Below are 144179 nucleotides of genomic sequence, written 5' to 3'. Positions count from 1 at the left end.
ACTTGATTCCACATTCCTTATGCTGTAGTGGACACAAATTGGCTGCCACTCACCAGCAAGTGAATTTGAGTGGTGTAAGTAGTTTTATGCAGCAGGGATGTGCAGAGCTTGACTCCAAGCTCATGTGCACATAATGCCTGAGGTAGCATGAGTGATGCTGGCAGTGCTCTGAGACAGCATGAAGCCTTGAGGGAACCCGTTCCAGCCTACACATCTTCCTGAGCAGATTTTCACATCCTCTGTGAGACACAGGTTATCTAAATACACTGTTTCTTATTAACATGGCTAGCCAGAGATGTAATGCACCCCCCACCATCCCTGTCCTGAGAGCACCCTCAGGGGCAGAACTGACACTGTGACTTGACTTGAAGTGCAAGGCTATATACACTGCAGGAAAAGGCAGGTCCCATGCATCCTCCTTCTTTTCCATGTGCCTTTCTTTTTTTTCCAGCAGCTAGAGAGAGTCAAATATCCAAGCAGCAGACAAAGTGTTGGCCTGGCACAGCACCATGTGCTGTTCATGGACCCTTTTTCCATCTTCCTCAAGGACAAGGCCTGCAGACCTGAAGAACAGAGACAACATGAGAGGAGCCACTGAGTCCAGTAGTGATGGCGGGTTTGCAGTATGACTTTGTAACTAGCTGCTAGGAAGGAAGCTGGTCCCACTAGAGGGCTTGACTCTTCTCTTCCGAGAAATACCCCACAGGGCCATGCCCTGGCTGCTGGCAGTGAAGCTGACTGTGTGCACAGGGTCACTCTTGCCACAGAAGTGATCTGTGCCCCATTGCACAGCATTCTTGGCCTGTCCTTTGGCCAGCCCAGCTGCACACTCACACTCTGGCCCTAGCCATTTGTCTGCCTCTTCGGCGGAGAGCTGGAGGGACCTGCCTAGCCTTTGCACAGAGCTGAAGTAGGAGATGTGCTCTTGTGTGATCTCTGGCTGGGCAGTGGGGAGAAGGCCACAGGGAAGCGCATGTGGGTGGGATGCAAAGTGTGCCCATGTGGCAAGCAGCCCCTCTGGGAGGGGGAGATGTGCACTAGCAGCAGTGGTCCTGTGGAGAAAGAGAACACTATCCCCACAGAAGATGCAGGGACCAGCTGGGAATTCCTGAGAAGCAAATAGAGTGTGACACCACCAACTGCAGTTGTGCACTATCTTTCAGAGTAGTGGTTTATTTGAAACCTGTTTCCAACTGACCTAACAAATTCATTTCCAAGGCAACAACAGATTGCAGCAGACAGATGGCTCAGTAATTTCAAAGCCTCTCCACAGAAAGGAAGTGTCACTATAGGCCTGCACTATCTTTGCATTAGGAAAGAATGGAATCTTAACATCTGCATTAGCTGAAAAAAGTGTTAGGAAGGCATGTTGTAGGCTAGAGTTTTGTAGTTATTCTCATGGTCTCCACTGGCCTAGTTCCATGATTCTCAAACTTTCTTATCTCAAAATTATATTTTGAGCCAACATTTAAAAGATCTATTTCATGACTGTTGTTGTTTCCTCTGCTTCATCTTGGTGAAAACACATTGCTGCGTGATGGTTGTTTCTCATCTGCAAATCATAAACAAAAATTATTCACTGGTCTCATGCTTTTAGAAGGCAGACTCCCTGACAAAATTTTTCTATATTTTCCTTTTTTTTGTTTTTTTTTTTTGGTTTTTTTTCCTTTTTTTTTTTGCCTTCCAAACCTAGAAGGACAGGAACTGAAAAGCACTGTTTGTGCTGGAGAGACTCCTGGGAGAAGGGCAGGAGGAAAAGCAGCAGCCTGAACTTCTGGGAAACCAGCACTGAATAAATGGCAGTCTCAGCTCTAGCAAACATTCAGCTACCTCCACATAAGCTGTGAAATTAAAGAATTAACTCCTGGATCCATCAGAGAGATTCAGAGTAAAACAGAAACATCCTGCAAATAGTCAATAAAACCAAAGACAGGCTGTTGGTGCAAATATGGCTTCTATCACCAGAAACGAAGCAGGGGATCCCAGTAACTGCTCAAAAGATGTTGTCAAAAAATGATGAAGCTGAAGCTAGGTTATCTTTCTAAAGTATGTTATTGACTTGTTGCCCCCTGGAAATGAGATTTTCTGCCAGAAGCCTACCTCCAGCCAGGGGCCTTCCCTCAGCACACAGAAAGCAGGCACTGGTCTCAGCAGGCACCTGGCTGTGAGAAAATTGAACAGTGCAGCAGAGCAGGTTTGGGACCAGCACTTAAGGGCTTTAAAATGAGATTAGAGAGTTCTCTAAAAAAAAAAAATAAAAAAAATCAGCTGTAAGGCAAATGCTGTGGCTGGATGAATTGTTTCAGGGTGTTTAACAGGCAAGGAGGTAGAGCAAACACATTGTCTCTGCTGCCCAGTGTGGTATTGGCAAGTCTTGACTATGTGCTTGGAGGCCTAGTGATCTTCACAGGTAGGAAAGAGAATAAATTAATGCCACATACCACTTACATTTTCCTATAAAAACTTCCTTACAGAAGGCTTTAAAATTTACCCTCAGTAAGTTTGCAGATGACACCAAGTTGGGTGGCGGTGTTGATCTGCCTGAGGGTAGGGAGGCCCTTCAGAGGGATCTGGATAGGCTGGATCACTGGGCTGAGCTGAATGGCATGAGGTTCAACAAGGCCAAGTGTCGGGTCCTGCATTTTGGCCACAATAACCCCATGCAGCGCTATAGGCTCGGAGCTGAGTGGCTGGAGGACTGTGAAGAGGAAAGGGACCTGGGGGTGTTGGTTGATGCTCAGCTGAACATGAGCCGACAGTGTGCCCAGGTGGCCAAGAGGGCCAACGGCATCCTGGCCTGCATTAGAAATAGTGTGGCCAGCAGGAGCAGGGAGGTAATCATCCCCCTGTATTTGGCACTGGTGAGGCCGCACCTTGAGTATTGTGTTCAGTTTTGGGCCCCTCACTACAAGAAAGACATTGAAGCCCTGGAACGTGTCCAGAGAAGGGCAACAAAGCTGGTGAGGGGTCTGGAGCACAAGTCTTATGAGGAGCGGCTGAGAGAGTTGGGATTGTTTAGTCTGAAGAAGAGGAGGCTCAGGGGAGACCTCATTGCACTCTATAGCTTCCTGAAGGCAGGTTGTGATGAACAGGGGTTTGGCCTCTTCTCCCAGGCAACAAGCAGGACCCGAGGAAATGGCCACAAGTTGTACCAGAGGAGGTTTAGATTGGACTTGAGGAAAAACTTTTTCTCTCAAAGAGTGGTAAGGCACTGGAACGGCCTGCCCAGGGAGGTGGTGGAGTCTCCGTCCCTGGCAGTGTTCAAGAGGCGGCTTGATGAGAAGCTACAGGATATGGTTTAGTAGCTGTGGCAGCAATGGTAGTGGGAAGACGGTTGGACTAGATGATCTTATAGGTCCCATCCAACCATGTGATTCTATGATTCTATGATTCAGGTGGGAGAGAGAAGAGCCGGACTTGATGAGAAACTCCTCTGTACTTACAGAGGTTATCAATAGTCCTGCACACCATCATGAGACATGAGCTCTTTCCACTTGGGAAAGGGCAAGTAACTCCCTTCCTTCCCAATCAGTGAAGGTGACCTGTTAGTAGATTGTTTTGTCACATGACAGAACTTGTCACCAGACTCCTGAGATTGCCTTTTGTTTCTGATAAGCCAGGATCAGATGACTCATTGGAAGAAGAATTATCGTGGTACATGTTGGGGAATTTTTATGGTACCCCTCGAGGCAAATTAGGTACACATTTGTGCTTAAATATAAAAGAAAAATTTAATGATCAATGCACTGGGCAGAGTCCTACAGCAACGAGTGGTTCTACACCGAGTCTGCAAAGATGCATCACAAGCAAATTCTTTATATACACTTGCACCAGCATCAATCCCGAGAGCAGCTGCATGGCATACCTCAGTCCAGCTGCCCAAAGGTAGCCCCTGAGGCTGGGCCTCTGACTGCTCCCATTTCAGGATGGCTACAGGACAACACTGAGGCTGGTTCTTATCACCAAGGGAAACTTCACTCCCTTGCAAGGACTCCTTCTGTCTCTGGCATTCCTGCTTCCAGCCAGTTAACTCCTTCTTGTGGTTGGGCCTTCTTGCCTTCTATGCCACATCACGCTTCAGTCACAAATTACCACTACTGAGCAGCTACAGTTAGATTTTTCCCTTCAAAGATCAAACTGGCTGATGAAGGGGGCTAAAAAAAAATATTTCAGAGAGGAATTTTAAACAGGGGGACAGAGACTCTGAGCCAGACTTTGTGTCAAGAGAAGAGCCAATGTATGCTTGTTTTGACCAGTACTTTTAAGGAAATGGGTTGCAGCTATTCACAATTTCAGGCCTGCTTTCAAAAAGGGGAGCTGAGGCCAGACTGTTGTAATCACCTGTGAGACATTAGGACACCGCAAGTGCAAATCAGCACATGCACAGACTGGCTGTGACATGTCATGTACCCCATCTCTGACCCCTGTGGTGTAAAATTGCACTGACATATGCCTCAGAGAGCCTGTGTGCGTTGCCCAAGGTCACACAAGACATGTGTCTGATCTGGAAATGGTGCCCTAGTCGCCTGGGACACCACATCTCAACAATACCAGTCTTCCCACTACCCTTAGTTTGGCTTTTCTCTGCTGAAACACTACTGCATATTCCCATTTCCCCTGTAATTAATTAGCAAGAAATAATTTATTCTCTGAGAGAAAAAAAACCATATACCTCAGACTGCTGTGTGTATAGACAACTGTCAGCCTCCTGAACAAGTTGATACAGTGACTATGCTCAATTTTTAAACCTCATGGAAAAATAAAAATTACAGTTATTATGTGAGTGTGTGCACGCACACCTATTAACTCAACACCTCCCTGAGGGAGATGGGAGCTGTTATCACTGAATAGGGATCAAACTGCCAGGCGGTGAGAGACAGGGGTGCTGGTGTCTTGCTGACATCATGCATTTCTCTATCACCTTGCAAGTGAGGAAGTTCTGCTATGGAGGATGCTGTCTTGCGGTGCACAGGGCTGTGATCTCGTCCTCCCATGGGCAGGGGCAATGCAGCCCATGGCGCCTGCCGGCATGGAACTAATCAGCAAGGAGCAGATCTGAAGAGGACAGAACAGAACGCTGCCCATGCAGCCACCCCTGTGGTACGCAGAGGACAGCTGCCCTTACACACTGTTACCTTCCTTATGGCTACACTGTTTCAAATTCTGGTACACCTTCATTCTGTGGAAGGTGTGGTTTCCCTGTGCTGATCCTGGTTTGCTGTGCTATCACACCAGTCTCCAGCAAAGGCCAGAGCTGATGGCTTCTAGGATCACTAAGCGCCTTGTCTGCAGCCTCTGTTTCCTATGAGTTGCTGTTGCACTAACCATAGAAAATTCAGTGAAACAGGTGGTGCCATCTACTGGGAATCGAGATTTTTACTTCTGTTTGATTCACAGAGAAGGTTATGGAATACAATCTAATGCCATTAGTCAGACTCCCTCCTGGCTTTATCTGGGATCTTTGCAGGAACATGTTCATGGGCAGGAGGCAAAAACCATTCCCACTGGCACCATTACAAGTCAGGATCTGAATTCAGTCTGTCTGCACAGAAGTTTCTGTAGAGGTCTAGTGTGGTGTATCCCCACCACAAATTACTGATGCAACAGCACATGAAACGGCCAGGAAGAACTACTTTTGGGTTTTTGATTTGAAGGGAGAGCAGGGAACTGCTGTGACAGAGTGGAGATTAAACGCCCTGCAACTGTGACAGAGGGATGCAGGGTATCATGGATGGCAGTTAGCCGGGGAAAGCATTTTGCTTGCAAAACAACTTTTGGAGAGATTCTGTGTTGTGCTTTTACCCAAGGTGTTTTCCAATTACATTGGATGTGGCCATAGTTTTGGATATGAAACAGATTGGTTAAGACAGCTCAGCAGCCCCTGTGTCCTTCTGAGCAACAATTTCTCTTTGCTGTTCAACAAGATACGTGTTTTCAGGTCCATAATACACATAGCCAAACACAGAGTCAGGCTTTCCTGCAGTACACTGACATTTTGTCAGATCCCTAGGTAGACAGAAACCTTAACAAACTATTTGCTGCTGGCCTAAGTCTGTCTCCATTTAATTCAGTGGGAGTCTCACCTCTGATTTATGTAGGACAACTATGATAAATGCCTCGGAAAAACCCCTTCTGAACAGTAACAGTCTTTGCAATATTTGGAGCCTCCCTCCCTGCCTCTATGCACTGCTAACAGCTTTTATCTAACAAGCAATAAAGCAATTAGTTCCTAATATTTTTAATGCTATCTCCAGAAGTTGTTTTAGATGAGCTATTTGCTATATCAATGCTGCAGCCCTCCATTTTGCACTCTATAAAAAGTTGCAAATTAATCAGGTTGACCTCAACAAAGGAGCTCATCACAGCTATATAAATGCTTAAATGCCCTGACAAATAGACCTGAGACATTTTTAGAACAATAGATTAGTATATGGCTTGGGTCCTGACTGGATCTGCAAGGTAGATACAGCATGGAGGTATGATGTTTCACTCCAAACCCTGGTCTAGCAAACTTCCATTCAAATGAAATGTAGTTCCGTTAACGGAGGGACTTGAGAGCAACCCTTTCCCAGGTGCTCTGCTATGAGCTGGGATAGGTGGGATTCTTGCCATGTTCAGTGTCCCTTCGCCAGACTGGAACCTTGAAGCTGGATTTCCTCATCGACGGGCTCTTGTTTAAAGATGAATCATTCATCCTTCTGCTCTCTGTTTTGTGGGATTTATTAGGTGTGGGTTTTTTTTTTAAATCTAGCTGTCTGCCCTTGCTACTCTTACATGTTTCTGAAGTAAGTCTCTGATGTCAAAGAAGCTGTTTATTCTTTAGGTAGGAAAAAGGAAAAGAAAATTCACATTAAATTTCTTTGACTCCAAGAGATTTTTTTATTGTTTCTGAGACAAGAGCCACACATTCAACAGCCCAGATAAAAACTGAGCAGCCTCCTGGTCTGTAAATCTTTCAGTGTTGTACGTTTTTTTTCTTTACAGTTTCTTACCTCAAAATTCCAGCCTGAAATACTACTGTTTCTGGAAGAAGTCAAAAGCACCTTTAAGAAAATTGCCTTTGCACCTCTTTTGCAACTGTTTGATGTGAATGGTTGCATAATGGGAGGAAGGCAATATAGCCCACATCTTAGGAACACCCAAACACATATTCTCATGTGCAATAAACCTCCTTAATGTACTTCCTGTTCTTAATCCTCAACTTTGATAGGGCTTAAGTGCCCTCTTAAAAAGAAGAGCTGGGAAAAGTTATTGATTTGGAGAAGAAATGTAATGCTCCTAGCCTTAGGAAGCAGAAACGTACTGCTTTTCTGAAAATCATGCGTAAGGGGCAGAGGAAACAGGGGTGAGAGGAAGTCAAGGAGGTAAGAAGGCTGGGGAGGGCAAGTAGGGACATGACACAAAATTTTTTCCTGCTTAGCCATGATGTGATGTCTCTTTAATTAAAATTTTATGTGAAAATATGTCTGAATAATTTGTGTGCTTTCTTTCACGAGGATAAGTAGTCTTTAAAAACCTGGTTTCTTTATCCTGAAGTGGTTTACTTTCCAACTGTGAGGCCTGATGCGATTCTCGTTTACATAGCTTTCACATTCATGAAAATAGTTTCACTTACTCTGAGAAAGTTGCTCCTGATTTGCATCAGTGTCCAGCATCCTACCCAAAGGAGAGTTAGAAGACTTAGAGGAGAGGAGCAGGAGGGATCCCAACACCAAACAAGAATGTCCCTGCAGGCTTCAGAACTGGAGTTTAAAGCAATGTAAAGCATGTGTCATATTCCCTACTCTGAGAGTCAGTGACCTCAGAAACTCTGGTTTATGCACCTTCATCCTCAGTCTGCTGAAAGGAAAGGGAAAAGATTGTCATGGTACATTAACATGAAGGCTGTCTGTGCAAGTGGCTCCAGGGAGATTTATTTTCTTTACAAATAGCCCCTGAAATAGTGCTTTGTGAGGAGAGAAAAACTCCCCTATAGTACCAGATGGAATAAGCAACTGAGATTTTCTTTTCTCCTGTTTTTGTGATTCAAGGAAAGTAGAGCTGGACTTACGTGAGTTGCCTCACAGGGACAGTAGTAATACTTACCTGCTGACATACTTATCTACATAGTCTGTTCCTATGTATCCCTGGAGGACTTGCGGGGGGCAGAGGGGGATATTGCCTCCTTCCTTCCCTCTGTGAGAAACAACTTTTACTAAATGTTGCTAGAGGGATGTGGATCAGCTCTGAAAAACATGGTTTATGATATCAGGAACAGTGGAGAGATTTGTACTGGCTTCAAATGTTTCTGGGCCAAAGACCTAATTCAGCCCAGTACAGGCTGAATTTTACATGTGTGCTGAAGCCTGACAGAGTGGCAGGCAACAGCACCTTCCAGGAGCAGCCTGGTAATAAGCATGTGCTAACAAAGCCCTTATGCCCTAACTCAAATTAATGATTAGAATAATAGAATTATAGAATGGTTAGGGTTGGAAGGGACCTTCAAAGGTCATCTAGTCCAACCCCCCTGCAAGGATCAGGGACATCCCCAACTAGATCAGGTTGCTCAGAGCCTCATCCAGCCTGGCCTTGAATGTTTCCAGGGATGGGGCTTCCACCACCTTTCTGGGCAACCTGTTCCAGTGTTCTATAACTTGCATCGTAAAAATTTTTTTCCTAATATCCAATCTAAATCTAACCCCCTCTATTTTAAAACCATGACTCCTTGTCCTATCGCAACAGGCCCTACTGAACAGCCTTTCCCCATCTTTCTTGTAGGCCCCCTTGAGGTATTGGAAAACGGCTATCAGGTCTCCCCGGAGCCTCCTCTTCTCTAGGCTGAACAGCCCCAACTCTCTCAGCCTGTCCTCATAGGAGAGGTGCTCCAGCCCTCTGATCATCTTTGTGGCCCTCCTCTGGACCTTCTCCAGCTGGTCCATGTCCTTCTTGTGTTGGGGGCTCCAGCACTGGACGCAGTACTTCAGGTAGGATCTCACCAGGGCAGAGTAGAGGGCGAGAATCACCTCCCTCAACCTGCTGGCCACGCTCCTCTTGATGCAGCCCAGGATGCGGTTGGCCTTCTGGGCCGCAAGGGCGCATTGCCCACTCATGTTGAACCTCTCGTCTACCAACACTCCCAGGTCTTTCTCCTCAGGGCTGCATCTCATCAGGTCCCATGGACTTGTGCACTTTTAGGTTCCTCAGATGATCCCGAACCTGCTCTTCAAATACAATGGGCAGTTCTTCATCCTCGCAGTCCCTGCTTGCACCTTCTACAGCTTGGGTGCTGGGACAAGAACTCTTGTCGGTGAAGACTGAGGCAAAAAACGTCATTGAGAACCTCAGCCTTCTCCATGTCCTGGGTAACCAGGACACCAGTTCCCTTCCGGAGGGGGCCTACATTTTCCCTGGACTTTCTTTTGTCCCCTACGTACCTATAAAAGCTCTTCTTGTTGCATTTTATATCCCTGGCCAGATTCAGTTCTGTCAGGGCTTTGGCCTTCCTTACCTTATCCCTGGCCACTCGCGCAGCCTCTTTGTAGACCTCCCAGGCTACCTGTCTCCATTTCCACCCTCTATAGGCCTCCTTTTTTACTTTCAGTTGGTCCAGGAGCTCCTTGCTCATCCACGCGGGCCTCCTGGCCTTTTTGCCCGACTTGTTTTTCATTGGGATGCACCTCTGCTGAGCTTGGAGGAGGTGCTCCTTGAATATGGACCAACTTTCCTGGGCCCCTCCTCCCTCCAGGGCCGCCTCCCATGGCACTTGGCCCACCAGGTCCCTGAAGAGGCCGAAGTCCGCCTTCCTGAAGTCTAGGGCAGAGAGCTTGCCATGTAGTTTCCTTGCCGCCCCGTGGATCTTAAACTCCACCATGTCATGGTCGCTGCAGCCAAGGCTGTCCTTTAGTTTCACATCCCCTACCAGTCCCTCCCTGTTGGTGAGCACAGGGTCAAGCATGGCACCCCTCCTTGTCGGCTCCACTATCGCCTGCAGGAGGAAGTTGTCATCCATGCATTCCAGGAACCTCCTGGACTGCCTGTGCCCTGCCGTGTTGTCTCTCCAACAGATGTCAGGGTGGTTGAAGTTCCCCATGAGGACCAGGGCCTGTGACTGTGAGGCTGCTCCTATCTGCCTATAGAGCACGTCATCTGCTCTGTCCTCCTGGCCATGCGGCCTGTAACAGACCCCCACCGTAACGTCCCCTGTCCGTCCCCATCCTCTAATCTTGACCCATAAGCTCTCTCTGTCAGCTCCTCCTCCATCCCCAAGCGGAGCTCCACACACTCCAGCCGGTTGCTGACGTAGAGAGCAACACCCCCTCCTCGTCTCCCCTTCCTGTCCTTTCTAAAAAGCCTATACCCTTCCATGTTGATGCTCCAATTGTATGTGTCATCCCACGACGACTCCATGATGCCAACGAGGTCGTAGCCCTGCTCGTGTGCACGCATCTCCAGCTCTTCCTGTTTATTCCCCATGCTGCGTGCATTGGTATAGAGACACTTCAGCTGGGCCCCAACAAAGCCGACTTGCTGGCTGGAGCTACAGGGGTGCTATTGGATCACAGTTTAGGTTCATTTGCACTTACCTGCAATCCTTCCTCAGCTTCTGGACCCTCGGTGCTGGCACTGGCACCATGCTGACAGCAGTGGGCTGAACTGTGCTCCCCCTCCCCCAGCAACACTAGTTTAAAGCCCTCCGGACGAGCCTGGCAAGTCTTTGTCCAAGCACACTCTTCCCCCTCTTGGTTATGTGCACGCCATCCGCCCCTAGCAGCCCGGGCTTCTCAAAGCACGCCCCATGATCTAGATACCCAAAGCCCTGGCTGTAGCACCACTCCCTGAGCCACGAGTTAACCAGCCAGATACGTCTGGCCCTTTCAGGTCCCTGCCCTTCGACCGGGAGGATTGACGAGAAGACCACCTGCGCCCCAGAGCCTTTGACTGTTGAACCCAGAGCCCTGAAATCCCTTTTGATGTTTTTCAGACTGCTGCCAGCTGTGTCGCTGGCCCCAACATGAAACACCAGCAGTGGATAATAGTCTGTGGGCTGTATGAGGCTAGGTAGTCTCTCGGTGACATCCCTGATACGAGCCCCCGGAGGACAGCATACCTCCCGAGAGACCGCATCGGCGCGGCAGATGGGTGCCTCCGTACCTGTCAGGAGGGAGTCACCCACTACTACCACTCCTCTCTTTTTCGTGGTAGTGGTAGTTATTACGTGATCCGGGCGCGCTACCTCGCACGGCTCCCGTGCCTCCCCCGAGGTGCTGGGTCTCACTTCCTCAGTCTGCAGAGCAGCAAAGCGGTTCTGCCGGGGCACCTCGGGGTTCTGGGGAAGCTGCTTCTTCTTCCTCCTGCGCCTTGCCCTTGCAGATGTCAATTCAGTGGCATCTTCGGCCTGCTTGCTAATGTCGTGTGTCAGTGCGGGGGGGGGTTGATTGGTTCACTGGGTGCTGCGGTTCCGGTGCAGACTGTGCCTGGAACCAAGCATCCAGCTCCCTCTCCGCCTCCCTGATGTCCCGCAGCCTCCTGACCGCCTCCTGCAGCTCAGCCACCTGCCGCAGGAGCTGCTCCACCCGGGCACACCTTCTGCATCAGGGCTGCCGCCTGCCCCTGCCCCGGGAGTAGGGTCCAGGCACTGCCTGCAGCCGAGGTCTGCACCGCAGCCTCCCCCCTCGGCTGCCCCGTCTGCACGGAGGCATCGACCGCCGCAGGGGGTGCCGGTGCAGACCTCCCGGCCGGAGCTGCAGCCTTTGTTCTCAGGCGGGAGCTGGCCACGTCGCCCTGAGAGGCGTGAATCACCAACTGCCCCGGGGCAGCGCCCTTCCTGACGCGCCGCGCCACGCCACGCCACGCCACGCCACGCCACGCCACGCCACGCCACGCCCTTCCTGACGCGCCACGCCCTGTTTGCCCGTCCTGTTCGCCGCGCTCCGGGTCGCTGGCGCTCCGTAGGCCCTGCTTTATACGGGGAGCGGGGCCGGGCCGCCCGTGCCCCCCGGCTCCGCCCGCGTCTCGTCAGCAGCTCTCGCGCGAGCTGCGGGCTCCTGGCGCCTCGCTCCGCTCCCCCCTGAGCTTCCCTGGCTCGGGAATCGCCTGGCTGCGCTGCGCTGTGCCGCGCCGCTGCGAATCGTGCCGACTCCGAAGCTGTTGCCTCGGCGACTGAATTAACCCCAGGCCATGCGGACCATATGCCTTTGCTGGCTAGAGCTGTCTGCTCTGTGAGCATTGTATTCATCTCCCTTACCTCTCCTGACTCTGACTGAGACGTGACTTTGATGCTGCTTGCATCAAGGTTTTTGCTGAAAGTGGCTTCTTTGGAGAGTGATCATCACTCTGCCAGGCATGGGAGTCACCAGGAGCTGCTCACACATGCACAGGCCACGCTTTTTGCCACAGGGCCCTCTTCCTCTGGTGACACAAGGGATATCAAATGGAGGGCTGAGTGAGTGCATCCCCTATTTCAGCAACAGGCTTTGTCATGGCAAAGGACGGCGTAGGTTGCACGAACTCCTTCCTGCTGCTGATTTTGTGTGTCACCTGTGCCATCACTGTCAGACAAGGCTTCCCTGGAATCGGCTCACTGTTGGCACCACTTTGGGGAAAATGTGATTAAGAGAAAGTGCAACAACAAAATAAATGCTATATCTGAGTGGCATAGAAAAGGATATGCAGGACTTGCATGATGAAAGGAGCTGTAGGCTGATGGTAATACAATACACACCTGGAAAGTGTTCCTCTTTTGGCTGGTGAGTAACTCTGCATGTTGGACATGGTGCAGCACAGGGGAAGGGAGGCTGTCCCTTCCCCAAGTACACTTTCCTGGAACCAGAAACACCACGCAGCAAGCCTATGTGAAGCTGTGTCAGTACTAGCTGCATCTGTAAATTATGGTATGCCTCCTGCTACCTCTGCACAGTGAGTATTTTGCATAATTTAAAGAGAAGTGGGGAAATTCCAGCCTAAAGCCTTCATGGCTCCTTCTTCTCCACAAAACATCTTTTGATGGAGCCTCATGCAGTCCTGCCCATTACCCAGCTGTCCATGCTCAGAGCACCCTGGAGAACATGGCAGGACTGGGTGAGCTGAGTGCCCTGGAAATTGAAATTCAGGTTAGCAGCATTGTAAGTATTTGTAAGTATTAGCTTACATAGCAAATGCATCTTGCTTCAAATCCAGTGGCTTATGGACTCTTTTGGCTGTGAAGACGCCTGGCTATGAAACTTGACCTTCATGCGAAGCCTCTCTTCTTCCACTGAGAGCTTTGTCCTCTCTCCCCGTGTCTTTCCCCGTGCACTAATGTTTCTGCCACCTCCCAACTCTCCAGACCAGCTGGTTGCCCTTCATGCCCTCCAGTGTTGCTGGGGACAAGGAGGAACTACACACACCTGTAAAGATGCACCAACTCCCTCTTGTAATGGCAGAATGGCTTCAAGGATCTTTCCCATCCTTCATTAGTAGTGAGGGCAGCACTGTCACTGCACACCTAGCTGTTGCCAGTGTGCTGCTGGCACTGTGAAGGGCCCAGGCACCTAACATGTGCCACATGTGCCTCTCTGTCTTCTGGGAGAGTTTCCCTGTGCACAGTCTGTGTCCTAAACAGGGAAAAACAGTTGCTTGCCCTTGTTCCCTTGCCCTCCCCACATGGGGCTTAGCAACCTAGGTTGGCTGTAGGAGTCCTGAGGAACCGATCCTGGGGTCAGGCTCCCAACTCTGCCTCAGCAAAGCATTGGCACCCATGTCTAGCTTTTCAGCACATGAAAACCCTTGTTGGCTACTCTGCATACTTAAGGACTGCAGCAAACAGGGCCAAGGGGCTCTCTGTGCTCTTCAGATCTGACAGTTAAAGACTGCCCACTTCCCTTTCTGGGATGACAGCTCCAAGCTTGCAGACTGACTCATGCCATCAACCTGTCTGCTACTAGGTACAACTAGTTGGAAATTGATCAGTTATAACTGTTACTGTGGAGGTGACACTCCCTCAGACACTAAACCCTACTATGTGGCTTCTGTAAAGGTCTGCAGAAGTAGCATAGGCTGGAAGGACCTGTGGGGGACAATCCTGCAGGGATGCATTGACTTGAGATTTGTCAAGCTGAGCGCACCACACAGTATGCACACAGGTTTCATGTTTTCATCTCCTGCTCTGAGATCACAGGTATGTGTGGAAACCAGGGAGACTAAAAAATCCCCTCCTATTTCAGATCCCTTCCTATTTCACTCTGGTCCCAGCGGCCTTCACTCCCTCATGTACTTTTTGTGATCCTTGTCTCTGTGGGTACATTCTCACAGGCAAGACTTGAAAAGGGGCCTCTAAATGGAAATCACTAAGCAGGAAATGCATGTAGAGGACCAAGTGGCGTAAGCCTGCTTGCTCATCACCATGCATTGAATATGTCCCATAAGGAAGGAATTTGAGTGCTTTACCTTGTCCTCTGGGACATCTCTGTGTTGAAAAGGTGAAGTCTGATGCTTAACAAGTGTTCAAATGCTATTGAGAAATCCAGGAAAAAGAGATTAGATAACTTGGTCTTTACCAAAAGGAGATTATCCAACAGTTTTCTGGAACAGTTTAATTTCTACATGATAGCATGAATACAGGTTGTGCAGGGATGAAAATTAGCTTCAGTTCAGCTGATGGTGGCCTTTGGCTATGGCTGGTTGTGCCAGGAAAGGCAGGTTTGTCTTTCAGAGGTATGTGTCTGAAGTGGATGTACTGCATGTTTGAAGGAAAAAGGGCAAGATGGATCACTTCTCTGAATGACACTCTGGCTCTTCCGGTGAGGACCAATGCTGCCTGCTTTTGACTCTTGCAAGCCAGGAAGGGCAAAAGTTGAATTTAAATCTTTCTCTGACTGCCATGGGCATGAGGAAGGCCAGCAGCCTGCCACTCGGAGAGTGCGAATGGTGTAGGAGGCATGCTGTTTGAGGCTCCTGAGACAGTCACTATCTCTGCAGCTAGTATCACTGTTCCTTGTCACAGGCAAATAGTTTTGATGAGGTTTTACTGCCTTTAGAAGATTTTTAGTGGAGGATTTGATAGCTCCCATGGAGTTAAATAGGACTTTCCATACTTAGTCTACATATTTTCTTTCCAAACTCAGTCACATAGTCCTTGGTGACAACCACAGTTTTCATAAAGCCAGCACTGGTAACAGCTATGCTTACGAAAAACAATGTGAAAACTGAATTCAACAAGTACTCAAAAACATACAAAACAAATTCCATCTCTATTTATTTCTCTGTCTGATATTTTCAGGCCTGTCCCATGATTTTTCAGGAACCAGAACTGATGGTGGAGATACTGTCAATGTTAAGCTATAGAGTTTAGTGCTTTTAGCACTACTGCTAGGCTGATGATGTGTGTCACCCCAGCTGCAGCCCTGAGTGCAGCTGGCCCTTGACTACTCAGCCCCTTGGACATACCCTCCAATGGGTTGGCCGAATCTCCTCACTGAATGTTGAAGCCAGTTCAGCAGCTGTGACTTTGATTTCAAACACAGCCCTCAGTGCTGGCAATAGTCAAAGGCACCTTTTGAACCACTAAACCAAAGTTCTCCGTGCTTCAGAAATGGCTTCAGGGATATTCCTGCCAAAGAAGCAACACCTATAATGCAGTCAACTGCAAGACCTCACCATCCTAGCTGAGAGTCCCACTTAGCTTTCCACCAAGAGCATTTGCAGTGGATGGGGCAGTTTGCAACATCTGTGAATGATCAGCATCAGAATTCTGTCTGATTGTTGAATAGCTAGCAAATCCAAGTTGAAACATCTGTGCATCAGATATGCATTGCTGCTGATCCATCTGCAAAACACATCACATGTCTGTTAATTGACTTGCACTTGACTGGGTTGGGTAACCAACCAATATGAAAAGAGAAACAACAGCACAGTCAGAGTTATTCCCCCTCACCCCTCCTTCTTTTTAGCTCTACATTTTTGTTCCTCTGTTCACATTTTTGCAATTGTTTTTCTTACATGGCACAGTTTATGGTGCTGAATTTGGATAGGAGAGTGAAAGCCCACATTTTGAAAAGGTAGGAACACAGCTGTCCTTGGAAAAAATAACTGTATCTGTGATTACCATCATCAAAAGCATAAACAAAACATGTAATGAAATATTCCAGAAACTCTTTGGGATTTCAGCAGGAATACTGGGGAGGGTTTTCACTGTTTCTGTAACAGACTTTTGAACACTTTTGTGTGTCTTCTCATCTGGCTTTTAAATCATACTGAATCAAACACAGCTGTGATACTAGAATTTGTTGTTTAAAGTGGAAGTCATATTTTCTGTCTCACTAATCCCTGATTGCATTTATGCTGGTAACCCCTACTCCTCATTGCTTCTTACTGCCCACTTCCCCAGGTCACGTGCATGTGCAATTGTTGCAGTCCTTATTAGAAATATTCTCGCTCTTCTGGCTGCTTCAGTGACCCCTGGAAGTGCAGACATGCATGATGATTAAGATGACTCTCATTTTTAGTTTTTTAATGTAATGTGCAAGGCAATGTGGTCTGGCTTATGACTTTGTATACCTGTCATAGCAATCACTGTATCACTTAGTACTGCAAAGTCAGCCTGGACCTGAGGCTTATCTCTGCCCTTCCAGGAATTAGTGAAGTATTCAGCCATTCTTATTTCAGTAGCAGGTCTCATAACAGTGCCTAAGAGGATAAAATAAAAATCTATCACACTCCCTTACCTCTACATTGCTTCTGCATCACCATGGGAAGTGATAGAAGCATGTTGCTCTGAGGCCTTCAGACTGATGTGATCACCCAGATATTATATAGGCAGCAGGTAATAAGTTAGAAGGTGACAGCTTTATACAGACATCTTTGTCACTCTAACTGCTGTTGATGTGGCACATCTGGAAGGACAGCAACAAAACCCTGTGCTAAGTTCATGTAATGCTCTAGTTCCTTATGCTGCTCTGAGAGCAATGGGAATGGTGTTTTTCTGCACAGGCAGTAGTGGTAAAATCCCAAAATTTCTGAGACAGAGAGAGATGAAGGCTTCCTTTAACAGCCTTGTGGGATTCTGTGGCTATTATACCTGACAGAGGGGATCTGCCACACAGTTTAACACCAGAGCCATCACCCCTTTAAAGATCTTCCCTCTGCAACTCAAAGATAGCTTGTTAGCACAGTAGTTCAAAGTTCCCAGTAAGACTGTGATGTCTGTGTAACTGCTTTCCAGACTGTCTTTTAATCCTGGTAGAAGCAGAGCAGTCATTCAGCAGCTGGTTGGCCTAGCAGATGAATGCCCCCTTCTGTAGGCATCCCCTGCATGAGATCACAGATCACAGGAAAGAAATTCTTCTCAGCAAAGGCTGTGGCTCAGGTAAATGTGCATGAGCTGTTTTCTTTGTGTCACATCAGCTGGAGGAAGAAATCTCCCTTGGAGGAAATGTCTTTCTGCATTAAAAAAAAAAAAAAAAAAAGAAAACAAAACCCACACCAAAAGGCGAAAACAAAACAGAAAAACACAAATGTGGACAAAAGCGTGGATCACATCAATGTATATAAATACCTGAAAGAAGGGTGGAAATAAGTTGGAGCTAGTCTCTTTACCGGCACCCAGTGACAGGACCAGAGGCAGTGGGCACAAAATGAAACACAGGAAGATCCCTCTGAACATCAGGAAACCCTTCTTCACTGTGAGGGTGACCACACACTAGCACAGGTTGCCCACAGAGATGGTGGATCCTGCCTCCCTGGAGATATTCAAGAGCCCATGGTCCTGGGCAGCCATCTCTAAGTGGCTCTGCTGGGGGCAGGGGTTGGACCAGATGACCTCCAGAGGTCCTTTCGACCTCAGCCAGTCTGTGATTCCGTAACTGTGAGAGAATCTCTTCAGACCAGTCTGATGTGAGTATGCTCTCCACTCAGGTACTGGGAGCATAGTCCACCATCTCAGTGGGACGTGGCAGTGAAATGCCTTAGTCATGATATTGTGTTAGTAGTGGTGCTTACTCTTGTGCAGTTCCTCTCTGTTGGAGACATGGAAGCACATTAACAACTACCCACATTTAACAACCACAGAAAAATGAGGCACTGGAAAGTTGATATGGAGTCATCTAGATCTAAGACAATGTCACAGGCCAGTACACTAGGCAATACCACTTAGTGCATGAGGTGGTTTTTCCTTGGGAATAAAGAAGCAATGCATTCCAGCATTTTATCCTAGGAAAGCTCTGAGACATCTTCCTTTTGCTTCTGCACTTTATGCCTGGGAACAGTTTGGTTCCTGACAAAGGTGAGATTGCTGAAAGTGTGCCCAGCTCAGACCTAATACATCACACAAAAGTAGAACTGGAAACGTCACCCTATAGTCAGCCATAGTAACAACCTGTTACAATTTATTAAACTTGAAACACAACCAAAGATTTTGTCAGTTTTGTTTCAGAACTAAGTAATTCTGCTGTATAAACAAAATGAAAAGCCAGCAAAAATGTTTCTCTTCCACTGTGTGGGGGAAACGTACTCCAGATGCTTGGAGTCTGTTGGTAACAAACAGTAGTGTGATGGACCAAATGGATTTTGAAATTATGCCTCTAACTGATCTAAAGAATAAGTAATGGTAAAATGTCCAGCAACTGGCTAGGTGGAAATAACAAACGAAAGATTGTAATCCAGGCCTCAGAGATAGCTCTCACTGTGCTTTAGTTGTGGGGAGTTTTTGGAGGCCACACCCAAAACCAAGTCCTAATGCTGAATGATTCATTTTCGAGATGTACTGATAGATACAGAGGCAATTTCTCAGTGCCTGTCTGGTGTAAATCCTACTCGCTGTTTTGAGCATGCAGCACTGGAAATGAAGAAGAGCAACATTATTGCTGAGACAGTTTGCTGACTGTGGAACTCAACTTTGGCTCTGTGAGAGCTTTTGGGATCTTCTCTAGCAACAATAATCTACTCTTGAGGAAGAATACAGACAGTGAGTAGAGCAGCACAAAGCATCTAAAGATAGTATGTTTCTGAAGCTGATCTGAAAGTGAATTTGGTCTTGGTTACATGAGATACCAACGCCATTTTGGATGGGTCTTCTCCCTTCTCCTACCACAGCATAGCTAGTTTGGGATTCTCGTGCCAGAGTCTACCTAGTCTGTCCATAACCAGTTGCATAGCAAGGCCCTACCTGAGATCCTGTGTTCTCATTGTTGGTATTTAGACTACCTTTGAGATAACCATGCCTCAGAGTTAGCAGAGGCTTTATGGCTAGAGGACATGCAAATGTGCACATGGAGCAGTGTGCTGACTTTGGCAAAAGAAAAGTCCTCTTACTGCTGAGCTGACCACTGCAGCATGGATGTCGCATGTCTCCAGTGGCTTCTGTGGTGACTGACCTCTGCTGCTCTCACCTGTCTTTTTCACACTTGTGGAGGTGCAGCCATAGTTTTTAGCAAGGTGGGAAACTTTTTTGGAACTACAGTTATCACTTAGTAATTATGCTGTTAAAAAATGTCAATTCCCCTGGGGGAATGCTGGGAAGACACTGGAACACTTAGAGACATAAGGCAGTTTGTCTTGCCTAGCTGTTATCAACTAGAAGTCAATCTTTTCATGCAAGCTACTGTTAACCTCTGGGCTTCTTTGTACACAGTACAAACAGAGATAATGCCAGAAGATGATTCATCTCAGCCAAAGATTTATTCCTGAAACAGAGGAATTCATTCTTAGTCCTTGTCCTTGCTAAATGAAATGGGCATTACTAGCTCCAATGAAAAAACTATGTGAGCTCCAACAAGCCTGACACCTCTTCTTCCTAGCTAGGTTTTCTTGAAGAACTGTTTAGATTAGTGCAGAGAGTTTTCGCATGTAGGTGGGATGAAAGGTTCAGGATGTCTCTAAGGGGCAAAAAAATAATGGTCTAACTTTGTATGTTCTCTGAATTGGGACAAAAATTGGTAAAAAGCTATCTGCTCAGTAGTCAAATACAGCTTCAGAGAAAGTGAACATGCAAGCTGCAACCAGCTGTGCACAATGTCTCACCTGAATGAAAAAGCATCCAGAAATCCACAATTCTTGTTTTGAAGCAGTCATCACAGAAAGGGAGGTGGAAGGCAGAGAGGAGCAGCATTCTGTCCTCAAGGACTTTGAAAGCAGTGATTTTCTTCAGTTTCTTTGGGAAAAGACTCAGGAAAACTGGAGACATGCAGGGATTCACCTGCCTTCCACTACTTCAGTGCACAACGTGCCATGAACAGCTGAGAAAGTGCAATTGCCATTAGATTGCCAATAGCATTGGTCCATCTTCTTGCAGGGTGGAGAATTTATGTGCCTTTAGAGGCAGGAGCTAATAGGCACAACACAGCCAGAATACTGAATGTAGCAGTGGGAATTTCTATATGAAGGAATAGAAGGGTGTTCAAATCAAACTAAATGGATTTACTTTCCCGGATTTACCCGTTTTATTTAAGTCAAGCAAAACCAGCTTTCTAAGACTGAGCTGCCTTCATGTCTTTGTGTAATCAGTTTAAGAGGACATCTTAATGTAAGGTGAAGCTAGTCCATTTGTGAGAAATACCTCAAAATAGATTTGGATCAGGCATTAATTTAGCAATGTTGATTTCAAGTGCAATATTTGCAGGGAGATGTGATATCTTCTATCACATCTGGTGATGCAGCTAGGGTAAAAGGCAAATGTTTAGGTGCCTGGGCTTTTGAGCTACTTAGCTGAGTAGACACAGCTTGTTTACTGGAACATAAGAGGAAACCAGTACAGAGAGTTTCTGTGTATTTCTTACTATTAGCTGTAACTGGAACACTCGCTTTCTTTCTAATATTTTAGTGAGTTTACTACAGAAACAGGAAGTTGTCATATAAACAGAGACAGGTCTTGGATTCAATCCTAAAGCTCCAAGGAAACATTTCTGTCCTTTCTGTCAGGCTCCCCAGTTTTGAGGGCAACTTTCCATAAGAAAGTCTTAGTCCTAAACTGTTGGTTCTGCTTTCACCAACACTGATAAGAATATTTGTGACAGTTGTGGCTTGCTTGATTGCAATGTTGTACCTTGGGGGCCCTTTTTGTCCTCACTCACTCCATGACCCTGGCCACCACCAGCAGAGCACAGGTCACAGAGACAGGTCCAGAAGTAGCAGAGCTGCTTCAGCACAGTGCCACATGGACACCTACACAACCCAGCTCCTGTATATAGCTGCAGTATTGAGCTTTGCAGCCCTACCAGCCTTTGATCCAGCTTTGTTAGCACAACACTACTTGTAATAGTGTATTAATCTCACTGTGTATCAAGGACCCTAAATCCCTGTAGCTTTCAATAAATTTGAACACCACTGTGTCAAGCTGCATCCCGCAACTTTTCTGAAAACACAAACTGTAAAAATATGATCTGATTTCTTTCATGGTGTGTCCTCTGTTGGTTAGAGTGGGGTAGCCAGTCCCAAAAGCTGGTTAGACTGTTGTGACACACTAGGTAGTTTGCAGATAATCATTGCCTCAATTTTTCACTATCTGCAACAAGGCCTGCCTTCAGAAGCCAGAGCAGGTGTGTGAGGACAGGCAGGCAGGCTAAGTTATTGTGAAAATTGTTCTGGAGGCCAGACCCCACTCTGGGGTGTGCAAGCACTGTGTTATTATTAGTAGACAAGGGGCAAACCTACACCAAATTTCCATCCCTACATTACAGATTTTCTTGAAGGGGATCCGAGAGAGCCAGCCCATGGAAAAGTGCTGCAGAAACTGACCTCTGGGTAGGTGCTGGGGAGCAAGAAAGGTGCCCTAAAGCCAGGAGGACTCGACCACAGGGCAGGAAGTGACAAGATATAATTGTGTCCCCAGGAGCCCTGGGGAGAATCCCAGGAAGCAGGGTGTAAATTATCCCGTTTCCTCTGCTGGGGTTTGGCCAAGGATTAACACCTCTGTTTGCTTAGGAGAGGTCCTGTCATGCTTTTAATATCTTCAAGGGCCCACATGCTGCTGCTGTCTCACGTAAACGCACCAAAAGAGCACTTCTAAGCAAGTGTCATGAATCAACACCAGCCCAGGCTCCACAAGAAAAACAAATAGCCAGCCCTCCAGCCTTTACTGAGGATCTCTCTGTAATTTATGGGAGCTGAGGGGCACACTTCATTAGTAAGTGCCATGTCCTCCCTGTGTTTCGGGTTACAGCCAGCAGGCCATTTTTAGAACCAGCCAGGAGCTTGCCATTTGCCAGCACAGGAAGAACAGTCCTGGCAAAAATGAGCCTTGTTGTGGTCTCCACTACAGGCATATTATCTGCTCCTGATAAGCAAGTGGAGGGAGTTTCCTTGCAGGATGACTTTTAGCACAGCCCTGTAATTGTTGGCTCTGGGTTAGCCCTTGTGTTTCTAACATCACGACCTTGCCAATGTCTTAGTCATGGGGGATGCAAGGGGTTACAGTCAAATTTTGCTATTTTGACACACCTAGGATTCGTCATCAAATCCAGGCATCTTCCCTGCTCCCCTCCCAAGACAGTGGCCTTACCTTCCATGCCCTAGCTGTCATCCCCTATCAGAGGTCTATCCTTTAAGTGATGATGCTTTAGAAATGTTGACTTGATGTAAGCATATGGTAAGGAAAACCCCTTCCACACATAACTGATGCTCCAGTATCCACTGTGGTCTAGTCAGTCTGCAGCTAAACCCTAAAAGTGAGTAGTCACTTCAGGGTGTCTTCCATAGCTTGGAACTAGAAGTGGTTTTACTGTGTGTGCAAGGCACTGAGCTCAAATTCAGAAGATTGGCCAGACCCGAGTTGGCATTCTGGCATTGCTGCTAGGTAGCATGAAGGAGCAAGAGGCTGGGAGAAATAAGTTCTTATTAGCAGAATATCTTGCGGTTGTGCTAAGTATGAACAAGCAGAAAACTTCTCCTTTGTCAGCTAGATCCAGGAAAACAGTAATGTGGGTGATAAAATCGTAGAATCATAGAATGGTTAGGGTTGGAAGGGACCTACAAAGGTCATCTAGTCCAACAACCCTGCAAGGAGCAGGGACATCCCCAACTAGATCAGGCTGCTCAGAGTTTCATCCAACCTGGCCTTGAATGTTTCCAGGGATGGGGCACCTACCACCTCTCTGGGCAACGTGGTCCAGTGTTCTACAACCCCCATTGTCAATTTTTTTTCCTAATATCTGATCTAAATCTATCTCCCTCTATTTTGAAACCATTACCCCTAGTCCTGTCACAACAGGCCCTAATGAAGAGTCTTTCCTGTAGGCCCCCTTGAGGTACTGGAAGACTGCTACGAGGTCTCCCCGGGGTCTCCTCTTCTCCAGGCTGAACAGCCCCAACTCTCTCAGCCTATCCTCATAGGAGAGGTGCTCCAGACCTCTTATAATCTTTGTGGCCCTCCTCTGGACCCTCTTCAACAGGTCCACACCCTTCTTATGTTGGGGGCTCAAGAGCTGGACACAGTACTCCAGGTGGGGGTCTCACCAGGGCAGAGCAGAGGGGGAGAATCACCTCCCTCGACCTGCTGGCCATGCTTCTTTCGATGCAGCCCAGGATGTGGTTGGCCTTCTGGGCTGCAAGGGTGCATTGCCTACTCATGTTGAGCTTCTCATCCACCAGCACTCCCAAGTCCTTCCCCTCAGGGCTGCTCTTGATCCATTCTCCACCCAGCCTACATTTGTGCCTGGGATTGCCACGACCCACATGGAGGACCTTGCACTTGGCCTGGTTGAACTTCATGAGGTTTGCACTGGCCTACCTCTCCAGCCTGTCAAGGTCCCTCTGGATGGCATCCCACCCTTGCTGAGGGTGCACTTGACCCCACTGTCCATGTCACCTACAAAGATGTTGAACAGGGCTGGGCCCTACATGGACCCCTGAGGAATGCACACGGACACTGAGGAACGCAAAATAAGATGTGAAAAGATAACAAGGCAATGCAAAGAGTAGGGGAGCAGCAGATACAGTAAGGCTGCTGAACTGGTGTGCACAGCAGTCAGAGGACAAAAGAGGTGGTGAACACAGACATGTTCTGGTCCCACAGGTTTCGTGACATGCAATTACTCTTGTACCCTAGTTCCAAAATGCAGGATGGATATGTTGGGCTCTTTCCTCATCAGGAACTGAAATTCTGCTAGGATACATCTGCCTGGATTCTCATTCAGGCAAAAAGCTATATACAGGCTGGAGTAGTGAACCATCCAGGCTGGATCCCCCTACTCCAGCCCGTATACGGCTTTTAGAAGGCCAACTTTGCAGGACACATAATGAAAATGTTGTTCAGTTTTAATGAGTTATTCAGAGTCAGACATCTGGAGAAATGATGTAATCTCTTCCTGCCCTTACCTCCCCATCCATCTGATCTTCCGACTTGAGAATGTCCAGGATATAGTCTACAAGACTTGGTACTCAGATGAAAATATTTTATTAAGTTTTCAGACAGTTAGAAAATGCTATTATCTTTGACACCATTTCTCCCCAAATCTTGCTGTCTTTAGAACACAGTCTCTGTATTGTTGATATTAAAACATCTGTCCACTTCAGTTGCATGGATGTCACTCCATCTTGTTGCTGTACCTTTCCAGAGACAGCCTGACCCATCTAGGTACTGATTATTTTTGCTCTGTTATATTGCTTGACAATGGAAAGAGCTACAACCAAGAAGACAGCAGAGGAAAGAAACATTCTTTAACTGGATTTAAAATGCTGTCTAACTTTTCTTAATGCTCGCTACTGAACTGTCTGGCATTTATAAATCAGTCATATAGAACCAGGAAATCAGAGTCCAGAAAAACCTGGTACCTTCCTTATACTGGACCACCTAGAGAGGCCTGAAGCTGGCTAAAGTGGCTTGAATCTCAGGAAGGCAGATAAGGAGGAAGATATCAGCTTAGGGAAAGTACGATCCTGTCCTTTAGGATGCACCCACAGAAATCATGGTGCCATCTTCCGGTAAGACTGTCTTTATGGATCAGAGGAGGAGTAGGGGCAAAGAACAGTACATTTCAAATTCCTTTATCTGCAGACAAAGAAGACTGGAGTCAATATCAAGTGCTCTTTGAAATCCCCTTCTGTTTCTTGTGCAGATCTCTCCTGTGCACCTGTACCCAGTGTACTAAGGCTGCAATCCTGTGCAGTCTGAGTCAGGAACACAGCTATGACCCTTTGTGTGCAGTTTCAAGAAGGTAGATGAGATAAGCCTGTGGGTGGGTTTCTGTCACTGAGAGAAGACAACTCGGCAGCCTGGGGAAAATAAGGGAGTAGCAGCTCACTTGATTACTTCTCAGTTGCGGAGATAAGAGGCCTCAGAGATTCATGAAAGTCCTGCTTTGGATCTTCTTGCATTTTCCAGATATGGGATAAGTGTCCATGTCTGGTTGAAGGGAGGTTAGATGAGGTCCACAGGTCCTTCTGCTTCAACTTCATATGTTAGAACTATTTTCATCCAGAATCTCACCATGAAGTGTGAAAGCCCATGGCTGATCCTAGAAAATGCCTCTGAGGTTTAAAAAAATGAGGCTTTGGTTTAAAATAGTTGCAGATAGTCATGACAACTAGATAGGAGTCCTGTCCACCATTTTGAGGAGGGTGGAGTAACTTTAGTGCATGGGTCTGGGGTCCAGGGAAGAATGGGCCGGCTTGCTAATGGTTTGGTACCAGGTCCTGGCTTGTTAATAGCATGGCACAGAAGACTCAGTACCAGGTCACAGAATCACAGAATCACAGAATTATCAAGATTGGAAAAGACCTAAAAGATCATCCAGTCCAACCATCACCAATACTTCTCAGCTAAATCATATCCCTCAACACAACATCCAAACGTTTCTTGAACACCCCCATGGTCGGTGACTCCACCACCTCCCTGGGCAGTGCATTCCAGTGCCTGACTACCCTTTCCGAGAAGTAATATTTCCTAATGTCCAGCCTGAATCTCCCCTGGGGCAGCTTGAAACCATTGCCTCTAGTTCTATCACTGTCTACACGAGAGAAAAGGCCAACCCCTAGCTCACTACAACCTCCCTTCAGGAAGTTATAGAGAGCTATAAGGTCTCCCTGAGCCTCCTCTTCTCCAGACTGAACAATCCCAGCTCCCTCAGCCGCTCCTCATAAGGCCTGTGCTCCAGACCCTTCACCAGCTTCGTAGCCCTCCTCTGAACGCGTTCCAGGGCCTCAATGTCTTTCTTGCAGTGAGGGGCCCAAAACTGAACACAGTACTCGAGGTGCGGCCTCACCAGTGCCGAGTACAGGGGGACAATTACCTCCCTGTTCCTGCTAGCAACACTGTTTTTGATGCAAGCCAGGATGCCGTTGGCCTTCTTGGCCACCCAGGCACACTGTCGGCTCATGCTCAGCCGAGCATCAATCAGTACCCCCAGGTCCGTTTCCTCCACACAGTCCTCCAGCCACTCCGCCCCAAGCCTATAGCGCTGCCTGGGGTTGTTGTGGCCGAAGTGCAGGACTCGGCATTTGGTCTTGTTGAACCTCATCCCATTGGCTTCAGCCCAGCTCTCCAGCCTGTCCAGATCCCTCTGTAGGGCCTCGCTACCCCCAGGCAGATCCACACTCCCAGCCAATTTGGTGTCATCTGCGAACTTACCGAGGGTGCACTCAATGCCCTCATCCAGATCATCAATAAAGATATTGAAGAGGACAGGCCCCAGCACCGACCCCTGGGGAACACCACTTGTGACCGGTAGCCAGCTGGATTTAACTCCATTCACCACCACTCTCTGAGCCCGGCCCTCCAGCCAGCTCCTTACCCAGCCAAGAGTGTACCCATCCAAGCCATGGGCTGCCAGCTTCTGCAGGAGAATACCGTGGGAGACAGTGTCAAAGGCTTTGCTGAAGTCTAGGTAGACCACATCAACAGCCTTTCCCTCATCCAGCAGATGGGTCACTTGATCATAAAAGGAGATCAGGTTGGTCAAACAGGACCTGCCCTTCATGAACCCATGCTGGCTAGGCCTGATCCCCCGGCCATCCCGCACATGCCGCATGATCTCCCTCAAGACTATCTGTTCCATAACCTTCCCTGTAACCGAGGTCAGGCTAACAGGCCTGTAGTTCCCCGGATCCTCCTTACAACCTTTCTTGTAAATGGAAGTCACGTTGGCAATCCTCCAGTCTTCCGGGACCTCACCAGTCAACAAGGAGCGCTGATAGATGATGGAAAGCGGCTCCGCTATCACCTCCGCCAGTTCCCTCAGCACTCTTGGGTGGATCTCATCTGGCCCCATGGACTTGTGGCAGTCCAGCTGGAGTAGTAAGTCTCTGACTGTTTCTTCCAGAATCACAGGGGGGTTAGCGTGCTCCCCAGCCGAGACTACCAGGTCAGAGAGAGGAGTACCCTGAGGATAACTGGTCTGACCTTTAAAGACAGACGTAAAGAAGGCATTCAGAACCTCCGCCTTTTCCTTATCCTCAGTGGTCACATTCCCAGCCTCATCCAGCAAAGAGTGGATATTCTCCTTTGTCCTCCTCTTACTGTTAATGTATTTATAAAAGAGGTTCTTATTCCTTTTCACCCCAGTGGCCAGGTTAAATTCAAGCTGGGCTTTTGCCTTTCTGATTTCACCTCTACACATCCTAACGACTTCCTTGTATTCATTCTCAGTTGCCCGTCCCTCCTTCCACAGGCAGTAGATTCTCTTTTTCTCCCGGAGCCTCAAGAATAGCTCCCTATTCATCCACGCCGGTCTTCTTCCCCGCCAGCTCATTTTGCGGCTCAGGGGGACCGCCTGCTCCTGCGCCCTTAAGACTCCCTTCTTGAAGAGCAACCAGCTCTCTTGGACCCCTTTGTTCGCTAAGACTGAATGCCAGGGGACTCCCCCTACTAGTCTCTTGAACAATTCAAAGTCCGCCCTCCGGAAGTCCAAGGTAGCAGTTTTACTATTCCCCCTCCAAGCTCCACCATGAATTGAGAAATTTATCATTTCATGGTCACTCTGTCCAAGGCAGCCCCCAACCTCCACATCTCCCACCAGACCTTCCCTGTTTGCGATCAGCAGGTCTAGCGGGGCAGTTCCTCTCGTGGGCTCTCTGACCAACTGCATTAGGAAGGCATCCTCTATGCACTCCAAAAACCTCCTAGACTGCTTCTTCTGTGCTGTGCTGTACTCCCAGCATATGTCAGGGAAGTTGAAGTCCCCCATGAGGACAAGGGCTGACAACTGTGCAGCTCGTGCCAGCTGCTTGTAGAATACCTCATCTGTCTCTTCATCCTGGTTTGGCGGTCTATAACAGACGCCCACCAGGATGTCTGCCTTGTCAGCCCTTACCCATAGGGATTCAATGTTATCATCCCCAGTCACAATCTCAGTAGCAGAAAAGGATTCCCTAACGTAGAGAGCCACACCCCCACCCCTCCTTCCTTGCCTGCCCCTCCTGAAGAGTTTGTAGCCATCCATTGCAGCGCTCCAGTCATGGGAGCAATCCCACCACGTTTCTGTTATGGCAACTAGGTCATAGTTTGCCTGCCGCACTATGGCTTCCAACTCTTCTTGCTTGTTCCCCATGCTGCATGCATTAGTGTAGACGCACCTCAGCTGAGCCTCGCCTCTCTCCTAATCCCAATACCACTTCCCCAGGCCGATCTCTAGCAGGCCTGGCTTTATCCCCTTCCCCCATCCTATCTAGTTTAAAGCTCTCTCTATAAGTCCCGCCAGCTCCTGGGCAAGTATCCGTTTCCCTTTTGGAGACAGGCAATTCCCATCAGCCGACCTCAGGCCAGGTGCCGAGTAGACCGCCCCGTGATCAAAGAATCCAAAATTTTTGCGTTTGCACCAGCCTCTCAGCCATGCATTTATAAGATGGCTTTTTCTGCTTATCTCAGTGTTTGTCCCTGCCACCAAAGGAATACTGGCAAACACTACTTGTATGCCCGCTCCATCAACTAACTTCACCAGCCTCCTAAAATCATGTTTTATAATCCTCAGGCTTCTATCAGCAATCCCATCGCTGCCAGCCTGAACTATCAATAAAGGGTAATAATCAGAGGGACGGATAAGGCTGGGGAGTTTTCTAGAAATATCCCTGACCCGGGCCGCAGGAAGGCACCACCTCCCTATGGGTAGGGTCAGGCCGACATATTGGACCCTCTGTTCCTCTCAGAAGAGAGTCGCCCACAGCTATCACCCTCCTTTCTTTCTTGGAGGAGGCAGTCTTCAAACGTGGAGCCGTCCGCCTCACCTTGGGCAAGCTTGGCGGCAGCGCTCCCATGTCATCATCACTCACCTCTCCCTCTGGTTTCAGGGCTTCATACCTGTTACAGAGAGGGACCAGGGGAACCGAGGTAGGTCGGGATGGGGGTTGCCTGCGACGCCGGACTGAGACCTGCTGCCATTCCTCCTCTCCTCTCGAGCTGTCTCTCCCTGCTTGACTATGGTGAGAAAGAGGGGCCATTACTCCCAATACTCCCTCAGTCTGGGAAGGGCAATCTCTGCACCTTTCTCGCAGAGAGTCACTCCACCAGTCAATCTCCCGCTCGCATTCTCTGATGGTCCGCAGTCTATCTACCTCCTCCCTAAGCTCCACCACAAGGCTGAGCAGCTCGTCCAGCTGCTCACACCGCACGCAAGTCACATCCTTCCCATCCTCCCCTGGCAGCAGCAGTCTGAGGCACTCCCGGCAGCCAGAAACCTGAACTGCCACGTTATGGAGCAGACCCTCTGTCTGGGTTGCCACAGTCTTCGCGTGGGAAGCCCGTTTCCTGGTGAGGACCATGTTTGAAGTGTTGGTGTCGGGGCCTGTCAACCGGAGAGCAAGTTACCTGAGAAAAGACAAGAGCACGCACCTGTGCTGATACAAGACACAGCCTCCACTCCCACTGCCACCTAATTGAACGGGCAGGGCAGGCAGCCCTCAGATACTGACTACCTCCACCCTAGGTGCTCAGAAAGGCTTTCCACACCTTCTGTGTTGCGTTGTGTGGGCAGCGGGGTTCCCGCCCTCCCAGGTCTCTCTTTATCCACACAGCAAATGGGTCAAGGTCAATTACCAGAGATAAAGAGCAGGCAGTGCCAGCTCCGCCCCTGGTGAGTCAGGAGCCCTCCCACAAGCTGCCAGCTGCTAGCCCAGGCACAGCACTGCTGCTGGCTCAAAAAAAAACTCTAAAAAAAAGAGCTTTTCTGGTCACTTTTCTTCACTTCAGTTTCCTTCCTCAGTGCAGTTTTACCTGCTTGAAGCTGGTCTCTGAAGCAAAAAGCTGGTCTCTGAAAGTTCACATGATAGGGAGATATCCTTGGGGAAGAACTGCCCCTCTAGGAACTTCCTAAATAGTTTTACCTGTATTCATTATTAACCACATAGAACAACGGAGAGTTTGGCTTCCTTTGACTGTTCTTGTTTGGGTTTATTTTCTGAACCACAGGGTGTTTGACTAGATCTCAGCCTCAAAGAGGAGATCTGCTTCAGCTGTGGTACTGTCCATCTGCAGTTAAGGATGCATTCAAGAACCCTCCTGGTCTGGAACTTGAACATGCTCCTGCTGTTTTCATGTCCCTGGCAACTCATTTACTTGAAAGACATTACAATGATGAAATAATTTGATTTATGTCATCATAGTGGGCACAGAGGAGGTAACTGGGCCTCTGTCTGTAGCACATCTTTAACACAAGATTTAGGGAGTAACTATGTGGTCACTGAAGTCCTGGACAGAGCTCTTAGTGGAGACAGTGCAAATCAGATCCAGACTGGCTAAGAAAGTTACACAGCATCACCAGCACAAATGGTCACCCTACTCGATATGGGTTGGACATTCTTCCAGCTCCTCAAGACTACCTGTTCTACAAAGCTAGGTGCAACAGCCATGACTAAAGTGCAGCTATTAGCCCCTCTCCCCAGCTCAAAATGCTGTTTCAATAAATAAATTCAGTATTAAAAACTGCAAGCACTGTATGTCAAGCTAGAGTTGTGCCACTTCTTGGAACAAGTAGAAAGCACATTCACTGGCTTTTTAAAAAAAAAATTCTGAAGAGAAACTGAAATAATTTGCCTTAATATTTAGTGGGGAGAAAGAAAATTCCCAGTCGTCTGAAAGCAAAGCAAGTTCTGAGTAAAAGAAAATTACCAATGAAAAGAGAGCTAGAATAGAAACTTAATTTCAGCTCTGCTGCACTGATGGGCTGACAAGGAAGAAGAATCTCTACAGTCGAGTAAAGGATAATCACTGACAGGCTCATACTAAGATATATGGTGTCTTGAGAGAGCTCCAAGATAATCCAAAAATTTTCAGTATGCTGTTTCTTTAATTTTCCTGGGACATTTTACAGTGTGTGAAGCAAACTGTCTATGTAAATCTTTGCAGGATCTGAGCTTTAAACGCCCTGAGGCAGGGACAGCCATTTGCTATGCAGGTCTGTGTAGCAAACAACACAGCAGGATCACCAGCGGCTTACTGCCCTGCAAGGACACATTCAAGTGCTCCTCAGAAGTCAGGTCGGAATGGGTTGGCACAGGCAGAGCAATTCTGCGGTACCACAAATGCCTGATCAGAGCTCCACCACCCCAAAATAAAATCCCACCCTACTGAAGTCAATATGAAAACTATGTGGTTTTTCTTGTGCTGGGGCTTCACTTCTACGATGTGCTCGACAGGTCTGTTTCCGCCTTAGTAACTGCAGGGAGATCTTCATCACATATTTAACTGTTTATACAAAAACAGGCACCTTACACACTGCTAAGACAATATTTTGTAACAAGGCCGGGCCGGGCTTAGAATGCTGTTAGAATGCTGTCTACATGTGTCTTCAACTGTGACAGCTTTGCTAATATTTTTTTAGTATTTAGTATTCTTTTAATGTTTAGTATTATATTTTTAGTATTTAGCATTATTTAGTATGACACTAATATTTTAAAAATATTTTTTCTATTGAAAATCAGGACAAACTAAGTGTTTTCTCTTGGAAAATTCCTTCGCTCTTCCTTAATTACAGATGCTAAAAAAATCAGGATAGCTTTTCTCTCACAAAGATGTCTTAAAAAAAATCATGCTAATTTAATGGATAAGCTGAATTCAGTGCATTTCTACCCATTTTAGATTTTCTTCAATTGTTCCTCAGCAAAGTTGTCCTGATATTTCCTGGAAGACATTAGAAATCTACCTAACTAAACTGAAGGTTTTACACATTGTGGATCCCTCCTGCGAGACTCAGACTTTCCAGTTGCTTCCCAGATGGACGCCTATGTGCATAGGACTAGGATTCACCTGGACTTTCAGTACTCCTGCATCTTTCCTCTAACCCAGTGAAGGGCTTGAGAAGGAAGTGCAAAGAGAAGAAGGACTGTTGCACCCCTCCTTTCCAATGCCTAAGCATCTGTTTTTCATCCAGCAAGGCTAAGCGCCATATATAGGTTAGCATAGTTCCCACAGAGAGAGACAGGCTAGCCTTCAGAGACCTGAAGAACAAATTGGGCAAAAAGGCCAGGAGGCTGGCGTAGATGAGCAAGGAGCTCCTGGACCAACTGAAAGTAAAAAAGGAGGCCTATAGAGGGTGGAAACAGAGACAGGTAGCTTGAGACGTCTACAAAGAGGCTGCATGAGTGGCCAGAGATAAGGTAAGGAAGGCCAAAGCCCTGGCAGAACTGAATCTGGCCAGGGATATAAAATGCAACAAGAAGAGCTTTTATAGGTACGTAGGGGACAAAAGAAAGTCCAGGGAAAATGTAGGCCCCCTCCGGAAGGGAACTGGTGTCCTGGTTACCCAGGACATGGAGAAGGCTCAGGTACTCAATGACGTTTTTTGCCTCAGTCTTCACCGACAAGAGTTCTTGTCCCACCGCCCAAGCTGTAGAAGGTGCAAGCAGGGACTGCGAGGATGAAGAACCGCCCATTGTACTCGAAGAGCAGGTTCGGGATCATCTGAGGAACCTGAAGGTGCACAAGTCCATGGGACCTGATGAGATCCATCCGCGGGTGCTGAGGGAACTGGTGGATGAAGTTGCCAAGCCACTGGCTATCGTATTTGAGAAGTCGTGGCAGTCTGGTGAGGTCCCCAATGACTGGAAGAGAGGGAACATAACCCCAATTTTTAAAAAGGGGAATAAGGAAGACCCGGGTAACTACAGGCCGGTCAGCCTCACCTCTGTGCCTGGCAGGTCATGGAGCAGATTCTCCTGGAAACCATGCTAAGGCACGTGGAGAGCAAGGAGGTGGTTGGTGACAGCCAGCATGGCTTCACCAAGGGCAGATCGTGCCTGACCAATTTGGTGGCCTTCTATGACAGGGTGACGGCATCGGTGGACAAGGGACGAGCAACTGACATCATCTACCTGGACTTGTGCAAAGCTTTTGACACTGTCCCGCACAACATCCTTCTCTCTAAACTGGAGAGACATGGGTTTGATGGACGGACCACTCGGTGGATAAGGAGTTGGCTGGATGGCCGCACTCAGAGTGTGGTGGTCAATGGCTCAATGTCCATGTGGAGACCGGTCATGAGTGGCGTCCCTCAGGGGTCCGTGCTGGGCCTGGCCCTGTTCAACATCTTTGTCGGCGACATGGACAGTGGGATAGAGTGCACCCTCAGCAAGTTCGCCGATGACACCAAGTTGTGTGGTGTCGTCGACACGCTGGAAGGGAGGGATGCCATCCAGAGGGACCTTGACAGGCTGGAGAGGTGGGCCCGTGCCAACCTCGTGAAGTTCAACCAGGCCAAGTGCAAGGTCCTGCATCTGGGTCATGGCAATCCCAGGCACAAACAGAGGCTGGGCGGGGAATGGATTGAGAGCAGCCCTGAGGAGAAGGACTTGGGAGTGCTGGTGGATGAGAAGCTTAACATGAGCAGGCAATGCACCCTTGCAGCCCAGAAGGCCAACCGCATCCTGGGCTGCATCAAGAGAAGCGTGGCCAGCAGGTCGAGGGAGGTGATTCTCCCCCTCTACTCTGCCCTGGTGAGACCCCACCTGGAGTACTGCGTCCAGCTCTGGAGCCGCCAACACAAGAAGGACATGGACCAGTTGGAGAAGGTCCAGAGGAGGGCCACAAAGATGATAAAAGGGCTGGACCACCTCTCGTACGAGGACAGGCTGAGAGAGTTGGGGCTGTTCAGCCTGGAGAAGAGGAGGCTCGGAGGAGACCTGATAGCAGTCTTCCAGTACCTCAAGGGGGCCTACAAGAAAGATGGGGAAAGGCTGTTTAGTAGGGCCTGTTGCAATAGGACAAGGGGTAATGGTTTTAAAAAAAGGGGGGTAGATTTAGATTGGAAATTAGGAAAAAAAATTTTACGATGCCAGTTATTGAACACTGGAACAGGTTGCCCAGAGAGCTGGTGGAGGCCCCATCCCTGGAAACGTTCAAGGCCAGGCTGGATGAGGCTCTGAGCAACCTGATCTAGTTGGGGATGTCCCTGCTCCTTGCAGGGGGGTTGGACTAGATGACCTTTGAAGGTCCCTTCCAACCCTAACCATTCTATGATTCTATGTTTCCTCTCCAGCCCTGGAGAGGAAGTTTGGCCAACGTGCTTACTATCCAGTATATGATTTCATTACACAGCCATGCGCAACACAGAGGAGCACCAAAGAATCAGGTGAGAGGGTGAGCCATGGGCTAATCTGGATAGAACATCCCTTTGGGTGGAGAAAATTAGTTGATTTCACTCAGACTACTTGAGCTTCACCATAGAGCTGTGGTGAAGCTTTAGGACAATGACAATGCAACTCAGCCACTCCTTTTGAACACTTTAAATACTTTCTATCTGCATGAGATATGGGGTGCCTATTTACGGAATTTAATCAATTAAATACATTAATCGTATTTATTTTGAAAACCCTTTGCATTTTTTCCTCCTAACATTACGAATTAACAGCTGAATAGAATCATAGAATGGCTTAGGTTGGAAGGGACCTTTACAGGTCATGTAGTTCACACACCCCCCCAAACCCCCGCAAGAATCAGGCACAACTCCAACTAGATCAGGTTGTTCAGAGCTTTGTCCAACCTGGCCTTGAATATTTCCAGGGATGGGGCATCCACCACCTCTCTGGGCAATCTATTCCAGTGTTCCACCAGCCTCATTATAAAAAATTTCTTCCTTATATCTAGTCTAAATCTACCATTCTTTAGTTTAAAACCACTACCCCTTGTCCTATCACAACAGGCCCTGCTAAGAAATTTGTCCCCATCTTTCTTACAAGCCCCCTTTAAGTTCTGGAAGGCTGCTATAAGCTTTCCCCGGAGCCTTCTCTTCTCCAGGCTGAACAAGGTCGAATCTCTCAGACTTTCTTCATAGGAGAGGTGCTCCAGCCCTCTCATCATCTTTGTGGCCCTCCTATGGACTTCCTCCAACAGGTCCACGTCCTTCGTATGTTGAGGGCCCCAGAGCTGGATGCGGTACTCCAGGTGTGGTCTTACAAGAGCAGAGTAGAGAGACAGAATTACCTCCCTTGACCTGTGGGCCATGCTTCTTTTGATGCAGCCCAGGATGCAGTTGGCTTTCTGGGCTGCAAGCACACACTACTGGCTCATGCCCAGCTTTTCATAAAATCATAGAATCATAGAATAATTTGGGTTGGAAGGGACCATTAAAGGTCATCTAGTCCAACCCCCCTGCAAGGAGCAGGGACATCTCCAATTAGATCAGGTTGCTCAGAGCCTCATCCAACCTGACCTTGAGTGTTTCCAAGGATGGGGCATCTACCACCTCGCTGGGCAACTTGGTCCAGTGTTCTACAACCCTCATTGTCAATTTTTTTTTTCCTAATGTCTAATCTGAATCTACCTCCCTCTATTTCAAAACCATTACCCCTCGTTCTATTAAAACAGGCCCTGCTGAAGAGTTTCTCCCCATCTTTTCTTTAGGTCCCCTTTAGGTACTGGAGGGCTGCTATAAGGTCTCCTCCGAGCCTTCTCTTCTCCAGGCTGAACAGCCTCAACTCGTCAGCAGGGCTGTATTTGATCCCTTCATCTCCCAGTCTGCAGGACCTTGTACTTGGCCTTGTTGAATGTAATGAGGTTCACATGGGCCCACCTCTCCAGCCTGTCCAGGTCCTTCTGGATGGCATCCCATCCCTCCTGCACGTCCACCGCACCACACAGCTTGGTGTCGTTGGCAAACTTGCTGAAGGTGCACTCAATCCCACTGTCTATATCATTAATGAAGATATTAAACAGTACTGGTCCCAATACAGATCCCTGAGGGACATCATTTCTCACTGACCCCCATCTGGACATTGAGCCATTGACCACAACCCTCTGGATGCAACCATCTAAACAATTCCTCACCCACTGAGCAGTCCACTCATTGAATCCGTATCTCTCCAATTTAGAGAGAAGGATGTTGTGGAGGACCATGTCAAAGGCCTTACAGAAGTCCAGGTAGATGACATCGGTAGCATTCCTTGTCCACTGATGTAGTCACTCCGTTGTAGAAGGCCACTAGGTGGGTCAGGCAGGACTTACCCTTGATGAAGCCATGCTGGCTGTCTCGAAGCACTTCCTTGTCCTCCGTGCGCCTTAGCATAGCTTCTAAGAGGATCTGTTCCATGATCTTCCCAGGCATAGAGCTGCAGCTGAGGTCAGTAGGTCCTAGGGTTCTCCTTTTCTTTTTAAAAATGGGTGCAATGTTTTCCTTTTTCCAGCTACCAGGGGCTTCACCTGATTGTAATTCACTCTTTTTTTTTTACTATTTTTTAGCACTTTATTCTAACCTTTTAAACAGTTTGGGTTTTTATTGCATTCTTATAAATAATACTTTCAGATTGGGGAAAAGGGTTTGTAAGCTGTCCTTTAACTCTTTCTGAACTGCCTTCAAACGATCCTCTCCTTTAAATAAAGTGCTGGGGCCTAGCACAATTCAGAGCTCCCTGTTCTGGTCATGTACTTTCTCTTCACTTCCTTTCAATGCCTTAAGAGATTTATTTTTGTTTAGCTTTCTCTCTCCATTCAAATTGAGATTACTATTATTAAGATGTGTTTAGAGAACAGAATTCCACTCTTTACCCTTTATTTTTGGCTTCTGGCTGACTATTGCTTGATAATTGCATGTAACCACTTCACTTTGTAATATATTCCCCATATTTCCCTTCCAGCTGACCTAACACTTTCATACAGTAACATACTACAAAGTTCTCTAACCCTTTTTATCTGGAGGCATAATTGAGGCTTTGTGTTCCTGAACCTCTGAAGTCCACATCAATCCTTCTAAACAAACTTCCTTTCAAATGCAGATAGAGTACTTTTTCTCAACTTGATGAAGAAATCTCCTTTGCCTCCTTTACTATCTGCTTTTTGATATCTGTTTTGTAACGTTAAATGGTGAGAAATCCTCATGCTTGATTTTCATGGTGTTTAAAACCTATGATGAATTCAAAACCAGACGAATCATGTTTGATAGTGGGTGAATCACAGCTGACCTGCCTGTTAACAGAGTGTGAATATATTCTGTCACAAAGTCTGTACAAATCTTTTTTGTGGCAGCTTCTTCCACTTAAGGCTCGCTGTGTTTGGCTGTACGAGGTGCCTTGTTCTCCCATTGCGGGTTAATATTAGGTAGCTGAGCCACACGCACAATCTGGAGGTCTGTCAGGAGCATGCGCACTGTATGTGCGCTGTGCTGCATATGCACATGGACACATGCCATCTAAAGTAGCATGTGCAGGAGTTTTGGACTGTCATCCTCTGCAGATCTGTCAGCAGTAACACCCACTTGAGGAGACTTTTGCCTCTGACAGCCTCTCGGCCATTTCCATGTAACTGCTCCAATGGCCTGGGAAGCTGATTCAAGTTAAGCATCAGCTGAGAAGTCGGGGGTGGAAAAAAAAAAAAGGAGCTATTTTTTACACACAGCCCAGGTCACTACTTGACACAACCTGCAGGGACACCTAAAAGCATGGGATGTGTGTGAGCAACTGCCTGTGCCTGACAGCTGCTTATACTCTGCTGTCAGGAGCCTCCTCCTTCAGTTACCTTGAATCAACTACCAACCAGACAACTCAGGTCACAGACTCTCTGTGGTCTAAAGCCCTGAGTCAGAAAAGCATTTAAGTGTGTGATTCAGTTTACAGTTTCTGTGCAATGTACATAAGCCCATGCTTAGCCTTAAGCATATGCTGAATTCCTGCTGAAATAATTTTGCAAGGGACTGGAATAAAGAAATCCCAGCCACTCTACAGACAGAACTTTAATAAATAAAAATGTTTTGGGTTTATCTCTTAGGTTTCTGTTAATAGGTCTAGGATGTGGCTTTCTACCGAAATGTTGCAGTGAAATTACAAATTACTTCGAATGTCTCCATAAAATGTTCCCTCTGCCCTTCCTTATTCCCTATTTTCCATCAGCAATTCACCACAAAGAATGCATTTCCCACTAATTCAAAAATAAAGACAAGCAACATCTGAATCTGCATTGCCTGTATGCCTGTGAGATGTGTGTTTCAGGAATTATTGTTACCTATTTCTCTACTTTAGAATCAAAAGCAACTGAAAATGGTCACACAGAAGGTACTCAGTCAGTCTGGCAGCACATCTCTGTGCGACAAAAGATTTATTCTTACTCTCTATAGCTTGATCTAGATATTGTATGAATGCTGTCTGCATTTGTCATGCCCCAAAATACATACAACCAAGTGTGGCTTACTGCATTCCAGGGCAGAGAAATGTTGCTATGTTTTATACCTGGCTGCTAAGGGTGATGTTTGTTTTGAAAAGTTGTTTAACTGTCTCTGGTTGGTGGCCAAACTTGCTATTTGAACCCCCAGTGTTGAATCAGGGATCTTTTTTGAAAGAACGATGAAGAAAGATGTCCCATCCTCACTTTTTGCTCTGATAGGTATAGGAACATCTGGAGTGCTGGCAAATTGCAGGTAGTATTTTCCTCTGCTGTTAAAAAGGAATAACCACTAAAATAGTTAGGGATTATAACTACTATATATTGCATAAATGCCATATTCTTTCTCAGATAGTGCTTTTTCTTCTAAATGATTGGCATGAGCTAACAAAAAATATGCATTTCATACACTACCAGTATAATTTTCCATGTCAAAATCCACAGTATTCAGAAATATAGTAATGCACAGAACAGAAGGCAAGACAATGAAGGGTTTTGACTCTGATTACCTTCTTCTGGAGGCAGTTACTTTGCACCACAAAACTAGACTCTCCTAGCAAAAGCAAAGAATGGCACCTTCGCCTCCTTTGAGCTGGTGGGAAGTATGCCATTGACTCTGAACCGGAGTTTAACCTTAGGGACAGAGATTTCGATATCTTGAAATATATATATAAAAAGAGTAGTTTAAAAGTAAGAATAGCATAAAGTTAAAGCTAAGCTTGTGAAGAACCTGAAACAATTGGTCTGCAGCTTGCCTCGTTTTGTGTATTCGCACACACACAGCTTTAGAAGGAATGATTAACATTACAAAGAAATTATAGTAGTCTTTTAAGACAATCTTTGTGTATCCATTGTATCCAGCCCAGAGGTAGGTCAGGTCTGCTAGCTATTAAAAACTGAAAAGGCAGAAGCATCCCCGTTCATCCCCACAGGACAGTGAGCTAACAGTGACTGTTAAAGCAGAAATGCTCTTACTGAAGGCTGAGAAAAGACAGAGGAATGCATTGTGGAAAAAGGTCTGCATTACGAGCCACACCTTATTCTAATACTCAAACAAGCAGATGTCAGTTCACAGAGCGACATAACTTTTTCCCCTTCATTTGACCTCTGTTGTCTTTTTATTTACAGCTTCAACAGATTTTGGCTGCTTCTGCCTTTGGAAGTCCTTAATTAAATCAACTGGGGATGGTGCAGGAAGGGACGTACCATACAGTAGCACCATACACCATGGAGGGAAATGGAGAGTTAGTATTCTGACCTTAAAAGTTTTCTTACCCTAAAAGTTCTAACAGCTTTGCTGTATGTGAATTGAACATGCCATATTAAAATTATCAGGAAAATCCTATTATAAATATTTTGACAGCTATGAAAGTTTATTCTTTTAATTTGCCCTGGACTAAAAACTGGCCTATTTCTGGCTTTGCTTATATTTTTAAGACTGTGATTAATAGCAATGCGTGCTTTTGCAAGGTTTTAAATATGAGTCCACTCTGCAAATATGGCTGAATTTTAAAATTAAACATGGTGCTATGTTCTTCAGTGCATTTTTGATCTTGAGTAGATTACACACACTGCTTGTGCGAAGCACATTGGACCCACAACTTTGGCACAGGTGTCCTGAAACAAGAAAACAAGGAGTCGAAAGCGATAGTTCCTCAATCCACAGTTGACGGACCATAAACAGATTCGGGAAGAACCACAATACTCAATTTCTTACTCACTCCGGGGGAGCTGTAGGCTGGACAGGGGGCAAGCAGGAGCAGGGGAGCGGGGACGGGCAGGGCCGCTCCCTGCGGGCCCCGGCGGGGCTGCCGAGTCCGAGGGTGAGCAGCTGCCCCAGGCCCCCGGGCTGGGCCGGGGTCTCACTGATATGCGCATCGCTCACCGGCCCCGCGTCCGTCAACCTCAATGGTTGACGGCCCTCAGTGTGAGGACCGCCCCACCGCCCGCCCCCGCTGCGGCGGGCCCCGCGCCCTCCCCATTCCCCCTCGCTCGGCACGGAACCCTTTAAGAGGAGGGGGCAGCGGCAGGAGGGCTAGGCTAGGAGACGGGGCCGCCGTGGGAGAGTTCTAGGATTGGGTCAACTGGCCGGTTGGGGGATGGGGGTGGAGAGGGAAAAAAAAAAGGGGCAAAAGAGGGAGAACTAAAAAAAAAAAAAAAAAAAGGCGATGTGAAGGCAGAGGGGAGGGGGCAGGGAGAAGAAGGGGGGGGGTGCGAAGGAAAAAAAGTAAAGGGAGGCCATCCCAAAACTGTGCCAAGCCCCGGGGAAAGCAGGGATGGTGCACTCCGGCTGGCTGTACCTGCTGCAGGGCTCCCTCCTCCTGCTGGCCAGGGCGCGGCAGACCCGGGGCCCCGCCGCCTGCCCGGTCCGCCGAAAGGTAAGGACAGCGACGGGAAGGGCCGGGTGCGGGGGCGCGGCGGCCCCGTTCCCTTGTGGGGGCGGTGGCGAGAGGGTGGTGGGCGCGGGGCCGCCCTGGCCGCGGCTCAGCCCGGGGCGCGGGCCTGGCAGGAGGGGGGCGAGGGACGAGGCGCGGGGGGATTCTCGGGACTGTGCGCCAGGTGGGACGACCACTGTCTGGGGGCTGAAGGAGGAGGGAGAGGCCCGACGGCACCTTTCGGCTGCGCCGCTCGCTAGAGGACAGGCTGGACGGGAGCGACTGGCTGCCAGCATCCCTCCCCAGGGACAGCCTCTGCCTTCCCACTGAACGCTGAGCGCGGTGGAGCAGGGTCGGACCACCAAACGGCCATGTCCCTGAAGGGCAAACGCTGTTTCGGGATAGGGTTTGCTCGTCTTTTGCTGGCAGCGGCATGGGCTGCTCAGGATCCAGTTGGTGGTCAGCACAAGCTGAGGGTCCCTGCTGCAAGTTAAGGGTGGTTTTCTCGCCAGTGTGAAGCTTACCAGCACCGTGTCATTTCCATTAAAAGTCAGACACTGAGAAAAAGAAGTTCTTGCTGAAGTTTCTGAGATAAAAGTACCAAAAAATGGTGTAGGAAGAGTCTTCCTGAACTTACTTTGTGCGAATGCATCTGTTGGTGTTAACAGACCATTCATGCTGTCTGTTGGCATCTGCTTGGACCTGGAAGCAGCCTGACTGGAACTGAGAGACTCCTGGGACAAGGGTCTCTCCTTCTGTGTTCACGTCCTGCCCCAGGCAGGGTTACCTCCTCCAGCGCAGCTATTAAGGGAACTGGAAGCCCTTAGAAGTAAGTGCAGACCGGCTGCACTGGGGAGGTGCCAAAGCCACAGTGCAGGGTAGCTGTGAGAATGCTTTGCAACCACGAAGGTCTGCTCTGTCACCTTTCTCCTTCCTCTCACCTCCACATGCACCTACATGCAGCCCCTGGTCTAGGGGCTGTGCATCCTCCAGCTGGGTATGCAACCCCTCCTGCTGCCGCAGAGGCTGAGGTGTCTCCTTCTAGGATTTAGGGGACAGCTGATTCAACCATGTTGCCAAAGCTATAAAAGTGTCCCTCACTAGAGGTGTCTGCCTGAGCTTGGGTTAGACAGAGCTAACCCTGCCTTGGGGGAGGGTGCCTTACCTGTCTGGTTGTGCCTGGAACCAGTCTGTCAGCTGGATTTATAGGTGGCCAGCCATGACACTGCCATAAAGCCAGGTCAAGCCTCTAGAGTGGGTGCCCCCTTCCCCTTGAGGGCATGAAATGCAAAAAGCTGTGGGCTGGTGTGAATCTACTTGGAGAAGCAAGGAGGAAGGGGGCAGCCCCTGAAAGCCTGAGCAGCAGAAGTGGTACTTGCGGAAATGGATAATTCACTGATTTTGTGGAACACAGGAAGTTTTCCTCAGGAGCCATTGACTGGACTTCTGCCAGTTGCCAGCAAAACTGGAGGTGAAATGTCTTAATGGTATCTCATTATCTGCAGATTACTCTGTCATTAAAACGTGAGACCACCTGTAGTTCCGGTATTGGCAGGCTGTTTCCTAGGGCCATTGGAACAACAACCGTAACCACACTGTCTAGGGACGGTAGCATCTGCCTTATTTGCAAAGCTGTTGAGTGTATCCTCATGAATATTTACACCAACCCCTTGGGGAAAAAAAATTCCTTCTTGTCCTTGCGTCATCAGGAGAGGCTTTTAAAATTTGTTTTTAATTCTTTATGGGATGTCTTTTCTTACCTTTCTAGACTACAGGTATATCCTCCTTTTTGTCAGGTTGCCTAAAGCTTCTGTCGTGGAAGAAATATGTAAATTAGAGCCTGAAGGAGAGAAGCTGCTATTTTAAGGAAAGAACATAAAATACTTCAGAGGGCTTTCTCATTGTCACTCCAAATTATAGTTGAAGCTGCAAGCAATAATGTGCCTCATCATTCTTTTCTTTTTTTTTTTTTTTTTTTTTTTTTAATAGGAAAAAACGAAGGCTTTCAAAGCAATCTAATATGAAGTATGCTGGAATCCTTTGGTTACTAAGTAATGTGGTCTGGTGGTGCTTTCTTTTTGCTTAACATTGGAGTGTACTGGTAAATTTAAAGCCAGAATTGAGGGACTAACGGCAGAATGCTTGTGGTTGTAGCTGCTTAGTGTTTTATGATACACGGTTCCTGATAGGGGGCCAGTTAATTTAAATGGCTACATTTCCCTGTATATGCACATCAGCAGAGCACGTAATATGCTCTCAGCCCTTGCCTTTTTAGTAAGAAATGGATTTTTGTTTTTCTTTTCTGGCAAACGGTGACTGAATGTGTTCTTTTAATAGTTGTAGCCAGTGCAGTGTTTATTCCCAGGCGAGTTCTACTTACAGTCTTAAGCTGAGTTTAAGAGTGTCAGTAATGCAGGTGGGCAGAAGTTCAAGAGAATGATTATTAAAACTGTGCCTAGCATTTCTGTGTGCGTTACTATGGGGTACCATGCATTTACATATGTGGTGATACGTGGTGAGTAAAGGCACAATCTTTGCCTTAATTCGGTGTAAATGAATGTGACGAGATACGATACTAGAATAGATATAAGGGAGGGAGAAGCCATACAGGGAGGGCTATAGCGCTGCCTGCCTGGGTAAAGTATTACATGCCACACGTCTTCTGTAGCAAGCAAAAAAAAAAAATAAGATAATATTGTGGATTGAGAAACAGTGCAATCCTGGGCTATGGTGTGAAGGATATGTCTGTGAGGCCAGGTGGTGAGTATGAGGGTTAGGGGTCCTGAAAGACACAGAAGCCACTGAGGGCACCTCCCTGCCCTCCCAATTATACACTTTGTGCTGGAAGATATATGGTCTACATAGATGAGACAGACAGAAGATGGAAGGATGTAGAAGTGATGTTAGAAGGAAGTAGACCTGGCATAGGTTTTCCATGTCTGGAGTTTACATCCAGTTCCTCAGGCTTTGGACAGCAGTTTTCCTTCTCTGAGCCTCTGTTCCCCGTATCACCACCATCTTCGCTCTTGAATGTTTTGTTTTCCACAATCCCATGCTCTTCCTCTAGATATTCAGAGAGCTGCCACAAGATGCATTCCTTCTGATTTTTTGGCTACATTATTTTCTGGATGTTTACCATAATTTTACACTTGACAATCAGTACATCATTTGGCCCAATCTGAGCTAGTTTCTCGGAAGAAAGAGGACACTTTCTCTGATCCTCTTTGGCACCACTCTTCCAGCAGAATCATTGCTGCCTCACCTGAAGTGATGTGTGGTGTCTGATAAATGCAGTAGCATTTGTGTATATGAAGACTATGAGTTGCATCCTGTGGTGGACCTATAAATACTGCTGGAAAAGCAAGCTGTTGGGGTAGTTAAAATGAACAGAATCTGAGGCTTGAGTTTTTTGAAATCTTAAAAAAAAAAAAAAGAAACCTATTGGAAAGATAATGAAATCACCTCTCAGTCTGAGTCTCTGTTCTGCTGAAGCAGTTAGAAGGAAGGCAGGATGTCATGGGAGTGCCATCTGTGGACAACCAGCTATGTGATCAGAGGGCAGATGTTGGGATTGTGAGACTAGTGTGCTCTGGTTTCAGCTGCTGATCTGCAATATGTCACTTTACTCTCTCTTTCTTCAACGTGTTTTTTTTGTTCTTGCCTAGACTCTCTCTCAGCTCCTGAGGAAAAACCCTTTATGTGCACCATGCTTTTCCAGGATTTTTGTGATGCCTGACACTGTTGTACCCTCATTTTGGGGAAGCGTTGTCTGGCCTTACGTGCCCCCATCACATCACATGATGGACAATTGAGTTTCTCCCCTGTGTGGCCCTGGTTGGGAAGAGGGCCTTTCCTAGTTTCAAGGCAGGGAGTGGATCCCATAGGTCCCTGTGTGTTGTCTCTGTGATGGTGTCAGCTTGAGCAGCTCATTTTCCTCTCCCTCATTCGTCTGCTGGCTGGGGAATAGCCTTTCTATTTCTCCTTTTTTGTGCCAAGCAATTTTTTTGGCTCGTTGATACTCTGAATCAGTTCACAGATGATTGTTGTTCACCTGGGGAGGTGAGGTGGGGAGAAGGCACTGTGCCATAGTGCAGAACATACAGAAATACCTTGATCTGGGACTACGTAGTGGGAGGTTAAACTTGAGGCACAGAGGAAGTACGGTATGGTTAGTGTGATGTTGCCTTAGATCTTAGTGTGGCAGCTCTCTTCCTTAGGATGCCCCTCTATTATCTCCCCTTGCTCCTAGTTATTCCCGTCATGAGTAATGCATTGAGAACCACCAATAAACTGGAGAGTGGAGACAGAAATATGCATTTATGCATGAACCTGGATTTTTGTTGTTACGCTGCTGGAAGTTAAATTCCTGGAGCTATACAACCCAGCTTTTTTAAGATTCTAGGATACCTGGAACTGTAATTTATGCTGGTTTTCAAGCACCCCTTTCTGATGCGACAACTGTGTAGAAGGATCCTGCTGCAAAGGAAAATTTCGTTGTAGCACCTTTATCTGTGAGGTGAGAGAGGTGCTACCAGTGATGGCATATACTGCAATGCTGAACAAACCTTGGCACTGCTCCACTGCTATCTCACAGCCACCTAGAGCATTGTTTAATGGCTCCCTTTTTACGGTCTTGGAGAGAGATTATACCCTTGCTTTTCCTTCTCTGAAGCTGCAGCGAAACATGTGTGAGCTCCAGGAGGTGCACGGGGACATAAAAGTGCCAGCAGGTGCAGTAAGGGAAGCACAGACCTGCTCAGGCACATCGAGGACTTTGCCCCATCCTCTCTCAGGCGAAGCAGTACTGGGCTGTTTGCAGGGGTCTGGCATGGCAGTGCTGGGACTCTGATCTTCACTTTCTGAAGTAAAGGAGATGCCAAAGGAGTGTGAGGCACTAGCATGTTCCGCGCAGCTGTAGGGGATGTCCCTCACTTTTCAGGGAAAGTCAGCTTTGTGAGCTGCTGTCACAGCATCACCTGGTGATGATACCCAATGGCTGGGTGTCTGGAAACTGTCTCTGCAGGATCTGGGGAGGTTTCCCATCAATGGAATGATACCCAATGGCTGGGTGTCTGGAAACTGTCTCTGCAGGATCTGGGGAGGTTTCCCATCAATGGTGGGAAACTGATGCCTGTTCTCTGGCCCCTTGCACTGGCTCCAAGCAATTCTCAGAAGTGAGGTCTGAATGGCGCTTGGGGTGGGTTGCCAGGTTTGTGACTGTGCTCTGTTGATGTGGAAGTGCCAGCAAGCATGCCCAGCCGCTCCGCTTTGTAAGGTCTCAGTTTAGGGGACTGTGTGAGAAGTTTTGCTAGGTTTCAGCCTGCTTTCTGTGCTGCAGGATCTTTGAAGGAAGACTTTATTTACTCTGTGCCTGATGGCCTGTGTGATTTCCTCTGTGGTAACTGAGAAATAATAGCTGGCAGTATTACTCTGCTTTAGTATCTGATTGTGAAAGCTGGGAGGATTTCCAGACCAAAAAAAAGTGAGAGTGCAACGCCGAACACCTTTCTAGCTGGGCTGTGTGGACTAGTCTGTAGCTGTGCTGGTGGTACCTTAAAGCCTGGTACCATCCATCTAGGCTTCAGCTGTCTGGCTGGGTTTATTCAGGAGCTGAACTGAAGTTTTAAGCTGGCTGCTGACCACTTGTTCCATAGAATTCCTTGCAGTTGTGGCTCTTCTTGTGCACTGCCACGTACAAGATCAGACTTGTGTGAAGTAAAGGGGTGTTGACCTCCAGACCTCATGCCTATCCCAGGTGCCTCTTCTGTCTTTTTCACTTGCTTGTAAATAGAAAGCAGCACTTCTGGTCCTTCTTACTGGCTGATGACTACTTCTAGTTCATTTCTCACCACAGTGTTGTGTCCTTCCATTTTTCCCTCCTGACTAAGGTAGGAGGGAACTCTGTCTTGTTTTGCCTCATTTTGCTTTGTCTATTCATTTTCTTATGTTCTTCCTGAGTCTGTACTCAGACTTAGATTTGTACTTAGCTGTTGCCCTGTATCTTCTTTACCCCTCTGTGCTGCATCATGTTTGTTCTCCCTGTAATTACTTCCTGTAATTCAGGAGTGCATTCCAGGATTGTCCTATAGCATCCGGAGTTGTAGCCTGGTGTTACTGAGGTCTGAGGTATCCTTCAGGCTCTTGACATGCTGTAGAAGTGTCTGAAGAGCTCTTTAGTGTGTATTTGGTTTGTCAGTCCGTGCTGGTGGTAGCTATTTGCTGAAGTGCTGCCTGATCTATGGCCTGTGTTTGATAAGGAGAGCTGCTGGAGAAGGTTGCCTGGGATGAGTCATTGCAGAGCAGTATTTAACCTTTCTGACCCTGGGTCTTTCGTATCAGAAATTTATAGGCAATGTGCTTCCAGTAAATTCCTCCAAACAGCCTGTTCTGCGTTTGGCAGTCAGGCAGACTTCTTAGATCAGCACACATGTACACTTAGCCTCGGAACAGAGGCTAGAGTTCTCTGCTGTCTGAAGGTTGACCAGATGTTGAAATGCCTGTGCTTTTTCTTAGACATGCAAAAGCTACCTCTTCCTGTCTGCGCAGCGAGATAGAGAAGGTTTGTGTCCATATCTCCAGTAAGAACTGCTGCACCAGTGGGGTGCATGCTGTAGGTGATGGAAGTCAGGCCTGCTGCTGGTGTAAAGTGACTTGGCAAGATCCAAGCAGGATCCATTTTGCCCCATCTGCTCTCCTGTCCTGTAGGATTGCTTGGGGCTTGAGCATAGCCCTGCACTCTGGTATTCCTGGGGATGTCATGATGCACATTTTGCAGTGGAACAGACTTAAAGTCTGATTCTGACTTCCTGATGCCTGTGAGTTTTGAGAGATTTTTAAAAGATAATCTAAATAATAAAGCTTTTTCCTCCTCTGTGTGTAAAAGAATATGCCCTGGAACCAAAGGCCAAGTTTGGCCCGTAGAAATCCTTTCCTTATTTTCCAAGGTGTATTGTATGTGCTTCTCTCCTCTTTAAGAAAGAAGAGAACTGGGCTGTGAGGGGTCTTGACTGGGTGTCTGTCTGCCATGTGCTACATCCCTGTAAAACTGTATTTCTACTTGCCTGCCAGCTGTTTTTTGTGCTACTCGTTTGGTGTCTTGCTCAGAGCAGAAAGTTCTTCTGACACACTGCAGCACCCTCTAAGTGCCACAGCAGTTTCTGTGACAAAAGGTGCCTTGCTGTGCTGAAGTGAGAGGCATCAAGGTGAAGATGATTGAATCCCTGTTTCAGCAAAGTGCAAGCTTTAGACTTGATAAAAGATGGAAGCGTTTTGCCTAAGCATGGCCTGCTTGGGCTGTGCTCTGCTGCTGGTTTTGGCAGATACCTGCATGATGAGCTGAGGTGGTACTACTGTTGAGAAGATCCAGTGTTGCTCTTCAGGAGGAAGTCAGGGCCAATTTTCTTATGTTTTTAATTAATGAAAACTGAATTTTGGTCTCAAGACCTAAGAAAAGGGACGACTCTGTTTCTGTGAGCAAAGCTGCTTTAGGAAAAGTCCATGCTGGCAAGCTGCTGGGCCAGGTGACCTGCTGGCTTGGCACCATGTTTTCCATAAGCTCTGTACTGCAGTAGCCTGGCATGAATGTCTGTATTTACTCAGCTGTTTCTCCCTCTCCCCCAGCAAAGCGAGCTGAACTCCTTCCTGTGGACTATCAAGAGAGATCCCCCATCTTACTTTTTTGGCACCATCCATGTCCCATACACACGTATCTGGGACTTCATCCCAGAAAACTCCAAGAAGGCCTTCCAGCAGAGCCACATCGTGTACTTCGAGCTGGACCTCACCGACCCCTACACCATCTCGGCACTCACCAGCTGCCAGCTCCTACCGCAGGGGGAGAACCTCCAGGACGTGCTGCCCCGTGACATCTACCGCCGGCTCAAGCAGCACCTGGAGTACGTCAAGCTCATGATGCCGTCCTGGATGACCCCAGACCAGCGGGGCAAAGGGCTCTATGCAGACTACCTCTTCAATGCCATTGCTGGCAACTGGGAGCGGAAGAGGCCGGTGTGGGTGATGCTGATGGTGAACTCTCTGACAGAGGTAGACATCAAGTCACGAGGTGTGCCAGTCCTGGATCTGTACCTGGCCCAGGAAGCGGAGCGACTGAAGAAGCAAACGGGCGCTGTGGAGAAAGTGGAGGAGCAATGCCACCCACTCAATGGGCTGAACTTCTCCCAGGTGAGATGGAGTGGTGTGCAGGGTGCCAGGCTAGCTGCTTGGGTCGATATCCCAGCAGCAAGAGCACAGGCTGGAGCATGGGGTCAGTGCTCTCTACTCAGAGACTTGTATTTGCTCCCTGCAGCCCATGCCTCTGCCTGTACCTTCAGGAGAGTTTGCTAGCTGCGGGAATTCAGGCCATGTCCTAAATTTGTTTAGACCTGGCCTGAGGAGACTTTTTTCTCCTTCCCTGTGCAGCCTTGGGCAGGTTCCACACTAAGAGACATTGGACCTTTGGATGTCTGCTGTCTGACCCTGGCTGGACTGGCCTGCGGGAGCCCGGGGCAGGCTGGGGCGTGGTGTCTAAACTTGTTTCTGTAATTGCTAGTTAAGAAGAAAGGTGTGATCTTGGGGGAAAAAGGGGCACTGTGAATACAGCTGAGAAGTAACCGCTGGCTGGAGAAGTTAGTCCTCTCAGTGCCCTCAGAAATAGGGGCCCATTCTCCGCATTGAGAAAAGTGGGGTTTGGTTCTGCTTGTTCCCCCCCCCCGCTCCTCTTTCTTTGAGACCAGGTGAGAGTCAGTACAGCACAGCTTCCATAGACTAGTGCAGGCCCTTGTGCAAGTGCCTTTGTGTTTGCAAATCAGCTGGAGTTTAGTACTGTTGTTCATGCCGTGTCACACCAGGCAAGCAGAATGACTTCTGTGTTGCCTCTGTGTTGGATGGGGCAGTTGTGGGTTCTCCTCTCTGAACTAAGTACACTAGGGAGCTGCATCTGTTGTGGTCTCTGCCTGCCTGGTGGGATCACAAGCAGGCATAAGGTTACTCTCTGACCTGGGTTGCCTTTGCTGCAGGGAGGTGCCAGTTTGGGGAGAGGAAGTGGTGTTTGCTTAGGAATAGGTGAGACCTGCTGTTGCAGCATGCCTCGGTAGCCCAGGATGGGAGAACCTTTGGTCATGGGCCGGGGAGTTCTGATTGATGCCTGACCCTTTCCCCTGTATCCTGAAGCCTGTCCCATCACTGGTGCCAAGTTTCCTGTGCTGCAAGGGAAGGAGCAGAAGGGGAGATGCAGCCCAGCAAGGACAGGGACAGCAGCTTGGGGCAGATGTTAGAGGTGCTGCTACCCCAGCCAATCTTGGTGGGGGGCCACAGTGGAGGGAATAGCATGGCAGCCCAGGGTGCATCACTTTTACAGTCCTTGACTGCAGGCAGAGCATTTGCACTCTTCCCTTGTTTGGAGCTGGGCAGTCTAATTTGTATCTCCAATCTTTTGATTAACTGTGCTTTGAATCCATGTCCTTGTGTCCAGGTCACTGTTTGCTGGCAGCCACCCTAGGAATGCGTTGGGAAATCCCATTTCCTCCACCTCTTATCTGGTTGAGGCTTTATTAACGTTATCGACTTTGTTTTTCTTTTGCTGACACTGCCCCTCCGGTTTAGCATGACAGAACGGGGCTGGAAGGGAGGAATGTGTTTTCTCTGCTGTCTTATAAGAAAGTGGAGGCTGAAACATGTAGGTTGCAAATCATGTCCCCGTTAACCTCATGCAACTGTTGATGCTTACTTTAGGCCTTCACGCAGCTCTCTTCAAATGATGGCAGTTGCTGTGCTGTTTTGCAGGTGGAATAAATACTGCATGAGCCAGGAAGCTGCGTGTGGTGGGGACATAGAGCTGCAACATCCAGAGTTGCCCAGCTCTGTGACATTTCTTGTGAGAGCCCACCTAAGGGGGTCAGAGTAACCTGAACTGCAGAAGAAACTCATCTCTAGTCAGGAAAATCGTGGCCCGTGATTATGCCACAGTGAGTGGAGATGTGCATCATGTGAGCTGCTGTTCCTCCCACTCCTGCTCACTTCTGGAGGAAGAAGCACGCTGTCCTTGTGGGAGCAGGTCTGGAGTGGCTACTGCACCACAAATTCACATCTTCACTTCTGCCTGCTACTAGATTTCCAGTACAGGGAGCTCAAGGAAAAGGAGAACCAGAGGCAGATGGCTTTTATGTTTCTAAGCCAATTTCATGGTTATTTCAGAACCTGACTTGTGAACTCTCATGGTTGGCAGTTCGGTAAATCTCTTATTTCAGAGCTTTCTTCTCAGTTTGTTCAGGCAGTTGAGTTAATTATGGGTTTAGTATAAACCAAACAAAGACTTTGAAATAGGCTCTTTGAAAATTATTTCCTTTGGTATTGTGCTGGTGTCTGGGAACCCCCAGCATTAGATGACTTCTGTGTCTGCCTTTCAAGTGAACGAACACACCAGGATGACTTAACTTCTGCTGGGGAAAATGGGGATCTAAAACCATAATGAATGGTCTAATCCTGTACAAGAAATGCTCTTTTGTTGCAGCAGAGAGATTATTTACTTGGCAGAGAAGCAGTTCATATTTCTGCATGGGGTTTGCTCTGTCTTTGACTTATGACATGGTTATACTACCTGGTGAGGAGGACTCTCAGGCTACTTACAAGCAATATGTTTTTATTAGCTAGGTCCGTCTTTTGATCCATACTATTGGACAGGCCTGGTTGGTGTGGGTATGTTATTGCAGGTGAAGGTCTAGAACAGTTTATCATTTGTTGTCTCCATGGGGTTTACACAATGCTCAGTAACTGCAAAGTGCAGACAAACCCAAGGTAGAGACTTCCTTCTTCTCCTTGTGAGGAGAGAGAGGAAAGAAATAAAATTTAAAAACCCACGCATACAACAGCTAACACTGCCTGTCATGGGGCTCTTTTTCTTTGGCTGTTATTTGCTCCAGTTTCCTCTTTATTTTTTGTTTTATGACTCTTATTTTACCTGACAAATCTCTCTGTTCTTGCTCAACTGGGCTGGCTGCTCACATACCCAGGCCATAAAAGTATCACTTCTGTGTGGTACACAATGATGTGTACCAATCTGTACAATCTGTGAAATACTTTACTACCTCCTTAATCCCCCTCTCTTATTCCAAGATCTATGTAACTTTAGGGAGTATGGAAAGATTAGTGTTGTCTCCACGTTGGAATCATGGTGTTTATTTTCCTGTTTCATGTTGTTTCTGTCCTAGTTTGTCTTAAAGACTTTTTTCTTCCACCCCACCTTCTTTCATGTGTAGTGCCTCTCTTACTGCAATTCCCGTATGAGGATGCAGGTCTCATTCCTAGCAGCATCTGGGCTTCTAGAAGATAAAAGGCTTTGTAGCTATACACAGTCTGTCACTGCTAGCTTCCAGCACTGGAGTCAGTCCCTCAGACCTCCCAACTGTGCTTACATGTTTGCTGATTGGAGGCATTAGTTCTCCAGCCTGAAGGACATACATCTTTGCTGTTGGCTCCAGTTGTAGCGTCATGAACATAGTGACGCTCTGCCCTCTATGTAGAGGGTAGACATAAGTACCCTTGGTCCCTCTGGGACCAAGGCTTAAGCATGTAAACACTGTCTAGCCATCACTTCTTTGCCAAGGGCCAGTTTGGCTTTTGCAAACTTGGGACACTTGATGTAAGACCCTACCTGTTAGCTGTTCTTGATTTGAGATTTGTTTTCCCCACATGGCTTTCCTGTGTTCAGACCCTGCCACACCACTCTCTTCGTACCTGAGCATCTGAATACACGGCTATGTCTTCTAAGGTAGTCTTTAAAGCTGCTTGGATGGCAGCAGAAAGCAGGAAGCCTCTATAGACGGACTGCTGCAGAAATCCTGGCTCCAGCTCTGAGTCTGAGCACTTGAAATTCTTGTCTTTTGCATCGTTCAGCCGCTTTCTCATACAGTTAGTTGCAGATAGAAAATGAAAGAAAAGCTTCTAGGATTGATCATTTTGTGTTACTTAAGATATGAATTGTTCATGTTTCTACTCAAAGAGCAACCCCTGCAAGCAACAAAGCGCTGAGAGATGCCTGCTTTTCTCTAAAGTGTTCCGGACTTCCAAGTTTTGGACCACTAACCCGACTCTGAGAGCTGTAGACTCCTGCTTAGCAAATACAGCCCTCCTGAGGTAACAGCAACATCATTTTTCTTGCTTAACCTATGTACCTGCTTGAGTGAAAGGGCCACCCTTGATAGCCCCTGGCATAAAACTGTTACTTAGGAGCAGCCCACATCTGTGGGGAAACTAAGAAGACTAAGACACCACTGCCTTATTACATGTGAAGGGGGAAGTTGGTTGTTTTGATTTTTTTTCCCTGTCTAAGGAAGTTACAGAAACAGCAGTCGTGGCTTGAAATTAGGCCCAAAAGATACGATATGAAATTGGAGAGCATCGTGTTAGTATCCTCATTTCAAACAAAAGGCTTTTTTGCTATGTTAAGCTTATAAATTTTAATGTTTGTCTTTAATTTCTGGAGTGATGAGGTCAGATCTGGCAGTGTTTTCCATTCACAAGACCCCAATTCGGGTTCACCTGTGACATCAGTAACAGAGAACCTTGGAGAAAGGCAGAGCAAGGAGAGACATGTGGTGGGAGCTCTGCTAGGAGCACTTGAGATCCAAACGCAGAGCAAAGAGCTTTGCTTAATGAAAGAGCTGACAGGGGAGCAGAGCGCTCACTGCTGAATAAGTTGGACAGGACACCACTTGCGGTAACCTGATTGCATCTTCTGCCCTGAGAGTGTAACTTCAAGATGTATGTGTCAGGAACACATCATCTCTCCTGAGGTGACAGGAACATTTAAGGTTTTCTGCGAATTGATCCTGTTCTTGCACCTTTGGCTGCTGGAATCTGTGACCTAGATTTAGTTTTGTTTTCAGTTTACTGTAGACACACCTGCAGCCTCCATGTCTAGACATCAGGGATGGGGAATGGGCTGGCTGGTGGGAACCAAAATAGCTGAGGCTTCGCATCTCTATTGTCATAATTCATTTCATTAAGATCTTATTAACTACCTGGGGAGTTCAGGGTTCTTCTATTGGTGAGAGTAAGAAGGGAATTCAGTTGCTGCCTCTTCTGTCTCTGCTTTCGGAAGGGTGGAGACTTTGTTTCAAACAGCTGGACTCTGCCATAGGGCTTTGAAATCCCAGACTGGTCACATGTGTTATTGTAAGCTCCCTGCATTTGCACCTATCAACTAGCTGTATTTTCCCATTTAAAATGTCCTTTGCTCAGCATATTACACAACAGAAACAGAAGACATCAGGCAGTAAATGTGGCTTCATCTCTCTTCCCAGCTCCCACAGACAGCCGCTTGTCTGTGGCTGGCTCCCTGTGTTACAGTGTGAGCACGCCAACACGTTTTCCTCTTTTCACAGTTAGCGAGAGCTGGGCAGCGGGTTCTATACGCTGATCTGAGAGTGCTCATGACTGGGTTATCTGGCTATCGCCTGACAAGTCAGCACTAGGCTGGTGAGCTGGTTGGCAGGCACACTCCATGACACTTGAGATCCTCAAGTTTTGGGTGAGAGTACTGTTGCTGCAGAGGAGCATAGCCCTGTCCATGGGCTGAGGAGGGTCCTGAGCATCAGAGGCTGCTCGAGGGAGCACACAGAAGCTCTGGGCTGGATGCTTTTTGGAGTAATTCAACCAACAGTGAGGAGTGTGGAGCAGGGGAGGGATGTGTCTTTGGCTTGTTTAGCTGGTTAGGCAGTCGAGTGCCTCCATGCCAAGCTTTGGTCTGCATGTTCTCAGGTCTCGATGCAGACCTATGGTGACTGGTCACCTTGGTCTGACACTGTGGCTCCATCTGAGGCCTCATCCTGAGGGCTCACTACTTATTGCCCATTGCTAAAGTGTGGGACTGTAGCCTGCCAGCTTTTCCCTTAGACAGCAAGATTGCAGCCAGTCTGGACAACCTAAAGGCACATGTTGTAGAAGACAGTTTCCTTTTTGATCTAGGAACTGAACGGCACTGCTGTTACCTTCCTGTCCAGCAGCTGTAGGACAGTTCCTTTTTGGCCGAGACTGGATTGCCAGGTCCATGGGGATCCCACTTGGCTCCTGCATCCCAGTGGCAAGGTTTCTGTTGCACGGCAGTCATTCCAAAGACTTATTTTTAGTTTTCTTCAACAAACCTGGACACATTCAGACTGAGAATACAGCGTAGATTCAGCTTTCGACAGCTTGATTTTGTGAGGGTTTGTATTCCAACAAAGAGCCTCTGCTACCAACTTTCTCTACTTTGTGTGTGTACTGTAACTGTAACCACTTTGTCTTTGAGTGTGGTTTTTTTTTTTTTTTTTTTTTGTTAAATGAAGCAAAGGGAATCAGTTGAGCCTTTCCAAGTGGGGCACACTTTCTATGTGTTAACTGTTCCCTCAGCTCTTTCTAGGCCTAGCAGCATCTGTCTTGCATTGTGGCAGTTGTGTGTGAGCTTGGCACAGTGGTACTGTTGCTATCCTGAACTTTCCTTGTTTATGCATTTGTATTTGTCTGTGGCTCTTTCAGGTACAATGTGTCCTGAGAGCTCGTGCTTGGGGGATTCAAAGTACCTTTTTGCTCTCACTGCTTCCCAGGAAAGAGAGAGTTGTTGTGATCCAGTCCCAGTCTGCTTCGTGGCCAAGACGAACTGCAAAGCCAGCAGACAATCTTTGTTTTAACAACACATCCAGGTTACACAGCACTCCTGCTCTCTTCCCCATATTATTTTCTTCCTCTGACCTTTGTTTTATTTGCAAAATCCATTAATGATAGAGTTGGAGTTTGCTGGGGTTTTTTTTGCCCTCTGGGTTGTTGAATGCTGTATAGCGAAGAACTTCCCCTGCAGAGGTCTGCGGTAGCTTACACAGTTGTTTCTCATCTGCATTTACATTTTCAGGACTACTAACTATCATTTTGGTTTCCCATGTCTTCAGTATGTGATGTATTTGGTTTGTATTTCTCTAAGTTCCTACTGACAAACACTCTATTCAGAAGTCTGTTCACAGATGCTATTGCCTTTACCAAGTAAACTTGAAAGCTTGCAAGAAGCTAAGTTTTTTTTTTTTTTGGAAAGGATATGATTTCTATTATCCTTGTTTACTTGCCATTTTCTATAATCCTATAATTTATTTCCTATAATCTTCATGAAGGTTTTTATTAGGTAGTTAGAAAGGCTGATTACAAGTAGGATGAGGAGGATGAAACACAATTTTATGATGTCTATTGCTTCATCTGGCCTAATGCAGAAAGGGAGCTGCAGGAACAATTCCTCGTTCTTTTTGAGAACAGAAGAAAGATTGAGTCCCCCAATAAAATTATTATCAGGCAGCAGGCTTAGCAGGTCCACATAAAATATCATTAATTTCCAGCATGCCTGGATGAAGGATGCTCATACTCAAAGATGTTTGAACAGTTTCAAAGGGATTAGACAGAGGAATGAAGGATAGTCACACGGGGCATCTCATACATGTCCTGAGTGCCATCTCTGACTCAACACATCCCTCAGCCTCTGACACCTTGAGTTGAGGGCAAGTACCAGGGGAAGAGCTGTTCTGTAGGTGCTCTGCTGTTGTTGGAGATAGGATGCTGGCCTTCTGCCCCACTGGACAGAGAGTGTTCCATGTACGGCTACCCCCCTCCACCTTTCAGAAATGGCGTTTATTTGCCTACTGGGATGTCATGCAGGACGAGCTATCCTACCAAGGAGGTGCGTTTCATGGTGTGCTCCACTTGGCTGAGCAAGGAGCCTGGTCTGAGCATGGCTTAAGCCTATTTTCGCTCACACTTGAGGCAAGGCAGCACAGAACTGAATCACTACAGCTCCCCGGTTTTGCTTTTCTGATACCTTGGTGCATTTTTAAGAACTTTCTGGAAGCTCAGATGAAGTGTATGGACTTCTTGTGGAAACCAATTACATAAATAACACCAGAAGCTCTGACCTACCAGGAGAGCTGCAGCCCTGTAGTGATGTGCTGCTGGATGTGTCCCAATACGAGGTGTTGTTGAGGGCCCTGCTACTAACCCTACAGCCCTGGATTCCTGTGATTCAGTATAGGCCAAATTTTCAGTTGTTGTTCAGTTATTTCAAGTAAAAGCTTTACCTTTGCTGGGAGTCCTGGTTAACTGCTTAAAAATTTAACTGCTGGGAAAGCTTGAACTTCATCTGTCCATCGCCACCCAAGCTGTGGAAGGCACAAGCGGGGACTGTGAGGATGAAGAACCACCCACTGTACTGGAAGAGCAGGTTCAGGAACATCTGAGGAACCTAAAGCTGCACAAGTCCATGGAACCTGATGAGATCCATCCGCTGGTCCTGAGGGAACTGGTGCATGAAGTTGCCAAGCCACTGGATATCGTATTTGAGAAGTCGTGGCGGTCTGGTGAGATCCCCGATGACTGGAAGAGAGGGAACATAACCCCCATTTTTAAAAAGGGGAACAAGGAAGACCCGGGCAACTACAGGCCGGTCAGCCTCACCTCTGTGCCTGGCAAGGTCATGGAGCAGATTCTCCTGGAAACCATGCTAAGGCACATGGAGAGCAAGGAGGTGGTTGGTGACAGCCAACATGGCTTCACCAAGGGCAGATCGTGCCTGACCAATTTGGTGGCCTTCTATGACGGGGTGACAGCATCGGTGGACAAGGGATGAGCAACGGATATCATCTACCTGGACTTGTGCAAAGCTTTTGACACTGTCCCACATGACATCCTTATCTCTAAACTAGAGAGACATGGGTTTGATGGACGGACCACTCAGTGCATAAGGAGTTGGCTGGATGGCTGCACTCAGAGAGTGGTGGTCAATGGATCAATGTCCAAGTGGAGACCGGTCACCTGTCCCTCAGGGGTCCATGCTGGGCCCAGCCCTGTTCAACATCTTTGTCGGCAACATGGACAGTGGGATAGAGTGCACCCTCAGCAAGTTCGCCGATGACACCAAGTTGTGTGGTGCCGTTGACATGCTGGAAGGGAGGGATGCCATCCAGACGGACCTTGACAGGTTGGAGAGGTGGGCCCATGCCAACCTCATGAAGTTCAACCAGGCCAAGTGCAAGGTCCTGCACCTGGGTCATGGCAATCCCAGGCACAAATACAGGCTGGGTGGAGAATGGATTGAGAGCAACCCTGAGGAGAAGGACTTGGGAGTGCTGGTGGACGAGAAGCTCAACATGAGCCGGCCATGCCCATGCGGCCCAGAAGGCCAACAGCATCCTGGGTTGCATCAAGAAGAGCATGGCCAGCAGGTCGAGGGAGGTGATTCTCCCCCTCTACTCTGCCCTGGTGAGACCCCACCTGGAGTACTGCGTCCAGCTCTGGAGCCCCCAACATAAGAAGGGTGTGGACCTATTGAAGAAGGTCCAGAGGAGGGCCACGAAGATAAGAGGGCTGGAGCAGCTTTCCTATGAAGACAGGCTGAGAGAGTTGGGGCTGTTCAGCCTGGAGAAGAGGAGGCTCCAGGGAGACCTGATAGCAGTCTTCCAGTACCTCAAGGGGGCCTACAAGAAAGATGGGGAGAGGCTGTTCAGCAGGGCCTGTTGTGACAGGACTAGGGGTAATGGTTTTAAAATAGAGGGAGGTAGATTTAGATTAGATATTAGGAAAAATTTTTTTACAATGTGGGCTGTAGAACACTGGACCAGGTTGCCCAGAGAGGTGGTATGTGCCCCATCCCTGGAAACGTTCAAGGCCAGGTTGGATGAGGCTCTGAGCAATCTGATCTAGTCAGGGAAGTCCCTGCTCCTTGCAGGGGGGTTGGACTAGATGACCTTTGAAGGTCCCTTCCAACCCTAACTATTCTGTGATTCTAAGCATCTCCCTGGCTCTTCACCTACAAACCTTTCATCAGACCATTGAATCCTGGCTTCCTGGTACACCTGAAGAAACAAGGTGAAAAGCAGTTTTTGTTATTACTTTGTGCTCCTGTTCTACTTGATCTGCACTCAGAAGTCATGTCAAAATCCAATGGTAAAGAAGGCTAAAGCAGCTTAGCTTTCACAGTTGCACTGGATCAATGCCAAACTAACTCTCCCAGGTCTTTCACTAGGCATCTCAGGGCTGTGCAGGTTTGGAAAGGCTTTAACACTGTAATTGCTAACACGCTTGGCCAGTGCTAGACAGGCAGAGTTGCTGCTGATATTCTGAGCTCTGTTTTGAAGCTCTTACTTTATTCTGGACAAAGCAATCTGTTCTGCTGGGAATGTGCAGCAGTTTGTCTTCCTGCACGTATCCTCAGCTTCATGATATCCTATGCCAATAATTATACAAGAACTCCCCTGACTTCCACATATGCCTGGGGAAATTCCTGCTCATGGAGTTTCAGGGTGTCCCTCAAAGTGCAGACATACTGAATTCCTCTGTAGTTCTTTGAGAGAACTACATGTCACTCTTGGTACATCTGGTAAAATGGGGATTTTTAGAGATAAGATTTCTGTACTCAAGTGGCTGCACACATCCTGAGGTGAAGTATATCTATACTGTCCTTGAGACCATGGCAGGTAGCTGGTAGACAGGTAATGTGCCTTTCAGTCTTACATGGGTGAGAGGTGACTAAGCAGACCCATTCCTCCCAATCTGGCTACTTGCTCCCAGCCTCTCACCAGTCTGTGGTCTGGGACAGCTTGAGTATTTCAACAAATTGCACTAGGCTGTGCATTTCCAGTTGCTTCCCAAGTGCATTTCTAATTGTTTCCCAAATGCCTGCACAAAGGCTTGACCCTGCAAAATGCAGGCACCTTAGGAGTGGTTGGGAGCTACTGATGGAGGCATTACTGCTGAAACAATTAATACAGTATGGCCTAAGTCTAGGGACAGTCTCTGCTGCTCAGCCAGTGTACAGTAACTTGTTAGGCTAGGGTAATTTGATCACAAATTTCATCCCTGTGTGAATTTATAAGGCCTGTTTATTAAGACAAATGGGCTATTGTTACAGCTGGAGTCTGGTGGGATGAGTTGCATGTTTGAAGTAGCTATGGCCATGTTTTCTAGGAAGGATAAAATGTAGAAAGAAGAGATGGTGACACCACATTTTTTTTATTTGCTGTGAAGCTGTTGGTAAGTCAAAAGAAGAAGACACAGAAAGCTCAAGGTGGTAGCTGATCAACAACACTGGACGCAACTACTTGTGATCAGTATTGCACAATGCCTGGGTGAGCAGCTCCTTGAAAATCTGTCAGAGGAGAAGAAAGAGAAAAATTATAGTTCCATTTAGGTATTTAAGGTATGTTTTTGCAGCACTGGAAGAAACCTATTCACCTAAAACACATAGGCGAATAACACTCTACCTAGAAGGTATCACAGCTGGCTTGGATTAATGCAATTTCAGACCTCATCCAGGTAAATAAAAGTGAATTAATCTCTGAACTGAAAAGGATGTTTACTTAGGTACAAGTAATTTTGACTGAACTTAATTTGCTATGTGCAAAGGGAATATTTAGTCCCAACCAACAGTATGTATGATTGGTGCTTTAAAGGGGCACAATTTCCCCAAACTGAAAATAATTATAGGGTGAATAAAGTGGGAGGAAAAACTGAAGCATAAAAATTTGAATGATAATTGGGAGTTGTTCAAGAACCCTATATTAGATCCCTAAGAAACCACAATTCTGCATTTGCAAAGATGAATTCTTCAGTTAAAAAAAAAGCTGTTTTGGAGATGAAAGCAGCAATAAAAAACCCAAAATACAACGAATGGGAAAATAAAGGAAGTGACATGGACAAGTAATCTGCAAGGAAATGCAGATAATTGATGAGAACTGAAGGGTACCAATGAAGAGCCTTAGGGCAGTGGGTTTGGAACAATAAGAAGGGATTATTTAAATGTATCAGGGATGCATGAAATCCTAGCAGTGGTACAGGCTCCATACTGAACAGGGTTGCAAAGTTGTTGCTTATGAAATACAAAAGGCAGAAATAACCAGTAACTATTTCTTGGTGTTTGGAAAGGAGAAGACACTGTCTTTGTAGCTTAGTCATAAGCGAATATTTTCTCCACCAGTAAGGAATTACTTCCGGTAATTAGGAAAAATATTAAATGTACAAAACATTAACAGTGGTTAACTTACAATCCAGAATATTTAGTGTTAAAACAAGGAGCTCTTTGAATCATTAATTTAGGCACTTGAAAAACTTCAGTGGAGTGGAAAAAACCTACTGTATCAGCATTATTCTGGGACACTGACTGGGTAGCTTGTCAGGCTATTCGAACTTCAGTTTGCTCAAAGCATGAAAAGGCTGATAGAGTCTGCAGCTGATAAAGAGCTGAGAGAAGGCAGGATGATGCCTTGCCTTGTCAGACAAACATGATCCCACTTCTTGATAAGAGTATGATTTTTGGTGATAAAAGTCATTGTGTTGACATAATTATACATAGATTTGAAGGGTTCTGACTTTCTTCTTGGTGATACTCTGATATAGGAGTACACACTAGACAAAATCAAAGTGGCTTATTGTAAACAGCCCAGGTGAAGTGATCATTCTCATTAAATGGCTGCAGATGGAGAGTAATCCTCCACCAGGGAGGAGGAGGGAAGCTAGAAGATGCTTGTAAAGAAGTACTGAAGGTATCTGTTCCTGACCCTGTATTACCCAGTGGCTTCATCAGTGATATAAATGCCAAATAATTGTTTACACAAAAACAGATCCTGTAGTTGGAGAGGAGGTAAACAATGCATCAGTTGTGAGAGCAGAGCTAAGTCATCTGGAAAGCTGGGCTCCTGTACTGCTGTTAAATGCAATGCTGTCCATCTGGGAGCAATGCATGGAGGTCAAGCTGGTAAGGCTTGGAGGCCTTATTTGGAATACCTTGATGGTGCAAAGGACTTGGAAGATAACTAGTGAACATGTGTTCTGGTTTTGTTAGTGAGGGGGGGCCTAAGGTGGTAGCTTCTGTAGGAAACTGCTAGAAGTCGCTCCCCTTTGTTCAGTGGACTTGGCCAGGCCTAGGGCGGACCCACTGCTGGCCAAGGCCGAGCCGATTGGTAGCAGAATGTCTCGTGATAACGCCTCTGCGATAACGTATTTAAGAATGGGAAAGCAGAAAAAAAAAGAGAGAGAAGAGAAGATGTGAAGAAGCTGAGCGGGGGCAGAGGCGCAGAGGGGGAGGCGCAGGCCTCATGGGCCTTGCAGGCCTCACCCTCTGGCCTCTCGCCAGGCAGCCGACTGGGCCCGACTCGGTCCAGCCCGGCTGCAAGAAGTGGAGAGGAGATGAGAAGTGAATGAGATGTAAAAAAGATCCTGAGAGACACCTACCAGCCTGTTGTGAGGAACGGCTGCAGACACCAAGGTCAGTTCAGAAGGAGGGGGAGGAGTAATGCGGCTCCTGGCCAAGATTCCCCTGCAGCCTGTGGTGACGACCATGGTGGAGCAGGTTGTCCCCCTGCAGCCCATGGAGGTCCACGGAGGAGCAGAGATCCACTTGGAGCCCGTGAAGGACCCCGCACCGGGGGAGGTGGATGCCTGAAGGCAGCTGTGGCCCGTGGAGGGCCCGCTGGGACAGCTGTTCTGGAGAGACTGAACTCCGTGGAAGAGATCACCCACGCCGGAGCAGTTCCACAAAGGACTGTGGCCCGTGGGAGGGACCCCACGCTGGAGCAGGGGAGGAATGTGAGGAGTTCTTCCCCCAACCATGAAGCAGCGGCGTAAAACAACATATGATGAACTGACTGCAACCCCCATTCCCTCTTTCCCCCTGTGCCGCTCGGGGAGGGAAGGTAGTAGAGATAATGTTAAGCTTGGGAAGAGGGAGGGGTGGATGGAGGTTATCTTGTTCTCTGTCTCATTATCCTGCTGTTTGTAGTAATAAATGAATAGTTTTCCCCAAGTCGAGTCTGTTTTGCCCGTGACGGTAACTTTAAGGATTTCTCCCTGTCCTTATCTCAAACCTCGAGCCGTTTTTCCTTATATTTTCTCTCCCTGTTCTCTCGGAAGGTGGGGGGAGTGAGAGAGAGACTGCGTAGTCTGGTTCCCATCGGGGCTGAACTACGACAACATGACTGCGAAGTGCAGTACTGCATCTGAGAGGGAGATTTCAGTCCTCAAGTGAGTTGTAGGAGCAGGGGAGAAATGTCCTGGGGAGCCCAGTGCAGGAACACTACTTAGTCTTGGTGTCAGCATTTCACAGAGTGTTGAAGAATTGGACCAACGTCTGAAAAGAGCTACCCAATTAATCTGGGACCTGAAGAACATGCCTGTACAACAGGAGAGTAAAGAAACTTGGTCTACAAAGTTGTTTGTAAAGAAAACTGACAAGTCATTTCATGAGCATGCTTTGGTATCTGTCTGAGAAAGAGGGGCAATGCAGCAAAGCCCCCATGTCCAGTGGCTTAGCTGCTGAGGATACACATTATCAGAATCAATATAATTGGTTTCTAGTGAAGGCAGTTAGCCAGTTGAACAAATTTCCTTAGGACCTAGTGGAATTGCCATCATTCAGGCTTTAAATTGGCACCAGATAGCCCTCTGAAACAGAAAAGATTGCTAGGTAGTGTTCAAGGACTGCTGATTCATACATGGAAACAATGTACATTTTGTTTTGTCTTATAAAACACCAATTTGGGGCATTCAGGCATCTCTAATTAAGGCTAGACAAGCAGTTTCAAGCAGCTTCCAGATTCTTGTTTTTTGTAGATGTTTTCTGTAGATCAGGTTGAAGCTTTGTAAGTTTGTTGTCAGTGCCAATGTGCCTTTCTTTATGCTAATCTGAAATCAGACTCTTTTAGACTTTTTTTTTTTTTTTTGACAATGAGACGTAGGACAAGAAATTGTTAGAAACCAAAGGTACTGTGACTTTAGCACGGGGGCAGGCAGGAGTGAAGGAGCAGCTGCAGGTCCAAGATATGTGCTTTCTGCTGCACATTGTCTTCAAGTAGGATGAGCTTTTAGGAGCACTGAAACACCACCACCAAGCAGAGGAGTCTGTTCTGTGCTTGAAGTACTGGAGGCCTTTGCTAGCCAGTTCCAAATGCCATCAGGTATCAGCCAAATTCCTGTGTAGGCTTTAGAGGGACCAAAAGTCTTGGAGAACTGCATTCAGTGCTGCAATACCTGCAGAGGAAGATCTCTGAGGAGCAGGTGCCAGCTCTTCTGGCCTCTGTTTACCTGCTCAACAAGGAATGAAGTGGGACCATAAAGCCATAATGCTGCATGGAAGTCACAATCTTGCTCAAGGCTAGTCAGGGTTGAGCCCTTAGAGTTCAGTACCCACTTCGTGTCACTAAGCCCCCACCTTAGCCTTCGTGGTTTGCATCTGTTCCAGCAGACTGTAAAGGGCAGGGACTGCTGTCCCTGCATGGCGCTGGGCAGGGGACAGTCCCCAGGTCCTGGGGTGGCTGCTGTGCTCTGGGGAGGCATGGCAGGCAGTCACTGAGTGCCATGCTCTGCCCTGCCAGTGTGCAGGAGGGCATTGCTCCCCTTGTGTTCACAAAAGCCCTTGCCATGCCCTGTGCTGTCAAATAGAAGGCTGTGATTTTGGTGATGACAGCCCTTGCCATAGGCTCTGTTGACTTGCCATTGATTTGTGGCGCCAAGCACAGGGAGCACCAGGAAGATGAAGAATGATTTTTAAAAGTACTTGTATTGTCAGATTCCTTTAGTCTGAGCCTATCCTGGAACACAACACGCTTTCCTGGGTGCTCCTGTGAAGATGACTTGAGTTGGTCCTCAGAGTAGCATTTTGCAGTAGTTACTGGGACAGCAACAGTGGCAGGGAGCCTGTGATGCATACAGGTAGGAAACTGAAGCATCAGTGATGCTGGTAAGTAGTGGAAGTCACTCCTCTTGTTCATACTGTCTGGGAAACCTACAGGATGTCTGCACAGTAGCATTGTAATTAATCCTCTGTGAATAATCCAGTTTCCTTTGCCTAAAATTTGGTTGTTATTTTAGGCTAGTCCAGTTTGACATTAAGAGCTAAAATTTCCAGGCTAGATTTGTCAGTCTGCACTGAACCCAGGTGTCGTGGTTTTGTTTAGTAGGGGGGGCGCCTAAGGTGGCAGCTTCTGTAGGAAACTGCTAGAAGTTGCTCCCCTTTGTTCAGGGGACTTGGCCAGGTCTAGGGCGGACCCGCTGCTGGCCAAGGCTGAGCTGATTGGTAGCAGAATGTCCCGTGATAACGCCTCTGCGATAACGTATTTAAGAAAGGGAAAACAGGAAAAAAAAAAGAGAGAAGAGAAGATGTGAAGAAGCTGAGTGGGGCCAGAGGCGCAGAGGGGGAGGCACAGGCCTCATGGGCCTTGCAGGCCTCACCCTCTGGCCTCTCGCCACACAGCTGACTGGGCCTGACTCGGTCCGGCCTGGCTGCAAGAAGTAGAGAGGAAATCAGAAGTGAATAAGATGTAAAAAAAGATCCTGAGAGACATCTGCCAGCTTGTTGTGAGGAACGGCTGCAGACGCCAAGGTCAGTTCAGAAGGAGGGGGAGGAGTAATGCGGCTCCTGGCCAAGATTCCCCTGCAGCCTGTGGTGACGACCATGGTGGAGCAGGTTGTCCCCCTGCAGCCCATGGAGGTCCACGGAGGAGCAGAGATCCACTTGGAGCCCGTGAAGGACCCCACATCGGGGGAGGTGGGTGCCTGAAGGCGGCTGTGGCCCGTGGAGGGCCTGCTGGGACAGCTGTTCTGAAGGGACTGAACTCCGTCGAAGAGATGATCCACGCTGGAGCAGTTCCACAAAGGACTGTGGTGTAGGGGTGGGACCCCACGCTGGAGCAGGGGAGGAATGTGAGGAGTTCTTCCCCCAACCATGAAGCAGCGGCGTGAAACAACGTGTGATGAACTGACTGCAACTCCCATTCCCTCTTCCCTCCTGTGCCGCTCGAGAGGCGAAGGTAGTAGAGATAATGTTAAGCTCGGGAAGAGGGAGGGGTGGGGGAAGGTTATCTTGTTCTCTGTCTCATTATCCTGCTGTTTGTAGTAATAAATGAATAGTTTTCCCCAAGTTGAGTCTGTTTTGCCCATAACGGTAACTTTAAGGATTTCTCCCTGTCCTTATCTCAAACCTCGAGCCGTTTTTCCTTGTATTTTCTCTCCCTGTTCTCTCGGAGGATGGGGGGAGAGAGAGAGACTGCGTAGTCTGGTTCTGATCAGGGCTGAACTACGACACCTGGCCAGCTGGCCAAAGCAAGAGTTGGAGCTCATTACCACTATCCCAAAACTGTTTCCAAAATGTCATTCTGGTGCCACTGTTACAGATAGCATCGTGGATGGGTGGGGATGTCTCTTCTATTCTCCCCATGTTTGGTGAGAACTGGGAACCTGGCCAAGTGCATTGCCTGGCTCAGACAATTTTCAGGCTGGTAGCATTTCAAGTGTTTTGAAGACATGTTATGAACATGTCTGTTCCCTGTCGCGGTGGATTAGTGAAGCCAGGTCACCTGCACAGCAGTCTATTGTCTGTGGCTGCTGGAGTGTAATGTTTTCATTATTTCCAGCTTGCTGGGGGACGTCCGTAAGAGAAGGTACTGTTTTCTTTTTCCAGTGCCATCATGTATGATTGTGGACATGCAGTAGCTAAGCAAACATCTAAAATTTAGAGGAATTGCATCCTTTGACAGCTCAGGAACCTAAGTGGATCAGAGGCTGTGTGACTGTGAAACAGGAGAAAGAGGTGTTTCCAGACACCATTATCTTTGAGAGATGTGCACTGGTCTGTAACTGATGCTCCTATATCTGCCAGCGATGTGCCTCTCGAAGGAGCCACCCTGCAGGTACATTGCTAAGCTTAGTGCTGGTGGCTGTGGTTTGGAAGGGGGTGTGCAGGACTGTATGCTGGCATAACGCAGGTTCCCAGGCAATGCGGTGGACTGATGGTGGTGACTTGACGGTATGTACCGCGCCTACACAGTTGTGATACCACGTGCCGCACGTGTTTCTGTTCTTGCTCTTAAGATAGGTGCTGGAGATTTCTTGAGAGTCTTTGACTCCATCTGTAGAAAATGATCAAGTGTCTGCAGAGCTGCTGCGTGGTGCTAGGTTGGCCATGTGATGTAGAGCCAGAGTGGTGGATCCACAACATGTCATAGAATCATAGAATGGTTAGGGTTGGAAGGGACCTTCAAAGGTCATCTAGTCCAACCCCCCTGCAAGGAGCAGGGACATCCCCGCCTAGATCAGATTGCTCAGAGCCTCATCCAGCCTGGCCTTGAACGATTCCAGGGATGGGGCTTCCACCACCTCTCTGGGCAACCTGTTCCAGTGTTCTACAACTCGCATTGTAAAAAATATTTTCCTAATATCCAATCTAAATCTGCCTCCCTCTATCATAAAACCATTACCCTCGTCCTATCACAACAGGCCCTACTGAACAGCCTCTCCCCATCTTTCTTGTAGGCCCCCTTGAGGTGCTGGAAGACTGCTATCAGGTCTCCCTGGAGCCTCCTCTACTCCAGGCTGAACAGCCCCAACTCTCCCAGCCTGTCCTCCTAAGAGAGGTGCTCCAGCCCTTTTATCATCTTCGTGGCCCTCCTCTGGACCTTCTCCAACTGGTCCTGTCCTTCTTATGTTGGGGGCTCCAGAGCTGGACGCAGTACTCCAGGTGGGGTCTCACCAGGGCAGAGTAGAGGGGGAGAATCACCTCCCTCGACCTGCTGGCCACACTCCTCTTGATGCAGCCCAGGATGCTGTTGGCCTTCTGGGCTGCAAGGGCGCATTGCCTGCTCATGTTAAGCTTCTCATCCACCAGCACTCCCAAGTCCTTCTCCTCAGGGCTGCTCTCAACCCATTCCCCCCCAGCCTGTATTTGTTCCTGGGATTGCCATGACCCAGGTGCAGGACCTTGCACCTGGCCTTGTTGAACTTCATGAGGTTGGCATGGGCCCAGCTCTCCAGCCTGTCAAGGTCCCTCTGGATGGAAGATCATTGTGTCTTCTACAGGAGAACAAGATATGTAAGAGACGAAGGGCTCAGTCTGTTATCTCCATTAATCTTTCAAATTGGAGGTTCAAAACTTCCCTAGAAATGAGAAACCAACCCAGGAAAAGTGGCTGGTTTGGGACTGCATCTACAAAAGAAGAGCTTGCATTCAACCACCTTCTTTGTGATGTGGTTTTTGTGGCTGCTGATCTTGATCTGCTGATAAACAGCGTTACCTGTTCAAACAGGTCAAAGCATGTGAATCACGTCAGCTGAATTAAATGTGCTGGCCTCTTCTTAAATGTCTTCCAGGTTTAGTATCCTCTGAGGTCACTGTTTCCTACTTTTTACTTTGTTTGCTGGAAGCAAGGCATGTAGCATTTCACTAGGCAGCTGGGACGCAATGTGCTTGCACAAGTACAGCAAGTAAGCTTTGAACTGCCAGCAGCAGGTGGGCTGGTCGCACAGCTGGTGCCTGCAGCTGAGGCCTGGCTAGCATCTTCTCCTGGTTTAGACAGGAGGGAAAGTTGGACGAGATGCACTCACAGAAAGGAGTGAATTTGAGTATAACAAATGGTATGGGATAATTAAGTGACTGTAGTCAGTTCAGAGGAACAGCACTCTGACATGGCTAGCTTAACTGTTCACATGTAATCTAGGCTGGCCTGGGTTCTTTGCTCTGGTGTAGCATGTTTTGCAAGTGCCCCACCTATGCAAAATGCATCTTCCCTTGAAAAGAGAAGAGCATAGTGCACCTATGCTGTTGTAAGACTGGAGTATGTATACTGGGAGAGGAGGGATCAGGTACTCCAGACACATACTCTAGGTATCAGGACACCCGGATGCCTGGTCTCTTCTCCCTTACCTCTCTCTCTTTGTCCTCTCAGAGTGATTAGTTCTGACACATACCAGAGAGTTGCCACCAGAAGAAAATGAAAGGAGGCTGAGCTCAGAGGATGCGTACAAGGATGCCAGCAGAGCATGCAAGACAAGGTCTAGAGTAGAGGCAGGCTTTGGTCATCAGGAGAAGGAGGTGGAAAGCCTTACTTGCAAGTGCTGACTGGAGGCAAGTTTCTGCAAACAGGTCCTGTGTGCTAAAGGGGAAGCAGATGCTTCTGCAGATTTCCATATATCTTGTTCAGGATGACAATGTGGTGTAGTGCCCTCCATGTCTCACTCATGCCTGTTTTCTGGGCCAACTGTGTGGCAGCACTGTATTCCTCGTTGATAGTTCTGTAGAGGACTTTGACTAGGTTTGCTCTGAGGTGGGCTCTTTTCTAGCAAAAGTTCTGTTAAAAGGTCAGGGAGTCCTCAGCTTGAAAAAAAAAAACAACCTGTCAAATGTAGACTTGATGATGATTAAGAGGCAATTTCTGGGACTGTTATTTGCAGGTTTTTTTTTGGCAAAAGCATTCTTTTCCTTTGAAGGATACCATGGCATCGTATGTGATGGAAACAGAACCTGGTGTCTCCAGGCTGAAACCTTGTAATAGGAAGACCTGGCTTTGGTTCCCAGACCTGCTACTCCCTTCCTACCACTTCTATACCTTCTGTTCCTTGTATAATATCAGGATTAACAGTGCTCTGCAGAGCTGTTATGGAGATGTTGCAATGAATACACTGATGTAGTACTCAGAAATAGCAGTAGCAAAAGAGTTCACAGGAATAGAGGAGGTGGTAGCATGGCGCCTCTGCTGTTGGCTTTCCAAAAGGCTCCACGTGCTTTAGTCACACTTTAGGTTCAGGTTTTTAAGGACTCCTGAGAAGCTGATGCTTTCATAGCTTGAGAGTCTGGTTTCCTTGGTAGTAACACCCCATTGCAGTACCCTTTTAGAGAGGTGGAAATGGGGTTATTACTGCAAAGCAAGCTGAGGACATGTGTGGTAGTCTGACTGCTTTGAATGAAGGTAGATTTAGCGCCCCCCCCAGTCTACATTTTTCACATATGCTGAAGCTATGTTAATAAAACAGACTTCAAATGTTTTCTTTCAGGAGCTAAGAATGCCTTTCTGGACTGGCAAAAAGTAGAAACCATTCATCAGGATTACAACAGATGTGCTTTTGTGGATAGGTACAAAATCCATTCTGTAAGCAACAACCAAATAATTGCCTAGGAGAAAAGGAAATGCCAGAATAAGGATGTTTTGCTTACTCTCTCCACTGTTCTGTTAATGTGTCTGTTAACCTCAGGTGATGCTGCTCTTGTTTGTGATCTTTTCTATTTTAAAAGATGTTTTCTTGTGAAATGATTTAATGAAGGTGGATTTTGTTAATTTATGTTAATTGATGTTAATTTCATCACAGATTTTACTAGGAGTAACGGTGGCCTCAGCATTGCAGAGACCTAGCTGTAGCATGTATTTATTGTGTTTTGCCTCTTAATAGATCTCTTTTCCTCTAGCAGAAATTAGATTGTCATGTTTCAGAAGATTGTCTTCTAAAACATAAATACTTTAGAGCATAAGTGCTATACCAGAGTGACTCTCTACGTGCTTCTGAGGAGGGAGGGAAGGTGGTATCTCAAGATTTCTCTATTTTCAGGGCTCTGATCAAGGTAAATTGAATTATTTTGGAGACTGGAGCAGTATTTCACACTTCTGTCACCATGCTCATGCATGTTGAAAAACAGGAGGAGAGTTAAGTCCTTGTCCTGGTTTCAGCTCCTGGGTGGAGCTAATTTTCTTCTCAGTAGCTGCTTTGTTTTGGATTTAGTATGAGATTTGGTATATGAAGAATGTTGATAATATGCTGATGTTGTTAGTTGTTGCTAAAGAGACCAAGGACATTTTCCAGCTTCCCAGGTTTTGCTAATGTGCAGGTGCAGGAAGGTGGGAGGGATATAGTAAACAATAAACAAGATTTAGTACAGTAAACCCAAACTGGCCAAAGAGAGTATTCAGTGCCAAAGATGTCATGCTTATGTAAGTGGCCATGGGGCAACTCTCTCTCACTCCTTTGCTTGCTGCTCGGGATCACTTTTTGTTTCTGTGATCACTGTATCGGTCATGGGTTGTTTGGTAGTGAAAAATTATGCATCGTTCCTTTTGTATATTTTAGTATCCCTATATTTTGTCATTATTATCATCTTTCTTTGCTCTTGTAGTAAACTGTCTTTGTCTTAACCTACGAGTTTTCCTTTCTTCTCGATTCTGTCCTCCATCCCGCCAGAGAGAGGCAGAGTGACTGAGTGGCTGCATATGGTACTCGATTGCAGACTGGGTTTAAACCATGACAGTCCCTTCACGTTATGAAAGTTAGAAGGGGTTCTGACAGATGCTTCTTGCCGGCTCTCTTGCCAGCTAATCTACCCCGCATGCACCGGAGCCCCGCTCCGGGGAAAGCAGGGCATCACACGGATACCGTCAAGCCAAGCCTTCAATTTAATGCTGCGCAAGACAGGGTTAAATACCCGTACACCCGCTACGCACGCGAACGCACCCGCCCCCTGCACCCATGAATCTATCTGTGCCCACCACGCACCTGCCCCTGCGCCCATGGACCTATCCGTGCCTAGCGCGCGAATCACTGCAGACTGCCCCTCCTGCATCCATGCAGCCCTGCTAACGTTACCCCACACTTCTGAACCTAATATTCCTGAATTCTTTGTCACCATGGTTAAATGAGTGATGCTGGATCATGGTACTTCCAGTGCAAGCCTATAGGTCATGTTGGTGGGTCTGTGCTTAGTGCAGGAAGTGATGCACAGTGACTGCTGGCGCTGTAGCAGATGCAAAGCAGCAGAGAGGAGCACTTGACAACATGTGCTGAACACTAGCTGGCAAATCAGTGCAGAAATCACCTGAAAGGTAACTTGAAAGTGCTTCAGAAATTCCTGTACGTTTTCCTATAGGTTTCTTGCACTGTGAAGGCAGAACACACTCTTTGTTCCTGGATGTCATATTTCCCAGATAAGTAAATATGTATTGGCTGAAGCAGATTCTGGGAAGTGCTAACTGAATTAGAGGAACAAGTCCTATTAGTCTCAATGGGATTTGGAGTCCTACGTCCTCTGTCTGCATTTAAAAGTCTTTGCTCATTAGGGCTGTCTGGGATGGACTAAAAATCTCTCTGTTACTGGATTTTGAAGGAGCTATTTAAAGTGTGCTTGTTCTTTTCAGTGACACAGTTTGTAAGAGGAGGTTAGGTCTGAATCTCCTCACAGCTACTTTGCCTGTGTTGTGACAGACCCATCATCAGTGTCACTGCAGAAGGAGCTGTGAACAAGTGATTTTTTGAGCTTTTAGGGAAGTGCAATGTATCTGCTCAGATTTCTGAGGGTGAGAAGGCGCTTTGCTTCTTGCTGGTTTGGCTTAGCTCATAGATGTGTTGCTATGTAACACGGTTGAAAAGGAAAAGTGTCAGGATGCTTTTTGGCCTAGAGCAGAGGTGAAGGTTGTGGTTTGCTTTCCAAGTGCTTTACTGAATTATACTTGCAGCAGAGACAGCAGGATAGGCAAAAACAGGTGATCCTGGGTGGAGTTGTTTTGGTTTGGGATTTTGGTTTTTTTTTTTTTTTTTTTTTACTATTTGAAAACGTGGCCTTGGTGTAAGTCAGTTCAAGGGAAATTTGGACCTTTTGCATATACAGTTCACGCTTCTTAGGATGTGTGCATTCTTAAGATGTAGCATTGTCCTTAACAGGATTTAAAACAGGAGGGACCCTGAACTGGAGAAGACAAATCGTGTCCTTGAGTTCTGCAGCTTAAATGGTCCTTCAGCACAGTCCTAGTAGCTGATGCTTGTTTTCTCTCCCATAGGGAGGAGAGGAGTTCATAGCCTGAGGCCAAGGAATCGTATTTTCTCAGCTATAGGTTTTATTGTTACACGTAAAAGTGAGTGAGAAAGGGTTTCTTTTTCCTTTAGAGTTTTCCAGTCTGTGGAAAGAGCTCTTTGTTTTGAATTGCATTGTATGGCTGTAATCTAATTTTTTTTTGAGAACTAGAAGGACTTTGACTTAGCTGAAAATCCCTTTGGTAGTTCCAAAATGGCTTACATTTAAATCATTATGCCATTACATTTGTTTGCAGAACTTAAATTTTGTTTTAGAGGTACTGACTCCCAGTGATTTGAATTGAGCTGAAAGAGGCACAGGATTCTTGAAATGCAGTCTCTTTGTATACAGAAACTTAAATATAGGTTGGCTTTGGAGAACCAGTTTTGAAAAACCTCTCTGTGACTTTCAGAAAGCTGGCTGGATATGCGTTGTGCTGACTTCCTTGGCTTGTTCTGCAACTCATAGCTTTGATTTCTATCTGCTCAGCAATTCCCAGAGCACCTGTTTGCTTGCTATCTTGGCAGTCATTAAAAGATCCAGCTGCTGCAGGCAAATTTCTTCTGGGCTTTCAAGTCATTGATTTGGTAAGGCAGTAGGGACAGACTAGAAGTGTCTACCCGTGGATTGCTCTGAAAGTCAGTACTAAGGAGAATATGAGGTTTATTTTCTACACTGAAAGAAGACTTCTTGCAACTTCTGGAAGTTGCAAGCAATCCTGTGGAGAATTTGAGGTCTGTGTAAATGTTATGGCTCAGAATCCTTTTCTGTCTGTGTTTCTCTCCTATAATTATGTGAACTTTTATGACTCAGGGGAAGGTCAGAGCAGCTGGTGCCATTGCAGTCAAGGGAAACATGCACACGTGGTAAGATTAGGCAACACCTTGGCAGCAAATCGCATATGCTACCAAGATTTAAACTTGACTTTTTCTTCTGCTCTGCAGCCTACCAGTCCTCTCCAGCAGGACCCTTTCCTCCTGGAACCTGTTGATTGCTGCTGACAGTGTCAAGCTTCTGGCCTCTGAGCTTCTTGCATGTGGGAGCTGGCTTTGTGGCAGCATGGCAAAAGGTGGGCAAAATGCTAGTTATCGTTATTCCTTCTGCTGTTCAACCTGCTATCCAGGTTCCATGCCATGTGGCAATGCTAGCATCCAGGCACTTGGGTAGTACACATGTTCTCATCCTGCTTTTCAGCTGTCTCCAAGTAAAAACCTCAGGCCACCTGTGCTAGTGATGCAGCTTCAGGTGCTGCTGATCCTGCTGCAATTGTGGCTTTTTGTGTCTGTGCATGTAAGTGTAAGCTTACATGGGTGAAGTCTTCCAGCTGCTCTTCTGCCTCAGCGGCATTAGGACTGGCTGTAAGTGCTGGGTGCATTGCCTACCATGTTTGAGGCTCAGGGGGAAGGTGAATGTGCTATATCCATCTCTGTTAGAGCCATATTGTGCTAGGGAGAGGCCTCAGCTGCTCTGTAACACTGCTCTGAAATTGCATTCAGACTTCCTTCACTGGTACACATTTGTGTGCAAGTGGAGCGTGTGTGTGTACATGTGAGCTTTACTATGGGGAAGCAACAGTATGATGGGAGGTCAGATGAAGAGGATCTGAGAAAGACACAGAGTCGAGGGGCGGGTTTAGGTAAAAGTGATTGAGAAAGATTGGAGTACTGAGAATTAATAACTTTTCTTGTGAGACTTGGTTTTTGGTTTTGTTTTTTTTTTTTTATTCCTTTACCATAAAGACCTGTGGATAGGATTCATGTGTGGCAGAGACCGGTGTAGTCTCTTGGCTGGTGTCACACTTTCAGTAATCTTTTCTGGTTGCTAGAAATATGTTGTGAATCTGTCTCTGCTGTAGGAACACACTGAATGGCCTGTGAGCTCTGTGGATTTGCCTGCATTGTTTCTGTGCAGTAACTAAATTAACAGCTAGCTTAACAGCAATACTTGGTATGTTAAGTAGGTTTATAAATAAACTGATTTATTTAATGAATTTAATAAAATTGAAATTGAGCAACCAATTAACTGTCTGCAGTTGGCAGTTATTAAAATTCCTGACTGAACTGGTTTGCTGACTTCTTGTGTGGCTTCTGAGCTCTTGTGATGTGGGTGATTTTATTATCAGCAGCCGTCATGATCCAGCGAAAATGCTAATCACCACTATCTAGACAATCTCCAAGATGAAATTATTCTGTCATGTAACAAACAAAAACATTTTGGATGTTACGAGGTTACCATGTTTAATGAACTTACCAGGAAAAGTATGGTTTTCCATAGCCTCTCTTCTCAGAAATTAATCTTTGGGAAGATTATAATATTATTTTGGACACTGACTTTCTATCTGCATACATTTGTTCCCCCTATGCTAGATGGTTCCTAATTAATTTCTGTGCATGCAAATTTTTTTTTGTTGTTTAGCCAATTGCAGTTTTTGTATTACAGCATCATCTGGAACTTTTTAAACAAGGAGACACAAATATACCAAAAAGTCTAGATATTGGAGCAACCTGTCAGTCAGTATGACTGTTGGCTTCGTTTCAGTACTCAGTTTTCCAGTGCTGGAAAGATCTAATATTCTGGTATCACTTGAAACAAGAAAGTTCTGGGAGAAGGTGCTAGGCCTAAAAGATGGGGAACACCGCAGGGATAACTGTGAAAATAAGGCAACAAACATTTTCAAAAGAGAAAATCCTCAAGTAGTATGTCAGTTCAAAATGGAGACGGACTTGAACAATTAAACTGATACTACTGTAGTAGGAAATGCCAATTTGAGGCACCTTGCTTGTTTTTGTCAGTGCTTTCTAATAAAGTTTATAAAGACAGAGCATGCTTCCATTTTGTCTTTGATGATCTGGGCACAGGTGGCACCTAGTACTTTACTTACTTTGCAGTCTGAAATGAGCTGGTTTTTCAGTGTCCTTTGCTTAGGAATACAGCTTGAGGAGGATGGTAAGCAGATGATGGTTTAGGTGTCAAAGTCTGAAAAAACGTGCTTTTAGGGGAGATAAAGCATGCAGTCTAATGAGTGTGGTACGAAAATCATACAATAGATTGGGTTGGAAGGGACCTTTAGGACCATCTAGTCCAACCTCTCTGCGAGGAGCAGGGATATCTCCAACTAGATCAGGTTCCTCAGAGCCTCATCCAACTTGGCCTTGAATGTTTCCAGGGATGGGGCATCCACCACCTCTCTGGGCAACCCATTCCAGTGTTCTACCACCCTCATTGTCAAAGATGTCTTCCTTCTGTCCAGTCTGAATCTACCTCCCTCTATTTTAAAACCATTACCCCGAGTCCTATTATAACAGGCCCTGCTGAACAGCTTCTCCCCATCTTTCCTGTAGGCCCCCTTGAGGTATTGGAAGATCACTAGCAGGTCTCCCCCGAGCCTTCTCTTCTCCAGGCTGAGCAGCCCCAACTCCCTCAGCCTGTCCTCATAGGAGAGGTGCTCTAGCTCTTTGATCATCTTCCTGGCCCTCCTCTGGACCCTTTCCAACAGGTCCCTGTCCTTACGTGGGGGACTCCAGAGCTGAAAGCAGTACTCCAGGTGGGGTTTCACAAAAGCAGAGTAGAGGGGCAGAATCACCTCCCTTGACTTGCTGGCCATGCTTCTTTTGATGCAGCCCAGGATGCAGTTTGTTTTCTGGACAATGTCAGCTCATGTTGAATGAATGGAGTGGTCATAATCAATAAGTGTTTTAAAACAGGTTTTCTGGTGGCCAAATGTTTTGACAACTGTCAACCAGAAGGTCTGCACTGGTGTAAAGTCTCTCATGATGCAGAAATACTCATTACACCATTTTGCAGCAGGGGAGCAAAAGCTCTGGAGGTCAGAAAGGAAAATAAAAAGAGAGAAGCTCAGAAAGAACAGCTTTGGAGTATCTGAGGGTGATGAAAGGGCTGAAGCACGCAAATATTTTAGTTAAAAACCAGTGCTGTTAAGGACCATCAGGAAAAGAATAGAACTGTGATTATGGTTTAGCTAGAAAGTTGTTGATGAGAGGAGGGCGAGAAGATACCTGGCAAAACTGTTTCAAAACCAGCAGGACCAGATAACACACAGCCACTGCTTCTAAAGGAACTAGCACAGGATACTATGAACTGCTAGCCAGCCTTTTTGAACATAGATGGAGAACAAGTGAGATCCAAGAAAACTGGACTAGGCAAATGTAGATAAAAGATAAGAGATAAAAGCATGTCATTGGAAATTGTTAAGCAGACAGTTTGAATTAACATCATTCTGAAATGTAACAAAAGGTCAAACATGGCAGCACTTCTATCAAACAGTGTTTTTCAGCTGTTTTAAATTGGAATTGAATTAGCCCTTTCTGGTGATGGAGAATTGCAGGCCACCTTGTGCAGTGCTGTTGCAACAATTCCATAAGCAAAGAAAAATTACGCTAGGCTTAAAGTGTTAATTATTTTTATTTCATGGTTGCTTGAGTCTGGTTTTGATGGCTTTTAAAATGTGCAGTAATTTCATGGGCTGTCGTCTGATGTCCTTGGATGACTGATCTGTCTGACAACAATTTAAATAAACACTGAACTGCACCAAATATATCCTTGACACAATGTACTGAGGGTTGACCCAATGGTGTGGTGATGAGGTCATTCAAGATAAAAGATTGTGCTGACAAAACTTTAACGGCCTCTGAAGCAGAATTATGTGATTGCTGAGTAAAATGAAAACATGGGGCTGGATTAACTGGACCATAAGTGTCTGTATGTTCCCTCCTGGATGCAAAACAAAGGTGCTAATAATATTTTTGAAGGGCCTCTGCAGAGGGGTGATATAGTCCCAGCAGAGGCTGGTTATCTGTAGCAGACAGGCTCAGGAGGGGATTACCATGATTTAGATTTACATTTATTTGATTCTCCTTCTGCCAAAAAAAGAACCTGGGAGAAGTCCCGTGTCTCAGAGCTGGAATGGCTTGTCAGTTCTGATAGCCAAGGACAGGGAATGACGGAGTTATTTGCCAGGGTGTTCAGCTTTCAAGTTTTGTTTTACTTGTTTGAAATGTTTAGGAACATGTGTGAAATTGGACTTACTAGCTATGAGCCTGGTGTGTTACTCAGGTTTACACCTCTTAACCATTGGTGCTGCTGTTTTTCTGTTTGCAAACTCATACTTTCCTGGTCTGCACATTAGACAAGCAGGACACTTGTATGGTAGCAGTGCTGTCCACTTCATCTGAAAGGTCTCCTGGAAGGGATTGTACAACAGGGTTGCTGTAGAGGCTGCAAAGGCTTGGGTGTCTGGGTTTAGTACTAAGCTTTGATGCTGGCAAGGGGACATACCAAGGGAGTCAGTTGTCTCCCTTGTATCTCACTCTCACCGTTTAAGAATGAGTATGGAAGCACTTCCTTTCTCAATGCTTCTGGCAGAACATCAATACTGTCATGTTAGAAGAATCTGATACATCAGTGTTGCAACTCGAATTTGATACTGGAACATTGATGCTGAACTTGATGATGAACTTGAAGGTGCACAAGTCCATGGGGCCTGATGAGATCCATCCGCGCGTCCTGAGGGAACTGGCGGATGAAATTGCCAAGCCACTGGCCATCGTATTTGAGAAGTCGTGGCGGTCTGGTGAGGTCCCTGATGACTGGAAGAGAGGAAACATAACCCCCATTTTTAAAAAGGGGAACAAGGAAGACCCAGGCAACTACAGGCCGGTCAGCCTCACCTCCATGCCTGGCAAGGTCATGGAGCAGATTCTCCTGGAAACCATGCTAAGGCACATGGAGAGCAAGGAGGTGGTTGGTGACAGCCAACATGGCTTCACCAAGGGCAGATCGTGCCTGACCAATTTGGTGGCCTTTTATGACGGGGTAACAGCATTGGTGGACAAGGGACGGGCAACAGATATCATCTACCTGGATTTGTGCAAGGCATTTGACACTGTCCCGCATGACATCCTTCTCTCTAAACTAGAGAGGCATGGGTTCGATGGATGGACCACTCAGTGGATAAGGAGTTGGCTGGATGGCCGCACTCAGAGAGTGGTGGTCAACGGCTCAATGTCCAAGTGGAGACCGGTCACGAGTGGCGTCCCTCAGGGGTCTGTGCTGGGCCCGGCCCTGTTCAACATCTTTGTCGGCGACATGGACAGTGGGATAGAGTGCACCCTCAGCAAGTTCGCCGATGACACCAAGCTGTGTGGTGCCGTCGACTCGCTGGAAGGGAGGGATGCCATCCAGAGGGACCTTGACAGGCTGGAGAGGTGGGCCCGTGCCAACCTCATGAAGTTCAACCAGGCCAAGTGCAAGGTCCTGCATCTGGGTCGTGGCAATCCCAAGCACAAATACAGGCTGGGCGGGGATTGGATCGAGAGCAGCCCTGAGGAGAAAGACCTGGGAGTGTTGGTAGACGAGAGGTTCAACATGAGTGGGCAATGCGCCCTTGCGGCCCAGAAGGCCAACTGCATCCTGGGCTGCATCAAGAGAAGCGTGGCCAGCAGGTCGAGGGAGGTGATTCTGCCCCTCTACTCTGCCCTGGTGAAACCCCACCTGGAGTACTGCGTCCAGTTCTGGAGTCCCCAACACAAGAAAGACATGGACCAGTTGGAAAGGGTCCAGAGGAGGGCCACAAAGATGATCAGAGGGCTGGAGCACCTCTCCTGTGAGGACAGGCTGAGAGAGCTGGGGCTGTTCAGCCTGGAGAAGAGGAGGCTCCGGGGAGACCTGATAGCGGTCTTCCAATACCTCAAGGGGGCCTACAGGAAAGATGGGGAGAAGCTGTTCAGTAGGGCCTGTTGTGATAGAACAAGGGGTAATGGGTTTAAATTAGAAGGAGGTAGGTTTAGATTAGATATGAGAAAAAGATTTTTTACAATGAGAGTTGTAGAGCACTGGAACAGGTTGCCCAGAGAGGTGGTGGATGCCCCATCCCTGGAATCGTTCAAGGCCAGGCTGGATGAGGCTCTGAGCAACCTGATCTAGTCAGGGATGTCCCTGCTTCTTGCAGGGGGGTTGGACTAGATGACCGTTGAAGGTCCCTTCCAACTCTAACTATTCTATGATTCTATTGCTGTTGATTCTGGGAGGTACGGACAGCCTGACTATAAAAAGCAGACGTGACAGCAGTTAGCATATGAGGTCAAGGACTAAGCATGTGACGATCTGGAATGGACCCTACCCTTCTTCTCCCTGTCTTTAGAGCAGTGGACTGAGTGAGTTTTAGCTGAGCTTGTCAGGACTCAGCCCACTAAGGGCACTTTCACTGAATCTGGGGCTAATTTGGATAGTCATGCAAACAAGTTGAATGGCAGCAGGTCACACACAATCAAGCAGAAGGGGAAGAGTAAGCCTGGAAGAGGGAGTTCGGACTGATAAACTTATGTAGAGCTGAGGTTTGTGCAGTAGGAAGAGAGTCTTCAGCCAATGTATCAGAACCAGCTCAACGTGCTCATCTAGTGTGAAATCCTATTTCTGAGTGCAAGACGGAGAGTAGAAACAGTGAAATGAGATGCTAGCAAGAGTGTTATGCTTAATTTGCAGCACTGCTCAGCTGGAATACTGTAGCTGGTTAGGACTGAATTTTTTGGCCAGTAGTGTGCATGCACATGACAGAAGGCTTCAATTTCTTCTATCCTTGGAATTTATATGTGTACCCACAGTAGTTTACAGATCTCCACTGGGCTCACAGAAATCATGGTGGGGTGATGTACAGAACTTCCAGAGGCTTCTGAAACCTCTTGAGAAACTTAAATTTTCATTTTGCATTAATTCCAAATTGCTCAGCAGGTTCTGGAGGTTTGACCTCATTTCAGCTTGTTTGGATTTATACAAGAATTTGAAATGCTGTTCTGAGGGATGGTGATTTCACTCCTTGTTTTATCTGTCACAAACAGATGTTCCTCTGTGTAAGGTTCCCTAATAAAATATTTGTTGGATGTGAATTTACTTTTCAACACCAAGTGTGTTTTACGCCAAGTGTGTTTTACAGCATGTTCTGAAGAGCAAATCTCTGTTGTCCTGGTAAGTTTGTGTTTAATTGTATTTAATCATGAATGGTGCAGAGCCTGAAAATCTGGCATCTCGTGTTGGTTGATGAGTGTTCTTAGACCAGTGTCTGAGAAGATTTCCACACCAGCAGGGCCCTTGTGGGCTTTTCTTCCAAGCTGAAATATTGGTGCGTCTGGAAAAATCAGGGAAGCAGTGATACTGACATTTCTCTATCTTCAATGAGTTCCTTGTCCTGCTCATATGTAAAGAGACAAAAAGAACCAAAGATGAGCTTGAGTAAAAAAATTTGCAAGCTAATGCCCCTGGAAAGAGAGTACCTACAATAAAGGAAGGGGAGGTTTGGAGCTAGAGTTGCTTTGAAGGGCGAATGAGGACAAATTTGGAAATAGAATCCTGATAGGGTGTGGTGGAAAAATACACCAACATAAGGATGCATTGTATATTGTGGCATACTGGTGTCTGTAGTCTTAGAGAAGGGCTGAGTGGAGCTGCCATTGAGCTGCGACACAAGCTAGGCCAGTGGAGTCCCTCATTTTTAATACCTGTGGTAAAAGAGTGTTGCTTCTGTCCCTCTTTGGGGATCACACATTGCAGGTAGCAAATACCAGATGTACTGTTCTACAGAGGCAACTTTGTCTCAAGAATTGTTTATAGTTAGAAAGGTTAAAGATGAAGACTGATCAGGAATACCGACAGGGCAGCATTTTTTTCAAAGATGATAAAATGAGGAATTTGTAGGGGTTCATGAATTGTTTCTTCTGTCTGTTGGATTTTGACACAAGTTTCTCAATACCAACTTTATTTTCATTGTGTGTGAGATTGGGGGTAGCATTTTAATCCTTTTATGTGTGTGAATGTTTAAAAAAACCCTGTAGGAGCTTTATGGTGGGGGATATGTAGTGTATTTGAAAGGATGGATATCTTCTCTTTGTTATCTATTCTGTGTCGCAATCCAGAGCAAGGTAATCTCTGAATTTATTTATCCTTAATCCAGTGTCACAACACTGCATAGACATATGGCTTGTGGATTTGCATCTCAGATTTTAACTGAAGAGACACAGTCATAAGGAGTTCCAGTAAATGTTGCCGGACATGCAGAAGATGCACTTCAGTAACGATGTGTAAATGGGTATTGATGCAGGAGGGTGGCATCCTTCTGCAGGTATTTAGAGTGGATAGTAGCAATGAGGCTTAAGCCAAAACTTTGTATATGGTGTGTTCTCATTCAAACTTAAGTTTTCAGACTAAATGTTTTAGAGTGCAAGCCTCGTGGCTGTGCTGTACACACCTTCTTGAGGGTTTGTTTTAAAAAAAAAATTAGATTAAATAACTTAAGATTCCCTGAGAAAGATCCCATTAGTCTAAAAGTACAGCTTGTCAGAATTTACCCAGCTTTGGGAGGATGAGCAGTTCAGCCACTTGAATTTTGTTACCGTGATTACCTGCTTATTGTTTCTGTCACAGTTTTAGCAGGTACTTGTGAAGCAATTGCTGTTGTACAATATTGCTTGTGATTTACAAAACTGGATTTGGAGAATGACGATTCACATCCCATTATGTCTTTAAGGTCTTTTGCAGAATTCTGAGTGCACCAGAGCTTTTTGCTTTGGTGATGAAAGTTACAGACCTTAAGCCAATATATTCTTGCGCTTTTTCATACGTGGAGTTGCTGGTTGAGTTACTATCAGTTGCATTGCAGCTTTTCCACATAACTTCTGAAAAAGCATTGCCCACCCTAGCCCAGGAAAACTACCCAGGTGTTCCCTTCCAAGGCCAAAGTACAACAGGCCCATGAGATAAATCTAGCCATGCTTTGTTCTTGTTTTACCTCCACATTTCATCACACCCCAGACCTTTTCTGCTGATCTCAGGCCATCCTAACCTTAACAGTCAGACTTTTGTAGTCCTGATGATTTTGTGAAGATAATGAGCTTTTGGCAGATACCTCTGCTTTTCTCAGGGGTCCTTGAGCAAATGGTTATCCAGGGCACTTACCCTGACAGTGAGTATGTGTGATCATGTGCTGGAACTTCTGTGGGGAAAGTGACCTACCCTGGCCTTTAACAAAATGAATTTACCATCGAGGGTTCAAAAGGGCTAAAGAAGACTGGGTTAGCTCATTGTTTGACTGCTGTCTATCCTGTTCACTGAGGAAATCTCTGTTCAGTTGGTCTGAAGGGTATGAGTTTAGAGATACTCTATGGCTTTCTTGCCTGACTAAATCTTCAGATATTTTTTCTGTGATGCTTTCTGTTCTGATCTGTTTCGAGTGACAGTGATGGTAGATGTCTGGTACAAAGCTACTGCGATCCAATTTGACCTAACATCCTTCTGACTTCATATTTTGATGGACTGCAGTTACTTCTTGGTAATTTAACGTATTTTGAAAAAATATAGTCAGTAGAGGAAAGAAAATAATAAAGGGTTGTTGTACAGCAGGTAACTCTTGGGGTTAGCAGGAGAAATATCTGTCCTTTCTTCTGGCTTTGGATTCATTGAAACTGACACAGAAGTCCACAGGTTAAAATCTTCCATACTTTGAGAGCAATAGCCTACCTGATCTGTGAGATTTCTTACAAATCAGTTGAACAGTCCTGAGAGGTCCTTGTTGGCATGCAGCAATCCCTTTCAAGAGTAAAACTGAAAAAAAAAAACAAAAACAAAAACAAAACGAAAAGCTCAGAACTTCTTAAACAATAAAGAGCCTGTCTTTCAGAAGCACCAAATGCCCAGCAGATCCTTGATTGCATTAGCAGCAGATTCGTTTTCATGGGTCTGAAAATCAGAGTATTATAGATTTTACTATGAAGGCAGCTTAGCGTGTTGTCTAAAGTGGGACCACTGATCGTGTCCTAGCGTGGACAGCCAAAGTGGTGAGGGGAGGTGCTGCCTGGCAGTGGAGCCAGCTGACTCATTCCAAGAACATGCTCTCAGGGAATTCACACATCGCAGCTGGTGGCTTGTAAATTCCCACCCTACCTTAGGACACGCTATTTTTTCTATGTTGCTGAGCTCACAGTTACTATGAAGAGCACAGCTTTAGCTCTGTGTTTCTCTATGTGAAAATTTTATCAGCTGTTCCTCTTAGAAAGCTTTTGCAGTGAGAACTTCCAGCCTCTGATCTGCCTGAAACCAGCTAGGGACCATTTCAGCACTTTTTGTTTGAGGTTTTTCTTGGCAAGTCTACTGCTAATATAAACTCTCCCTTTCACCCCTGTACCTTGAAAAGGTCGTCTCGCTCTACTGTGCTCCATTTGGAAGCCAGGAGCTTCTCTTAAAGATGCTCTGAGTTGCTTTTGACATAAACACTGATTCAAAGTTGTTCTGTTTGAACAGAACAGAGTTCTGGCCTAATTGTTCTGTTGAGTGGAAAAATGTTTTATCAGTGCTGAGTGTTTTATATGGAACATGCTTGCCATGCTGGCAGAACTTCAAGAAAACCTGAAGTATCTCATTGCATGGTTACCAGAAAGCATACAATAACTGTCTGAGCTTGTTCATCACATTGCAAGGCTAGATTGTTTATTGAATTTTTAGTCTTGGTTTGTTCATGCTTACATGAATTATGCAAGTAATGTACATCAGTTTTACAGAAAGAGGGGGAAGCACTCAAGGCAATTAAAAGATTATTTTCTGAATTATTCCATTCCACCAAAAAAGATGCGCAAGAACTGGCGAGAGTTGTTTCAAACTTGAGTATTCTGCATTTCTAAGACATGCTACTTCTAGCAGTCTTCCAAACTGCTGTCAGGTTTAGTCCTAAGCTATACATGGCCTGTTCTAGAGAGGACAAGTGAAAAAATAATCAATACAGGCGGGAGGGGACCCGTAAGACTTTTTATTTCGTTTAGCAGCACTCCAAAGAGCATCTGAGGTTGAGTGAAAGAAAACTGGAGGCCAAATCCCAGGTCATCAATAACAAGTTTGTTTAGTTTCATTTATTGCATTTTAGGAAGATAAAAAGTACTGCTAAATGTTGCCCTTGAAGCTGTGGAGATAGGTTGGGTTTGGCTTTGTTACTAGCTTAGTCCTTACAGTGGCAGACACTGATGTTTTCATAATTTCTCCTTTTTTTTTACATCATTTCTACAGTTTGGAAAGCCAAATAGTTTCCTTTCTAAGGGAATTTCCCTGTAAAGTTGCTTAAAAGTAAAAAAGAAAAAATAAATTAGAAAGAAGCTTGCTTTGTTAACCTCAGTATTTTAGTTTTGCTTCCCCTAAATTTAAGAGTATACAGTGGAAAAGAAGGAAGAGGAAGTAGATTAAAGCAACTCCTATTTTAGTAGAATTAAAAAAAAAATCAAACCAAACAAACAAAACATTAATAGCAGATATTGAATTTTAAAACTGTAGCCAGTCTCAGCCCAATAAACTCTAGATTCAGATTTTTCCCTTTGCAGTTCTGTTATTCTTTTAATACTATTTTGAGATGGCTGTGTTAAGTGTCTTGTGAAATAAATAATTATGCAGAAGAAAGAAACTCTTTCTGCTAGCATACTGATTAGACAGTCCTATAAATTGGAAAGTGGGCATACCCTAAGAGAAATCTGGATTACTAGTAATTCTTTTTCATATTGTTCCCAAGTCTGATCTTGACCTGCTTTGAGGAGCTAAGTGGCAATGCTAATCCAAAACAAGCTGGACATTGCCAACTGAAGAAATGCTGAGTAGGAGACATGCAGGAGTTCTAAATGTGATGTGTTGAAAGTCTGGGTTTTTTGCTTTGAGCTTTGGTTCAGGACTGTAGAAACCTGAAAATTGTACAAAGGGCTAGTCCCTAGTTCTGTTTGATGAGGTAAAAATGTACCTGATGAAGGTTTGGTTTGTGAAGGTTTTAAAAACAAACTTTGCTAATGTTTGCAAAATCCTTAACAAAGATGTAATTAAAAAAAAAAAAAGTTTAATTCTTCTCTGGTAACATGCAAATATGCATCACCAGTTCCTTTCCAGGACAGAGTGAAGATTTTCTGCACAAGGATGAACTTCATGAAAGCTTGAGGCATTCCTGCAGCACGAGGAGGAACCCCAGTGATGGAGAGCTCTCAGGGATGAGGTGCAGCAGCAGGTTCATAGCCACACTACTAACCCTATAGAAAGATGGGAGCAAGCCCCAGCAAGGTCGTGGAGGTGTCCCTACGTGAACTGCAAGCTGACCTGTGAAATGGGAACAATATGTTCCACTGCTGGTCTTATTTCCCATTCAGCACATACTAGGGTGTTTATTTCTCCTGCTGTGGAAACATAAAAAACTGTAGATAAATGTAAATTGCTCAGACAAAAGGCTATGTAACTAATGGAGTCTGTTACAAGTAAATGAGTTGCACTTCTTGCGGCAGTGTTCCTCTGACTCAACATTATCTACCATCCTCCTGCATTAAAAGGAGTTTGAGAAAGTCATTCACTACTTCAAAAGTGCATGATAAATTATTGGATGTCCTTTTTTTTATAGCTCATAGTTAGAGAAGGGTCGGATAACAATCAAAACCTTCAGAGCATCTTTTTGTTCAGTTGTGGAAAGACACACTGCAAGAATCTAGGACTAGATGTGCCCCGGTGAGTTTGTTGTCAGCAGACCCACTTCTTCACCGCCATTACCTCTGCCAGCATCTGTGTGCTTGATTTGAGGCAACCAGTGTGTTGGTTGCATTGGATGATCGTGCTAGAGAAGAGGTGCTCCCTCTGCTTGCCATGCTGGCTTTTGAGAACAAAAGCCATAAATAAAAACAAGTCCATGGGAAACTTAGCTCATAGGTAACCTAGAATTGTTCCCATTTCCTTTTGTTTCAGTAACTTGTTGTACTGTTTGTCTCTTGTCCTCTGGGTGAGTCCCTCAGATAACCTATCTCTTCTAGTCTCCTAAATCCAATCTTTCTCACAAAAGTGGTCCAGATTTGGGAAGTTGCTTCCTTTTTCTCTCTTCTTTACAAAAGCTTGCTTGCAGGGGCCACAGGGAGCATCTCACCTGGTGGAACAGCCTTGAAAGTGACTTAGGCTCCTTTGAAGGGTGCAGATGGTAGATTAAGTCTCCTATTGGTATCCTCCTCTATTTCAGCCCCTGCCGAAATCAGACTTCTGCTTGTATGAGCAGGCTGGTGTTTGCAGGGCTTCTCAGGGCAGGTGGGTTTGGGTTTCCAGGCTCTGAGAAGGCCAGTCCCAACTTTCTGCCTCGAGGGCAGCTGGGGCATGGGCACCAGACATCTAAGGAGCTGTATCACATTGGAGTGAGGAATCTTGCTTTCTTCTCAGCACTTGGCCTGCTGGACCATTACCATGACAAAGGAGGATTATTGACTTTCACAGCCATGATGCCTTTGATTTGAAGCTCACTTTGATTTGGGGCAGTAGTGTTCACTGGCCCAGAGAAGCAGTGGTCTCCTCCAGGTGAAGAGCAAGGAGAGAAACGTGCTTTTGATAAGGAGAAAGAAGAGGGAAAGAATTGGCTGAAGAGGCTGAATGGAAGCCATAATGGATGCAGGTAGTCACTGGGAAGAGCCCAAAAGTAGCCCATGATTCCTTAAGACAATTAAAAGCAAATTGTCCGTCTGGGCGATCCCAGAGCAAGGAAGATGCTCCCCTAGACTATAATTCAAGGGGCTGTATGGCCCTCAGAAACCAAGAGTGGAGAGAAAAAGAAAACAGAAGATGAGGCAAATGATGGAACATATGTGAGCACTTTTGTTGGCATGACTGGGAGGCTAGTGGGATGGCAATAGGCTAATTTGAGGCACATAATACCAAGCTCCTTTCATATGCAGAATAGCACTTTGATCCAGTGTGGATGAAAGTGCTGAAAAGTGGAGACGATGGCAGGGGGTCTTTTGTCTTTGACAAAAAAAGGCATCTGCTGGGCTCTAACCCTCTTTTCTCCACCCCCTTAGCCTGGCAGGCCACTCCAACAATACTAGCAAAGGGGACAACTGTCTCCTGACAACTGAAGAAATCTCCAGGAGGAGAATGAGGCTTACAGCAATATGTATACCAGAGAGCTTAATCGATTTTTTCCACAGTACAAAAAGGGAGAAAGTTAGGGGAAGACACAGATCACAGTGGAGATGGGATATGGGAGCAAAAAAATCCCTTTCTAATAAACTTGTTACTTTTACTCTCCAAATACATCTTTTCAGGAGGTGCTTTGATGCTAGTATGAATACACTTAATGGAGCAGAGTAGGGTAGAGTTGCTAGGGGGGAGGTGTGAAGTCAGGAAGAATAGTTTTGCAAGGAGGATGAATGTGGAGTGATTTCTGTGGATTCCAACACAAGAAAGATTTTTGAATTAGTAAAACACAGTGCAATGCAAAAGCTACCTGGAAGACAGATGCATACTTTCTGTACTGCTTGTTGAAGGAACTCAACTCATTCTTGATTTTAATTTCTAAGCAAAAGTGAAAATTCCTCTTCAACATTTCTTCTTAACTCCTTGGATTTATTAGAAATGAAAGAACTGCAGGATTGTATAAGGAAGCTCTGAAGGTAAGCTGTATTGGTGCCCAGCAAATATAACAGTTGCAGATCAACTGCTGGTCTGGTCACTGCTTCTCATGCTCTGTCAACTTGCTTCAGCTTTTCATATCTGGTAAACAAGAGTGGATCCGATCCACAGAATTCAATGGCTGTCATCTTCTTCAAGCATCACTTTGCACCTAGTCTAATGTTTTCTTTGAGAAATAATGACAGATAAGAGTTATCAACCTCTGAGCAAGACCCACCTCAGCAAATTAGATCCTTTAAGAACAGTAGGTTCAGGAATCTTCCTTCTCTTGAGATCCTGACAGTGTTTATCCATTACTGTTTACTGAAGATAACCTTCTCACCAGGGCACAGCTTTAACCAACACCTGGTACTGCAGACAGCTCCTCTCTCTTCACCCCTACATCCCTTCTCTTTCTGCTGGGGAATTAAACTTCTCCCATAGAAGATACGAGTGATAGAGAAATGGAGAGAAGCAATCACATACTTTTGAGAGGCTCTACGTGCACACTGACACCAAATCATAATCGTGTGTAGTTGTTCAATAGGTGTGCCATGATCTCCCTCTAGCAGACACCATTCTGTTCAGACCGGCTGATGTGGACAGTATTTTTGGCTATAGCATCTCCTGCCCTGCAGCTGTGCACAGCCTGATGACACGAGTTACCATAATTCATTAGAGAGGGCTAGCTATCAAGGACATTGATGCTCTTTTGATTTCTGTCCACTTGTTTTTTCTTGACTTTTCTTGCTCCCGGTGCTTGGGCTGTGGTTGAGAATGGTGCAGAGGGACTTGGGCTGCTGCTGCTGTCATCAAAGGAGTAGAGACCACCTCTGTCCCTCACAACACCAAGGTAGAAGTTCCATCTCTGGGTGGGCTTCAGGTGGTTCTTGTGTGATTTCTCTCTCAGGTGCTATGCATGGTGGCAGAATGCAGATCCAAATGGGGAAAGACATTGCTTTTGGGGAAGTCTGACCTGGCAGGGAACAGCCCTCTCTAGTCCTCTGTGCTGAAGAAAAACAGCCCATGCAGTGCCATGCAAACCCACCAACCAGGCTGTGGGGTCCATGACAGCCTACTGGATGCTTTGTAGTCAGGATGGGGTGTAGGAGTCTTGGGCAGTGAGCTCGGACACTTTGTTCTTTCAGGTGAGACATGAACCACCTCATTGTGAAAGATCTTTTGTCCTTCCCCAGCTGAGCAGGCAAGCCCTTCAGCTGCTGGCATCCTGAGATTTCTTCTCATGTCCAGTGTCATTTCTCCCACCTCCACACCAGAAAGATGTATTCTTAGCAAAGACCAGAGAGCTGCCAAAGCTGCCTCACTGAGGCAGCTTTGTGCCATGCCAGCAGTAAGTTTAGAAATATGAGGGGAGCGGGACTGAGTTGCTTCTATTCCTGTGTAAAAGTGTGCAGTAATCTTCCATAACTGCAGGCAGTCATTGCAGTTTTAAATCGTGCTCTTGAGACAGATTTATTTAGCTCTTTGAAGTTTACTGTGTGCTAATTTCTTATGGCCAGTGGGTGGGCACAAGGAAGGAAGATGCCTGTGTGGCTTGACCTGGCTGCTACAGTACATAGGCCAGGTCTCTCTGGAGGAGAGAGTGAATCTGTTTCACCTGAAACACACTCACTGTGAGAGAGAAGGCAAGAGATACACGTGGAGCAGAGAGTAGCATGCAGAGCAAGTGACAAGCAGGAGTGCATGCTGGGGAGTACAGTGGTGAGAACGTGTGCTTTGTTCTCACATCTCACCCACCAGGCTGGTGTTTTCTCCACAGAAGTTGGTTACCTTCCACTGGTTTGTATTCAGATGAAAATCAAGCAGTAAAGACTGCAAAACCTCTTTGATGTGCTTACTGTACCTTGAGGCAGAGCTACCTGACTGCCTCAGGAGATTGTCACAGGTTTTATTTCTGCTTTGTGGACAGGAACTGTCTGCTTATTGTTTCAGAGGCTACAGAGTCTAGAAAGGGCCATATTGCTTTAATGGTAAATTGTCCAAGCAAATGCTGCTATGATAGTCAGATAACTTGCAAAAAAAGCCATTCCCAAGGAAGTGCTTTTGGCTGCACTGATTATGCATATGAGATTTTCCTGGCATGACCTAGCAGCCCTGGCTGGAGAAACCCCACTTTTTCGGTATGGATTTGGCTTGTCTCTCAGTGAATCTTATCTGGTCATTAACATCCATTAGGGCTGCTCTGTGTGGGCAGTGAAGCCAAACAAATGAAAAACGATGGCTTTGGAGGGCAATAAACCCCAGCCTGCATGCAAACTTTTTTTCTGATGTAAAATGTTTTCATTTTGTTTTTTGTTTAATTTACTTAAAGATTAAACAGAAGTCCTTTGCAAGATGGCCACTGGTTAGTTTGATGTAACTTTCCTGAGTCTGTACCTGCAGGTATTGTTTTAATCAGGTGTGGTTTGTACCAACAAAGTGAATTCTTGCCCTTTCTGAAAACATGAGATGGGAGGGAATACTGCTGTTTGCGAACACTCTTACAGAACTAATGCTAAGTTATGTGCCTTCATATTCAGTTAAATACACAGTGGTTTGGATACAGATGGGCAGTTCTAGCTGCAGTGAGAACAACATGATTTCAAGTTTGATAGGACCTACACCTTTCTGTAGGAGATTGATTGCTGTGGTGAGGGAGAGCAAACTGCACCTATTCGTTCCTACATCTGCCCCATCCTGTAATCGCAAGGTTTAGTTCATATAATCTTGGTACATTAACAGTATGCTTACTCATGTGAGAATTTCATGGTGTTGGTGAATACCTCCAGGTCCAGAGTGATTTTGATAGCGTTTGAGACAAATATCCAGGAGGAGGCAATTACACAGAGCCTTCATCATGCTGCAGAGAATCACCAGAGTCTGGAAAATAACTCTCCCAAGAGTAACTTTTGAAATGTGTTTCAAGACTTCAGCAATATCTCTCACCTTACTTCCTTTAGAAATAATAAAAAAAAAGCTAGTAGGTAGTAGGGAGGTGTGTTACCATTGTCTAGTCTTGGGGTGCAAACCAGCGATAGCTTGAGTAAGCACTATGTTCAGGAGAGATGGCAGTATTTTACTTGACGCGTGCTGATGGAGAGCTGCTGTCTGCGCAGGTGAGTGACCAGCTCCGCACTCCACCAGTGTGCCCACTGACATCCCTTGCTCAGCCAGGGGAGTTTCTGCCCCAAAGTCCTTTCTTGGCTCCCTGCCTTTCTGAGGCTTGGTGTCTGCCTGCCTGAGGGAGAGATGCAGAGGTGTTGCATCTTCTCTTTGGCTCCAGTGACCCCTGTCAAGTGTTGCTCCAAACTGCTCTCTTGTGCCTTTTGAGTGGCTATCATCCTTTCGAGGTGTGCATTGCCCCAGGCAGGAGGCAGTTGGAGCAGCAGCTCTCTCTGGGTCAGGTCCTGAGGCTGCTGCCCTGGGACAGCCATGCTGTGCTGGAGGTGGGGAAGCAGCAACACCTGTAGGAGTGTTCTTCTCCGCTGATTTTCTCCCTTTCCCATCAAGGGAGAGACTACCTGGGGTAGGAGCAGTCACGCTGGTTCAGCTTGAGGCGAAGGGAATGGAAGTGTTTGCATTCCCAGGTGAATGCCAAGGAGGAGGAGGGATTGCGGGCAGCAGCAGTCCCCATGCCTACAGGGGCAGTCAGCCAGGGCAGAGTGCGGGACTGCTGCCTTCAGGCTTCACCTGTTGTCCCCCAGCAGTCACCATCCTTCCCTGGCCTGCTCTGCAGAGCCATTCCCACCTGAAATAAACAAGATGTGTGGGAGGAGGAGACACGAAGCAGGAAACAACAGCACGGATGTTCCTTATGAATGAGGAAGAAGGGGCAAACAAGCATGGCAAGGAGCCATGCTTAATTTAGGTAGGTGGCTGAGGAGCTGTGGGAATGGGAGCCTATCAGGCCCAAGCCTTTATGGTGATCAGGCAAACTGTCATTTCACTCTGTCCCTTTGTATCTTCTGTATTAATCTTCTCATGGGCAAAACCTCTTGGAGTTACATGTGGTGAATCAGTTCTCAGCAGGCTCGTGGGATCTGAGGTGTGAGTATCTGTGGACTTGGAAGAGGCATGGGTTGGCGATACATGGCACACTTGGAGAGGGAGCCATTTCAGAGAGCCCTTGGTGGGCTGCTGTGTGTCTGTGACCTTCTCAACAGTGCTCAACAGGCAAGATGAGAACTCACCAGGAACTGTCTTTTCCTCCTTCTCCCCCTCCTTCAGGTGGTCTTTGCTTTGAATCACACTCTCTTGCAGCAGGAAAGCCTCCGAGCAGGCAGTTTCCAGATCCCCTATACGACAGAAGACCTTATCAAGCATTACAACTGTGGAGACCTCAGCTCCATCATCTTCAACCATGACACTTCTCAAGTGAGTCATGCCACCACAGCCCTTGTACTATGCACATGTCCCCGCAGTGCTGACCCCTGTCTCACTCACACTCGTCTCTCCTCAGGCAGGCTCTTTGCAGGTGAGGGCCAAGGCCACGTTGCTGCCTCCCTGGCGCATCCATTTTTCTGCGCCTCCTTACCCAGGAGTCTGCACCACCTCACCCCTGTATCTCTACACTCAAGCAGCGAAGGTGCACCTGGCTTTCCCTTTTGGGCAAATGCCGTGTTTGCTTTAGTGTCAAAGCACTATGAGTTAATTTTCTTAAGGATCCTGTGGAGTTACACTGTCTTAGGTATGAGCGAACTTAGTGCCAACAGAGAACAGCAGCAGGCTTTTTTGTGCAAATAGTGGCAGAGAAATGCACTTGTGACTTGGACGCTTGAGTAAGGCTAGGCAAGTTGCAAGCTTTTTAATGTCCCCTTTCAGTATGGTTGTGTACTGTGGGCAAGGCCTAAAGAAGAGAAATGGAGTGAAACAACAAAAAGATAGATTTAGACTGAATGTTAAGGAAAAGAAAACCTTCTGAGAGGCCTCACAGACTTGGTTTATGGAGATGGTTTCCTAAGCAGCACAATGGAATGCAATGCTCTGATCTTTAAACCACAAGAAAATGCTCAGCAGGGGCCAATTTGGGCTGTTTGGGCTGTTAGATTAGCTGACCTCAGACTGAGACATCAGGCCTCTCTATTCTTGTCCCTGAGGGTACTGCCTGGTGATGTGTACACAACAGTGAAAACATAGGCTCTAGCCTCACAGTGCTGAAAAGTAGGTGTTGGCACCTGGCCTTTCCCTGCTAAATAGCTTTTCCTATGGCATTATGATATATACAGTGCTGCACAGCTGAAAATACTGTCATACTAACCCTTGCTTTTCTGGCACTGAGCTTTCTGTGCGTGTTGTTACCTTCCTGTCCTGCACACCCTTCAGCCTGCAGGTACAGGCAACCTGGTTATTAACACTGCTTAGCTCTTACACAGTGCACTTCATTCATAGATTTCAAAGGGCTTCTCCAAGCAGGCTAGCACTGTAAGAGCCTACAGATGATGCATCACTATTCTGCTGAGATGTTACAGATGGCATACACTGCCATTGCCTTGAGGTCCTTGGAGAGAACAGCTCTTGCCGAGACATGCATTCCTCTGAGGGAGCAAATGTGCTTTACTTACACAAGGGGCTCCACCACAGGGCACTCTCCCTCACAGCAGAGCTGAGTAGTAATAGCCTGCAACACTATCAGCTTGGTTTTTAAGCAGAACTTCTCTGTAAATTGTATTTAACCCGGTGCTTGCCCAGTAGATGACCCACTGTGGGCTAAGAACCCTTTGGAAACAGTCAGTGATAGTTTCTGAGTGGCTCCAGAGTTGCAGCCTTGCAAGGGAAGGCCCCTGGCTCAGTGGCTCTGCTACGCAGAAACCTCCGTTTGCAGGCCCTTTCTTTAGCAGTTCCTGTAGCTGCAATGCCCAAGAAGTCGGGATGACTGCAACTGCAGACCCATGTTTCTTTCCAGTAGCAAGAGCTCAGGGTAGAGTGCAGCCACAGCTGTCCTGGGGGCAGCAGGTGAGGAGACAAGTATTTTAAAAGATGCTTCCAGGACAAGGGAACTGGAGGTGGTAATACTTTATTTCTTGACAAAATCTGGCCCTCTTTCTTTTGGAAAGTTTGGGGATGTTTTGCTAACTAGTTTAAATTGCACAGTTATTCTTTGACAGCCTAAGAGGTCTGATACCACTTAAACTCTCTTAGAAAAGTGTAATTATCATTATAGTTATGTCATAGCTATAGCAATTTAAGGAAGAGACATAGAGCTAAAGATAGCCATGGGCAAACTTTCTTCAGCCAAGCAATCAGGATCTGGGATCTACAGTGTAGCAACCGGAGAGCATTTTTTGACTTTGCATTAAAAAAAAAAACAAACAAATTCAGCTAGCTAGCTTATGAAATGATGTGTTGAGAGACATGAAGCACTATGCTTTATTAGAAGTTTGCTGAGTCATTTTTTAGCTTTCTTTGGATTTTGTCCTACTGGATGTGCCTTAGGGAACAAGGTGATTGCCACATTCAGTGATGAAGCAAAATGCCTGTGCATAATGGCTGCCTGCCTGTGAAACAAATGTCCCTTTCATGAAGACTTTTTTGGTTTTTTTCTACCTTAGGTCCCAAATTTCATTAATGCTACACTTCCAGCCCATGAACGCGTTACTGCCCAAGAGATAGACAACTACTTCCGTCAGGAGCTCATCTACAAGCGAAATGAGCGAATGGGCAGGAGGGTGAAGGACCTGCTGGACGAGTACCCAGACAAGAGTTTCTTCTTTGCATTTGGAGCTGGTATGTGATGGAGGTGCCCTTCAACCTGAACACATTCTTCCCATGTCTGTTAGAAGGTTTTTACAAATGCTTGCCTTAGTTTAAAAAAGGGTCAGTACTTTTACCACGTTGGACACAGAGCAGGGCTTTGCCCTGATAGTCATACCCTAGTAGGAAAATTTCTTCAGTGTAGGAGAGTGTTTTTCTTCAGTATGCAGAAAGCTCGCAGTGTATGCATCAATTGCAATATTTATTAGTTACAGACTTATTTTTTATATGTGTAGTCAAAGATACTGAACCAACTACAGTGCATACACAAAAGGAACAGCTCTTAGACATACGTGTTTATGCTCTGGCCAACCACAGCAGAAAAGCAGGAGAAATAGGAAGGTGAGATGAAAGGTAGCAAGTCAGAGGTTACACCAGTGCTTGCATAAACCTTTCAAGACCACATCCAAAAGAATAACATGTGAAACTGTTTGAATATAAGGGGCTCAGTAAGTGCAAGAGGAGAGGCAAGGCACGCTCATCTTTTACTTCCTGCTGGAGCTCCTTCCCTCTTTCATTGCCCTTCCATAACTACAAGGAAATTTTGTTGGCCCTTTTTTTGGTGTAGAGCATTGGGCCCACATGGGGACAATTTACTCCATTTTCTGCCTCCTAGCAGCCAGCAGGAATCCCTAGACACATCCAGCAGCATGTCCAACTCAGTGAGGTTAACATGCACCTTCAGACTGAAGAGAGTGTAAACAGGATTGGTTTGGCATGACTCCCATCCTTTGTTCAAGCTCCAGGGAAGGAAAGAAGTGAATATCAGTGTTTGAAAACACAGGTGCTAATTCCCAGAGAAGTATCGCATCCCCTCCACCATGAACCATCCAGGCCTTGGAAAAGGGGGAGAACTGAAACTGGTGTCAGGATCCATGTGATGTTTTCTGGTCTCAGTGGCTGCTGTTTTAGTGAGGATGGGAGATCTAGATAAGGCAAGGGAAATATTTACTTAAATACTCTAAAAGCACTGGTATTCATAGTCTGTGAGAATCTCCTCACTTGCAGTGGGGAGTTGTGGTTAGAAACTTACCATAACACGGGTCCTGTGTGTGAGTGCAGGGAGGTAATGAAAGGTGGCTGATAACATCTGTTCAGGCATGCATGAAGATTGTAATGTGTTGTCTTTCTGCAGTATCACTGCTTTATGCAACTTCCTGTCATGAAAGACAGTGAAGCAGGCACAGGTTATGGAGATTTTGGCCATGTCTGCCTGTAAGCTAAGATCAGGGCTTTGCTGTATTCCACTGCTGGTGTTGTTCTGATCACACTTGTCCCCACTGGACTAATGTTCCTGACCAGCATGCCAGTTGTGTCAATTGCAGGTAGCTAGTCTTCTGTCAGGAGCTAGCCACAGATGTTGGGGCTTCTGTAACTGGATCACAACTGAACGATGAGCAGCCCATGCAAATAGACAAATGTGGATGGAGGTATCTGAGTCTGCCCTGCCCAACAGCTGCACTGGACAGATCACATGTCTTTAAAATGCTTTTGTGTCATTTGTCTCTCCTCCTATCAGTTTCCTTCTCTTCCCATGCTTCTGCCCCAAACTGTCTTCATTGTCATTACTGTGCGTAGCTCTGCCCAGAAGAACTGCAGGAGCAGCAGAGATCCTTAGGTATGTCTCTTGTCCTCAACCTTCACAACAGTCCTAAAACCCTTCCCAGTCTTTCTGTATTCTTCCTTTCCTCCTTCTTCTTGCTGTCCTTCTCCCAGCTGCCCCCTTCTTGGTCCCCTGATTGCCGCTTCCAGTAGAGCAGAGTTAAGATTCACCTAGCACTTCTATATTGCAGTGCTGTGTGGAGCCTTGGGCCTATATGAACACTCCTGATGTGTGGGTTATGTGCACATGGTTTGATCTCCAAGCACCAAGCGTGCTCTTCTCATGCTTTTCCATCATACTTTTGAATCCAGACAGGTTCCCTGTTTTCTCTGGAGACTCTAGATTGACTTTGAAATTGTCTCTAATTACACTCTGCCTTTTATACCAGTCCAGCCTCTGTTCTCATTGGCTCTTCCAAATAGCTCTGCTCAAAGGACAGTGCCAGCCTCCACTTTTAGCAGCACAATTCCTCATTATTCCCTTGTTTGATGGCATGGGGGTTTCTTTCTTTTTTTTTTTTTTTTTTTTTTCTTGTTACATATTCATTTTCTAAATGCAATAAGTCACATCAGATGATATAATACAGAAAACAAATAAATATCTACACAGTTCTGATGTCTTCTGAGTGCCCATTACAAATATGAGTGCAGGCTTTTATTGTTTTCCAGCAACCTAGTTTAGCCTTTTGCTTATCCAGATTGCTGTATTTGATAGATAATTATGTGGAATATTTATTTTTATGCCAGTAAGCAGTGAAGATGAATAAGTGTCTTGTGTGCAGTTTTGAGCATTGCTTGAGTATTATACTGTTGTTAATTACTAGAAAAGAGTTCCAGGAAAGTGCTTGCACAAGGCAGGTTAGAATAAGCTGCAGCAGAAGGTGGAAGAGGAGGAGAAAAAGAGAGGCTATAGGAATGGAACTAAATGATCACTGCATTGTGGCTTTTCCTCTTCTGGCCACCAGCGAAAAAAGTATCCCTGAGTAGTTGTGTTAAAATGATAGTAGGATATCAAAGAGTCTCCAGGTTAGAAGGGAGAGAAGACTTTCAGTTGTTTCTTTCCAGATTTTTTCACCCTGTGCTTTTTATTTTTAAAAGGGCTAGGCTTTTTGAAAGGAAAGTTCAATTTTTTCTATTAACCAAACACCATTGAAAAAACACTTTTATCATCAATTATATCCAAACAAGGTCATGGTCTGTGGGTGACTGCAGTATTATAAATACCCCCTCCTGTTATTTAAACTACTCTTTGTATTTTTCTTTTAAATGTGGGAAAATCAGAAAAGGATGATTTATTTTATATTCCAAGTGGACTTACCTGGTTTATCGATATGTAATATATTGGGAAAAAAAAAGCTCATATCTCTTTCCAGGTCTTACTATAGCTGCATGTCTATAAATGTTGATTTTTCTACATGTAATGACATGTGGTAATTTGGATTGTAATAGATTTGATCATTAGTTCCAGCATATTTTATGCTTCTGCTATGTTTTAACAGATCAGTCAAACTCCCCCTGTATTCTGTTGAAAATGTTTCACAGTCAGAGCTCATTTCTGGAACTATTTTTGTCAAGAAGTAATTTAAACTTGCACAAAAGTGGAGAGGAAAGAAATGACAGATTTTGCTGAAACTATCCAGAAAGCTTTGCTTCTGGCCAAAGTGCAAGCATGGGAAGTTTCAAGACGAAATCAGTCTGTTTGAGGAAATTAGAGGAAAGTATGTGAAGAGAGAGATGGTAATGCCAGCGGCATTCCACTAGGTTCAGTAAGGATTCTATCTTAATTGCAGACAGGCCTTTTTGTATGGCGGCACTAGAGTCAGAAGCCAGACCTGCTTCCTGTTGCCAGTGGAACAACTTGTGAAGCAAAGACAGCTACAATCTTTCACAAGCAGTCTTCCTTCTGTATGCATGTTTAATTTGTCTGAACTGTAAGTGGAGCATTCAGGATCTGAATACTAAGCCAAAGTATGAACTGGTGCCTGTTGATTCCACAGACAGCCAGCTAGATAACACTAGGGTTATGGTTTGTCTAAGAGATTCTTATGGACATAGAAAGGGCTTCATTGTCCTCTTGTGCTGTGGAGAGTTTTTCTATTTGTACATCTCTTACATTTACCATTTGTACAGTACAGCCTACTGGCTAAACCTTCACAGAATCATGGGATAGTTCAGTCTTACTGGCACTGCTGGAGATCATCTCACCCACCCTTCTGCTCAGAGCAGGATCATATTAAGCAGTTTTCCTAGGACTGAGTGTGGTCAGGTTCTGAGAATCTGCAAGGATGAGACTCCAGAACCTCTCTGGGCAACCTATCCTAGCATTTAACCACTCTCACAGTAAAGCAGCTTTTTTTTTTAATGTTTCAGTGGGATTTCCTGTGTATAAATTTCTGTTCACTGCCTCTTGTCCTTTCATGGAGCATCATTGAGAAAAGTTCTGTTCCATCTATTTTACACCCTCCTATGAGGTATTTATACATTTATAGCCTTTGCTGGACTCTCTCCAGTATGTCCCCATCTCTTTTGAACTCGGGAGCCCAGAGCTGAGTCATTTTTATTCCAGGATGAGCATGGCTTGTTTGCTTTAGCTTGCTTATGGTTTCTGTTGAAGGGGCTAAAAAATAAGTGAGAAAAAAAAAAAGTAGGTTGCTGTTGGATACCTGGAGTATCAGGGACACTTAGTGAACAATCCAGACCGAATGGAATTGTTATGTTTGTGAGCAGCAGGCCTCAAGGACATCACTGAAGCAGCTTGTGAGAAAGTAATGAAGCCACCTGTAAGAAAGTACTGAAGCCACCTGTGAGAAAATAATGAGGCCGCCTGTGAGAAAGTAATGAAGCTTCCTGTGAGAAAGTAAACGAAGCAACCTTGAAGAAGATCGTAAACAACTTTGAGAAAGTGAAAACATGAAAAGTACGGGACTTTCCAGGTTAATGGGACTTTCCAGATTAGCTAACTGCAAGTAGGAGGGATATGCAAATATAACCATTAGAGCTTAAGCCAATCATGCAATGACTAGTAGGCATATTTTATCTTAGCAATATAAATATGCGCACACGGGACTAATAAATCGAACTACATTTATTACTCATACTGAGTCCTTGTCGTACGTTCCTCCGTCGCTCGCAAATGGTGCCCAAACAGAGACCTACTAGAAGACACTGATATCGGAGCGGCGGAGGCACAGAAGCACCGGGAGCAGCGACTGGGGGGCAAGATCGACTACGCATTTGTCCTTCAGATGCGACGATCCGGAGCCTGAACCGTTGAAACAGGGGTTTGCCGTCTGCCAGGGCTACAGGACAAGCTGCAAAAAAGGGGTGCCTTAATCAGGGAGCACCAATTGTGAGTACTTAATCAGGGAAAAAGGGGTGCCTTAATCAGGGAGCACCAATTGTGAGCACTTAATCAAGGAATAAAAGGGGGTGCCTTAATCAGGGAGCACCAATTGTGAATACTTAATCAGGGAATAAAAGGGGTGCCTTAATCAGCTAGCACCAATTGTGAATACTTAATCAGGGAATAAAAGGGGTGCCTTAATCAGCTAGCACTAATTGTGATCACTTAATCAGGGAGTAAAAGGGGCGCCTTAATCAGGGAGCACTAATTGTGATTACTTAATCAGGGAGTAAAAGGGGTGCCTTAATCAGGGAGCGCCAATTGTGAAACTGCAGTAATGGAAAAGGAGGTAGCCCTAGAATTATTATGCTCTCTATGAGAGGACTGAGTTATGACTAAGCTGTCCTAGAAGCTTTGCTGCAGTGGGCAAAGAAAAGGGATCAAAGGAAGCGAGCAAACTCTCCACCATGTGGAAGCTAATTAACGAAACATTGATAAGCATGAAAGCTGAGCATTCGGTTGCTGCATCTGCTTTTGCGGCCTTAACTCCAGCCGACGGGTTCACCGCCGCTACTAGCATGCTGTTCTTGGGTTTAACGAGCCCTGCCGCCGCCCCGGCTCGTGCTGAGGGTGGGGGGGTTCGAGCCCCAGCAAGGACTCCAGGAAATGCAGCCACAGCCCCTATAACTATAGATATGCGAGCACCAGAGGGAAAAACTGCCAAAGGCTTTTCACCACCATCAGATGTACCACCGCCAGGCACCCCGCCACACTGCGCCAGTGCAGGCTCAGAGTCACGAGTCTTTTCGCCGGCGCCAACAGCTCCGGTTTATCCCCCATTACAACCTTCTTCCCCGCCACCACGGCATGAGGAAGAGGGGGATGAACATTCATCTGGCTTGAAGGACGCACAGCTGCAAGAGACACTAAAAAGGCTGGAAGCCCTAGAGGTTTGCCCAGAAGCGTCGCTGGGAAACTTGTCAACTCCTTCGCCTGTGCCACATCGAGACCTGCCAGCGTCCAACCTATTCATTCTGAACGGAGCATCGGGTGAGATCAGTCTTTTTGCACCTTTGCAAGGGATGCCGGCGGGAGGGGCCAGGGATCCGAATCCAACAGCGCGGTGGAAAGGGGTGATTCGAGATGCCATGATAGAAGGACAGCCTTTTCCCATGGCATTTCCAGTTGTGACTGATAATACTGGGAAAAGTGTGGCAAGCATTAGACTGGAAAATATTGAAGGAAGCTAAAAGTGCAGTTACTCAGTATGGGCTAAAATCATCATATGCTCAATCTGTGTTGCAGCATATTTTTTTTGTCACAGTTGTTAGCTCCTTATGATATTAGAATGATTGTCCAGATGCTTTTGCTACCGTCGCAGCAGCTGCAGTTCTTTCAGTACTGGCAGACTGCTTGTGATAGGGCAGCTGCAACGCCTCGACAACAGGGTGATCGGGGTGCAAACTCAAATGCTGATGGGAGCGGGACCCTACACACGATCTGATTGGCAAGCGCAATTTGCTACCGAAGTGTTACAGCTGGGCCAAGATTTGGCTTATGGAGCGCTTGCTAGGGTGCATGATGAAAAGTCCGGACCTGCCTTTACATCAATAAGGCAAGGTCCCACAGAACCATATGGGAAATTTATTGATCGGTTGCACACTGCAATTATGGCTCACCCTGATCTGGATGATGACATGAAAGCAAAGTTCTTAGATATGCTTGCCTTTAATAATGCTAATGAAAAAAAACTAAGAGAGCCCTTAGTGTGCTGCCAAAAGGATCTAGTACAGGGCAACTGCTGGAAGCTGCCGAGCGAATGTTAGAACAAGAAAAGGCTACAGTCATGGCTGCTGCTGTAGGTGCAGCAGTTAAATCGTTGATATCAATAAAGCGGTACGTGATTAACCGTCTGTAACCCCCATTCCCTCTTCCCCCCTCCGCCCCGTCCCCCAACCCTGTCCTGCTCAGGAGGCAGAGGAGGGAGGTGGAGATGGTGTTAAGCCTGGGAAGAGGGAGGGGTGGGGGGAGGTTGTCTTGTTCCCTTTTTCCTTATCCTGCTTTGGTTTTAGAGATGGTCTGTTTTGCTTGTAGCGGTGGCTTTAAGGATCCCTCCCTATTCTTGTCTTAAACCTCAGGTTTTAGTTTTCTTTCCTCTTATATGTCTGGGGCCACGGCCGCCGCCAGGCACCCCCACCCTCCCGCCCCTGACATGGTTAACAGATACTCCTGTCTGAGTCGAGCTTTGTATAAGTGGAAGGACCGTTCCCTCTTGTAACATGGGGGAAGGGATACGCTTATGTCTTTACAGGAGCAGTAAACAAGTGGATCCCTGTCTGTATCATCTACGGGTAAGCCTTTCAGAACATGTTTGGTTGACCTGCCAGATACCGGTAGGACAGCAACTCTGTGTAAAACAGCAGCAACCACGAGTGCTGAGTGCTAAAACTACAAAAGATGGAACTTTTTGGGATCAGTAAAGATGGACTTCTGTCTATTTTTTTTTTTAACTATTCAAGAGCTAATGTTTCTAGAGGGGTAATGATTGTAAATGCTTTAAGATCTATACATTGCAACGACACAGCATGACGTGATCATGCGAGCACATATCAAAATCCAGACAGCATAAAAGACCTAAACGAAGCATACATAGCATTAAATCTGATTGCCAAGATAATACAGAGTTTTGGAAACTAAGTAAAATTATTGCTGCTTCAGTCTTTACACCTGGTGTGGCAAGTGCCTAGGCATTAACTATGCTAAATAAATTGGACTGTTGTCTTGCTAAGCAAATAAATACTACTGCATCGGCACTATCAACACTGTTAACTGATGTAGATTCTATACACTATGCTACTTTACAAAACAGAACCGCTGTTAGCCTGCAGAGCACATATTTGACAGGCCTTGTTGCATGTGCTGGCCACGCATGCAGCAACGTCTAGTCAGGCCTTGTTGTATGCGCTGGCCACGCATGCAGTAACACCCAGTCAGTACTCTTTCACTGAATCTGCTGAGGGTATAAACAGAGGTGGCTCGGAGCGGAGGGGAGAGGACGGACCCAGAGCACACTTTATTTACAACAGGGGATGCCCTGAAGGTACTGTGCCTGTCTCCCTTCTCTGCTCTGACCCGGCTGATAACCATCATCTTGCTCAGCGGTGTCTTTGGCATAGTTGGGTTAGTAACAGAATAGATCAGTAGTAGATTTTTTATTATTAGCACAAAATCATGGTTGTCAGGATTTTGATGGGCTTTGCTGCATGAATCTGTCTGATCATTCGGAATCTGTTCACAAAAGTATTCAAAACTTGCAAAAAGGAGTACAAAAACAGCAACAAAGTGATGATTTTGATATATTCAGAAATCTTTTGGTGACTTGATATAAGCTTGTTACTAATAGCTGTAGGATACTTATTCATTCCTTTTATATATGTATTTTGATCTATAATTCTGTGTCTTAAAGTGTGTGCAGACTTTAATAGATAAAGCATTGAAACAAGACTCTTCTCATAAACAAAGAAGGGGGAGATGTGGTATTTCGCTGAGTCAGTATGGTATCAGTGAAAGCACACCGACCTTGGGGGAGGAATGCAATCGTGCTCTCAGGAAGAAAGCCATGGAATGAGAAGGGAAGCTTTAAGATCCAAAACATTGTTAGCAGAATTTATGGCTTGTTTCAACAGAGGCCTGCAGAAAACTAGTCATTGCCCTTGTAGATAAGAAAGTTACTGGAGTTGTTATATCTATAATAGTAGAAAAATATTATAGTAGAAAATTACTAGAAGGTAGTGAAACTTAGCTTTGCTTCGTAATCATGAATATGTATAACATGTGATCAGTAATTTTATTAATTAAGCTTGTGTGTGGCATAACTGAGTGGTTGCTGTCCTTGGTTAAAATTGGAATTGTGATACTAGGCATCATACTAGGCATAACATACCATGCTTGCAAAAAATGATTGACAACTCAATACAGACAATCTGCCTCATAAGAAAAAAAAAGGGAGATTCAGTAGAGGCCTACATGAACCTAGTTGATATTGTAGTAAAATAAGGTCAGGAGTACCAAAAAGGGCCATAGGAGGACCATGTTATTTTGGAAAATTGATAATGTTTGCTCCATCTATGAGAACATTACGGAATCATACTCGAGCAAGAAGATCGCTAAAAGTATTGACTCCCCATTGTGATGGTAAATTAACCCAGTTGGGTACAGCTGAGTGGATAGCATTATCTTTATTTGTTCCTTGGGCAGCAACTGCAAAAAGCTTTAGCTAACTTAAATAAATTAGCTTGTTGGGCACAAAAGCAAATGAATTTAACCTCTTGCATGTTATCAGGATTATTAGAAGACATGGATAGTATGCATCATGATATTTTTGCAGAATCTAGCAGCCATTGATTTTTTGTTATTAGCGCATAAGTGGGTCTGGATTGTTCAAAACAAAAAGGGGGATTTGTTGGATACCTGGAGTATCAGGGACACTTAGTGAACAATCCAAACCGAATGGAATTGTTATGCTTTGTGAGCAGCAGGCCTCAAGGACATCACTGAAGCCACCTGTGAGAAAATAATGAGGCCGCCTGTGAGAAAGTAATGAAGCTTCCTGTGAGAAAGTAAACGAAGCAACCTTGAAGAAGATCGTAAACAACTTTGAGAAAGTGAAAACATGAAAAGTACGGGACTTTCCAGGTTAATGGGACTTTCCAGATTAGCTAACTGCAGGTAGGAGGGATATGCAAATATAACCATTAGAGCTTAAGCCAATCATGCAATGACTAGTAGGCATATTTTATCTTAGCAATATAAATATGCGCACACGGGACTAATAAATCGAACTACGTTTATTACTCATATTGAGTCCTTGTCGTACATTCCTCCGTCGCTCGCAGGTTGCCTTTTTTTTTTTTTTTTTTCCTTAAATGCAAGAGGAAGGATACTTAGTGGCATGAAATTCTGACTTTATTATGACAGGAATGGCCTCAGGTGAAGCCAGAGTTTCTAGAAGTAAAGTTCAAATTCCCTCCAGTCTCTCCTGCCTCTTTGATCAGCTAAGAAACTCCAGAAGTGCCAGCTCATAAATAAGAAGTATAGAGGGATCTAAGATGCCTGTGGATGAAATGACTGACTTCACTGAGAGATGCTAGTGGATGTGACAAGTTCAGAAGTGGTCCTCTTAATCTTGTAAACACTGGCAAATTCAATATTCTGTCAGAGTTCTTCTTTCGTTGCTGCTCCTGGAAAAAAAAAAGCATCATTCTGAAGCTTTAAAATATAGTGGATGTTGTCAAGCTACCATTAACACAAAGAAGAGAAAGCTGATGGTGGAAACTTCTTCAGCTACCATTTCTTTTAATTACTAAAGGAGATAATGAATGTGTTTGTTTAGCATTACTCAGACTCTATGGGTTCAAACCTCCAGGAACTGGCTAGTTTTTTCCTGGTCTTACCCCATCATAAGACCTCCCAGAAAGAATAATTGTTATGAGCGGACTGATGAACCAATGTCTGAATTAGCAATTCAGCTAAGAGCTCTGGATCTTAGTTGTCTTACTCCCAGCAGCTGAGTCAACTGATAGTCACTAAACTAAAATCAACTCTTGGATGGTTGATGTGTGATCCAACAACATGCACAAGGATTTGGACATCATTGGGGAAGCATAATTGACCCTGTTTGAGTTGAAAATGAGTGTGTAACCTATCATCTTAGCCACTTGGACGTGGAAAAGAGAGAACATGCTACCACCTATGGTTGCTCCAGAGTCTGCCATAGTCCACCAGATGGCTTTGTCCAGCTTCTCTAGGTTTTGAGGCCATCCTTGGGATGTGGGAAACTGGTCAGTTACGTGTCAGTCTCAGGTGCCAAGTATATTTGATCCACAGGCATGTCTGATGCCTTTCCCCTTGCCCTGTACATCAAAAGAAGAAAAAAAAAAAAACAAACAAACAAACAAACAACCAAAACCAAAAAAAAAAAACAACCAGATTTCCAGGGGAGACTGGAATTGTGCTGATTCTCTGTCCTGAATAGTCTGTTAGATGGTCTTGTTTTCATGTAAAGCTGTTTGCTGTTACTTCTTGAAATTTACTATTCCATCTGGCATTTTTATGTGGGTAATTTTGCAGGAGGAGCAATATTTCTTGTCTCTGGAAAATAACAGTTTAGAGAAAGGACCTGTCTCCAGTGTTTGTAAAAATAGTTAACAATGCTAAGCCCAGGATGTCTCTGTCTATCTTGTGTAGGTGTTTATACCCATAAAAGAAAATGAAACAAAAACCTGCCATGGGAATATGAAAGTTGCCCAGGTAAATGAGCAAAGGCTAGTTTGCCCTTGAAATTCAGCAGGAATTCAGAACCCAGCATGGAAACTTTTAACCTCTCATCAGCACATTTGAGACTGGAGATGTGGATGTGCACAGGGAATGTAAATTTATCTGTGCTTTATATAATGGATTTGAAATGTGTAATGAGGAAATTAATGAAAAATCCACAGGAAGCTGAATCTTGGCAACTGGATCCTGGAGGAGACAAAAAAGGTGGCAGGGCAGGAAGATAACAGAATGATGAAACAGATTAAATGAGTCTTGTGGGGCCACGTTACTTCTCCCTAAGCACAAAGGGCTTGCTGATTGCCTGCTTGCTGCTTCTGTCTCTGGAATGCAGCATCATTTTAGCTGCTCTGAGTGGGAGAAAAGGCTGAGTCCCTGAAAGTGAGTGTGTACCTCTGTAATCTGAGAATGCCAGACACAACCCAGCAGCTTTGAGACTGTTTTCCTTAGTAGCCTCTTTGAATCTGCAGAACACTAATGACAGGGTTTATTAGAACAACCCCCAAAGGGGACAGATAATGTTGTGTGAAGGCAGGACCCACATCCAAAGCCCCAGGGTTCACATGAAGGGCACTCCTTCTGACATCTGTGACACATGAAATGAGGAAAGCTTTGCATTTCTGTATTAGAGGCAGAAACCTCTGTTCCAACATATTAGTGCAACTGTCAAAATCAGCCAGGTTAAACAACTATTTGGTGTTTCTGTTCAGGTACTGACAGTCTAGTGACCATCAGCTTCTTGGCTGTGCTGGGGTTTACCCATTGCTACGTTTATTTGGCAACAGTAGGAAAACTTTAATTTTGTAATGTGCGTCTTAAGCTAGTGGGATTTCAAGTCCTTAATACCTTTTTTTCTGGAAGTGAAGCAGTGGTGTGGAATGAGAGCAGGTCCAGCAACAGAGGTGGCTGTGAGTACCGCAGCTCAGACATAGTGCTGTTATTTCCTTCCCTTACTGGTAGTATAATGCTGGCTGCTAGCATAGTCACCTACGTGAGAGTCTCCTTGGCTAACAAGCCTAGGACTTCAGCAGTGGAAAACTCTCAGTAAATGCCAGTGCAGGTGGAGCCCCAGTGGCTAAGAGTGTCTGAACAGAAGCTGTTTCTTTTAATTCAGTTTATATAAAATAATCAATACAGAGTTGTAAACTTTTTCTTTGTGTTAACTTTGCTGTAAGTTTGGCTGTATAATAAATGGAAATCTTTTCTAGCTTCAATTTGTGTAGTTATCAGAAGGTTTGACTTTGCCCAAAGGTAAAAATGGGAATCCCTGGGACCAAAAAGATACTCAGGTCACACATTTAAGAGACCTAGTTTTTGACAGAACCTGATAGATAGGAGTTTCCTGTTGTTTTTCACAAGAAAAATGTCTTCATTTTGGCTTACGCAAATTATAACTTCATATGGTTTTTATCCATAGTATTAGGTAATTTTTCCCATGTTTTTGTTATCAACTATTTTGAGTAGGATTTAAAATTTACATGATTCTCTTAGAAACAAATGAGGAAAATGAATCCTAGCAATTCCATATAGGTGAGTTACTTAGCAAAGCACATCACTCTTTAAAGAAATTGAAGGTTTCGTTTTTTTTTTTTCCGTCTGAGTGAGTGCAGGTTTGAGACACTTTCTTTAAATCTCTTCATGTCTAGTGAAAATATTTTCTTGAGCATGGAGAATGCTACTGTTCCACAGTTGTACCCAGCAGATTTTCCCCTTTTGTTTGAGAGTAGTGAAGTGTGATCCACTAAGATTTTATACTAAAAAAGAGATTTGAGTGAAGTAATGTTTTTTTTGAAGACAAACACTTGTCTTGGTCTCAGTGGAGTAAAACCTCCTCATTGTTTATGGAGTAATATTTTACATTACAGATAATTTCAGGAAAGAATACACTTGGAAGTCTGCAGTCTCAAAGACTGGAAGGCAGAGGAGGGCTGATTGCAGGGGATTTGACCTACATGTATGCAGAAGTATTGTAATGCAATATCCTTATATTCCTACACTTCATGTGAATTCAGGGAATCTTGAAGTTGACTTACAATACCCCTCATCCCATTCAGTTTCTGTCATTTCCTTCTCCCAGCAGCATTAAATTTGTGAAAGTACCATGCTCTTGGTTCTTTGATTTGTGTTATGGCACCTGAGATTTTCCTGACTTGAAAATACTGTGAGAAGCAAGAAGATTTTATTAGATTTAGTGTCACATGTTTTCTGTTTGAGAAACTGTTTTAACTTAAGTGGAATCCCAGTTACTTTATCAATGACCCCTGTTTTCCATACGTTGTTTGGATTATCTAGTGTAACTGCACAGGACTTCCTCCCTCTGATTCTGAGAGAAGTAAAGTGAAGTAAAGAACTCACCTCACCTGACTGCATTGTACTCATGCTGGAAAGCAGTGTCTTCCTCTTGAACAGTGTGTACAGAAAGCATGCATCTAAAGGAAATTAATCTGTAACTTAGTTGATCCTGTCACCTGCTTTCCTTCTTTGGGTTTGGATCATATTAAATATTTTGTCTAGCGTTTTTCCGTCCATAATTTTACTAAATATGTTAAAATGACTCCATGTTCTGCATCACAACATGTACTTAAGAAGTATAACTGTGTGTATGCGTGAAGCAATGTCATAAAATTAGTCCCTGGATTCTGAGCACCAAGGACAGGTTTCTTCAAGGGTGCTCAACTGCTGGGAGTGTCTGCCACTGCTGGTGCAGTGAGCAGGAAGTCCCCTGCCATTTTGCATGGATCTTTTGCAAACAAAGTTTGCTGGTAACGTGGTTACACAAAGCTGAGAGCTCTCTCTGTGCTTGCTATGGCTTGTCAAGCTCTGCCAGTAAAACATGGTTAGGGTTATCTTTCTCCACTCACTTAGTACTGTATGGGAGCAAAGTGAGGTCATTTTTTGATAGGTGTGAAAAATGGACTTTGACTGTCACTCAGAGAACATGAGCTGTCCCTTGTCCTTGTGCCACAAGCTTAAACTAACTAGAGATTTGGGGATAGGGTGGAGCATCCTTTTCTTCCCACAGGTTTGCTTCTGTTTCAGTCACTTCAGCTCCTTTCAAGGAAAAACAAACTATGGAGTGGGATGAAGAAACTTCCTCTGTAAGGGTTCTTGTCTGTGGGGACACTGTGAGTGGGGGTACCACATGAGTACTTTCTGTGTATTCTTAGTCATTGTGTCCTAAGAGCTGTGTATTCCAGGAACTCATTTTAGCTTCATCAGGTACCTAATGTCAATAAGGATCACTCTGGCCACCTCATGGGCTGATGAATGTGATCTGGACCTATAGGAGGAGTAGGATGTCTGTTTTGCGGCTTAGTTTCCATCCAGTGAAATTATTTAAGACAATACTCTGCATTCTCTAGGTCATTGGCTGGATCTGCAACATACTGAACTTTCAGCTCTTCATTGCGGATACATGTGGGACTGACTTGGGCCATGCATATCCCTGCTCTCCAGGTCATCAGGAATTCTCCTTTGCTTGTGTTTGCATCCTTTGAAGGAGCACTGGCAGTCTTGAACCCTCATGGCTTTATTGGCTCACAGATTGCTATTGGAGGATACTTTGATTACTGAAATGGTAGGAGAACAACCTTGCCATGAGAAGCATATAGAGAGGGATAAGCTGTCCTTTGTGCCTCACAGTTAAGTGATAATATTTGTTGAAGTTTTTCTTTTTTTTTTTTTCTTTTGTTAGTGGGTAGCATAGTCAGCAGCTTCATGTCATGCTTTTTTTTTACAGGCCCGTAACTCCAATCTAGTCACCTACAGGTGTTCTGTTCACCCTTCCGGGGCATGTTATATGAATTAATCTATATAATTCTTGGAAGCTGTCTAAGAAGAACCATAGCAGATGATCATTGCTATGGGCATTTCCAGTACATTTATGAAATAATTGTAAGATCTGTACCTCTAAAACAATCTTGAAAATATTTGTTTCAATGACCATAGAGTCTCTGGCACCAGAAGCCCATCTGAGCACTCCCAGCCCAGTCAGAGATAAACATCCTACTTTATAATGTCCATTTGTGCCATTTTGTGCTTGTATTTTTATGATCACATGCTGTAGCTGTTCCCGCCACTTCTTGGACATCAGCAGTCCAGATCATGTTTCCTAACAAAGATTTTTGTTTCTTTACATGTACATCCAGTGATTCATTGTCTCCGGGTATTTGTAGATTATAAGGTCAGCCCATGTTTCTGGGGCAGATGGCAAGTGCCACCTTCCTACTAAGGAAAACACAGCAGACAAAGAATTATGTGAGCTCAGGGGTTTCCTTTTACATGACTCTGAGAGAAGGTCAAGGAAATTTGTGTATCAGCTTGGAATTGTGGATTTCAGTTTTCTTCAGTCTTATAATCTTGCTTTATATGAAAAATGAAAGTTCAGGAACAGAAACAGAACTTCTGTTGTGCAGTATTTCCTGGTTCCATTTCGCGAGATGCAGAAAATTTTCAGCCTTGCGATGGCTCAAATATGAGTTCAGGAGCCTCTCCTGAAACCCACAGTCATGGCACGGTTACATAGATGAAAACACCTCTGCATGCAGTGGCAGTAAAAGCTGCAAGCAGGAGACGTGGATTTCATGGCAATAGTAGTAGCCTGTGTCCTGCAAGATTGGGTATTGCTACTGAGGAAGGTCAGGAGTGCTGAACACATGCCTGAGTGCATGGAATGGTCTGCAAGTGCACATTAGTCAAACAGCACTGTTGTTTGAGCATATTGGCTGTCGCAGTCCCTGCACACCATCTGCATTCACTACAGATTAGAGGCTGGAGTCTTTCTTACTTTCCAGTAGAGTGCATGGCTGACCTGGTGCATACAACAGCTTCTTACTTTCTCTTTCAGCTTGCACACAGAAGTACGGAGATTCATGGCTCCCCACCCCCGGTAGAGTAAATTGACCTCTCAGAGGCATCTTTTCACCTAGTGGTGTGAGGATAATGCAGGGCTGTGTACAGAAAGAAAAGGGCAGACTTTCTTATGGGACAGGGCCCAGGGCTTTTCTTTTTGGGGGAATTCAAGTGTGTTGGGCTAAAATAGCAAACAGGTGAAAGAGGCCTAACTCCCTGTCATGTGACTTTGGGCTAAGTCTCCCTTGTAGCATAATTGCTTGATCTTAAAGCTCAGAGAGTCAGTCTTTCTCATGTTTCTTACAGTTGCTTTTGGTGATCAGATCTCTCACATACCACCAAATTCTTTCCATGACAGTTCCCAGAAAATAGGCAAAAGTGCTGACTCTAGAGAGGCTCCTGGTGGGGTCCTGTACCTAAAACCCTCAACCTTCTGTCTTTTTTTTCATTTTGCACCCAGGTCAGGTTGAGCCTCTAGGTACTCTGTGCCCCAGACTACCTCTGTCTCATGGAGCACACATGGATAGCAAACACTGACACCTCCTAATCATTTTATGTACCCAGCCTGAGCGGCTCCTGATCACGTCTTGTGATCAGTCTAATATCACGTGCCTGTTTGTATTTGTATGCATCTGTTTTACACATATCTTTTCATTTGGTCTATTCTCTTTTGCACAATATTAGCACAGCAATTTCCTTTCACAGACAGACATAACTCATTGCATCAGCAACAATGAGCAAAGGCTCCCTGTGAAGGCCTGTACATGTGACCGTGATGTAAAAGATATTCTTATCCCTCCATCAAATTAAAAAGAAGATTAAGGCCCAGCTTCAGGAAATCACTTGAGCAGGCTGACTGATTGAAATAGGATTCATGCCTGTGCAACACTGATTTCCTATGTACCAGTCTAAATCAATGCTCTGAGCAAGGGTAACGGAAGATCGACATGGGGTAGTGTGTTTGATGATGTGATGTGAGCAACTATTCAGTAGCTCACTTTTGAAATACGTGAGACTGTAAGCTCTTAAACTGGACAAGGAAAATTATTTTAGCACTATAGATTGCTTATCTTTGTCTTATCCCTTTCCTCCTGAATGTCTTTGATTAGGAAAATAAGAGTTGAGAGCCTTGGCACTGCTTTTCACTGCTGAGAATGGGACTCGGCTCGTCCAACATTGCCTGGTACCTAGACAGAGAGATGGATACCTAGTCTGAACTTGCTATATCCTGCCCCATGCTTATCAACAGAGAGGTGCTTCTCTAAAAGTCTGAGTTGTCCTACCTCACTTACAAGAGGTGGATCTGGAGGCAGCAGAGAAGGAGTGAATCCCCTCTTCCCTTCACACATACCCCTCCATACATACATTAAAGGTGAAAGACAGCAACTAGGTCTGGCACCTTATATACCTAATGTTGGCCTTCCAGTGGCTAATTTTACTCAGTTCAGTGTATAATTACAGTCATTCCTGTTCCCTTCTGCATCTAGTCTTTTTGCTGAGATGAGGAAATTATTAGTTAACTGCACCTGGGGCTTAAACATTGGCAAGCAAGAGATACCAACAGTATTAGGTTAGGTCCACATAATGGTCAAGCTTTACTCTTTCTGAAGCCAAAAGTTAGGCAGAGGAGCTGGGGGAAAATTCAGTTACTAGGTGAGAAAATATGGTACCCAATGGGTGTGCGTTGCAGTATTTGGTTTAAAAGTTTTATTTTAGCTAGATCTGTTTGTGTTCTTAGGCTCTCAGGGAAACTTAATCTTGATAAATGTCTGTGCTTAAATGATACCATACAACTGTCGTGCCTTAAGCTGGTAGTTCATGAGCCTTTTGCTGTTGTGGCATGAAAAACTGGAATTTGGTGATCCAATTCATTGAATCGATTTTGGAGTGAAAAATCATAAATCTGTTGGGTTTAGTCCCTTGTTGCCACTATTGGACTTCCCTTTCTATCTCCTTGCTTTTCTTTGTTACTAGAATAATTCTGGTAGTTTTATAGCCATGTGTTTATGAAGAACAGTAGCAGAAACCAGTTTTTATGAAGTTATTTGTCAGTTTTAGCACATGCCTACATCTACAGAGGCAACTGAGCACTCTAATAAGTAATTTGCTCAAGCTTAATTTTAATTAATGTAGGCTGTTAAATGAACAAATGTTTTCAAGAAAGCTAGATCTGTGAGGAAGTGTGCAAGGCCTCTGTTGTCCATCTGTTTCTCAGCAGCCTTGTCTGATGAGGTGTTAGAGTGATGGTGGAAGCCAGTCAGCGTGCAGAGGATGCAGTCTTTCAGGAATAACTCCTGCACCCTTCGAGTAGTCATTTATTCACTATGATCCCAAATCATGGGCTTGCCAGCCACCACATCTCTGAAAATGGAGTGGAGACATAAATCACAGAATTATGGCAGAGCTAGCTAAGTCTTTCTGAAACTTTTGTCAATGCAAATGAAGTGGAGTTTCTGTCCCCAGTGGCTTACACTGAAGGCATGAAAGGGGCTGATGTAAGGCATTGGCTTTCAAAGCTGTTTTCCCTTCGCTGCAGTTGGATGATTCTTAATAATTTTTAAATTGTTAATGATGTTGACGGGCATCTCAGATAGTGCCTTTGTGATGCTATAGGATGTTAAAATGCTGCACACGCCACAGCCAGATTCTGATCTGGTGTGGTCCACTGCCAGTTGTAGACTCGGTGCTGCTGCTGAACATGGGTCTCTGAGTTTCATCTTTTATTGCCCCAAGAAATCCACAGTGGCCTGATAATGCAACAACCTGTGGGACTAAAGTAATTTCAATTACATCTTCATTTTAATAAGGCAGAGGGTGGTAATTGATGCGACCTTGGGAAAGTTCAGCAATCATTTGTGAGAGATCCTGTTTTTCTGGTGCATGCTGGTGGGGAGTGATAAAGCACTGCCAGCCCTGAGTGTGGCACGCCTCCTGTGATGAGGAGCACTTTGTTGTTCTTCGCTCTCTTTCCCTGTGCTCCTTGAGCTCTGATGTCATTTTTGTCTTAACTGCAGGTCACTTCGTGGGCAACAACACAGTGATTGATGTTTTGAGGAGAGAAGGGTACGAGGTAGAGCACACTCCAGCTGGACAAGCCATCAACAAGTAATGCATGCTTTTATCTAGCTGAGCAGCCACTGGGAGGGTGGGTTTGTAAACAACCATGAAGAGGTAGTGGCAGCTGGAACTATACCTAACAGTGAGCTGGGGCTCCCTCTCTCCTCCCCAGCAGTTTACTTTTCTCTTCCATGAGCCAGTTTGGAAACAGAATTTTGTTTGGGTTTGTTGTTTTGGTTTTTTTTGGGGGGGTGGGGGGATTTTTTTATTGTTTGTTTTGTTTTCTTTTAATAAAATAAAAATATTTCCCCCCCTGTAAGTTTTTAACTCTTAAACTAACAGCCATATACTATGCATGTGTAGTTCATCAGGTGTGGATGCTGTCTCATACCACATAGGCTTCCAGGCTCCTCCTTTCTCCCTTTTAAGTTTTTGACTGACCTGCCTTTTAACACTCTTCTTGCCTACACTGCTATTTTTTATTCTTTCTGATTACTCTCCCGCAGGCTGGAATCTGACTACCCAGAGTTCACTCAGCCTCTTTGCAAGTTGTCCCCATGGCTGATTGCTGTCATATCCCCTACTCTCTTCTGCATTTTTAAGCCCAGGTACTTGCGGTTCTGGTTCATCTGGCAGCTATCATTCAGAATATACCCTTACTGCCTCTTTTTGTCTCTCACTGTGTGCCTTTATCCATCTCCATGGTTTCAGTAACTACAGAGTGTAAAATAATCTCCTTCACACTGCTGAGAATTATGCGTGCTCTTGGTTCACCTCTTCCTGGACTTCTTGCCATCAGCTTAGGCTCTGCAATACTTGTCTCCCCCCTTCTCCAGACTCTTGTGAAACATGTGCTCTTCTGTGTCTCACATATCTACACTCTTCTTTATAGTCATTGCTAAAAGACCACACTGGAAAAAAGGTTTGACCCCAGTTATGGTACTATTTCCCTTTCATCCTCTGTGCCAGGCATGCTGTTTATCACTGCTTACATCTCTTTCCCTCCTCCCCAACATTTATGTTACAAGGCCCTCAGACAGGACAATCACCTTTTGTGCACGGAGTACAGTCTTGGTCTGTGCCAGGGGCTCCACAGATGTGATGGAAAATAGTAACATGTTTTTCTCATACTCTGGTTGCTTCACCTTTCTCTTTGCACCACTTTTGCTGTCTTTTTTAGACAGTGAGATTCAAATTCTGGCAGATCGTGGTTTTGCTATGATTCTTGACATGGGCATACATCATTAACTGTACTTGCACTGAAACAAACTGAGCCAAGACTCATCCCCATGAGTACATGAATGCAACCGCTCACCATAGTGCTACTAGTGGGCAGGTAGTCGGACATGGAGAAGCCTCCTGTGCTTAAGCACGAAAGTTAATGATCTTGCAACACTGAAGTCACGTTAGGCAATCCAGTGTGTCAGTGTTTATGGAGATAATAAAAACCAACCTGCACTTACATTTTTGTGTTGTTTTTTTTTTCCCCAGACATTCTTAGCTTAGGTATTCCTAAAAACAGCCATAGCAGCTTCTTAAAGCTTAAAGAAAGAGAGTTTAATATGGACTTGAGAATAAACAAAATCCAATACTGCTCTGGACATGCATAGCTGTTAGGAAATCAGGGGCAGACAACTGTGGAAAGGAGGGCTAGATCTTCATCCATGAGGAAGATAGATATCAATGATACTCAGGGTAGCTGGGCACCCAGTTGTCTGACTATATCATGGGAGTTCATTGTCCATCCAGTGACTCTTGCGCCTTTGAAAGCCCTTAGTTTGGCATTGGTTGCATCTCAAAACTTTCATTAGGGTTACGGGGCAGAACATCTTTCCTGAAGTCTTGATTTTAAAGCTGAAAGAAGAAGCTAAAGAAGGCAGCACTTCAGTGTTTTCTTTAAGAAAAGATGTTAACCTTTTCAGATTACTTGGAAACAGATTTAAAAATATGAAGTGAGTTTCAAGAAAAATGTGAGTTCTGAAGAAGAACATTTGAGGTGAGGGAAGAACTTGTGTCAAGAGTGTGTCAGAAACGTGATGGAGTGTTTCACTTGATTGCTATCCAGGGCTTTTTCTAGGAGCAAATAGCAGGGCAGTTTGTGTCAATAAACCCAGTCCAGCCCACGTAAATGTGGAACCATATCTAGCTACTGTTCTAGATAGCAGTGCTGCACACGGTCCAGTCGGTACCTGTGAACTACTTCGTAGGATAAAATTGAGAGAGGAAAAAACTGGCAAGTATTTGAACTGAGAAAAAGCATTCAAATGGCTGTTCTACTGCTTGATACAGTAGGGGATATTAGATGAGCAGTCCTAAAACAAGAGGATGAGGAAGTCTGCAATTGTCTCCCTTCCCTGCAACATGACAGTGTGCAATAGCAGCACAGTCTGCTGCTTTCTGTGCTCTGGGTAAACAGAAAGTCCCTTCTGAGATGTCTTGTAGATATCTGTGTGTAGGAACTCAGAAAGATGCGGGATCATTATGCATGTTTTCCTGCTGGGTACGGTCACACAACTTCACCCGCAGACAGGGCTGCCTGAGGTGTCCTGCCCATCTGCAAGGGGAAAGGGATGAATGCCTGTACTGGAGTGTGGAGGCAGGGGGGTGTCACAGGAGAAGAGTCAAGAGATTACTCAGACAGATCTGATCGAGTAGTTAGTTTATTGACTTCTAATCAGTAAATTTATGTATATAAAATATTTAGTAAGTACAGATAGATTGACACTCTACTATTTACTACACTTAAAGTTAGTATGGGATACAAAGATTATCACTTAAGCTTACTATATGTATCTTAAATATTACATGCATGCAAAAAATGTCACGTACAAACCCATCAACATCTGGTGTCAGGTAAGGGGTCTCTCAGCCTCAAGGGGTAACCTTGAGAGGTGTCCCTACTCAAGGGGAAATCGCCACCCTGCAGCCAGCTGCTATGGAGGGAGAACTCAACAGACTCTGATGGCTGCAGATATTTGTAGCATAAAGTGGTTGATTTGCAGTCAGATTTTCTGCTTTGTTAATGCAGTTTCAGCTGCTTATCAGCTCAGTCTCCAGTCAAACTTGATTTTTTGTGTTTAATGCTGTTCTTGCTAATAGCCTCACACAAGGCTGAGCATCAGCCTGGACCAAAGTTCACTTAGTTCAAATAGCAGGAGTGCATCCATCACAGAGAGCTCCTTCTTCGTGTGTTGCCAAAGCAAGGAAAGCAAAAGAGGTGCTCCAACCACACAGCAGTGCAAAGAAGTTTATAAATAGTTCCGTCAAGCTCCTGCTGTCTCATTTTGGGCTTTAACTGTTGTTCCTGGTTTTAGAATGCATATATATATATTATATACTGTTAATCACATAATCACATAATTAATCACATAATCACAGCTGTAATTAAGGTGCTTCCTGGCTCCTCCGTTAGCTACTGTGCTGGGAGAGGGAGCTGGCCTTTGGGGAAAAAGGATGTGCTTTTGCATCTGTGTGTGTTTTCCTGTGGTTGCTCAGTCACAAGGTGTTGGAAAGGATGTCATGCATATGAACAGCTGTTGTTAATAGTGTTCTGAGGCTGAAGGTATCAGAATAAATGGCTGGCCAGGCAGGATTGAGGTCATCCTGACTGTGCCTGTAGAAATGCTGAGCTCCAGCATGGTATAGCCATGAGTTTGGTAGGGGAGGCTGTAGGCAGCAAGGCACTCTTATCTACAGGGGAGGGCTGGTGCCCGCTCTGTGACTTTCACAATTAAGGAACAGGCACAGTGAGGAGAAATTAGGGAAAAGTGAACCATAAGCAGAGGACCTTTGGAGAGATCAAGTCAGATCACTGGAGACAACTATGGCAGGGAGGGTCACTCTGTAAGGCAGCATTAAAGAGTGGGTGATGTGAAGATGTTGAGGAGAGCTGAAAGGCTGTGACACTTCAGAGGTGGTAAAGAGAAAGAGTGAAAATCAATAGTATTTTAAGAGAGACTGATAGCCCAAGACTTATTCTGTACCATCCTCTGTTACTTAAAGTTCACCACATGATCAGTCTGTGATTTTCCTTGCAGGAAATAAGATCAAATTCTCTCATTTTCTGTCTACTCTCTCACTCATGTTCCAGTCCAAAACTTAATTTCTCCTTCTCCAGGAGAACTTCTCGTTTTGATTCTCCATCAGAGAGATGTGCCCACGGTGATGGACTAGCTTGAAAACTGCAGCCACGCTGAAAACACATCTCCTTCTCTACCTCCTCCTTTCAATGCCATTGCAAGGCAGAAAGGAAACACGCTATAGTTCTGGGAAGGTTTCACTGATTAGAGCCAGGTTTCTGCACAGTGGTCTGGGGTCTTCTGTTACCTTTCTGAATTTCAGCCCAAGCCAGTTTCCAATTTTGTTTTGTTACAGAAGACTGCTGCATTTCTTCTCTTTGTGAAGTAGCTGTAAAAATTAGTCAGGTATTTGTGTTGTGCTCTATGTATCCACAGAGTGGACCGAGTTTGTGAGTTCATCCAAGATGCTCATGAACAAGTAAAGAGGGGGAATTGCTTTGTTCCAGACAATGAGGAGAAACATGGGCCAGCAAAGCCATGTGTGGATAGGAGACTGCAGACTGCCTGCGTTCAGTATAGATGAGGAGATGTTGCTTGCTCTAAGTATAATGAAATACAGCTTGAGTAATCAGGGCAGAGCTGATCGTTTGTTTCTTCAATATATGACCTTCGCGCAAAGCTGAGTAAGCATAGCCCTTAGAGCTTTCTCTGGGGGCTTCACTGAGTGGTGAGGTATTGCTGAAGGGAATAAACGTCTGTGTTCTGCAGATGTCAGACTATAGGAGTGTGGCTTGACCTCCTCTGACTTTGAAGGTAGTTCTTTTTTTTGCCTCTTTCTAGATACACAAAGTTATTCCCAAGAGTTATTCCATCCTCAGCGAGACTGCATTCTTTCCTTAGTTTCAGATTACTTCTTTTCCAAATCTTTTTCATTAAAGGGAACTATTTTGATCAGAATATTGACTTAAGGAAGAGGGGGCAGGAATATAGCATCCAGCCAATACATCAGGCAGAAACACCTGTTTTATGTGTGCCTTGATGGTATCTGTACCAGGATTCTGCCTCAAAGCCCTTTCAAATATTATCTGTATTCCCTCCTTCTTCCAGCAGAAAACGCCCAAAAACCTTGTTAGCCTTTTCATCATCAGCAGCAGCACACAGTCCCTATGTCATGTCCCAGGAGCTCCCACTGCTGTTGTATCCTCGGAAGGAGGAAGAGGAGGAGAAAGACCTTCTGTCTCACCTGCTGCTCCCTGATGGCATTGACGTGCTGGAGAAGGTAGACAGGAAGTACAAAAAGAAGAAGAAGCAGCAGAAGAAACAAAGACTGCGACAGTTTAATGATCTCTGGGTTCGCCTTGAAGAAAGGTAACTAATGGCCGGGGAGGGAGGAGGGTTTGTCATGCAAACTGGTTTTTAACTTAGAGTTATTAATCCGGTACATCAAACTTGTGCAGGGGCTAGATACATGCTGAGGGCAGGATCTGACCATCTCCCTCACTGTGATTCTTGCTGAAACCTTCACTCAAGGCTGATTGTGCTTTTAGTGACAAAATAACTTTTTCCACATGGTTAGGTTTGTGGAAAATTAGGCATAATACAAGTGGAAGCTGTGTCTAGACCATTTTGCATTTGGACTTGAGGGATTGAGAGCATATGGTAGTCCTCTGTTTCACAGAAGGCTGGGTCCAGTGGTCAATGGTACAGATCACAGCCTTGGACCTTTATCCAAGAGCTGCTGCATATGTGGAAACAGTCATATCTGGCATTGGACAGTGCTCCTTGCATTTGGACAATTTATGCAGCATTTGCAGTTTCTGTATTCTTCCAGTCGAAAAAGCCTGTGAGCCTCATGGCATTACTGGAGATCTGGAAAGAAAGATGACAACATAATGGATGATGGAGTTAATATAAAAAATGGAATGTCTTGTGGGGCAAAGGCCCACAATGTAGCCCCTAGTTTTCACCCAGAAGAGCTTAGCTACCAGAACTACAGCAGCTTGCAAAAAAAGTCATCTTCTGTCCCATTAGCTATACTTAGGCCTGTGGCTGAATGGATACCTTAATGTTTCCCTCTGTCAGGTAACACACAGACCTGAGAGTCTGCTCTCTTTGTATCTCTGCCATACACGGATTGAAAGCATTTTATTTTTGTGGTGCTGTAAATAACCAGACAGATCAGGGTGATGGAGAAAAGCTAGCAGTTCTTGAAGCCTCTACATTCTTTTTTTTTTTCTCTGAAGAATATTTCTTCCTTCTCCCTGAAGTACTGGAGTATGTCAGGGTTCTCCTATGCCACTTCTATTGTGTCTCTGAGTCCCAGCTGTACGACTGCTTTGGGTAATACATTGCTCACGCTGGCTGCAAGCAGGTGCAGCAGGTGTTGTTCTGTTCCAAGCATTCAGCCATTGTCAGACTTTTTAGACCAGACTCCTTTTCCTCTTTTCTAGAGTAGTTTTGTGCTCTCTCTCTGCTACTCCTTCCAACCTAAGTGTGAGCAGCTTGGAGAGAAAGTGAGACAAACGCACATGGAGGTTTGCATGCCCACTGACAGACCTACACATAGTCCAAGATTCACCAGTAAAACAAATTCTTATGTTGATCACATTTTATTTCGTATTTTTCTGTAGCATTTACTTTCTATTAATGTAGTTGATACCAGCTGTTTGTGAATGGTTTTTTGGAGCTTCTGTTGACAGTTTGTTTAGTTGAAATGCTAAGGAATGATTTGAAGTCTTCATGATCACAAGCTCCCACCCTGCCTGCACACTGACATGTTCAGTTTTTCGCAAGCAGTTGTTCCCATGAAGCTCAGGGGAGTCAGTGGGTGCCCTGATGTGAGACATGCATGCACTTGCAGTATCAGTGCCTTCAGAAGAAGAGGGAAGATGGGAGGATGTGCTGCTGTGACTAAATTGGAGGGACATTAAGGCAACATACTGGATTGCACGTACTGCAAGGCAATAGTGAGCTATAAGCAAAGCTAATGATGACAACTTAGGAAACTACTGCATAAATATGGGAGCAGCAAATCCCTCCTTTCCTTTTCTTCTTTAGTAATGTTTCAGTTTTTTTCCTTAGTAATTGAATCATCCTTTGTGCTAGAAACTTGCTCAGGTGCTAGGTGACAAATTGTTTTTAGGAGTGAGTCCTCAGTAGCAGAGAGCTTGAACGTCTTGAGATGGAGCTGTTGCATGACAGTACTGGGAAAGAAAAGTGATGCTTATTGCTGCCTAGGAGATTGCTGCCCCATACTGCAGGGCGAAAGCCTCGAGTGTCAGAGAGGCGGCTGTCATTCAGGCACAGCGCACACCCGTGCTCAGGGTTTAGTCTTTGTAAAGCAGGGGCGATCACCACCTTCTCTGCCCCAACATCGGCGTGTGCAAGCAGTCCGTGCCGCTGCGGGCTGCCGGGGCAGGCGTGGGCTGACAGCCCCACCTCGTGACACAGCCGCGATGTGTCCCCACGGAAATCCACCTCCTCTGGGCTCAAGTTCACACGTGTGCGGGGCACAGCTCACTGGGAGTCTCAGCCCCTGCTATAAGCATTCCCCGAGGTCCCCAGGAACAGGCAGAGCTGTCATGTTTCTTATGCGTGGGCCATTTGCAGCTTTCCTTCTGTAAGCCTGGAAATGTGAAACGTGCAGCTCAAGGGATTTAATACTGTCTTGTAGTGGGCTTTGTAGAATTGCATTGGTTCATGCTCCTGTATGCATCAGCTCTCAGCTGTATTTCTTTGATGTGCTGCCAGCTGGCTTTTCTCCAGTTACTGTACAAACCTTCAGTGAGGGCCTTTGGGTATGGGAGGGTGAATGTTTTTAACAGGATACTAATTGCCTTCAATTTCCCAAAGCGTTTTTGCTTACTGCGGCTGGCCAAAAAGAGCCAAGAGTGCAGCACAGCACCTGGGGAGTGGTTCCAGAAGAAGTGACTCTGCTTTTGTATTTGGCAGGTAGACTTGCTTTTAATTTTGTCCAAATTTGTCTTCGGGTTCCACACAGCAACATACACCCTTAGGTGTACGTCAGCCTTATAGCTGTGGGGTCAAGCATGGCTTTCAATCCATTGGTGAAGAATCATAGAATCATAGAATGGTTAGGGTTGGAAGGGACCTTCAAAGGTCATCTAGTCCAACCCCCCTGCAAGGAGCAGGGACATCCCTGACTAGATCAGGTTGCTCAGAGCCTCATCCAGCCTGGCCTTGAACATTTCCACAGATGGGGCCTCCACCACCTCTCTGGGCAACCTGTTCCAGTGTTCTATAACTCGCATCGTAAAAAATTTTTTCCTAATTTCTAATCTAAATCTACCCCCCTCTATTTTAAAACCATCACCTCTCGTCCTATCGCAACAGGCCCTAGTAAACAGCCTTTCCCCATCTTTCTTGTAGGCCCCTTTGAGGTACTGGAAGACCGCTATCAGGTCTCCCTGGAGCCTCCTCTTCTCCAGGCTGAACAGCCCCAACTCTCTCAGCCTGTCCTCATAGGAGAGGTGCTCCAGCCCTCTGATCATCTTTGTGGCCCTCTTCTGGACCTTCTCCAACTGGTCCATGTCCTTCTTGTGCTGGGGGCTCCAGAACTGGACACAGTACTCCAGGTGGGGTCTCACCAGGGCAGAGTAGAGGGGGAGAATCACCTCCCTCGACCTGCTGGCCACGCTCCTCTTGATGCAACCCAGGATGTGGTTGGCCTTCTGGGCCGCAAGGGCGCATTGCCTGCTCATGTTAAGCTTCTCATCCACAAGCACTCCCAAGTCCTTCTCCTCAGGGCTGCTCTCAATCCATTCCCTGCCCAGCCTGTATTTGTGCCTGGGATTGCCATGACCCAGGTGCAGGACCTTGCACTTGGCCTGGTTGAACTTCATGAGGTTGGCACGGGCCCACCTCTCCAGCCTGTCAAGGTCCCTCTGGATGGCATCCCTCCCTTCCAGCGTGGCAAAGGCACCACACAACTTGGTGTCGTCAGCGAACTTGCTGAGGGTGCACTCTATTCTACTGTCCATGTCGCCAACAAAGATGTTGAACAGGGCCAGGCCCAGCACGGACCCCTGAGGGACGCCACTCGTGACTGGTCTCCACATGGACATTGAGCCGTTGACCGCCACTCTCTGAGTGCGGCCATCCAGCCAACTCCTTATCCACCAAGTGGTCCTTCCATCAAACCCATGTCTCTCTAGTTTAGAGAGAAGGATGTTGTGCGGGACAGTGTCAAAAGCTTTGCACAAGTCCAGGTAGATGATGTCAGTTGCTCGTCCCTTGTCCACCGATGCCGTCCCCCCGTCATAGAAGGCCACCAAATTGGTCAGGCACGATCTGCCCTTGGTGAAGCCATGTTGGCTGTCACCAACCACCTCCTTGCTCTCCATGTGCTTTTGCATGGTTTCCAGGAGAATCTGCTCCATGACCTTGCCAGGCACAGAGGTGAGGCTGACCAGCCTGTAGTTACCTGGTTCTTCCTTATTCCCCTTTTTAAAAATGGGGGTTATGTTCCCTCTCTTCTGAGGGTCATCTGAGACCTCACCAGACCGCCACGACTTCTCAAATATGATGGCCAGTGGCTTGGCAACTTCATCCACCAGTTCCCTCAGGACCTGCGGATGGATCTCATCAGGACCCATGGACTTGTGCACCTTCAGGTTCCTCAGATGATCCCGAACCTGCTCTTCGAGTACAATGGGCAGTTCTTCATTCTCGCAGTCCCTGCTTGCACCTTCTACAGCTTGGGCGGTGGGACAGGAACTCTTGTCGGTGAAGACTGAGGCAAAAAACGTCATTGAGAACCTCAGCCTTCTCCATGTCCTGGGTAACCAGGACACCAGTTCCCTTCTGGAGGGGGCCTACATTTTCCCTGGACTTTCTTTTATCCCCTACGTACCTATAAAAGCTCTTCCTGTTACATTTTATATCCCTGGCCAGATTCAGTTCTGCCAGGGCTTTGGCCTTCCTTACCTTATCCCTGGCCACTCGCGCAGCCTCTTTGTAGTCCTCCCAGGCTACCTGTCCCCGCTTCCACCCTCTATAGGCTTCCTTTTTCACTTTCAGTTGGTCCAGGAGCTCCTTGCTCATCCACGCGGGCCTCCTGGCCTTTTTGCCCGACTTGTTTTTCATCGGGATGCACCTCTGCTGAGCTTGGAGGAGGTGCTCCTTGAATATGGACCAACTTTCCTGGGCCCCTCTTCCCTCCAAGGCCGCCTCCCATGGCACTTGGCCCATCAGGTCCCTGAAGAGGCCGAAGTCCGCCTTCCTGAAGTCTAGGGCAGAGAGCTTGCCGTGTATTTTCCTTGCTGCCCCGTGGATCTTGAACTCCACCATGTCATGGTCGCTGCAGCCAAGGCTGTCCTTTAGTTTCACATCCCCCACCAGTCCCTCCCTGTTGGTGAGCACAGGGTCGAGCATTGCACCCCTCCTTGTTGGCTCCTCTATCGCCTGCAGGAGGAAGTTGTCATCCACGCATTCCAGGAACCTCCTGGACTGCCTGTGCCCTGCCGTGTTGTCTCTCCAACAGATGTCAGGGTGGTTGAAGTCCCCCATGAGGACCAGGGCCTGTGACCGTGAGGCTGCTCCTATCTGCCTATAGAGCACTTCATCTGCTCTGTCCTCCTGGCCATGCGGCCTGTAACAGACCCCTACCGTGACGTCCCCTGTCCGTCCCCATCCTCTAATCTTGACCCATAAGCTCTCTGTCAGCTCCTCCTCCATCCCCAGGCGGAGCTCCACACACTCCAGCCGGTTGCTGATGTAGAGAGCGACACCCGCTCCTCATCTCCCCTTCCTGTCTTTTCTAAAGAGCCTATACCCTTCCATGTTGACGCTCCAGTCGTATGTGTCATCCCACCACGTCTCCGTGATGCCAACGAGGTCGTAGCCCTGCTCGTGTGCACGCATCTCCAGCTCTTCCTGTTTATTCCCCATGCTGCGTGCATTGGTATAGAGACACTTCAGCTGGGCCCCCAACAAAGCCGACTTGCTGGCTGGAGCGACAGGGGTGCTATTGGACCACAGTTTAGGTTTATTTGCACTTATCTGTGATCCCTCCTCAGCTTCTGGACCCTCGGTGCTGGCACTGGCACCATGCTGACAGCAGTGGGCTGAACTGTGCTCCCCCTCCCCCAGCAACACTAGTTTAAAGCCCTCCGGACGAGCCTGGCAAGTCTTTGTCCAAGCACACTCTTGCCCCTCTTGGTTAGGTGCACGCCATCCGCCCCTAGCAGCCCGGGCTTCTCAAAGCACGCCCCGTGATCTAGATACCCAAAGCCCTGGCAGTAGCACCACTCCCTGAGCCACGAGTTAACCAGCCAGATACGTCTGGCTCTTTCAGGTCCCTGCCCTTTGACCGGGAGGATTGACGAGAATACCACCTGCGCCCCAGAGCCTTTGACTGTTGAACCCAGAGCCCTGAAATCCCTTTTGATGTTTCTCAGACTGCTGCCAGCTGTGTCGCTGGCCCCCACATGAAACACCAGCAGTGGATAATAGTCTGTGGGCTGTATGAGGCTAGGTAGTCTCTTGGTGACATCCCTGATACGAGCCCCCGGAGGACAGCATACCTCCCGAGAGACCGCATCGGGGCACGCATCGGGGCAGCAGATGGGTGCCTCCGTACCTGTCAGGAGGGAGTCACCCACTACTACCACGCGTCTCTTTTTCTTGGTAGCACTAGTTATTACGTGATCCGGGCGCGCTACCTCGCACGGCTCCCGTGCCTCCCCCAAGGTGCTGGGTCTTACTTCCTCAGTTCGCAGAGCAGCAAAGCGGTTCTGCAGGGGCACCTCGGGGTTCTGGGGAAGCTGCCTCTTCTTCCTCCTGCGCCTTGCCCTTGCAGCTTTCCATTCAGTGGCATCTTCTGCCTGCTTGCTTACGTCGTGTGTCAGTGCGGGGGGGGGTTGTTTGGTTCACTGGGTGCTGCGGTTCCGGTGCAGACTGTGCCTGGAACCAAGCATCCAGCTCCCTCTCAGCCTCCCTGATGTCCCGCAGCCTCCTGACCGCCTCCTGCAGCTCAGCCACCTGCCGCAGGAGCTGCTCCACCTGGGCACACCTTCTGCATCAGGGCTGCCGCCTGCCCCTGCCCCGGGAGTAGGGTCCAGGCACTGCCTGCAGCCTGAGGTCTGCACCGCAGCCTCCCCCCTCGGCTGCCCCGTCTGCACGGAGGCACCGACCGCCGCAGGGGGGGCCGGTGCAGACCTCCTGGCCGGAGCTGCAGCCTTTGTTCTCAGGCGGGTGTTGGCCATGTCGCCCTGAGAGGCGTGAATCACCAACTGCCCCGGGGCGGCGCCCTCGCTGACGCGCCCTTCCCGCGCTAACTGCCGCGCTAACTGCCGCGCTAACTGCCGCGCTAACTGCCGCGCTAACTGCCGCGCTACGCCCTTCCCGACGCGCCACGCCCTGTTTGCCCGTCCTGTTCGCCGCGCTCCGCGTCGCTGGCGCTCCGTAGGTTCTCCTTTATCCGGGAAGAGGGGCCGGGCCGCCGGTGCCCCCTGGCTCCGCCCGCGTCTCGTCAGCCGCTCTCGCGCGAGCTGCGGGCTCCTGGCTCCTCGCTCCGCTCCCCCCTGAGCTTCCCTGGCTCGGGAATCGCCTGGCTGCGCTGCGCTGTGCCGCGCCGCTGCGAATCGTGCCGACTCCGAAGCTGTTGCCTCGGCGACTGAGGAACTACATCTGTGTAGTTCTGTACTCTGTAGAGTTCTTCTGACTTCTTGACATGCTGTGCTGTGGGAGCTCCTCCAATTCAGGACAGTTGCTGTTAGGAGCCTGGAGCAGCATACAAATTTCTCTCCTCCATCATGTGTTGCCATATTGGGACTTCAGCATGTAGGCTCTGACTCAGTTCTTGTTCATCACCACCTCAGAGTCCTCACTGCCTCTGGGATGTGGAGATCTTTTCCCAGGGACTCTAGGATGCATTTCTGGAGGTGACTCTTCCTCTGTTAAAGCATGTCATATAAACCCTTTGTAGTTCCTGTCCAGTGGAAGGCAACATGCAGTATAGGGACAAGTTTGGTCAATACTAAGATGCACGTAGAGAAGCATGGCTGAGGAAGATGGATTCAGCTGAAAGCAGGTTCCTCGCTCAGCAAGTGTTGCTACAGTGACACTCCGCTGTAACAAAGCTTGTTTTTGTTCTTCTTGGGTATTTTCTTCTTAGCTGAAAGGCTGGCTGGAGGGTGCTAGGAATAAGGTCCAATCTTACCCACCAGACTGACTACATGGGAGCAATGGGCAGGCTGGCTGAGTGCAGGACAAGTGTTTGGGTGCCGTCTCTACCTTCCTCTGTCTCTTCCCTGTTTCCTCTCAAGACTGCTTCTTAGTGCTGCACCTAGGCAGCACCCTCATCCACTTAGGGTGGCATGGGAGTTGCCCATACCTGTGAGGAAGGGACAGGGCAGTGCTGTGCCGTTAGGAGATGCAGCCCATTGGTGAGCATGGAACCAGTAGGACAGACCATTCTTAGGAGCCCAGAAGATTGACAGTGTGGCACAGAGGCTAACCACCTCCTGCTCTGTGGGCATTGGGCAGTTCTGGGCTGGGTTTGGACTGATGTTCTTCTTTTGTCTTGCAGTGCTACTGACCCTCCTCCCCAGATCCGCATCATTAACGGCTACATCACGGTCGAACCCCAGCCCCAGGGCCATGGAAGGTCTAGTCATGCTTACTCAGATATCAACAGCACTCACCAGGTTTCCCGTTCTCTCTTCCTCTCACTACTGACTTTGACTTTGCATATGATATGGCTGTATTGAAACACAAGGGGAGCCAAGCTGCCGTGTTCTCACCTTAAAAAGCAAAAAAGAAACTTACTGTGAAAAAAACCAAAAAATAGAAGACTGAGTGGGACACCTGTTCTTTGGAGTGTTCTTAAACTGCCTCCTTTTCCTGAATCCAGATCATTAACACTATTAACTGGTTTGACCTGCCCAAAACAGGAGAAGATATTTGAATGAAAGCGTTTATCCTTCTCTTGCAGAAGAATGATTTCATGTTATCCCACAGTGCTTTGGGGAAATTATAATGTCGCTATAATATAGCTGTTGTTTAGCTGTATGAGCCCATTTTTTTCACCTTCAGTACCTTTGAAGAAGATTTACACACCGCTAACTTGCTTATTAGAACAGAACATTTTGGTCATATGAGCACAGCTGGGAAAGAGAGGTTGGTATTTTATGTCTCTACTGGTAACGCTTTTAATTCTTGCTTGTTAGGGCTCCAGATTACATATAAAGGTTCACAACAGCACCTTCTACAATAGAATAAAACAGTAATGACTTGTGAATAGAATGTTTCTGCTGCCTGTTTGGTGTTGTTATAAGATGGGTACACCTGAACATCCAATGGCCAGAGAACTCTTGTAAGCACAAACTAATGTACATTTAAGAAAAAGTAAAAATTGCCTGGGGAGCTTCACAGTCACACTGTTGGACACTTGCAAAATAAGATCTTCTCAAGAGGTGATTTGAGAAGCCCAGATGCAAGTTTTCCCTCTCTAAATCACGAATATATTGTCATTTTATAGCTGGATTCACTTTTGGAGGGAAAAGGCTTTATTTTCCTTTTCTGCACAGTTAGACTTCATTCTAGGAAATCCTTGCAAGTTTTCTGCCGATTTCAATGGAAATTCCCAGACTTTCCAAATTGTTTTAAGTCCTTTGCCATCTATTTAAAATGAACATGCTGTTGACTGATGTAGAAAGCTTGGAAGTGGTGATGCATGGTTTTCTGTTTGTACAGGGCATCCTCTTGTGATCACACTGACTCATTTTGCAAGTAACATATCCCTCCCTCCTCTTAGGAGGGTTTTATTGCCTGGGAAGGTCTCACAAGGTTCATTCATGGGAGGGATTGGAGCCAATGTGCTGAGCCTGGTACATTGGAAACACAGCAATCACCTGCCCCAGTGAGAATGAACCCTCAGTTTTCCCTTCCTAGGCACATACACGTGCTTCACTACTATTTTCGTTGCCTATAAAAAGTACATTTTTTTTCTCATCCTTCTGTGGCACATCGGCGAAGGAGCAGCAAATGGTTACAGCTTTCCTAACAGGTATTTAATCTCCTGATTTTAAATTTCAGTCCCCCTTCAGGAGGATTGAACCTGAACAAAGCCTCAGTTTGCTGAGGAAAACTGAGAAAGGAGAGGCTAAATATTGCAATTTGCAGCAGCACTGTGGGGAACGAAATATATCTGGTCTGGAGTAGAAGACAGCACCATCTCTTTGTATATTGCTTCTTTTAGGGACTAGTTACAAGACCTCAGGGTCCCAAATCCTTTCTGTCTTCCTTGGCTTCACACAGCAGCTAGGCTAGTGATGTGCTCTCCCTGTCTCTCCTTCTAGTTGATCTTTCACTGCTGTAAACTGTCACAGCTCTAGCGTGTCCAGAGCTATTTTCCTTGGCCTGAATAGGACCTGAGGGGAGCAGATCAGATGGGGGATAGTTTACTTACAAAGAGGCACTATAGGCCTGACAAATTTGTATATTTACCAGTGCATCTGAAGGGACCACCAAAACCATTATGACAGAGTATTTTCTGCCACTTCCTAGCCTATGCATTGCTATTGCTTCTCCTCCCCCTGTCCTCTGTCCTTCAGAAGTGCATGACAAGGTGTAGCACAGATCCAGAGGACTCCAGAAGCACTGGTAGAAGGGGTTGATGCAGAGCTTCAATTTATTTTCTCCATTACAAGACAAAGGCTGCTGTGTAAAATAGCCCCAGGCTGACTTTTCCCTTTGTTTCCTCCTCCACTGTTGCTCCTGAGCTTCACCTCTGTGAAGGGAGCCGAGTCAAGTGGAACACTCACGAATTTTTGTTAGGTTGGCATGAGAGAATAGTAATTATAAAACACTCAGGAATAACGGAGACCTGAAGTAGCACTGTAGGTAATTCAGTTCTAGTGGTGTAACTTGTTTTGTAGCATGTTTTCAGGTGCCTGATTGTGACAGAGAAATAGAGATGTCCTTAACTGTCATGGATTGTATACCTGCAGAGGCTACATCCTGTGAATCTTTCTGCAAAGCAATCAAATTCTTTCAAGGTATTCTTGAGGATCTCATGGGCTTGGCTTGATACCTGTGAACCAAACTGGTGGTTCCTACCCCTCATTTTTTCTTCCAGACCAGACATTGCTGACTGGCCATGGAAGAAAAGTCTTCAAATTGTGACTGGTATGGAAAGCAGAACCTTACTCTAGCTGCACATGCTACCCAGCAGCCACTGGGGAGTGCTAGGTTTGGGTCCAATTGTTTCTCCTTAGTTCCAGAACAAGAAAAGATGCACTATAGGCCTGACAGACTTGTGTATTTACCAGTGCATCTGAAGGGGCCACCAAAAACATTATGTCAAGAGTATGTTCTGCCACTTCCTAGCCTGTGCATTGGTATTGCTTCTCCTCCCCTTGTCCTCTGTCCTTCAGAAGTGGAACAGAATTGGAACAGCCTGAGGAGCCATCCTCATGGCCAAGATCTGCTCAAGTACCACCCTTCTTTGAGCCACAGAGTGTCAGGAAAGCAAGCATTCCCATCATGTGCCTGGAAGACTTCGCTGTCCCTCCCAAGCAGCTGAAGTAGCTTTTGTTGCCTTGCAATTGAGATTCAGTCAGGCTTGTGATGAGTAGCATACTTGATACAGAAATCACTGTGAAGGTGCAAGTACTTCGTTCTTCAGTGCAGGGGCTGAAATCTCCTTTTATCTCCTGAGTTAGGTGCTTCTACATCCTCTAAGTGTTATAACAAAGTGTTCTTTGTTGTATCTGAACATTCTGGTCTTCCTTTTCCATTTTCTTTCCTTTGTACTTACTAATTAGCCCCTGCACTTTGCTGTTCCCCTCCCTGCTTAAATTGTTTCCATAAATCATCTCTCCAATGTTGTATGTGAACAGAGCTTTTTTGAGATGTTTGGGCACTCTTGCCATTTGTTCCTTGTGCTCAAGATTTCTCTTTCTTTGTTGAGGGAGACTGATACTTGCAAAGTTATTAGCAGAAATTAAAAACCTACCCACTTCAAAATATACTGGCTTGATAATATAATTCCACACACCTTCTAGAATAAATCGTAATGTTGGAGAATACAGGTTATAACCATCACTGATATTCAGTAGTGTATTGTGGATTCTTGTGAATATTTGTTGCTTGACTAAGCTTTGCTAATGGACTACTGTGTTATGACATATATGCTTTTTAATAATTCTAAAATTTCACATTTATGTATATAGCTAGGGAAAAAAAAAGCAAACATCCTCCTTTGGAAAAGGGCTTACTCATAACTTCTGTTTCTTGTGATAGTCAGTACTTGCACTTTATTTCTACTTGCTGATGAAATGGATCAGGCATTAGACACCATTGATTTTGAACTTTGTTGACCTTCCAACAGCCACCTCCTGCAATTTTACAGCTTTTCCTTTCTGCTGGTGGTTGTTTTTAATGCATTGAAGCTTTATTTTCTGATATAATATTTTGTTAGCAACTGGGATTTCTTGTGAAGCATTGCAGGAGGCATGATTTCACTCAGTGTGCTTTCATACGCAGTAATGTGCTTTTATCTGAGATAGATTTTCTGCGAACTGTGAATACCCCCTAGCGGGCTGGGGATCCCAGTGCTGGTCTACTTTAAAACACCTTCAGATTAGGATGTGAAAAATAAAATTACTGAAAGAAAAAAAATAATTCTTCACATAAAGTCTAAAAATGTACACATCCTTTCTAAGCAATAATTATAATAACATGAGGGGGGATGCGTAAACTGTGCAGGTTACCTCACTCTGACCTCTGACATACCTTAAGAACCTGGCATGTTTTTGTTATTTTAAAAGGTGCAGTAGCATAAAAGAAGACAGAGTCACGCAAAAAAGCTTTGCTCAGTGATTTACATTGCTTTCTTTTCACTTTGAAACTTTAGACAGAGGATGTTTCTTCTGCTTTTAACCATTCATACAGCAAAATTGTACTTCTAAAACAGATTGGAGGGGAAAATGCACGAATTACAGAAGGCAGATAAATAAGTAGAAATGAAGAAATCTAAGCATTTTGTTTCTTTTTTTTTCCTCTGTGCTCCTTTTGTACCCTCCCCAACAAAGCTTCAGGGGAAAACATGGTGCTCTTCAACTGGGGCAAAAAAAAAAAGCCAGGCACTGAAAGGGCAGAGCCTTCTCTTAAAACCCCAAGGTCATCTTTTGGCTGGTCTGTTTTCTTCCCAGTAGAGTTGAAGCTGCTGCAATTATATAAGATAACAAGCTGGTATAGTTCAGTGGGTTGTTACGGCCCCTTTTGATCAGCTGTTAAAATGCTGTGACAGTACATGTGTAGGAATCAGGCTGAAATCTCAGCTTAAATAACCAAGGCATGTGCTTTAGAAGATGTATTTCTGCAGTGGTTTGTTGTCTAGAAAATGTAGACAAAGCGTGTCATTTACCCTTTATCACAACAAAAAAAAAATCTGAGACTAAAAATTAATTAAAGAAGAGGTGATCTTGTTAAATCTGTGACGAAACTGATTACCATTTTCTACTTTTCTACTCTGCTTCATCGAGACTGCTATCCTGTAACCACCAATGACTGCACATGAGGTTTCTTCCAGTCAGGTCTCATGCTGAAATTAATTTACCTTTCAAGATCACAGTCCTGTTATGGTGCAGGTTTGTCCTTACCAAGAAGATTGTATAGAATCATAAAATAGTTTGGGTTGGAAGGGACCTTTGAAAGTCATCTAGTGCAAACTCCCTGCCAGAAGCAGGGACATCTCCAACCCGATCAGGTTGCTCAGAGCCCCATCCAGCCTGGCCTTGAATGTTTCCAGGGATGGCTTATCAGTAAAGGCTGGAAAGAGTCTCTCTAACAATGTATTCACACTCCTGCCTGCAAGCAGGCAACAGCTAGACTAACTGGGTTAAATAGAATAAAATTAGAAGCACACAGTGTTGCTGGGTGTCTCCTGGGCTTCAGGGTAGTAACAGCCACCTGGCATTTATACTCTGAAGACTACTCTGAAGATACCTATCGTCTAGGCAGAGAATTGAGGCTCCTGCCTTTGGTCCCCTGAATTTTTCTGAGGTATGTGTCTTCCCATATGGATATTTCCAGCAGTGTTCAGCTATACCTTATCCAAGAGCTATGTTTTCCAGTGCTCAGGCAACCAGCTATTTCCTGTTGGTGTCCAGGGAACTGGGCATCAAACAATTCAGAAAACCTCCACGCTTCAAGCACTGCATTTGACCATGGCTAAATTACCTCTGACTATACAACTTGTATCTCAAATCACTCAGTCCTTCAGGTCACAACCCATGGAGAGTTTATTCCTTCCTACACTGCAAAAAGCAAAAGCTTTGGATTTTGAAATGTAATTTCTGTGTGTCTTGATATTATTGTCTGTAGATGCTTGTTTTAATTATAAGTTTATGGGGCTAAAGACAAGAAATAGTATTTTGCCTTTGTTTCCTGACAAATGTTACTATTTGTGCGTTCTCTCAGTCCCCATTACTCCTCCACTCTTCACCCCTCACCCTGGGTCTGAATTAGCTTGTGCAATTTTAGGCAGTCATAGCAGAAGGTCAGGGGACCTGCTTTCTACATGTAGACACGCAATGTGGGAACTGCCTCTTGGGTCACCACAAAACAAGGAGCAGAGCCAGTGCCTTTTTGTTATAAGGTAGCTCTGGGTTTAATATACTGAGTAAGACGTGTTTTCAGCTCTCTCTGTTGGAGGGGGTTTGAAGCCACAGCTCCTTTAGGTGCAGTCTAGCATCCACTGAGGAGTTAACTGAGTGGAGATAGTCCCTCCCTGTTTAGGGTGCATGGAATATATAAATGTTTCTTAAACAATAGGTGAGCTGATTACCAGCATCTGCCAGAGATAGCTGTGATCAGCCACTGGAAGGCTGCCTTCCTGCAGCCATTTCTGTACTGTGTATTTGATAGTGATTGGATTCAAAATGTAAACATTCCTGGGACATGTTTAAGGTTATCAGGTGTTGGCAGAGTATCTCAGAAGTTGCACACAATACTGATGATAAGCCCTCACAAAACAGTGACGATCAATGCTCCGAATGATTCAGACCTTGCATACTCACAAGTGCTTATCATTCAGGGTTAGTGCATTTGACACAATGGACACAACAGGGAATATCAGCCCTGTTGAAGATGGTTTTGCGTACTGTATGTCTTCTCAGTACAGGACAATGGGCCAGCTTGAGGCTGGTCTGATTAGCTGTTGGTGGAGCCAGAGTCCTTGAGGACTGAGAGACAGTGCTCCTTTTTGTGGAGTTGCAGCAGGTGGTATAGACATACTCAGACAAAGCAACTCTGATGCTGTGATTAATAGAGAAATAGAGGTCTTAACAAAGCTGCACTGAACACTTCAGATCAAAAAACTTTTACAGTGTTCATATCCTTCTTCCCCTTTCTAGAAACCAAAGCTTTGATTTTTTTAAAGCCTAGCTTACTAATTTAGTGAATGTTCACTACAATATTACAAACATTTTTTGTAGAGTTTTTGTAGAGTTTTTGTAGAGTTTTGCAGAGTTCAGTGGAAGGAGGTGGCCCCTTCTAAAGAAACAGGTCACAGGCCCTGGTCCTCATGGGGGACTTCAACCACCCTGACATCTGTTGGAGAGACAACACGGCAGGGCACAGGCAGTCCAGGAGGTTCCTGGAATGCGTGGATGACAACTTCCTCCTGCAGGCGATAGAGGAGCCAACAAGGAGGGGTGCCATGCTCGACCTTGGGCTCACCAACAGGGAGGGACTGGTCGGGGATGTGAAACTAAAGGACAGCCTTGGCTGCGGCAACCATGACATGGTGGAGTTCAAGATCCTCGGGACAGCAAGGAAAATACACGCCAAGCTCTCTGCCCTAGACTTCAGGAAGGCGGACTTCGGCCTCTTCAGGGACCTGATGGGCCAAGTGCCATGGGAGGCGGCCTTGGAGGGAAGAGGGGCCCAGGAAAGTTGGTCCATATTCAAGGAGCACCTCCTCCAAGCTCAGCAGAGGTGCATCCCGATGAAAAACAAGTCGGGCAAAAAGGCCAGGAGGCCCGCGTGGATGAGCAAGGAGCTCCTGGACCAACTGAAAGTGAAAAAGGAAGCCTATAGAGGGTGGAAGTGGGGACAGGTAGCCTGGGAGGACTACAAAGAGGCTGCGCGAGTGGCCAGGGATAAGGTAAGGAAGGCCAAAGCCCTGGCAGAACTGAATCTGGCCAGGGATATAAAATGTAACAGGAAGAGCTTTTATAGGTACGTAGGGGACAAAAGAAAGTCCAGGGTAAATGTAGGCCCCCTCCAGAAAGGAACTGGTGTCCTGGTTACCCAGGACATGGAGAAGGCTGAGGTTCTCAATGACTTTTTTGCCTCAGTCTTCACCGACAAGAGTTCCTGTCCCACCGCCCAAGCTGTAGAAGGTGCAAGCAGGGACTGCGAGAATGAAGAACTGCCCATTGTACTCGAAGAGCAGGTTCGGGATCATCTGAGGAACCTGAAGGTGCACAAGTCCATGGGTCCTGATGAGATCCATCAGCGGGTCCTGAGGGAACTGGTGGATGAAGTTGCCAAGCCACTGGCCATCATATTTGAGAAGTCGTGGCGGTCTGGTGAGGTCCCTGATGACTGGAAAAGGGGGAACATAACCCCAATTTTTAAAAAGGGGAATAAGGAAGACCCAGGTAACTACAGGCCGGTCAGCCTCACCTCTGTGCCTGGCAAGGTCATGGAGCAGATTCTCCTGGAAACCATGCAAAGGCACATGGGGAGCAAGGAGGTGGTTGGTGACAGCCAACATGGCTTCACCAAGGGCAGATCATGCCTGACCAATTTGGTGGCCTTCTATGACGGGGGGACGGCATCGGTGGACAAGGGACGAGCAACTGACATCATCTACCTGGACTTGTGCAAAGCTATTGACACTGTCCCGCACGACATCCTTCTCTCTAAACTAGAGAGACATGGGTTTGATGGACGGACCACTCAGTGGATAAGGAGTTGGCTGGATGGCCGCACTCAGAGAGTGGTGGTCAACGGCTCGATGTCCATGTGGAGACCGGTCACGAGTGGCGTCCCTCAGGGGTCCATGCTGGGCCCGGCCCTGTTCAACATCTTTGTCGGCGACATGGACAGTGGGATAGAGTGCACCCTCAGCAAGTTCGCCAACGACACCAAGTTGTGTGGTGCCGTCGACACGCTGGAAGGGAGGGATGCCATCCAGAGGGACCTTGACAGGCTGGAGAGGTGGGCCTGTGCCAACCTCATGAAGTTCAACCAGGCCAAGTGCAAGGTCCTGCACCTGGGTCATGGCAATCCCAGGCACAAATACAGGCTGGGCGGGGAATGGATTGAGAGCAGCCCTGAGGAGAAGGACTTGGGAGTGCTGGTGAATGAGAAGCTTAACATGAGGAGGCAATGCGCCCTTGCGGCCCAGAAGGCCAACCGCATCCTGGGCTGCATCAAGAGAAGCGTGGCCAGCAGGTCAAGGGAGGTGATTCTCCCCGCCTACTCTGCCCTGGTGAGACCCCACCTGGAGTACTGTGTCCAGTTCTGGAGCCCCCAACACAAGAAGGACATGGACCAGTTGGAAAAGGTCCAGAGGAGGGCTGGAGCACCTCTCTTATGAGGACAGGCTGAGAGAGTTGGGGCTGTTCAGCCTGGAGAAGAGGAGGCTCCGGGGAGACCTGATAGCGTATTCCAGGACCTCAAGGGGGCCTACAAGAAAGATGGGGAGAGGCTGTTCAGCAGGGCCTGTTGCAATAGGACAAGGAGTAATGGTTTTAAAATAGAGGGGGGTAGATTTAGATTGGGTATTAGGAAAAAACTTTTTACAATGTGAGTTGTAGAACACTGGAACAGGTTGCCCAGAGAGGTGGTGGAAGCCCCATCCCTGGAAATGTTCAAGGCCAGGCTGGATGAGGCTCTGAGCAACCTGATCTAGTCAAAGATGTCCCTGCTTCTTGCAGAGGGGTTGGACTAGATGACCTTTGAAGGTCCCTTCCAACTCTAACCATTCTATAATTCTATGATTCTATGATTAATATCAGGCTTCTACCCTGTCATGAAGGTAAAAAGATGTGTAACATATGTACAGCAGTTACACATCTGTACTGAGTAGGCTGCAAAAAACAGCCGTCTGACCTGGAGCTTTAACATTTCCAAGCACTTTGCTACTGTGCAAACATCCCACCCATTCAGAAGAACTTAAGTATTTCCATTACTAAGTAGATAACCTGTATCCACGCTCCTGTGAGATGTGCAGGTACACAGACTTACACTGAAATGTTAGCTTCTTAAATGACATGCATTTCTTTTCTGCAGTGTCGTGTACTTCATCTGTAGTTTACATTGCTACCTATGGCATTAGAATATAATCAGGAAAATAGTGCTTTGTAAAGGACATGTTCTCTGCAAGATGATTTAGGACCAGTGTCACTGATGAAGCTTCTTCATATTCACAATGATACAAGAAAATACAAAGTCTTTGCCACCAGAAATCACCAATCGTGGCCTACGATGCCTTCATATTTTGCTGAAGGGTCATGGGCTAGCAGGAGAGCCTCTTTAAGCTTGCTGAATCTTCTTCAGTGTTACTTATGTATGATTATTGTGGGTCCATTGGGAGGTAAAGCCATAAAGCTGGGGTTGTTTTACATGGTAAGACTCAGATTTGAGGAGAATCTGAATTTAGGCTTGAAATGTATGGACACATGTTAAGGAGTATTGCAAGCGGCCACCACCTCTCGCAGCTCCAGAGCCTAGGGATTCCTCCTGCCTGGCAGCTGGAGACTGGTCCAGGGACCCAGGGGTCTCTGTCCCAGGCTGATGGATGCGGCTGCTGCTTTCCTATTTGCAGATTCAACCAGTAGCAAAGCTGGGCACATATCCCAGAGACAGGCAGACACACACACACAGAGGACACTGACACAGCAGGTCACATGCACTGACACAGGCAAGAAACTGCCTTCATCAGCACCCACATACAGGACTCTGATAAAACATAAGCACCAACAGTCAAGTCCCCTACTTCTCCTCGGCTGGTAAAGATGGAAGCCCGCTACTGAAAGTGTGTGCACTCCCCTCAACTCATAATGACACACACAGTTGTGGCTTGTACTGGTATGGTCCACCCCTTTGTCCATCCAACACCCTCACTGAGATCCTGAACCCTTTTGTGTGCTTCTCAGGTCTCCCTACCATCTCATCCAGCTAACAGATCCAGAACTCACACCCTCATCTCACAGGTACCGAATGCTCACAGTTCCCCCCCCAGTTAACAGCACAAATCCTGTGCCTACTTGGTACCTCTGCCCAGACCCAGCACATTCTACTCACTGGCTGGTACTGCTTGAGACTTACCAGTGAAGTACACCCCACCTTTATGCATGGTAGGTTTGCAGAAGATATTCCACCCCACAGGACCTCATACCAAGCACCTGTGCCTGTGGACTTGAGGTCTCAGTACAGCTACTGAAGCTGAGCCCATCACCTGCTGCTTTCTCCCCAGTCTCTCGCGGTTACTGTTTTTTGGGACATGCACTGTTCCCATCCGAGGAGCTAAGACCTCACTGTAATTAAGAAAGAATTAACAAGAAGTAACAACCAACTTCATTGATCAGGCACAGGGTGTGGTCGGACAAGCGTACTGGCCAGCAATGTTTTATATGCAACTGGCCCCTTTTATAGCACTTTCTCCCTGTTCTACTTTGTTCCTCTTCAGTCCACTTCCACTAAACATTCCTTTGCAAATTTTGCATAGTCACTCAGACCCTTCTCGAATATCTCAAATCCTCACATTCCTCTTCTTTCCCCTTTCTTATCAGTTACAAACTCCAGGTGGCCATCTCCAAAGCCACCTGGGAGTTTCTCTCAATTGTCCATCATTTAGTAACTAGAGACTTTTAATCCTTGGCATCATCTGTCTTGTCTGTTGTCTACCAGGTTTGTGTCTTTATGTATTCTTATCACTTCCCCTTTTATTTATGATCCCCTTTGCACTGAAAAGGTCCTTGATCAGATAACTTTCATGAAGCAGAGGCTCTTATCTTACACATACCCTTGCAATACCTACTGCACAGGATATTCTCTAAGCAGAATGACAGAAAGACAAGTGATTTTTTGTTGTTATTGTTGGCAACTTGTATTTGTCTCACAGCAAGAGCACAGTCCAGGGCACAAAATATATCAAACTCACTTTTTAAAACTTCCTTTGCTGAAACTAAGTCCATGGTGCTAAAACCAGGAAACAAAACTGTATCCCTGTCTTTGGAAATGCAGCATAGAAGGACAAAGTGCAGTTGACACTGTAAAGACAGCCAAAATGGCACTTGAAGCTATTCACTTGTCTGACCTTCTGATGCCGCTGTAGCCACCAACACCTTGCATTGAGCCAAGTGGGCTGCATCAAGGTGGTGTGAAGCTGGAACCTGATGACAGCATCACAGGATCTCTATTTGTAGCTTGTGAACCATCTATGGCTTGCTGGGAGTGTGGCTGCTGGCTGTCTCCCAGAGCAAATACAGGGATAAGGCTCTCTAGGGACAGGCAGTGAGTACTGATCCTTTTAAGAAAGCTGAGGGATTTTCCCCAGCACCTCATACAGCTATGGTTTGCCATGCAAGCAGTTGCTGTTTTCATCGGCAGGTACCACAGGAGAGGCATTTGGGATGTGCCTGCTGGAAGCCGTTATCTATATAGAATCATAGAATCATAGAATGGTTAGGGTTGGAAGGGATCTTCAAAGGTCATCTAGTCCAACCCCCCTGCAAGGAGCAGGGACATCTTTGACTAGATGAGGTTGCTCAGAGCCTCATACATCTTGGACTTTGGGACCTGTTAGTCTTGGGCCATACCAACATACTTTGTTGTCTGGGGTTATAATACCAGCTGAGCATGTCCTGCCTTCTCCCTCCCCTCCAGTTTTCTTTTGGAAACAAATGGCACGGTAAAGATAATGTTCTTCTACTTGTGTACAGAACTGTGATGTAAACCTAGTGAATATAGTGTTTGGTTTGACCAGATTGTTGGGGTTCAGCAGACAAGCACTGTCAGTATAATGTGCTGCTGAGAAAACAAATTCTAGTCTAGAAGAGGCCTAGATAAAAGTTTTGTGGTCTCAAATATCTCCCCAAGTTTTACAATTTGGTCCCCAGACAGGGCAAGGGAAAGATTCTCACCAGCTTAGACAATGGATTGTTCTGGAGCACCAGGGAAAGGCGGGACCCACAGAGTAAAAGAAATAAACATCCTTTTCAGCCACAGCTTGATTGTGATCTCCCCAGTGCTAACCTTCTTCAGAAAGTCCTAGGCCCATTCTGTCACACTGTGGAAGAAAGATTGTCATTAGAGAAGCTGAATCACGGGTGATGAGGGAGGAAAGGGGGAAAAAATGGCCTGACTGGTATGTCACCAAATGGGGTAAAGGCAGCAGAAGGGTGTGAGTTGTGCTGACGTCTGCATGCCAGTGTCAGCTGACTTTGGAATTGTCTCCTCTGCAACACAGCCTCCTCCCATTCCCCACCGTAAAGAGAATATCTGAAGCATGCACATCCTTCCCTGTGATCTCTTCATACCCTGCTTGAAGCTCTGAGCACACTCTATGCAGGCCCTCCTTTCTTATGTTCCTCCTGCATAATGAAGCCTTGTTCTGCAGGGCAGTAATTCTCCTCCTCTCTGGCAGGACCAGCATATTTCTAGCTTCTTGGACTGTGGCCATCACCGTAGGTTGACACTGCATGCATATAGACTTTCTAGGATTAGCGGATTAAATGATGGTGGGACCTTTGCTATTCATTTTAGCTAGTCAAACAGAGCAATACTCAGGTGGATAAGAAACTAGTTAGTTTAAAAACGCATCACTTTTGAGTTGAGACTGCTGCTTTAACCTGCTTCCTGAAGGCCTCTGTTTATTTATTACTAAGTCTAAACAGGACAGAATCATAGGGTTGGAAGGGACCTTTAAAGGTCATCTAGTCCAAACCCCCTGCAAAGAACAGGGACATCTTCAACCAGATCAGGTTGCTTAGAGCCCCGTCCAACCTGGCCTGGGCATCACCACCTCTCTGGGCAACCTGGTTCAGAGTTTTACCATGCTCATTGCAAATTTTTTTTCCTTATATCAAGTCATAATCTACCTCCCTCTATTTTAAAACCATTACCCCTCATCCTATTACAACAGGCCGTGGTAAAGAGTTTCTCCCCATCCTTCTTATAAGCCTCCTTTAGGTACTGGAAGGCCTCTATAAGGTCTCCCTGGAGCCTCCTCTTCTCCAGGCTGAACAGCCTCAACTCTCTCAGCCTGTCCTCACTGGAGAGGTGCTCCAGTCCTCTGATAATCTTTGTGGCCCTGCTCTGGACTCACTCCAACAGGTCCATGTCCTTCTTATGCTGGGGATCCAGCACTGGATGCAGTATTCCAGGTGGGGTCTTATGAGAGCGGAGTAGAGGGGCAGAATCACTTCCCTCAACGTGCAGGCCATGCTTCTTTTGATGCAGCCCAGGATGCAGTTGGCACACATTGCTGGCTTATGTTGAGCTTCTTGTCCGCGATCACACCCAAGTCCCTTGTGTCGGGGCTGCTCTCAATCCATTCCCTGCCCAGCCTCTATTTGTGCTTGAGATTGTCCTGATCCACGTGCAGGACCTTGCACTTGGCCTTGTTGAACTTAATTGGGTTTGCATGGATCTACCTCTCCAGCCTGTCAAGGTTCCCCTGGATGGCATCCTTTCTCTCCAGCGTGTGGACCACACCACTCAGCTTGGTGTTGTCAGTGAACTTGCTGAGGGTGCACTTGATCCCACTGTCCATGCCACTGAGAAAGACATTGACCAGTGCTGATCCCAAAACCAACCCCTGAGCAGTGCCACTCATCGCCAGTCTCCACTTGAACCTTGAGCCATTGACCACCACTCTTGAGTGCAGCCATCCAGCCAGTTCCTTATCCACTGAGTGGTCTATCCATCAAATCCATGTCTCTCCAGTTTAGAGACAAAGCTGTCATGTGGGACAGTGTCAGATGCTTTGCACGAGTCCAGGTACATTATGTCAGTTGGTTGTCCCTTGTGTACTCATGCTGTACCACTAACAGCATTTAGGCATTGAGAAAAAGCAAGCAAATACATAATGTATGCCTTTTGTGGTAATGCCTGCCTGGGATACTTCAACTTGATCTTAAGTAAGAAGATCTGGTTTTGATGGAAATTATTTTATAGTCATCAGTTATGAATGATTCAGATATTTAGCCATTCACAAAGATGGCAGAATATGCAGTATTGCTCAGCTAACACTAGATGTTGCCCATGTGCTTTAGAAGCTGATATGCACCACGTAAAAGGGAGCAAAGCTTGCTTGACGGCTTTAAAGCAGCCAACCTGGGTACAACCTATAGGCATCTGATTCCAGAAATATTTTAGTCAGCAGTACAAACATATCTCTGCCTCACTTTATCTGGCAGTTTTCTTCCTATTTTTCTCATCACTCTTCACGCCTGGTTAGTCCAATCTGAATGGTGATTTGGAAGGAAATTCTTAACTGTCTATTAAAATACTCTGGTTTTTTTCCACCTTTGTAGGAAGCAGTGCTACCCAGTGTGGAAACACACACATACACTTCAGATGAATATGCAAAAGTTGTTACCAAGCCTCCAAAATACCCTCACTGTTTTCTATACCATACAAGGGCATCTTTGTGCTATGTCTGTTGTTCTGTTTGTCATGTTGTCTCCGCGACAAGAAAATATATGTGGTTAAAGCACTCAAACAGGAAGTTGGAGGACTTTGTTCAGATCCTTGCTTAGACACAGGTCCTTTACCTGTTTTACATGAGTAGTTTTGCTCTATTTGTGCTTTGCTGTCCCTTTTCTTAGGAAAGGACCTAGGGGTGTTACATTCTTAAATATATATCTAAGTTCTTGGATGGCAGTGATAAAATCATGTGTGAGGAAATGACACTTAGTGACTAAAACCATTACAGGCATAATCTCTGTTAAGGATAGGAAGTCTATCTCAGAATATTCAGCTCTCTGAAGTGCCATATATTTGGGGGAATTAATGGCCAGTGTAAAGTCTTGGCAGCCAATGCCCATGAATCCTGGCCAGAGCACTGCCCTTCCTCTTGTGAGGGATACCTTAAAGTGAAATCTTACACATCTACAAATCCTTCAAAGTGCTTTTACCATCACTCTTTCAGAAAAATCAAACTACATGTGCTCTGAATTCTGTCCTGATCATAAAGCGGCATCAGGCTGACTGTATACTCGTTATTCTACTTTAGGAGACCCCAAGCTATTCCCTTCTCTCCCACTGTGAGAGAAAGCTAGTTCCATTCCCAGCTGTACTGCCTTTCTTGAAGATAAATCACTTTCTTCCTGATGTGCTGACAAAAACTGTCCATTGTGCTTCTTTCTTACTGCTGTTTTATATCTGGGGTTTAAATCAGATATTCATCCAGTAAAATAATACACTGCATCTTGATTCTGTATGCCATGCAGCATTTCAAATACAGCCTATCTGAGTGATAAATCTACGCACGCTGTCAGAAATGCTCAAGGCCTGAATTAAGGCCAGCTGAAGCTGGCAATTAACAGGCAAAACGTATCTATGCAGTGCACATCCTCCTGCCCAATGTCATCTTTGTGATTGGTGTGGCTTCTCCAGGTCCTTTGAATTTCAAAGCTCTGGGGCCCAGAGAAGTTCTGCCTTCCAGATGTGGGGTTAAACATTTCCCTCCATCTCAAGGCAAAAGGCAAGGCTGCAGTATTTGGCCACAGAAATGACATCTTCAGCACAGTTCTGGTAGGCCCATATTAGCTACAGTGGAGCCTCTCAAGATGACAGAAAATAGGTAAAGCTTTTTTCAGTTTTCAGAATCCTGAAAGTGTGCCTGTTCTCGGAAAATAGCCTCAACGATTAGTTTTATGGAGTTGTTTTTTTGTTGGATTAATGCATTAATTTAATTCTTGTGGTAAACACTGGTATTCTGTCACAGGCAAGTGATCTCAACTGGCAGTTCCTAGATCTGTGTTTAGTCCTAGGTCCTCAAAACTACCCCGTGCCTCCTCTGCCAAGGGAAGACAGGCCTGCCTGTAATCCTGCAAGCAAGGGGCTGGGACCTGCAGAGGGCCTCTCAGCTCTCCGGGGTGTCTGTGCTCTGCTGGCACGGGCAGATTAAACTCTCCTCCCCCTGGCAGTGCCTACCATTTACTTCTCCACCATCCCGCACAGGCAGCCCCTCACAGCCAACGCCTCAGCCCGGGTTGGCCCTGCCCGCGGTTCCCAGCCGGTGCCGCCGCCCGGTGGCACCGACCGTCTAGGTAACACCACCCACTGGGCCGCGAGAGGGTGAACTGCCAGCGAGACGGGGCTTATTGCCAGGCAGCCCGGGGCGCGCGCCTCTGATTGGTCAAAGGTG

At 46.1% G+C, this 144179-nt stretch overlaps 1 protein-coding gene across 1 annotated transcript; it reads left to right on the top strand.

Annotated features, from left to right (window-relative positions):
* The first annotated feature begins 40722 nt into the window (after positions 1 to 40722).
* On the top strand, positions 40723 to 127995 carry TRABD2A (TraB domain containing 2A). Its single transcript, XM_086770113.1, has 8 exons — positions 40723 to 40833; positions 48451 to 49011; positions 92093 to 92268; positions 93752 to 93755; positions 94414 to 94588; positions 113759 to 113849; positions 118928 to 119188; positions 127371 to 127995. Exons 1-8 carry the CDS (start codon positions 40732 to 40734, stop codon positions 127549 to 127551), a joined length of 1551 nt encoding a protein of 516 aa, XP_086626239.1. The 5' UTR covers positions 40723 to 40731; the 3' UTR covers positions 127552 to 127995.
* The last annotated feature ends 16184 nt before the right edge of the window (positions 127996 to 144179 follow it).

The sequence above is a fragment of the Chlamydotis macqueenii genome, chromosome Z, assembly GCF_036417535.1.
Source record: "Chlamydotis macqueenii isolate bChlMac1 chromosome Z, bChlMac1.mat, whole genome shotgun sequence".
NCBI lineage: Eukaryota > Metazoa > Chordata > Aves > Otidiformes > Otididae > Chlamydotis > Chlamydotis macqueenii.
The sequence above is the reverse complement of the archived record's forward strand: the minus strand, read 5'-3'. Positions and strand labels throughout refer to the sequence as shown.

Bases quoted from the DNA above. Each gene is read 5' to 3' on its own strand.
- TRABD2A (XM_086770113.1), top strand. From the start codon at position 40,732: ATGGTGCACTCCGGCTGGCTGTACCTGCTGCAGGGCTCCCTCCTCCTG. The intron at 49,012-92,092 runs GTGAGATGGAGT...CCCCTCCTTCAG, and splicing joins ATGGGCTGAACTTCTCCCAG to GTGGTCTTTGCTTTGAATCA. The intron at 119,189-127,370 runs GTAACTAATGGC...TTTGTCTTGCAG, and splicing joins TGGGTTCGCCTTGAAGAAAG to TGCTACTGACCCTCCTCCCC.